Raw genomic sequence first — 143,821 nt, forward strand, 5'->3', positions numbered from 1 at the left:
TCATATGTTCCGAATTTTAGAACTATGTTAATGTTTCACATGCTTAAAGAAAATATTAACAAGGGTGGGAAATAACAAAAAAATAGAACACAGAAACAAAGGAACTTAAATCTATTCTAATTGGATAACATGACCACACTGAAAGGGTATGAAGGATGATTTTGAACACAGTATTTTGAATATATGCCCACAGGCTAAAGACCACAAGAACTGTAAACAAATACTGTGCTCTAGTTAGAAAGTATGGGTGAGCAATTATGAAACTACTTTATGTGTATTCCATAACGGGATAAGTAAATATAGTGTGTAATGAGAGCCAGGTTCCTCACTGTTGGAGAAAGCAGTTAATATATGAAAAATGCTAGACTGTCGTCTACATACATTGTGTAGACTGTATGCATTTTAGAATCAGCTTGTTAGTATCTGCTAAAAACTCGGCTTGTTTGCTGAGTTGTTGGGTTGAAGTTTTTGGATGCATAACCGTAAACTGATGAAGATACTCTTTCCTTCTTTTTCTTTCTTTCATTTATTTTTATACCTCTATATATCTACACACACACACACACACACACACACTTTTTCTCATATATAAACCAGAAAGAAAACTTAAGGCCAACATCTCTCATGAACACAGACACAGAAATCCCTAACAAAATATTAGCAAATCAAATTCAGCAATATATTAAAAAGGATACTACCTTGCAATCAAGTATGGTTCATCCTAGGAATGCAAGGCTGGTTTAAACATTTAAAATCTATCCCTGTAGCTCACTATATTAGTATACTAAACAGTAAAAAAAAAAAAAAAAAATCATCATATCAGTAAATGCAATACTGGCATTCAACACAGCATCTATTCATATGTATTTTTTAATTATACAACCTAGGAATAGACAGAACTTCCTTAACCTAATAAAAAGTATTTGTGAAAACCTTAAAAATAACATTGTATTTAATGGTGAGAGACTCAGTGCAAAGAGGTTCTCAGTTACTACTTCTATTTAATATCATACTGGAAGTCCTGGTTTGTACAAGAAAAAGAAAAGACATAGAGACTGGAAAGGAAGAAATAAAACTGTCTCTATTCATAGATGATTATCTATGTAGAAGGTCCCCCCAAATCTACACACACAAAATCCCTGAAACTAATAAGTGAGTTTAGCAAGGTCACAGGACACAAAGGTAATGTTAAAAAAGTTCCTTGTATTCTTATATGCCACCAATGACCAACAGGAATTTGAAATTTTAAAAAATACCACTTACAATAATAACAAAGACAGTACTGACAAAACACATGCAAGATTTATATGCAGGAAACTGCCAAGCACAAAAACAAAAACAAAAACAAAGATGATCTAGATGATTGGGCTTATACCCTGGTTCATACGTTACAAGGCTCAATATTTGCAAGATGTCAGTTCTTCCTAATTTGATTTATACATTCAGTATCATCTTAAACAGAATCCAAGCGAAATACTCACAAGCTGATCCGAAAATATAATCTACACACTGTATGCAAAGACAAAAGGAATAGCCAAGCCAATTCTGAAAAGGAATATATACTGGGAAGACTCACATTCCCTGGGTTTGAGACTTTTACAGTAATTATAACAGTGCGACACTGGTGAAAAAGATAGATACACAGGTCAACAGAACAGAATTGGGAGGCCAGATATAAACCAGAGGGGCTGGAATAATTGGATATCCACATGCCAAATAAGACAAAATAAAAAAGGATCCTGATACATACCTCACATCTTCTACAAAAATTAAATAAAAATGGACTATAGATCTACATGTAAAACATAACACTATACAACTTTTAAAAGAAATCTGGGAGAAAGTTTGCATGACCTTAGGTTTGGTGGTGAGTTTTTAGATACTACCCCAAAAGTACAATCCATGAAGGAAAATATATATATATAAATTGAACTTTACAAAGGTTAAAAACTTTCTCTTTCAAGGAGACATTTAAAACAATTAAAACACAAGTTACAGACTGGGAGAAAGTCTATGCAAAATACCTATCTGGATTTACATCCAAAATATATAAAGAACTCTCAGCATTTAACAATAAGAAAATAACCTAATAAAAACCAAAAAGTCCATTTAAAAAATGGGCAAAGGATCTGAACAGGCATTTTACTAAAAATGATACACAGTTGCCAATAAACATATGAAAAGGTTCTCAACATATGAACCATATGCCAATAGGCATATAAAAAGGTTCCCAATTATCATTGGGAAATGCAAATCAAAACAATGAGACACCAGCTAAAACTCAAAAATCGTATAAGATCAAAACACTAGGAGGATGTGGGGCAACGGGACCTCTCATTCATTATTCACAGAAATGAAAAATTTGGTACAACATTTTGGAAGATGGCATAAAAGTTCGTTATCATGTTAATCATAGACTTATCATATGATGTAGTAACCACACAGAATATCTGCTATCCAGATTACACACAAGAAAAGAACAACCCTTTGTATTGTAGGCAAAGGCCATACACAGTGAACCAAAGAAACACACCCATAAAATCGAGGAAACTTTTCTAGGTTTAACAGATTTCATAGCTTTTTCAGATACAAGTGTTATAAACCGAGGCAAATAAAAGTCACTTTCCAAGTGTATTACATTCCCAAGGGCAACTAAAACTCAGATAAAACTCTGCAGTCTTACTGACTTGAAAAACCAAAGTTTAAAGGGAAAACAGCAGCTGAAAAAGTGAAGGGGGGAGAATCCCAGAAAAGAGAGAGCCGTCGAGTAAGAGCCAAATTATGTGTATAAATTTGCACAAATTTCTAACTTTCTGATAGCCATCTAGTGGGCAGACTCCAAATAGCCCCAGGGAAGCAAAAAGAACCTCTTATCCATTGCAGCTAACCGTGGAGGAGATGGGCTACAAACAAACAAACAAACAAACCCAATAAATACTCTTTAGAGAAACATACCCCAAGTTACTAGAATACACATGCACAAAATTACTAGAAATACAAAGAAGAGAAACATGTGAGCCACACACAAGAGAAAGGATAATTGACGGAGGCTTGACAGCAAGAGGGAGCAGAGCCTAGAATTAGCAGAAAAGGATTTGCAACCTATGCTCCAAGGGATCAGAGTAAATATACTCCCTAAACAAACAAATGGGAAACATCAGCAGAGAAAGAGAAATTATAGAAAACAACCGAATGAAAATTATAGAACTTAAATATCCACTTTTGGAATGACACATTTCACCAGATGGTCAATAGAGTTATAGAAAATAACAAATGCTAAATGATGTTGCAAAATACCAGAGTCCCCCAGGTAGTGTGGTGAGGGTTGTATAGGTGGGGAGGTAAAGGGATCTTTTCTTGAGGAGAAGGGTAGAGGAGGTGAGCAGGGAAGAATTAGCATGTTGTGGGGGGGTGTCTCAGTAAAGGAAAATAGTTCGTATTTTTGTCTACAGATAAAAGGTGAGTTGTGTGGGACTGATTAATAAAGCAGGGAAAACAGGACAATAATGATTAATGGAATGAAAACATACAAAGGAAGACCAAAATTAACCAGAGGAAGAAGTGAAATTAGTAACAGCTCTATCAAACTCACAAAAATAGGGTAAAAGACCTTAAATAAAAAGTCCTTAATATAAATAATAACATATAATATTGCAATATTGTGATATAACAATATGGTATACAGTGTATGTAATATTATTTAACATTATATATTAAATATAATAAGTATAGAATAAGATAGAAGGAATATAATAAAATATAACAATGTGAAATATGAATGAACTGAATCAACCCATTAAAACACAAAGGCCGGGGGGGGGGGGGCAGGCACCTGGGTAGCTCAGTCGGTTAAGCATCCGATTTCTGACTCAAGTCATGATCTCTCAGTCTGTGAGGTCGGGTTCTGTGCTGACAGTTCAGAGCCTGGAGCCTGCCTCGGATTCTGGGTCTCCCTCTCTCTGTCCCTCCCCTGCTCACGCTCTGGCTCTCTCTCAAAAATAAATGAACATTAAAAAAAAATGTTGTAAAGTAAAAATTGGAACCTCTCTTTACTCCCGTCAGACAGGCAAAACTAAAAGGAAACATAAGGCCTATTACTTTCTGGTTGGGCAAGTGGGAGGTACTGTTTTCACATATCGCCATAGGATGGTTAAGTGTTATAGCACCCGAACAATGCAATGTTTTTGGAAAGCAGTCTGGCAACATCCCTTACAATTAAAATTTCAAATACTCTTCAACCCAGGAGTTCCCCTTCTGGGAGTTTGTCCCATGGATCAATTGATAAGGACCCATGATCACGGATGCTTACTAAGGCATAGGGGCGCCTCGGTGGCTCAGTGGGTTAGGCATCCTGCTTCAGCTTAGGTCATGATCTCATGGCTTGGGAGTTACAGCTCCGCATCGGGCCCGCTTTGGATCCTCTGTCCCCCTCTCTCTCTGCCCCTCCCCTGCTCATGCTCTCTCTCTCTCTCAACAATGAATGAACAATTAAAAAAAAAAAAAAAAAGCATGGTCCATAGTGACCAAGATCAGGAAACAAAAGGAATGCCCATCATTGGCATTATTATAAATGCTTAAGCAAATTTATTGAAATATATTTGCAAGCAATGCTTAAAGTCAATGTATTAGATACAGTTAATAATTTTGATGAGTTACATTAGTACCTGTGTGTCTGGAAAATGTTGCTAATTATACTTACACATTTTATAGTCAGCTGAGAACTTGCAGCACTTGAAATTCCTCTTGTGCCCCCCCAAATCCTTTGGATACTTCAAGATCCTAAGAATGAAGAAAGTGACATAATGGTAGTAACATCCATCTGGAGAAGTTAGCACATATAAATAGCAACTGAGAAGAATAAATACAGAGAAAAATGCTCACCTTTGTCTGGCAATATTTATCAGGGTTTAAGAAGTTTGGGAGAATTCAAAATTCTGCCATGCCTGTGGAAATATTTCACTATTTGGTGTGGCGGGGGGAATTTATTTTTTGTTCTTGGTGACTCAATACAGGTCTCAATTCAGGTCATGATCTCACGAGTTCGAGCCCCATGTCGGGCTCTGTGCTGACAGCTCTGAGCCTGGGGCCTGCTTCGGATTCTGTGTCTCTGTCTCTCTCTGCTCCTCCCCCCCTTCCCCTGCTCTCTCTCAAAAATAAACCTTAAAAAAATGTTTTTTTGAGTTGAACTTTTCCAGTATTATTTTTGCTCTAAATTGCTTCCCAACCAAACTGGATTTTTCCAAATCTCACTCCCTAGTACCTTGCTATATAGCTTCATGCAGAGGTCTCCAAATTATTTTACTTCTGTTTTCATGTGTGTTCAAACCTTGATATGTAAGCCCTAGCTACTTTTATGATTACCACATACCCCCTTGAGGACATCTACATTACAGCAGGATTTATCTTTATACTTTTTTTAAAGTTTGTTTATCTTGAGAGAGACAAAGACAGCCTGATCAGGGGAGGGGCAGAGAGAGGGACAGAGAGGGCATCCCTAGCAGGCTCCGCACTGCTAACGTAGAGCCAGACGTGGGGCTCGAACTCATGAAACTGTGAGATCACGACCTGAGCTGAAACCAAGAGCTGGTCACTCAACAAACTGAGCCACCCAGGTGCCCCAGTAGGATTTATCTTTCAAAAATACTTTCCACTAACAAATGATCATACTTTAGATTTAATCAAATTATTAGCATTATTGTTCACCACTTACCTTCTGCTTTCTTGAGATGTCCATATTGATTCCATTGTTTCTTCTCTGGATTATTTGTAGCTTTTTTATCTTTTTTAATAAAAAGACAATAATTTACTTTCTAAAAATCTACATGTCAGAACTCATATTTTGCTCGAACATCTGTTTGACGACTTAGTTGACCCTACTGGCTTCTATCATTCAGTGTTTCAGGTAAGTCTGATGTCAGTTCTGATTTTCTTCCAGATTGTAAGCATCTGAGACCTAATTTTTTTTATTTTTGCTTTTCATTTATTCTCATAATTCCCCACATTTTGGGGGGGGGGGCGCCTGGGTAGCTCAGTTGGTTGAGCGTCCAACTCTTGATTTTGGCTCAGGTCATGGTTGAGTGACCAACTCTTGGTTTCAGCTCAGGTCGTGATCTCACAGTTTCATGAGTTTGAGCCCCACGTCTGGCTCTACGTTAGCAGTGCGGAGCCTGCTAGGGATGCCCTCTCTGTCCCTCTCTCTGCCCCTCCCCTGATCAGGCTGTCTTTGTCTCTCTCAAGATAAACTAACTTAAAAAAAAGTATAAAGAAAGATAAATCCTGCTGTAATGTAGATGTCCTCTCCCTGAGTTGTGGGATTGAGCCCCGCACTGGGCTCTGTGCTGAGTGTGGAGCCTGCTTAAGATTCTCTGTTTCCCTCTGCTCCCCTAGCCCCCACACATGCTCTCTCTCTCTCTTTCTCAAATTAAAAAAAAAAAAAAATTCCCGTATTTTCTTAACTGGGATTGTGGCTTCACCAAATCCTCCTAGAATTTCTCCTAAGATATTGTTCTATGTATTTTGCTGCTAGGTTGTATTGTGTGAACATGTTCATTATACTTTGTCTTGGTGGAACAGACCTTTTTTGGTAATCCTCTTCCGCTGGTTGTTGATCTCAGGTCTTGGATCTTCCTTCAGCTCAGGGAAAAATTCTCGTCGTATTTTGGGGGCACTGTCTCCCCAATGCTCAACCCCCACTTTCTTCTCTCCTTTTGGATGCCTGGATACTGCCTTCCCTGAAACCATAGCGGTCAGTTGGCGTGGACCCCAGAGTCAAATGACCTGGTTTAAAACCTGCCACTTCCCACTCGCAATCTCTCCGAGTCTTAGTTCCTTCCTGTAAGATGAAGATAGTAGTAAGTGCTGACAAGGGAGGCAGAGACACACGGTTTTTGTTATCCTCCCAGAATTTGAAAATTGAAGGTAAAGCATGAGACTTTTTAAGAGATTTCTGCTTGTAGCCTTGCATGTGATAAGCGATGCCTCTCCCCGTAAGAGGCGTGTGGGCGGGTTCCGGTGGGGAAATTCGGCAGCCTGAGACAGAAGGAGCTGGAGCAGTGTCCGGAGACCGGTGCCCAGCCTCGGGTAGCTGGTGGCCCTGGGGAGGGAGCCTTCATGCCCTGGGCTAGTCTGCCAAGGTGAGGGGAGAACTTCCAACGTCTGCTTGTTTTAAAGTTTGGTTTTGATTTTTTTTTTTTTTTGAGAACGAATGCATTTGCACTGTCCATGTAGGATAAGCAAGCAAAAAGGTTCCCCTTCAGTGGCTTTTTATTCAGTGGTCTAACTGTAAAGATGGGGCAAGTTAAAATTTAAGTAAGATCTAAGGGGATTTCGAAGAGATAGTTTCTGTTACGATAATTTTACTTGATGAAATAAAAATCTCAAGAAACTTGCCTATTGGGGCACATGGGTGGGTCAGTCGGTTAAGCATCCAACTCTTGATCTCGGCTCAAGTCATGATCTCGAAGTTTGTGGGTTCGAGCCCTGCGTCGGGCTACACGTGCTGATGGTGCGGAGCCTGCTTGGGATTGTCTCTCCTTCTCTCTGCCCCTCCCCCACTTGTGCGCGCGCGCGCGCGCTCTCTCTCTCTCTCTCTCCCAATAAATAAACTCAAAAAAAAAAAAAAAGAGAGAGAACCTTACCTACTGATGCCTATTATCTAGCCACCCACCTTCCAGAAATTTTAAACAGCGCTAACGACTCCTTGCTACGAGCTTATGCAGTACAAATTTACAAGAATTAGATTTCTCAGAGGCTCTCCAGTTGTGGGCCATTGTAGTGAAGTCATGTCAGGTGGTTCACTTCTGGGAAACAGTACATTGTTGTGGACTTTGCTCGTTTTGATGCAAAAGGGCAGAACAAAATGGACGTTTTAAATATGATCACACCATCTTTTTTATTTTTAAAATATTTATTTCTCTAAGAGAGAGAGAACACACACACCAGCATGTGGGGGAGAGGGAGAGGGAGAGAGAGAATCCCAAGCAGGCTTCGTATTCAGCGCAGAGTCTGAGACCTTGGGATCACGACCTGAGCCGAAATCAAGAGTCAGGCGCTCAACTGACTGAGCCACCCAGGAGCCCCGAAAGAGTATTTCTTTAAAAAAACATGTCCTAATTATTAAGATAGTTGATGGCCCCGCAGCCAACACCAACAAATGTGTGTTAATTATTTGCTACGTGCAGGGAAATGTGTGAACAGAGTTTCGCCCTCAAGTGCTCAGGAGAGTTAAAACATGTACACATCCCTGAGAAGACCTCATTGCTGTGGTAAGTGTTCATAGGGAAAATAAGTTACCTTTCAGTGGGTGAGACCAGGGAAGGTGTGGAATGGGGGTGCAGCATGGCTGAGATTTTGGCATGTGGGATTCCTGAGCAGCAGCAGAAGGAGGCATTCTGGGGACGGAGAAGAGGACAGGTGAAGGCAAAGGGTTGGAGGAGCACAGGGAACAGTGAGTCACTTCACATGACAAGGAGAGAAGGCGGAGGGGAGGCAATGGGCAGACACTGCTAAGAATGGATGAGAATTGGGGCGCCTGGGTGGCTCAGTTGGTTGAGTGTCTGACTTCGGCTCAAGTCATGATCTCATGGTTTGTGAGTTCAAGCCCCACATCGGGCTTTGTGCTGATAGCTCAGAGCCTGGAGCCTGCATCCAATTCTGTGTCTCTGGCTCTCTCTGCCCCTCCCCTGCTCACACTCTGTCTCTCTCTCTCCCTCTTAAAAATAGATAAATATTAAAAAAAAAAAAAAAAGAATGGATGAGAATTTCCAGGGTCCACTGGTACTAGCCTGATGCTCTGTTAGTAAAGGTACAATTTAAAAGCAAATACGGAAATATCATATGAAAGAATTTACAACAGAAAATACAATATGTAGCCCTTTACTCCTGCAGTAGGTAATTTAATTTAGAAAACCGGGGATGAGTTGAACTAATCTGCCTGGAGGCTTGAAACAATAAGGTCTTTGAGATGTTTAAAAGGGTGTGTATCTGTTACAGCCACTGAGGCCACTAATTCTGGGGTGGGAAAAGTTGACATACCTTGAAATCTTAAATAGGGCAAGGCTTAGGCCATTAACCCACTTACACAATGAACATTCCTAGGGCATGAAAGTCTGGTTCTAGGAGCCTTCCTAGAAATGTCATCAGGGGTGTGTCAATGTTAATATTAGATCAATTATGTATTTTTAGAAACATCATTCCAGTAAGACTACTGAATGCACTGGCAATACTTTGAAAGCCCCCCACCACCCCCAAGATTAAAGTTCCCCAGTTACAAATAGAGTAAACCAAAAGTTAAACCTTTGCAAAAATTCTAACAGGAAATAGAAAACTCCATAGCTTATGGGAGTTGTGACTCTCGTCCCCTCTGAACCCCTTGACTGAGGTGGTATTATAAATGGACTCTTGCCTGCTTTCAGAAAAGATTCAACTCACAAGTATTTCCACTCGTGCATGTATAATAAATATTGGTCTACATTTCAAGCATGCTTCTACGGAGGAAAGCAGAGTTAGCCCGTTGATGTTTTGTAAAACCTTGCTCATTAGGAGAAAACCCTTTTCATTGGCAATAACGGGAGCCAAAACAACAGCACAGAAAAGGAGATTCTGACAACTCCTTTATGTGTACGATCTCCACTATGCACCGTGTTCTTCTGTGTGTGTGATTCTTCTCTAAAGCATTCAGAACCTGGGAATTTACGTTCTCTGGCAGAGCACTGTCATCAGAGATCGAAAGACTTCTACTTCTTTCCAGGTAAAACTAGCACCTCTAAAGAATGACAGCTGACTCTAGTTGTATTAGCCAGGGTTCTCCAGAGAAACCAATTGGACGTGTATATAAATATAAATATAAATATAAATATAAATATAAATATAAATATAAATATTATAAACATAAACATAAATGTAAATATAAATAATATAAATATAAACATAAACATATAAATATAAAAGAAATTGGCTCACGTGATCACGGAATTGACAAGCCCGAAATGTGCAGGGCAGGGCAGCAGGCTGGAGACCCAGAGAAGTGTTGCTGTTGCAGCCCGAGTCTGAAGGCAGTCGGGGGGCAGAATTCCCTCTTGCTGGGGAACCTCGAGTCTCTTCTCCTGAAGGCCTTCAACTGATTGGATGAGGCCCACCCACCTTATGGAGGGTAGTCTGTTTTAAAGTGAGCTGATTATAGATGCTAATGACATCTAAAAAATACCCCCACAACAACATCTTGTCTGAGTACCACGGCCCGGCCATGTTGGTGCATAGAATTAACCATCACACTGGCCAAGAGTCAAACACCTTCTGAGTAGAAAAATGCATTATTGACCTCTGTGTTCAAAGAACGCAGTGAAGTCAAGACATCCTGGATTTTTTGTTTGTTTGGTTTTAGTTTTAGGCTGAAATTGCCAATTTTTGACAACTTTTGATCTGCAAAAAAGGGTAACTGGGTATGGCTCAATACAGTTTTTAGGCTTTCCCCAACTGCAGTGATGCTGCCATCATCAGTCGGAGGCTTGATCAGGAAATCACCTTCTTTTTATAAAGCTGATTTCTTTGGAATACCCCTAGGACTTAGCACAAAGTGGTGACTTTTGCTGAAGAGATGTCTGATTAAAGAAAAGTGACAGCAGACCTCAAGCTGTCTACAGCCAGACTGAACCTCTGCCTCTCCTGGATGGGAAACCCTTGGTATGAACTTTTGCATTTAACGATAACACAAATGAAAAAGTCTTTTAACCCCATTGGGTCTAGGAAGCAATGAACAAACTGCGTTTCTAATGACTTTTCCATTAGGGAGATTATACCTTGAGTGAATTAATCCCAAACATACTTTTTCTAAGCCTTTGTAACTAAGGAAAGCATTGTTTTGATCGACAGTCCTTGAAATATTTCATATGCACGAATTTAAATAAGAATGTCTTGAGCATTAACGTTAAGAGTTAACAAAGAAACGCTTTTAGATCTTCTGGAATGAAGTATGGGAAAGGAGGAGGTGAGCCTTAAATCGGGAGAGCCAAAGGTATAAAGAGGGAGTTTTCCTCTCACACTGAAAGAGGTGCTGGGGGATCCGTGACAAATTATTTCTACAACTGGTTCTGCTCAGATTACTCACTGAATCTTCCGACCATTTCTCTCTTTCTGAAGCTGCATTACTGTTTAACCGATGACTTTTAGATGAAGCGGTGTGTGCGTTTTGGTCCAGTTAACCGTCACGGGAGGGTTTTCAGCAAAATTTTAGACGAAGAGCCCCCAGGGAACCTCCAAAAGGATAACTTACCGGAACCGGCCGACACTTCGTGTGAAAGGAATGCTTAAGGCCAATCTTATGTCACGGGAACAAGAACCATTATGGGTTTATACATTCTAATGGCCTTTTGGGAATTCTTTTTTCTGGACTCTCACCTGGATTAAAGTTTTGATGCATGATATTTCGACTGTTTTTTATTTACAGTTTCTATCCTTCCTTGAAAGGTACAAAAGTTTTCCAACAAAACAAAAGAACCCCTGGAACTTTACATTTCCTTTCAACAACCAAGCATTGTCCTCCAGCCAGCTACTAGCACCTTATGTTAACCCCAGGAGAAAATCTTTAAAATTCAAAGTGAAGAAAAGGAGTTTTACCCAATAGAAGTTGATCCTCTATTAAAACTTCAGGAAGGGCTACATTATCTAAAGCCATTCTAGAATTTTATTCATATATTCTGTGGAGTTCACATATCTTTTTCTTACAGCAAACATCACACTGTAGGCCACAAAAAGCTGCAGTACTATTGTTTAATTAGCAGCAAAGTAATATTTTATATCTGGGTAACTGGACAATAAATAGCCTGCTTCTTTGGATGTGGATGTTTAAAATGTATCAGTGCAGCTTCATAATGTGATTGCTATTTTACAGAGCTTATACACACACAAAAAATACGATCGTTGTCTATATTTTATACAAATACAACAGTAGTTTGTGAATACATTTTAAGTACACGATATACATGATAAGCCACTTGATTTCCCCATATCACAGAAGAGCGATTTTTAAATGCAAGAAAAATATACAAAAATTCAGCCTGGAATGCAGATTTTTCTGGTCTATTCTGACTCACACCTTTATCATTAGAACATCTTGAGAGTACTAGTCCAAACACTTTCTCGTCAGCTAAAAGTACAATTTCAGCAGTCCAGCTTATGCTCAGGCATGATGCAATCCATTTCCTAGTGGATTCCCAGTTTTTGTTAAATTCAAAGGGCTGTTAGTAACCTACAGCATGTTCTTCACTCCACACCGTATTACGAAGCCCACTTTTCACTTTGAGTAATAGTCACCTCGCAGACAAAAGCTGGGTTTGTTCCGGTAACATTTGCACGTCCCAGATTTCCTTTTGCAAGTGCACGCGAATACATTGTGGTGGGTGCTGTAAAAGTCTGTTCATGACAAATTGAGTCACAGTATAAAAATATATTGTACACCTTTACGCCTAATGGAGTCCTCTTGTTTTCCTATGGATACAAAAATATGACTGAACGAGACAGAGAAGTTTGTAGCACCATGAAGAGTTGTATCCCAAGTTCCATTAGCAGCATGACCCAACATAATACCGAAGGAGTGTTTCTGAGAAGATAAACATTCATTCTGGTTCGTCTGTACCACTGAAGCTTATACAAGGAAGTGTTTCATACATTAGCAATGGTTCTTGTCATTTCTAGAGCTAGAGCACTTATCAAAAGACACTGCCTTTCCATCCTCAGAGGGCTGATAATGCAGAAGGGCCTAAGGGGGATGAGGGCCTACGTGTGCCTTTACCAATGCTGGTGGCATCGGTCTGCTCTACGTGATCGAAAGGGCGCCCTGGAGGGTTCTTAGCACAAAACTACACAACACGACTCGCGTGGATCTAGGTGATCACAGCAAGACTATCTGTGGTGTAGGCATGGCTGCTGACACCCTGCGAGAAAAAGAAGACAGAGTCAACTGAGGCACTACTCGTCAGAGACAACAGTCTGCCATTGCTAATGACGAATGCTCGCCATTTAGAAGATCTCCTCCAATGTCACGTGGATCTCAGTAGGCTAGAAGCAACTTGGGTGAACTGGTATTCTTTAATTTACATACTGGGAAGACAGTGTGTTTTGAGACACGTAAACCTTGTAAAAAAATAAACCATTGTAAAACCTTATGAAAAGACACACACTGATTCTGTGCAATATAGCAAATTGATAAGAAAACACTGTAAAAATGTACCTGTTTAAAATACCATCTACCATTTTTGAACACAAAGCATTATATATCAAAGGCCTACATATATATCATCTAATGGCACTTGAAACAAATTATAATAAGTCTTAAAATAAAAGGCATAACCTATAAGAAAGTTTCTGTAAAGGTTTAGATTCGTTTTGAAAGTGCTATATCTTGTAATATGTGTAGTATAGAGGTTGACCAAGCTCTATTTTTTTTTAAAAAAAAATATTGGCCTATATACGTGTATTGCTTACTAGATGAACGATCCTGAATTATGTACTCTTTTAACATTCATTATTAGCTTAATAAAGCAGTCAGCTCTGGCTCATGTTTCAGTCAGTATATGGTTTTTAAAAACCGCTACTGTCCCAATTAACACAATATATCACTATATTCCACAAATGACTAATAAAGCACAAGCAACAAACAGGCAGAAATACACAGCTTGGAAGAAACACGAAATGAAATGAAAAAGTTGCACAAAGAGTGATGTGTGATCAGTCAGGACGACCGGAGTTTTGCAAACTGCACTCGGTAACAGGAGTTTAAAATGTGAATTGTAACAGTGACCACTTTACTATGAAGATGATATTTGCATACATCAGTGGATAATATTGCTTACGGTGCCAAGACCCTTCCGCACTCGTGCTTTTGTGTCTGCGGATCGAATCTGTACACACGTGTGGAAGTTCAAACTGAATGAGGTTCAATATCTTGTCTGAGGTCCAAATTCTAAGAAACTGAATTATTTTTACGTTTTTACTTAATCCCTTTTTTTGTTTTTTCTTTTTTTAAACCAAGCAAAGGCACTACTAGAAATTTCAAGGGTGAGGCTTCTGGCCACGGGGAGAGTGAAAAACAGCATTGGCAATCATTATTTTTAACACATCCAGGTGATGGAAAAACACATGTCCACTTTTCTTTTTCTAGGAAAAAAGAGCCAGTTCTGTGTTGCATCCTTGTTAGACCATTGTGCAATTAAAGTAAATGAGGCTGCCTCGTGTTTAACAGAAATTCTCTCCAAAAGGGTCTGGTGACCAGTAGAGTCAATGTGAGAAACAAAAGAGCTGAAAGTCCCTCTTCCTCGGAAGCGTTATTTCAAGTCTGTGAGGCAGCGACAGGCAGAGAGGGGTGTTCACGTGAATATTAAGACTCTACAATTCTAACCCAGGTGCCCTGAAAGAAATGCCTCCGTGTATCTGAATTCCGTGCAGGGCGAGAATTAGGCTAAAAAGATATACACGCATATGGTGCCATTCCCCATTTCCAAAATGCTTTGCTGCATAAATCCTGGTACTCCCTTTTTAATCGTTTATGAGCAGTGAAATACAGCCTACCAAGGCCAGCGTCTCAGGTCATTAATTTGACTTCTCCTGAAGCAAATTTTAGACAAAGTAGTGCTTCCACACTTGTATTTGTGACGTTTACTTAAAAATAGGTTTTCTATTTATTTGTGCTCTGTCACCAATTTCTTTTTCCTTTTTTTTTTTTTAATGGTGATTAAAGCAATATTGAACACTAATCATTCAACTAATGATTTAAGTAAGCAATCTGTTTCATAGAAACTAAAGGAAGCAGTAATAAAGCAGAGCTAAAAGCCTACTTTCAGAGCAAATAGTCTCCTAATCAAAAGCTTAGGAGCAGTTTGAAAAAAATTTTAAATGTATTTCCTTATTAACATATATAATTTTAATGCCTTTGGAACACACTTTTTATAAAATGTAATTTTTTAATAATAAAATTTAAATACATAAGTATAAAAACTACTGCTCCTAGAATTTAAAAAAAAAATAGGAGCATGATAAAGTATCAGGAGCCAAAGCTCCCTTAAGAGAGCAACTCTGGTTCTATGAAGTGCGATATATGTGTGTGTGTATAATATATATAGTGAAACCCCCCCCTTTACATTATTACAATTTACATTTTTCCACAAATTATACTACTCCCAAATATTTTAAATAACGTATTATATTCCGTAATCTGCACTCATGTTTAGAAATTCTGGGTAAACATCGCAATCTGCAGTGATAATCGGCCCTGTGAATGAAAAAAAGAAGCTTCCGTACAGGGCTAATGAGTACTCAGAAATATTTTTCTTCTCTTTTTCTTTCTTTCTTTTTTTTTTTTTTTTCAAGAGATATACACTCTTCTATAAACCTTCCCCCTCCTACCCACCCCAACAGACAGGGTCCCCAAATAAGGTGTTAGCAAGTGCTTAATAGATATGTTTCTTAGGCGGATGTCCCAGCTAACACTTAGAAGAATATAATGTGACCTTCGGAAGGATGCTGGTGGTTGTCTACTAGGAGGAAAGCCCATAAGAACTGCTGCGTCCAGGGAACACACTCTTCTGGATCGTCGCTTTCACGTTAAGTAAGAGTGACGTAAGCGATATGCTTTGACTTTATGCCTCAAGAGGCTAGTTTCCAACCCTGGCAACGAGGGACATGATCCCTAGACAGGTTCCCGAGCCGAACCAAGTGCTTTACATCACACATCTGCCTTCTTAGCAGTCTATCTATCACGCCATCCAAGAAGAGACGGTCCGCTCTGGGATAAACACACCTAACACCTGTGTTCCACAATGGCTCTCGATTCTGGGCTAACTGTGGACCGACATTTTAAAATAGAACTGCTGACTGCACTTGACCCCACCCTTTGGCCACGAAAGGCGGAAAGGATTAAGGAGCCCAGAGATCGATCCATACACTGACTCTGAAGAGTCCCATGCCGTAACGTGACTAGCACTATTCAATCGGAAAGAGAGCAACTTTGAAACGTGGCAAAAAATATCCTGTGCACTGATTTAAGGCCAACTACTGAGTAACATGGAATGCTGTGTCACCTTCCCAGGAGTCTTTTTTTGCTATAAATACTGGTGCTTTGTGTTTAGGTTTCGTTTTCCTTACGTGTGCATAATAAAGACAGCAAAATATCTGAGCCAGACAATAGCAAAGTCTTCAAAATATACTGACCTGAAATTATGGTATAGCTAAAGAAACATCTATCATCTCCCCAAACTGGATTCTTAATTCATTTGAAACATTTGCTTATGAATCCATTTAGAGACTAGTAAGAATTTAAAAATTCTCAGGTTATTCACATACATTTTAGAAAATTTACATCCTATTGCAAAACTCTTTAACGAGCCAAATGTCAAAAGGCAGAGCCATGGTTATTGGACAGAACTGGACATTCTGAGATCTAAAAGTAATTTGAACGTGGGACTCGTAAGACTTTACCGCTACTGATAATAATGGCTTCCCTAGAGGAAAAACCGTCTTAAAACAGGACAATTGGCAGTGAGCGTGGACAAAATACCCAGGTAAACAGAACTGAACGCAAACAGTTCTGAAGCTCGCTTACAAAAGCTTGTTTCTATGTCATACTGGCTTAATGAAAATCGGTACTGTACAAAAGCAGAAATGTTTATGCTGTTTTAACGTAGGCACTAAAATACAAACGGTCACCTAAGGCAGGGCTACACACAGATTTCTGCGTTCGGTCCACGTCGTGGACTCCTACTGGAAAGCCTGATGGAAACGCGGGAGCGTGGTGCTCGTGCTAAAGCTGCTCGTGAACGCTGCGGACAGTGAGTGCAGGGAGCCGAGACCTATAGTGTTTGCGGGATCCTGAAGATCCTGGGTCTGGGGGGGCAGCTGAGACACAGAAGAATGCGCTTCCTCTTGGGAATAGCTCATTCCGAGGCTCCCCACCGACAGAGGATTATAGGGAGGGCCGTTTAAGGGTATGAAATTAAACAGCTGGGAAAAATCCAAGGCTGGTGTGTTTAGGGGGTCGCTGATGGAAATCGAGCTTTTTGACAGGGACAGGTCCCCTGCGCCATCATCTAGGGAGCCGATCTGAGGATCCAGCCCCAGTTTAGATGATGATGCCTGGGACTCCTGGGATGAGGCGGGCACGCCGCCTTGCAGCTCCATCACGTAACTCTCAATTTCCCCCTTTAGTGGCTGTTCTTTTTCAGGAATCGAAATCGCGTATGAGGTAGAACCGAAGGGGTATTTGAAAGAAAGGTGGTGAGAAGGGTGGACAGCGTCCATATCTATCGGGCACGTCATTCCCAAAGGTAAAGTTGTGATCATCTGGTGGGCGGGTCCCGAGCTCTGCATGGACTGAAACGGAGTGTTGTAGAGGTTTAACTGCAAAGTGTTTGTGAATGGCTTTGACAACAGTTCACTGGAAGGTAAGGACATCACCGGAAGGAGCTCGTCTTTGATAGGCACGGACACGTTGCAGGTGAATGGATCGAGAAAGTCCACCGGTTCCGTCTTGACCTTCAGAAGTTCTTGGTTGTGACTCTTCTTCATGTGGCGAGTCAGGTGATCCTTCCGCCCAAATCTCTGTGCACAGTACTGACAGAGGAAGTCCTTTCTTCCAGTGTGCACCACCATGTGTCTCCGGACGTCCTTCCGGGTGTAGAAGCGGCGGTCGCAGTGCTCACACTGGTGCTTCTTCTCCTTGACCCCGCCGGACGACTTGCCCGCGTGAGACTTGAGGTGCTCAAGCAGCACTCCGGTGCTTTCGAACGTCTGCAGGCAGACCTTGCAGGTGAGGTCACCGCTGGTGGCGGCGTGCAGGGCCAGGTGACGTTTGAAGCCGAGCTTGGTGTTGTAGTTCTTGCCACACTCTTCACACTTAAACGTCTCTTTGTTAGGGTCGTGCGTGTGCAGGTGGTTCTTCAGGTGGTCTTTCCGGTGGAACATTTTCTCACAATAATTACACTTGTGGGTTTTCTCAGGAGAATGAGTGGCCATGTGCCTTTGAACACAGACATATTCTGTAAGTACCACGACACAAGTGCTACGGATTCACTTTTCAAACGGAAGCTACGCTACTACGCTACGCCAGAAACTCCCTGATTACGGACGCGTCTTAACTTAGCATGCGCCACAAGGACAGTCGCTACCCCTCGGCTCTGCAGGACTCGAGCCGTTTAAGTTGCCACGTTAGTTTCTGCCGGCCTCTAGCTACGACTACGAAAGCCAATGAGCGAGCCTGAACATACTCACGTAAAACGTCCGTACCCTTTTCTGGCAATTTCTTTGTACGCACGGAAATTCTACTCTCATTAAGCATTGCATTTACAAAAAAATCCAACGACACTAACACGTAAAAGTATGTGGCTCAGAACGCTAAAACTAGCCCACGTCTAATCTACGTAACATTTCCTCTCTGCAAAGCGGCTAGAGAATGTGTATACAGATATATACGTTTACAACGGCTTCAAATGGCCAACATAATAGAAAATATAATCTGAAAGACAAATAGAGTTTAATACCTTTGTAATTTGTACTTAGAAACAAAGGCCTTGGTGCAGTCTTGTTGTATGCACTTGTAGGGCCTCTCTCCTGTGTGAGAGTAGGAGTGAACCTTTAATTTCTCAACACTGTTAAAGGCCTTGTCACACAGTTGGCAAGGGAAGTTTTTTCTTGGTTTGGTTTCACCACGCTTACGTTTCCCTGAAGGGACTTTCTGGGTATCTCTTACTTCTGACAAATCACCAGGAATGACAGTGGCCATCGCAGCCTAAAGCAGGCCTTCTTGTTGGACACTTGGGAACTGCCCAACTCCACTAAATGATTTAGCTTTAGGTGGCTTCTCAAGTTTCATGTGGTCGTAAAAGAAAGCAAAAAGGGACTGGAAAAAAAAAATAAGAAACAACTAGTTTGTAACTAAATTTAATTTTTAAAAATTTTACTTGCTATGTGATGCTTTTGAATTCAAAAAGGAACCATAAAATGGATTCAGCTGGTCTAATGTAATATCTGTAGGTTTCTTTATATTCGCAAAACACATCTTAACGCATTGCTCAGAATGAACAGTTCACGCACCCCCCTGAAATTCTACCTGACAAATGATCATACGTAGGGAAAGCAGTAGTGATTCCAGGAACTCTCAGGAAGCGTCAAAACATGACACTAAAAGTGGCATTATTAAGCCTCAATTTTGACAAGGGATTAGACAACAGAAATCTAAGAGCATAAAAAGGTTTCTGCAAATGTTTTTACCGTGGAAAAAACCCCTTTAGCCTGGGCAAGCCAACTCTGGGCAGACTCCGTGTTACAGAAAAACACAGATAAGCAACGGGAAACTCTTATAGGCACCCTGTGAGCCATTTAGTTCACGGAGGAAGTGCTTAATGCAGACACAGGAGGCCTGAGAGAGTTGAAGGCACCACCCAGGGTGGAGATTTGCTCTCCATTATCACACACAGAAGGATTTCCGAGTCAAGAGGAGAAATGGCTTCTCTTCTTGAAACCAGAGTATCTGATGAAGTTATACTGAGGCGAGTGAGGATCACGGCTCCTGATCATTCGGGGGGAAGAAAGATTGGGTTGAGGTACTTCTTCCTCGCCTTCTTGCACATCACAGAAAAGGATTCTGTTCATCGGGCACCCTGAGGTTAGTGGATGAGCCCGAGTCATCAGGCCTCTCCAAGAGTTGAGGGCATCAGTCTTTGGCACACCTGTGACCCGTGGGTGGCACACCAGTGAGACTTTTGGCTTGGAGCACAATACCTGTGCGAGGACGCATCATTGTGGCGGTGTTTCGGGTAAAAGGTGTGTCAGAGCTTCGGTTCGTTATGGGTGCTGTGAGGAAGGATGAAGTGTACGTATTGCATGGCAAAGAGTAGGTCTACTTAAAAAACTTTTTTAAACTGATTGAAAGCTTTGAAAATTCATGGGCAAGACACAGTGAGTATTACCAACTGTATTTCTCAGAGTAAGGAACCAAGTCCCCAAAGATCCACCTGATATAAAAAGAGTTAAAGGATCCCTCCAGGTTCCTGAGTGCCAGTCTAACAACTCACTTCTAAGGGACACAGAAGTGATGAGACCTACAACCTCTTTTAAAAGATACCTGCTTTTTAAAGTGAAAACTGAACGTCGCTAAATGAGTGTTATCAAGTACTGCTCACTTGGACTTCTCATGCTATGATGTATTTCAAAAAACAATGAAAGCCCATTTCTTTATACCCCTTGGGTTTTGCCATCAGACTCGTTTGCCCTTACGGGCTGGATGTAGAATACGGACTCCTGCAGAGTCCAGTTATATTTGGGCAGGGGCTCTAGACTGAATCTAATTTCTGTGAAGCGAAGTGCATACTGGACTAGATCCCACTGTATTTGAAGGGGGAGGCTGTCCCTAAACAGGCAAAACAGGGCAATTATTCACTCATTGGCTAAAAAGTAAAGCCTGTGGGTAAGTTAACCAGTGTGTGCTTCACGTATACTTTCTTCGTCAGCAGGAAGACACAAGCAAGGCCTTCCTTCAAGCTGTGCAAACTGTCTGCATGCCTTCTGCTGTTTAAAAGTGACATTAACACAGTCAACACAGGTGACATTACTGATGCTACCACAATACGCTCTCCCCGTTTTAGAGTTTCCTCATCTCAGGGACTTGTTCTTTTCTGGTTATATCCTCATTCAAGAGACAGCTTCTCTCTCTCTCTCCCTCTCCCCCTCTCGCCCTCTCTTTCTCTTTCTGTCTCTCAGAAAGATCTACACAGCTGTTTTGCTGTGACCAGCAATGACACTGTAAATTGGTAGAAAGCACTGTGCCAATGCAGGACAAGACAGCAATTCTGACCACTTCATTTCCTAACATCATGCTTCCATGCACTTATTTAGAGCACTGTGGGAAACAAGCTGATAAATGTTTCGACTGTAAAATCAACACGGAATGCTAAGTATCTGAGGCCCTGTTTATAACTAATATCTGAAAATATTTCAAAGACTGGTCATATTTGTCACTGTTGTGTTTAGAGATCCAAGCATAAGGGGCAGAGAATTTCAGTTGAGAAAAAAATGGCAGCTTCTAATAAAAAAAAAAAAAAAAAAAAGGTATTAGAAGTAAACCATGAAACACTATACAGACATGGATTATATTCAAGTTGGTGATACTCAATATGGAATAACAAGTGAACTTCATCATCTTTGGATGTACATACTGAGCAATGAAGAACTGGAGATTTCAAATATTACACGTTTCTAAGACCAGCTGAAGTTTTTTCATGGCTAATAATATCTTTTCATCTCAACATATTACAAAAGTCAAATTACTTACAGGTGCATTTAAAACGATAGGATAATACAAGGTTGTGGGTTCGACATGGAATAAAAGCCCACCTTCATAATATGCATATCAATCTAATGCTTTAAAGAGACATGCACAGAATGGCAGTGATTCTTGTTCAGTGCCTACCTGGTGACAGGTGGAAAGAGCCTCAGACCTTGATCTCAGCCAGTTCCATTGACTCTTCGTGGAAGAGAGCGGAATCCAGTCCTTCCCATTTTGGCCAATCTATGAAACAAAACATAAGAGTGGACTACACTCTAAATGGGACCGGCACGTAAGTGATAGAAAATAAAGAATGAGAGAATTGCAATTTCATGGCACATGCTTACATTCCATACTCTGCTGATAAGTCATGCATTAATTTTCACCAGTTGCAAATTTGTATTAGTTCTAAGCACGTTTACATGACCAAATAAATGCAGAAACAAAAAGTAAGGTGGTATTACCTACATAAATGGCATTGTGTGATGCTGAATGACTCCCCACTTCTTTCCCAAATTCAATTTAATTTTTTAAGTCTAACTTGCCTACTGAGAGAAATGGATGTTAGAGTCGCTCTTTGTAAACCGAACCGATCAGCATTTCATTGAGCTTAATAATAGTACGGAAGAGACGAACTCAGTGCGTCTGGAACCTCACCACAGGACAGCAGACTCCTGAAGCCAGCACCTTGTGTGCCCACAGTGCACACACTCATGGGCTTCTCGGAGCTACACTTCGGTCACCTGCAACACCTGCCAGTTTATTTCTCGGAATGCTGCGCAGGATGGCTGAAATGTAGCGATAACTCTGTGCTCTTTGGATTTCAAAAGCATGCAAGGGAAGTTATACACAGGTGTGCTGCGGAGGCATCAGGAACGGAGCGTCGCTGGGTTTTAAAAGGTCACTGTCGAAAGATCTTCAAAGTATCTTTACAAAATGCCTATTAGCATGATCTTCAGTAAACTGAGGACATGCGCAGGAAACAAATCTGTTAATAATTCTCGATGGTACAAGTCAATGCGAAAAGAATGGTCAAGAGGCGGAGAAAAAACTAGGATTCTCTACTGGAGCGACTACAGGGCACAGAGAGGTTAATAAACTCTGAATATTTTAAAGGCGAATGTTCAGAAATCGTGACTGTAAGAACACGAGAGGGGCGACAGAAATCAAGTAGTTAAAATATAGTCGTGAAAGGATTCCCTAATGACAAGTTAAGTGAAAATAATTTTACTTAACGTTCCAAACACAAATCTAATTAATTTCCCCTGAAATCAAATTGTCGTACTTTTAAAAATTTGTTGTGTAAATAAAATATTGACTAGAGGACATTCCAGCATCATTACAAGACTACTAAAAGTACATTTGAAAGCAGCATTATTCTCATAGTTTAAAAAATAAGAAAAATAAAAACTGTGACTAATAAAAGATATTTAAAAAGTTAAAGCGAAAGCTCCATTCTTTTGGAAAGCACAGGACATGCATAAATGGAAGAACTGAATTCTGCACATCAAAATTGCAAAATAATAAAATTAACTTTGTAAATACTTACTTGCCCAGGGCACATACTGAGGTTTTGGTAGGGTAGTTAAGCACATGAAAGCCTGTTTTGTATATTATGTTATTTCAATAATATAAATACCTTACAAGTGCAGAGTGTTTTCATCTCTATGATCTCCCTGGGACTCAGTGGACCTGAGAGGTGGATTTATCATCACTGCCATTTTAGGGGGAGAGGCCCAAAGAAGCTGAATAGCCTGACAGCACCTATGTGGTCAAGAGGTGGCAGAAGCCCTAAAATTCCTTTTTCGCTCTTATAGGCCTGCGTTCTAGGAGGAGGACGGGTTGGCAAACGAGTTTGCAAGTGGATAAATCCTGTGGTGCCACTTAAAAGACAAGACCAGGGAACAGTGCCGTTCCCCCGATCGGAGCTGCCGGTACGATCCCCCCCCAAGGAAACAAATACAAGACTTTGCTTCTTTTAATAAAGGCAGTTTGCGAAGTAAATTTTAAGTAATTGCAGCAACGGTTAGAATAACAACAGCATACCTATCTGGGTGGATGGTGGTTTGGGTAGGAAAAAAGTGTAAAAACCAAAGTGGGCCAGTAAACAATACATTCGTGTAGTTTTCCTGACCAGGAGAAATTTCGCTGCATTTCAAGTAGATGCATAAAAATTTCACGGATGCTTCCTCTTCAATGTCATTTATAATAAAAATCCTTTAGAGTTGAAGTATTTCAACAGTTTAAAATCTGAATCTTGATGTGAAATGTTACTATTTCAAAATATTACGTATTTTACAGTCTGAAATAAAATCATAAAGCCATCATTTTCATTCATTTTATCACAAAACATAATTCTAAAGTCACAGTTAATTTCCTTAAATTCAGTCTATTTTGGGCTCTTATGAATGACCAAATAATTTCAAAGGGCTGCTAATTATTTCCTCAAACAAAGGAAACCAGCAGCTGGTTAGACTTCATTATTATTGAGCTTGATAAACTAAGCATTAAAAAATATACAGTTCGCATTTATGTAACCCTAACGAAAACGTCAACTCAAGTTACTTCTGGGTTCTTTTTTACGGGAACAGGAACAACTTTTAAAAAGTATTGTAACTACCGTTCTGAAAAGTCTGCAACAAAATGTGTACTCCTATCTTTCTTTTTTGTGCGTCAAAGAGCGGTTACCATGTTCTTCAGAGGATTACAATTCTCCTTTGCCTTGATCTAAGAATTGGGAAGCCAGGTAGAAAATGTACATCTACCCGTTTCAAATAGAAACTAACACCTCAGAATGCCCTTCCAGTTTTTGCTGGTGTTAAGAACGCACGTTTTTTTTCTAGGGCAACTTGCACACATAAAAACAATGTATGTTTTTATGAATGTATTTAGATGTTTGTATTTTATGAATGTATTTAGATGAATGTATTTTAGAATGTATGTTTTACATTCTAAAACAGTGACTCACACGGAAACATAACAAGCAAAAATGAATCATACATCAGAGGGTCTACTAAAACAAATTCCTCTGGGGACGCCGGCCTAAGAACAGCCCTGTACTGAAACTTTCTGTGCTTTTAAATTCCACAGTTCTGATTGTCATTTGTCTAACAGCTGTGAATTTTTACAACACTTACCTGCATCAATACTTCTTTCGTATTTAAGTTAAAGGTCAAACATGTACTTTGATAGTTAAGGGCAAATGCCATCGATAATCAAAGCTGTGTTTATTCTCCCATGTGTTAATCATAAAACACCATTAGTAAACAATGCAGAAAACGTCAACATTTGCTTCAAACATGTCTTTCATATAGATAGGTAGCTTGCAAAAGGAAACTTACCAATAGTTAATACTTTAACTGACAAGTACAAAACACAACAGAACTTTGAAGAATGTGGAAGAAATTAACAAGATCACATAACCGAGGACCAATTTTGAAGTAAGGGCGATGGCATACTCAGAACGCTTTTTTGATTGTGAATGTAATGTGGAAATTTTTACGGCATTCAATTTCTGTAAGTCTGTAAAATCTCTTATTAATGAATAATAAAAGGAAAAATATTATCTTGCAACTACAAAGACCTAAGCCTATTAAAAATTGATGGTGGGGCAGGAGCTGTGTCAGTGTTATTCATTGCTGTTTCTCATAAAAGTAAACATTTTTTTGAATGAATGAAAATAATTAAAGCAGGGCACGTGCCTTCCAGCGTCAAAACGGACTTACAGGCTTGCTCGATCACCGGAACAGACATAGGACAGAATATACGTTATCTATGTTCAAGTAAAAAATTATATAGTACAGTTACAATTTGGTCCAATAAACTAAATAAGCCACTAGAAAGGGAGACACGGCCAAGAGCTGGGATGGCACCTGACCCGCCCGAGTTGTGAGCACTCAAATAACAAGCCTCATACTCAAAATACTTAAAATTACTGTACTTATTTTCCCGGAGAAATCATAGTTAACTAAAATAGTAAAAATAAGGCTGCCTGTTTTGAATAATGGTACTTGATGTTTTCAACTTTGAAGCAATCCATTAAAATGTAGTTCTAACATAACCCTTTTGAAACTTACCATAAAATTTAGCTTTACTGATAGGTAGAGGGCCTTATATTTAAAAATCAAATAATAGAAGCCAAAAGAGAAGTGAAGGGAAAAAGCAGACCTATTTGTTTTTAAGGCCCAACGGGAAAAACTCAACCAATTCCAAAGTGGAACCAACACACTCCAACATCGGTTCTCTCTCTGTACAATGAGGATGTTCCTTTTTGGGGCACCTTGAACCTGGGTATGGCTGTTTATTACATTTTCTAGAGTATCCAGCAAGGAGGAACAGACAATCTGATGAAGATGGAATATCCAAGTAAATTTTATCTTCCAATTCTGAAATGTTTTCATTGGTTATTGATTTTATAGAACATAAATGTCATGTTAAAATTTTTTTTTTCTCTTTTAAAAGCTCTCTTTTAATGATCCATAACTTAGAAGTTAGCATTTCATTTCAACTAGTACGTGGAGGATTCTTCCCCCGAGACTGTATATTCTCATCCAAATAAAAAACTAATGGGGCGCCTGGGTGGCTCAGTCAGTTGAGCGTCCGACTTCGGCTCAGGTCATGATCTCACGGCTCGTGGGTTCGAGCCCCGCATCGGGCTCTGTGCTGACAGCTCGGAGCCTGGAGCCTGCTTTGGATTCTGTGTCTCCCTGTCTCTGCCTCTCCCCTCTTTCTCTCATTGTCCCTTTCTCTCTCAAATGTAAATACACATTAAAAAAAATGGGGCGCCTGGGTGGCGCAGTCGGTTAAGCGTCCGACTTCAGCCAGGTCACGATCTCGCGGTCCGGGAGTTCGAGCCCCGCGTCGGGCTCTGGGCTGATGGCTCAGAGCCTGGAGCCTGTTTCCGATTCTGTGTCTCCCTCTCTCTCTGCCCCTCCCCGGTTCATGCTGTGTCTCTCTCTGTCCCAAAAATAAATAAATGTTGAAAAAAAAAAATTAAAAAAAAAAAAAAGAACCTGCTTAAAAAAAAGCAAATAAAAAAATACACATGGGTGGGATACCAGGTATTTCCATTTTCTTCACAAAGGGCAATTTTAGTCAGTATTTGCAAACAGGAAATGAGAGGGCAATTGTGCACAAGGGAATCAATGGTGCCTGAGAAAGAGCGAAGAATCGCAATTGCATCTGAATGCAAAGATTGCTTAATCAAAACTTTAACTGTTCTTAGAGGTTTTCCTGGCTTTGTTTTTTTTGGCATGAAACATTTCCAGAATATCGGTGCTCTGGCTAGGTATAAAGTAGGTAGGTAACTCACAGGTCCGCTCCTTTGGAAAACTGCCTATCTCCCAACCTGTGAGGGGTTGTTGTTGTCATTCTTACGTTCCCGGGGCTACAACAAAAATGCTTGATATCAACTCTAAAAATGTTGACACTGATGGGCCCCCGACCTTTGGAGAACATGCCTCCATTCATTTATGGCTGCCTGCCTGACACTACTCAATGACAAACAGCATCCTCCGGGTTTTGGGTCTGAACTCTCCAAGCACTCGTACTGCATATGCCTAAAAGGCCAACGGGAAGGCAGAGACAGTACACATGAAAACTCATGTGACGAGAAAGCAAAAGTTTTTTGTAGTTACAAAAGCTCATGCAGAGAATTAGTTTGAGGCCATCTCAAAGTAAAGTGCACTTTAAAGACAGGCTTGTGCTATGGGATACAAAGAGGTATAAGTGTTAAGTGTGTGTGCAACATCTTGAGCCGCACTAAACTGTCTCAGGAAGATAGCCCACATCCAGGTAAGGCTCTATGTGTGTCATGACTCCCTAAGTTATGCCCATGTGGCCGTCCAGACAGGACACCACCAGTCTGGAAACAGCCGCTTCTATATATTCCTATATAGTTGAGTAAATAGTATCAGGTCTAGGCAGAATGGTCAGGTCAGGGTGGCCACTCCCTCCTCCACCTCCAGAGGGCAGGTGCACCGCCCCGGCCATGGCAATGAGAAGAGACTTGATAATTACATTCCTTGGCCGATTTTACTTGAGCGAGAACGAACTTCACAACTTTACCTCTCGGAGTTTAAGCCTGTGCCCGGTAACGCTCTTCTTGGAATTACTGGCCTCTCCCCCCCGGGGATCCTAAATTCATCTGCAGGGAGACTGTTACTTATCCTTATACCCCCAGCACCTGGTCAGTGTTCTGGCATGTAGCAGATGTTCGATAAATATCTGTTGACCATAACCATAGTCCTGATAAGGAATTTCAGGAATCAAAACGAGCAGGTAAACACACGTGTTTTGATGTTTCTGAAATTTCAGATCAGCGCAAAGCAAGCTCAGAAGGCGGCTTGTAGAATGACGCTGTTAGTCTGTTCTGGCAGAGGAGTGGAAGGGAACCCAGGGGATCATCACAACCACCCGGGGGTCCCTCCTGTTTCGGTCCGGGGGCGCTGAAAGTCAGGGACACGTGGGCATGTGCTACTCAGAGGCCTGCGGGTGACCCGTCAGGCACTGCAGAGACACGCCTGGGTGGTGCTCAGTCGGCCTGCATTTTCAGAACATCTCTGCTTTCAAATGTTCTATTCCATACCTCCTTGAGCGCATGCAACCGCGTCGATTACGATTTACCGTTTGCAAACAGCCCATGAAGTTTTATAGGAAAGAAAAAGGAACAGGGTGGAACTCAAATTCTTTAAAGAGGATGTTCTTCACGTGAAATTAAAATGTGACGTCGAAATGACGTTGAAAATGTCAGAGAAAACGTCTGCGGGATTACCGACACAAGAGAAATCAAAACGGGAAAATCTACATAAATGTCGTTGGCTAAGGAAAAGTAATGGGAAACAGTTTTCTTTTTTTCTAGCCGCTAAAACAGTTGCAACAAAACCTAGTGGACAAAAAAATCCACAACCTGTAACACTAAAAAACTAGGAACATCTTCTCATATACCTTAAAAATGGACTGTACAAATATACAAATGTCTCAAAACAGTATGCTAACTAGATTTTTAATGCTTACTCTTCACAGATACTGTGATTAGGAATTTCAGCCAGATTAATTTATGTACCTTTTACTTGACGACAAAGCTCTGTTCACATATACTGTGGGACCTCGCCGGCTCCCAGCCTGCATCCTTCTTCCCCCCAGAGCTGGGTCCCTGCCTGCCCTCGGTGGAGCTCATGACCCCATTGGGCCCATCGTCTGGCACTTGGCACGGCCCTCTTTGTTCTTATCATTCTACCTCTCCTAGGGCCGAGGGTCCTGGCCTCTAAACCTCAATCCTGCATCAGAAGTCCTGCTGACAGACTTACCTGGTACCACATCCACGGGTGCCTGGATGTCCAAGTATCTCTACACCTCGACGCTGTGCCACTGAGCTGCACCTAGGGGCCGGGAGATCTAGATGCCTGGGTGTGTCCCCTTTCCAGCAAGGCTAGCAAACTGCTCTTGTCCCCCTGGGTCCCTTATCCTAGCATCTGCCCCATCCCAGCAAGCAGAGACAGCAGCCCTCCCCACCTGCCCGTAGTTAATCAGATCCCTCCCCGTAGACAGAAGGGAGATAGACTGGTAGCGTGGGACAGTCTATCACTCCGAGCAAGATTCAGAGAAAGAGGAGCTTAAGAGTTCATCTGCAGGCTATTTGGGGAAGATGAACAAGTAAGCTTTTACAGCAGCAATGCAATTTGTGCACAAAGGGAGACTGCTCACTGCCAGTATTCCAATCCTTCCATCAGACTATAACTATTAATAAAGTCCTGCTGAACACAATACGTATTGATAGACCTTAAAATAGTAAGTGGCATGCTTATTATGTGGCATGCTTTTCAAAGCTTTTAATGTGACGTCTTAAATTATTTAAAAACTGAAATAATGGATCACTTTGAAAGCCATGCCATATAATGATAAAAGCCACCTACCTGAGGCCCTGCTCCAAACTCTACAAGGTAACCTTATTAATAGATCATCACAGAATGGAGCATTCTGGGTGCCAAATACGGCCAAGGCAGCACCAAGAGGCAACCTAAAAAGAAAAGAAGAGTTAGTTTGAAATTCCAAAAGTCAGAACCAATCTGGTTAATGGCATATGAACCAAACTGGTTTTTATGCATTATCATATTTTTATACTTTATCGGAAAAGCTAGCTCAATTCCTGTTAGAAACAAATACGAAACAATTTATAGTACATTGAAAAGCAAAAAGTAAGTAACTCAAAATGCCTGGATTTATAGATTTCCCCCCAAATCCCAAGTTCTCTAGATTGTTCATATTTTTACTCAAATATTCCCAGTTACTGCCATTTCTCAAAATTGCCACTTATTTCCCTCATTTGTATTTCAAACACATCCACTATTTTCTCTATAAAATTTTCAGAAAAACTGTTTGGGGTTTTTCTAAACACCAGCTAATGGAGAAACGCTGCCCAGGAGTGTTTCCCTGAGGCCATGTGGTCACAGGCCAGGGTGCAAACCGGAAATGCCCTCAAGTAGAGACAGAGTAAGGAGACAGAGAACTGCTCAGCTCCTGCCTGTGTCTTTATGATGAGACTATTATTTGTCTGAAAGCGAATTCGCAGCTGGCAAGTCTGTCTTCAAGAACACACGAAGAGGCAGCAAGACGCATTCCGAAGTACTCGGGGATCTGGATGAGCCACCGCTTCGTTCTGTGGGTACAGGTGACGAAGGCCTACCACCAAAGGCGCTAACCGAGGCAGGAAAGGGATGCCAGGAGTCTCTGCAGAAATCCTCGGCTTCGTTTCTCCAGACCAGAGAGTCGACGCTCAGTCATACGTGGCTGCCGCTGATTAAGACAAACAGCTGACACTGATGCAATAAATATTGCCAACAACTATTACATGCGGCATCGATCTGAAATTCCTGGGATGCAAACAGGCGCGGCCCCTGTTCGCAAGAGAGCTGCGGCCAGGGGAGAGATGCCTGATGTCAAGTGAGGCGATAGGACTGTTAATTAAAACAAAAGCTGCCATAAGGCAGTATTACAGGGAGGAATCAGCAGTGTATAGGGTATAAACAAGTACCAGAGGGTCAGAAAAGGGAAAGAATACAACTGAATTTTGGTGACTGTGACCTTCCAGAAGGCACAATCAGGAGAGGGAGGGGGGAGGGAAGGGTGTGCGGGGGGGGGGGGGGCATGCCAGTTAGCCAGAAGAATTCCGAGATTGGAAGCCTGGCTTATTACATATTCTGAGGCGGTGCTCCGGCCGGAGTGTAGTATGGTTTACAGACACTGGTTTACAGATTCTAATGACAGAAGAGCACTAAACCCAAATGGCTGGGACATTGTACGCTCACGTACCAAGGACGGCAAGTGGGGCGGTTATGAGACGCTGAGAACAAGTACTTGGGGAGGTGGGGTGGGGGAGAGGAGAGGAAAAAGAAGGGAGAGAAGAAAGTATAGGGCGTGCTGGTGCAAATGAGACACAGCAGCTGGGTGCTGGAATAGTCTGAAGCAGAGAGCTGAGAACCAGCAAAAACAGGCATCTCCTAGAAAAACGCAGACAAGCCCTTGAGTGCCTGACCACAGTAACAAAGGAGATAAGAAGAAGGCAGACCTAGTTGTGTGGCTGACTCTTGTAGAGACGGATTCAAACCGAGTTACTGATTAACTCGTGTCGGTGGCCTCCCAGAGGCCACCGCTTTTAAGACAAAACTAGGTAATTTAAAGACGTGATGGGCAGAGACAGAGCTTCAGATAGAAGGAAGGACAAGGTGGCAACCGCCACGAAAAGACAAAGCTACTCAGAATGTAGATTGCCGCTCCCGCATTAAGACACCACCCCACAGCAAGAAAGACCGTGGGGGTGGAGTGGGAGGGAGGGGACAAGTGGGGCAGGAGGAGGAGGCAGAAGCACCCCCAGGTGGATTGCCAGTTGGGCAAGGAAATGACTTCCAGCAAAGGGAGGCTCTCTTCCAGAGAGCTTTGCACTGGAGAAGAAAAGGGCTGGTAGGTACCTAAGGGGGGACTCAGGATGCCAGGTGGGACAGACCTGGGACAGCTTCTGTGCTGAGTGAGCATGAAGAGGCAGGGAAGAACATGGAGCAGATGGGAGCCTGAGAAAAGGGAGAGGTTTTCATCTTAGATGACAAGAGGAGCTTCTTCTTCTTCTTCTTTTTTTTAATGTTTATTTTTGAGAGAGAGACAGAGTGTGAGCAAGGGAGGGGCAGAGAGGGAGGGAGACACAGAATCCGAAGCAGGCTCCAGGCTCCGAGCTGTCAGCACAGAGCCTGATGCGGGGCTCGAACTCATGAACCACGAGATCATGACCTGAGCCCAAGTCGGACGCCTAACTGACTGAGCCACCCAGGCGCCCCGCATCCCTGATGCTTTAAAAAAAACATAAAAAAAAAGTTTTTTTTTTTTAAAAAAAAAGTTTGACGTAAGAACTAAGTTTCTTAGTAGCTGCTGGTGGGAGTGTAGACTGTTAAAATTTTCTGGACTACGTTGTGGAAATATGTCATCAAAGCCTTTTAAATGTTCATATATGCTGACCTCATGAATCATTTCTAAAAATGTAAGCAAAAAACAACAACAACAAACAACAACGAGAAAGGTGACGAAGATTTAAGTGTAAGCATGTTCGAAGTATATTTTAAGAATAAAAATTGATAATGTGTAATAAAAGGGGTAAGGTGTATGTCTGTGTGACAGAATAACAATGTAGCCATTAAAAACCGTGCATCTAAAGAGTATTAAATCACATGGGGAAAACACTGATATGATGCATTTAAAAAGTAAGACAGAGAATATACTATGATTCCAATCTTGTGAAGTCTACACTTAAACACTTAGAACTATTCCCCCGTAATACCCTTAAATGTATCTAGGTTATTTTTAAAAATTATCAAGATATACACTTTATATTCTTCTGTATTTTACAAATGTCCTACTTTTATATTGAAAAAATATTTTACCAAAAAGAATGGCTTTCCAAATAACGGTGCTGGAAAAGTTTGTTGTCCATTAACAACAACAACAACAACTTGAATCCATACCTCACACTATATGTAATCTTAACTCCAAGTGGATCATAGACACCAATGTAAAACCTAAAACTATAAAAATTTTGGAGCAAAACAGACAAAAATCTTGTGACATTCAGTTACTCAGAAATTCCCTGGCTGCAACATTGAAACCTCAACCTATAAAATAACATTGATAAACTGGATTTCATCAAAATTTAAAACTGCTATTCAAAAGAGAACGTTCAAAAAATGAGAGGACGAGCCACTAGAAGAAAATCCTCGGAAAGCCTGGATCTGATAAAGACCTTGTACCTGGAATATACTAAGAACTTCCAAAACTCAACAATAAGAAGACAAACTGAAAGATGGGAAAATATCTCAATGGACATTTCACCAATGAAGATGGCCAGTAAGCACATGAAGAGATGCTCCACATCATTGGTCCTTACAGAAACACAAGTTAATATCACAGTGAGACAGCGCCATCTACCCCACTAGGATGACTGCGATGAAAAACACTGACCGTCTGACTGCATCGGGTACTGGTGAGGATGTAAAGCAAACGGAACTCGTGCCACTAGCAAGAAGGAAAAAATAATGAAATCTTTTTCAAAGTCTGGCAGTTTCTTAAAATGTTACGCACGTGTCTACCATATGACACAGCCATGTCACCACCTATGTATTTACCCAGGAGATACGAAAACCTGTATCTATACAAAGACTCGTACATGGATATTCATACCAGCTTTATTTGTAATAGTAAAAAAAAAAAAAAAAAACAAAAAAAAAAAACCAGATACGACCCAAATGGCCATCAATATGGTGAGTGGATAAGCAAGCTGTAGCAGATTCCTGCAATGGACTACTAATCAGCAATAGACGGGAAGGAACTATTAATACGCACAGTAACGTGGAGGAACCTGGAAATAATTATGCCGAATGAAAGAAGTCAGACAGAAAAAAGCGTATATATGAAATGATTCCATTTATATAAAAGTCTAGGAAATGCAAGCTAATCTGTAGTGACAGGAAGCAGTTCGGTGGTTATCCGGGGACAGGAGGGGGGCTTGGGAGGGACAGCTCACCAAAGGACACGAGTAAACTTCTCGGAATGATGGTTATGTTCACTATGTTGGTTGTGGTGAGGGTATCAGGGATGTGGACGTAGGTCACAACTTGGCAAATTATACACTTTAAATGTGTGCAGTTTATGAAGATATCAGTCATACCTCAACGAGCCAGAAAAAAAGCCCAAGTTTTCATGTTGAGAAAAAACAAATTACTGAGGATGACCAACAAATCTTCATGTGAATTCACTCAAGTTTGCAAAAAACAACAACAACAACAACAACAACAACAACCAAAAACCAAAAACCAAAAAACCCAAAGCACACCACTTTCTGTGAACTGATAAACTAAAATCCTTTGTAAGGGCAATGACTCAAAATGACTAGAATCTTCCCTTCCCATTCAGAGGGGGAAAAAAGAAAAAGAGGAATATTGGCTTAAATGGAAGAGCCACATTCAGTCCTTACTAGAAAGGGTATGTCTAGGCGGCTTGAGAGCCACATTCTCAGCTGTTGCCCGTGGAGGAAGCCAGTGCATTTCACCTGTTGCTTTAGAGACTGGCACATCGTGCTATGTGATTTAGAGGCTCCAGGAATACACTCTGGTTGGAACTGAGACCTACAAATAATAAATAGTTCTGGAATAAGTTCCCTTTATCAAATACCAAAGGAACTACCCGCCGAAGCGATTCCCTGCAGCCTCTGTACGTACCTTTTAAATATGTTAATTCGTGGAAGCCTTGAAAGAAAGAAGTGCCAGGCTAATTGGCGGGCTTGCCTTTGATTAATTAAAAGTAAGTAACCCTGGGGCCAAGATACAAAAGAACAGGTATCAGCCATGCTTGGGCAGGTACTGCAGGTAGAGGGAGTCAGAAACCTCGCGGTGCGTCTGGGTAACTTGAGGCAATTTGTTATTTTTGGAGCCACAGCCAGAGGCAGGCGCTGGAGCTAAGAGACCGGCAGCGGGTAGAGGGGCCTTGCGAGTCATGTTACCGAAGGCTGAGCATTTTTAAATTATTCTGATGATTTACAAATTACCCTAAATGTGGGCACCTGTACGATTTGCTGCCCCCCACTCCCATCCCCGGCCACGTTTCTAGGTAATTCAGAAGACGACCAGCCTTCGTGTGCTTTTGTTGCTCTCCGAAATGGAAGGGAGTGTGGGCTCTCCTTTCGGGTTTTATTTAGCTTAACCTTTTTCCAGAGAAATCTGACCTTCCCGAGTTATAAACTCATTTCTTAGGCCTCTGCAGCGTTTGTCAACATGTAATTAACAAAAAGGGGTGGAAAGCCTTCAAAGGGAGGCCCCCACCCGGGACCCGGCCGCCCCTTCTCCCCTGCAGGACACGCCCGCCTTGCTCCCTGTGCCCCACTCCGAAGGGCCCCTGGGTTACAGAAAGCCGCCCTCCCGTGACCCGTGACCCGAACGGCACGCTTCTGGCAATCTCCGTCTCACTGCTCCTCGGTTCCTCTGCTGCGGAGAGGGCCTCGCAACCTGAGCGCCTCCACCCGGTCACAGAGCCCAGGGCAGCACAGGGGACGGTGCCTGGACGCAAGGGACTTGCCCTCCGGGAACACAGCGGTGTCCGAATCCCGCCTCGGCCCTACTGTAACTTCAGACGACTGGATGGCTCTTCAGCATTGTCCTCTGCAAGGTGGGAATAAATACTTACCTTGCGGCGCAAGGTCAGCGGGGTCACGGATGGAAAGTTCTGGCTTAGTTCTGAGGGTTCAAAACGCAAAGCCATTATACTCAGTGTGTTGTTCAGAAGTAAGTGCCGCCCCCAGATGGCCTGAAGTGCACTTAAAAATAGGGGGTTTTGTTCTGGTTTGTTCTTGTTCTGGCCCCGGCTCCCACAGAATCACAGCTCGCACGATCCCTGACGGACAAACAGTGGCGGCACTCCGTGAAAAGACGACCATGCACACAGATGTGACCGATATGAGTACTGAAGTGACGTTTGGTAAGCGGTATACTCTTGATCGTCTCATCTCTGCGACACAGGTGGTGTGTACCTTAACTCTGATGGTGGTCACAGTCACAGATAACCCCAAATCACAGCTACGACAAAACCAATCCACGGGGAGCCAAGGGCCATTCTGCACGTTGAACTGAACGTCGATTTGGTGATAACGTGATCGTGACCATTCAGGAATGGACTGACCCTTGCCTGCGGCTTAACTGTGGTGAAAGATTGCGTCGGGCCTCCGAAAATATAAAGATCACCCCAAATCAGAGAAAATAGCTACATGTTAGGGGGGAAAAAGGTACTGCATCGAAGTACGCCCGCAGTAAACCGAAATTCCACACCGTGACTTCTCGAACGTGGGAATGTCTCTCTCGCATAGCATCAGACTAATCCCCTGCCCTCATCCTCCCGAATCTGACGCAAGGGCTGGCAAGAGGAGTGTGAAGAGGAATCCCATCTTGCAGAGCCAGGCCGGTGGAGGGATCAGGTATGCAGGGGAGGCACAGGGAGGAGACGGGGATCCAATCCTGGGGCAAAAGACGAGTGCTCAACTGTGACACACCACCAAGGAGGTTGCTCCAGCGGGAGGTAACTTCTCCCAGTTTTAACACAAGCCGTGTGTGTTTTTTGAGATTTCCGAACGGTCGTACCCGTATTACTTTTACACTCTTGCTCATCCCTTGGCAGAAGAAATGTTTCTAAACACTAGATGCAATTTGAACGAAATAAATTTATATGAGGTCCACCTTGGCACACAGTGCCTTTGGCAACAACGCAGTTTATGTCAAATAGATCTGTAGGTACCTGCCACAATACTGGACTTGCTTGTTTTTTTAGCATTTTAAAAAAATGTTTATTTATTTTGAGAGAGAGTGCACATGAGCAGGGGAGGGGCAGAGAGGGGGGGAGAGACAGAGAATCCCAAGCAGGCTCCACACTCCGAGCAGAGCCTGACGAAGGGCTCCATCTCACGACCGTGAGATCATGACCTGAGCCGAAATCAAGAGTCAAACACTTAACCCACTGAGCCACCCAGGTGCCCCCGTTTTTAAGAGTTTTACTGGCACTGATCTTGACCATAAGGTAATGAATGATATAGAGACCTGTGTATGTATTTTTCCATGTATTTGCCTATGCAATATGCACGTTTTGGCCTTTCTGAACCTCAATCCCTTTAACTGCAAAGTGAACATGGTCGATTCTTGATTAAGCGGAATAGCCGGAAAGTAAGGTAGAAGATCACAGAAAATCATGGCTAAGACAAAATTGATCACAACGGTACGCTGACTTGTTGTCCTTTTGCTTTTTAAACTAAGTTTCATTTGGGTAATTTAAAGCTGCAGATCAATCCGTGCTGGGCCAGAGGGGGGAAGAAGCGACTTCAGGAGTAACAAAAAAATAGCAAAGAAACTCTTGGGTCTGTCTCCAACAGCTTCCGCTGGGTACCGGCGAGGGCCACGGAATAAGTTCCACCACAGCAGAGATCTTGCTTTTTACCGACCCTTTCCGGGTCCCTAGTATCTAGAACAGTGGATGCCCGAGGAGGTGCTGCAACATTTACTGAATGAGTAGCAGGAGGAAGAGAAAAGAGGGAGGGAGGGAAGGCTTCCCTTCTACTGGCCAGGGTGGAAGAAGACAGCTGCCCAACCTACTTGATGACCTTTGTGAAGGATTAAGAATTGACCGGATACTTTAAACTTGGAAATTCTCTCGGATTTCCCTGGAGTATCCAGCAATCGAGAAAACCTTGTTCTCTCTCCTCTCTTGGCCCACCCTCAACAGATACCAGGACACTGCAGTCACTGTGCCATCTTGTGGTCATGTCTCGCAAGTTCGTCTTCCTCAACATACCATTAGAGTCTCCCTACCTGCACAGAGTCTCTGGGAATGAGCTGTAAGAGTAAAGTTTTGGGTAAATAAATCGCCATCCTTTAATTCAACTGTCACGGAAAACAAAAAATGTGATTAGTCACCAGTTCTATTATCAAGAAGCGTGTAATCTAGAAGGGGAGATGTCTCAAAAAGGGCATTTATAGCTACCGATAACACAAAACAGAAGGTAGAAAATGCCCCGAAATAAGTATAGATTAAGAATAATGGGAATTCACAGAGATAAAAGACTCATTCGAGCTTTGGAGGGGAAAATGTGGGGAGGAAGAGCCAAGTGAGCGGAGAGAGAGAAGACGTCGACTTGTCAAGGGGGGCTTGGAGGTGGGGTGCGGCTCCCACGGGAGGCGCAGGGACAGGGCAGGGACAACGGCGGGGCCTGCAGAGCGCGTGGACTATGGCAGGGGCAGTTACTTCTTCCTTGACTGGAGCTGATGGTGGCCTAAGCGAGGGAGTGGGGAATGAGGCTGTAGAAAGGCGGGCTGAGAGGGACCAGGAGGCTGTGAAAGGGCTGGAGGAAGCCGAGCACGGAGGGCAAAGGGCACTTCTGTGGGTGAGGTCAGCCTCCGTGGCGTCTGCGGAAGCAATCCTGACTGGTGGCGACAGGCGTCAAGTGCACTGGCTGTGATGCCGTGGGTAAAAAGGGACCTACCTTTTGCAGCTGGAAGGTGAGATACTTAAACCCGGTAGGTTGCTACGAGGGATAGATGGGAGCGGGCATCACACGCAAAGCACCCTGGCGGTGTGTTTAACAGACAAGGGAGAACCAACACAGGCTTCGAAGAGCAGGGGAAGGATGAGGGCTGAAGGCGGCTTGTGACAGAGACACAGGGGCGAGTCTGCTCACGACACGCAGGTGTTCAGGGGAAGGAGCGTGGAGAGGGGCCGAAGGAGGAACCTTCTGCTTACGCAAAGGACAGAAGAGGCTGGCCAGCGCAGGGGTGGGGGAATGCCACCGAACGGGAGGACAAACCAGGGAGCCGGATGGTCCGAACAGCAAAAGGAAGGAAGTAGTCAAGATAAGAGAGACAGTAGTCGAGATAAGAACTAAATCCTACTCCCTTTTGCTGTGGAGATGGGTAGGTTTTTAGTAATCTTGGAAAGATTCAGGGGGACGGAGGAGGCCGCATGGGACGCTGAGGCTGAGGAAGGGGTGCAATGCGAGAAATCTGAGGCTCGGAGCTCTTCAGAGGAATGGTGTCGGCTGAAGGGGAAGGTACAGAAAGAAGTGAGCTTTGTGTCGCCGCGTTTGCTCCGAAGCTGGCAGAGGCTCCGAGGCACGTTTACGTGTTGATAGGACCAGGGAGAGAAAGGATGAAGGGTTAGCGGGATGGGACCCAGAGCAGAGGAGCAGGTCCAGGAGGAGAGGCTGTGTGCAGACGCTGACCTGAGACCTCACAACACACGGGCGGAGGGCAGAGAAGACAAGCGAGCACTGCCTCACAGAGGAGGGGACGGCTGGGCACGATTTTCGGCAATGAACAGGCGCTGGCCAAGTGGACGCAGGGAGGTGAGAACATTCCAGCAGTGCAAATGGCATGAGGGCGGGCATATGAAACCACACTGACGAGCCCGAGGACCTGCGGTTTGGTGTTGTGGGGGGAGGAGAGGGAACGAGAGCCAGAGAGGAACCTGGGACCCAATCCTGACGGGCCTTGGACTCGAGCCGTCATTTCAGGACCACTTTACACATGCTAGTTCTAAATCATCTGGTGATACGACCGTCCATCTGGAAGCCCAGGAAAAGCAGCAGCCGGGGGGGGGGGGGGGATCCTTCCAGGGCTGGGAGTACCAAGGTGGGAAAGCGGGCAGGCGATGCAGTGCAATGTTCTGGAGCACTAGCGAGAGCAAGCCGGGGCGGCAGAGAGCAAGTGAACACGGACCAAGAGGAAAGGAGAGGCAGAGAGCGTCCACAGAGCGAGAAGCCCAGGTCCCGCAGGGAAGGCAGTAAGTGGAGTGGAGGGGACGCAAGCTGTCCCCACAAGGCTCACGCTAGGGCTCATTCACAGAGGTGAGCAGCATGAAGTGACGACAACACTCTGGAAGGAGGAATGCAAATGTGACGTAGTTTTAGTACGTATGATAGCATCAGAGAATCTTGATGACGAGGTTTGCACCTTCTTAGTATCTAGATTTCTTAGCTGATATCCCCCCAGTTAACACTTAAAGGTACCAAAAGAAGTGCCAATTTGAATCCTTTTTTTTTAAGAAAGGAATTAGGTAATGTGAATAATCACTTCCTTAATTTGCGTTGAGAATTCGGATTAATTCAGAATTTGGCAGGTGAGTTTTTCCCCCTCACTGTAACTGCAGTTGTAGTAGGAATCTCCTTCTCACTTATAATGCAATGTCAGTGATCTAGAACAGGGAGAAAAAAACAGAGAGGAGGAACAGGCTGTGAACGGCCAAAGTAGACGTTACGAAGCCACACGCTCCATGCACTTGACGATGGAGGTAGTGCCGTGCGCCCTCCCTCACCGGGTGCCAATCTCTCAGGCAAAATGATAACAAGTCGGGTTCCTGGGATTTCTGGCACGGGGAATACGAGCGGCCTCAGCCGTCAAAGGCAACTGTAATGATGGCAGCAAGCGGTGGCAGCTCGGAGGGGAAAACATACGAAAGACAAATATGCACAAGAAAAATCAAAAAGCATAGATGGCAGCAAGATTTCCTTAAGTCGTCAAGGCCCACGTGGGGGCGAGTTAAGGAAGCGGACACTCCCATGTGCTAACGATGACTGAAGATGTCCTCCCGGAGGTCCAAATGGCCGTGCAGTTGCCAAGCCAAGGAAAGCATTATCATTTCCCCCACCCATTTCCCACCTAAGAACTTAGCTGAAGAAAATAACCTGAGGTGCACACTAAGGTTGATGTGCAAGGCCATTCATCAATGCTTCTTTAAAGGCTGGAAATAAGGTGCACGGCCAACACCAGGAGAAGGTGAGATAAATCGTGGCGCTGACTCACACGTAGCTAGCTTGTGAGGAACACGCAGAAGTAACATCCAAGCGCACAGGAGATAACCTTTACGTGATGTCACGCTTTCACAAAGTAGGATATAAAGCAAAGAAGATCTGACTTTGGTTTACAAAGGTATGTGGTTTAATGAAAAAAAATTACCTGTTTGTATTTAACGTTTCAATGACGTGAACTGTGATATTACGTTGGAAACACAGTATCACGTGCCTGTATTTATTTGATGTATATCGATGTTATTCTTGTTTCTGGCACTTAGCTTAATATTTACTTCTTCCACAAATTCAATCCTTCCTATTTTTCTTTCTAGGTGACTCTAACATGTTTGGAGGTAAGAGGAGAACCTGAATCTTACATAAAATGAGGGGCCACAGAAGCATGTCGGACAGTCCTACAGGGATGCAGTTACCAAGAAACAGACGTGCAGGAAACTCTACAGGACTAAACCAAAGCAAACCAAAAAGACCCCACTTCTTCAACAAGCAAATTTTAAGGGTGAACATAGGGAAGGGGTAACCAGTAGGTCAGAAAAGACTTAGAGATGTTATCAACTACCTGTAGATACAGACCCTATGGGTTACGCAAACTTAAAAAATATTGAGACGATGGTAAAGATTTGAACATTTCTAAATAATTGACGATGTTAAGACATTGTTCTTTTGAGTTGTGATCATCATATTGTGATATATCTAGAAAGAGTTTGTACGTTTTGGAAATACACCAGAAAAATGCAATGATATGAAATAATTTTGCATCAGAAGACTCCCCAGAAGAGATACGCACGGGTAGGGGACAGACAACACATGACTGCCTACTGAGGTTGAAACAGAACTGCTGAATCAGGTTTTGGGAATATGAGGATCATTCTACTATCCTCTATGCTTTTGTGTATCTGAAATATTCTATAATCAAAAGTTTAAGAAATTCTCTAAAGGCAGCACCACACATAACCTACGTGGTAAAAACCATATGTGATGTATCACAAACCGTATGAGTGCTTAATACGAACCGGTGGATGGTGACAAAGAAATTGCGTGTAGTTTATGACACTCACAACTTCTGTGAGCTAAGGAATGCGCATGATCATTTCTGAAAGCCTGGCCCTGCCACAAAGGTCACAGGCCAATCAACCGATGTATACTACCCAACTGAAGCCCAGTAGTCCTTTGTACTTGTGCGTAAAAGTGACACCATGACAAACAGCTTTAGGACTCGTGGCCTTTCGATTCTATAGATTGTTTTTTAGAAACAAATCGTGTGGGAGAGGGTTTTCAACATTTAGGCTTTCAAATAATCACTTAGTGGACTGTGACGGGGTAATTTTTTTAACTCTACTAAGGGTGGAGAATAAATTGGTCCAGCGGGATCAGAGAACTGTGTCAGGCTGGGATGAATTCGGTGGCTTGTGGAGGCAACGGCGGTAGAAGGGCCCTGTGTCACGGAGCAGACAGACCAGACAGTGGGGGAAAGCATCTGCTGGACTTGGCAACGGGGGTAGGGGTATGTGCGCGTGCAAGGTCTGCGGAAAAAAGAGGAAGGCCGGCCGGACGTGGCAGAGTCCAGTGAGGGCTTCAAGCTGTTCTGGTCTGGTCTGTCCACCGGCTGAAGAAACACAGCCAGTGTGGGGTACGCATTTCCATATTCGATGGGACAGGAAAAGAGATGGTGAGCCCCAGGCAGGAGAGCAGAGCTTCCCAGCAGGCAAGAGAAGAAGGGGTCAGGGTGCAAGTAAGGTTTGTGGTCAGAGGACGGACTGCAGATAGGGCATATCTGATAGACTCAATTTCCTCAGTGAACTTGGGGCACTTATGTAATGTCTATTACAAATTCTAATTAGAATCCCTATTAACTATTAATAGACTAGTATTAATCACCAGATCATAAAATATTAGGTATTTCTATTTTATTAAATACTAGAATGCAAACAAAAGGGAAATATTAGTTATGTAATAGATTAATACTAGTCTACTATATTATATATAATTATCTTATATATTGTAATTATAATATATATCTACTATTCGATTATTAGAGATCCTAGTTCTATGACAACTATTATCGGTGTCATTATATTAGCTAGAATTTCATAGAACAGAGTGGACAGGGCTGCTTAGAAAACAAAAGCCATGTAAGCACTTACATGAAGCAGGTATTTTGCTGAGGACTGTATTCACACATCGTCTCATTTAACACTTACTTAACTTCTCTGAGCCTCAGTGTCTTCCTCTGTGAGTGGGGGATAAGCACAGTACCTCTCTTTACGGAGTCGTCGCGAGCATTAAAAGGGTCCCTGTGTGTAAGTGTGCTGGACAGTGAGCACACGGTAAGCACTTCGTAGCGTCGGGGGCGCCGTTGCTCAAGAAGTGAGCCAACTTCCCCATCCACCACTTCTGTAGCTACCACGTCACTCCCCGCTGCAGCTAACCAGCCCCCCCCAGGCCGCCTGCCACGAGGCCAGGGCAGCACAGGAGTGAGCATGGGCAGGGAGAGAGGTGCGGGGGGTGGCGGGGGGAGGGATGGGGCTGGCAGTGGGGTGGTGGCAGAGCCACGAGGAAGTCCGGCTTCGGCCTCTAGGGATGGCTGAAGGGGGTGACAGCCACGAGGAAGCCGGGCAGAGCCTGTACAGGCCCCCTGCCTGCAGCTCCAAGGAGGCAAGGAGTCCTGAAGCCTGGAGGGCCTGGCTTCCTGTGGGGGGGACAGGGGCGGCGCAAGCTGGGACTGGAGAGGGGGGAGAGAACCCCCAAGGAACTCTGGGTAAGTGAGGCCACGGGACCCACCCGAGACTCCACTTCCAACTCTTAGAGCTCAAGCCTCGCGAAGCGTGCCGCGTGCTTGCTGTGCGAAGCTATGAGGATAGGGAAGACTTAGCTCCCTGAGCAGGGCAGGGGGACATCCCCGAGTGCAAGTCAGAGCAAGCTGTAGGCCAGGGCACAGGACTCTGGGGGCACAGAAGAACCACTGATTCAGGCCAGAAGCAGGAAAAGAGAATCCCAAGCTGAAGGACTCGAGGGCACCAAGGGCAGGGCAGGTCGGGGTGAGTGCTTCAGGTAACGGCCGACGGTGCAGGCCCAGCGAAAGGCTTCCAAAGTCTACTGAAGATGGCCGAACTTGACCGAAACGCTCTCAGGATGGCTGCAATGAACATGCACGTTACACTCAGAACTGTGCAAATGTCCAGCAATTCTAGTATTTTATTTGGGGGTAAAAGGCACAAGGTGTGACCTTTCTGGTGATGTGTAACCTCAAGGGGGTACACTGGAGCTCAGGGTACCCTCGGCGGTCAAGTGATAATGTCCATGTGCAGACTGTCCCTCTGGGAAAAGCCAGCGCGGGCGTCTGAACGCATCACTCCCCTGGACCGAGAGGGAGCGAGCGCTTCCCGGCCTTGGGTCTCGGCTGTGGTAGTGCAAACACCAACGGTGGGGGGAAGCGCGTGTCTCTGGATTCCTCAGGCGCGGGGAGCGCTCCCCCGTCACGTCTCCTCTCACTGCCCTGGGTGCCATCTCCTGTGTTGGACCCCCCTCCCTCCCACACCGTCTGCCTCCTGGCCCTCCTGGGGTGTGTGATATGTGTGTGGCTTCCTCTGTGTGTGAGCACACCCGCGTGTGGGTGCACAAGCGTGCCAAAGCTCTCTGCGTTTCTCTGTGGTCCTGCTTTCCCAGGTGGAGGTATACTTCTGTCTCCCCTCTCCTGGTTTGTGTGTTTGTGCACCCCTAGGGGTGTGTGTGTCCTTCCCTTCCCTCTGGGAGTCTGTCTCTCCTACCGAAGCCGTGTGTACCTGGTGTCTTACCTCTAGCTCTGGCGGGGGGGGGGGGGGTGTCTCTCCCACCCTCTGGAACCTGTGTTTGTGTCTAGCTCCTTCTGGGCACGAGGGTGACTCTCTCTCCCATCTAGTATGCTGAGTGCGATCGTGCCTCTCACGACCTTCTGGGTTTGTGTGTGTGTGTGTGTGTGCGGGGTCTCCTCTCACGTCCTGGCATGAGTGGGACTCTCTCTCTCCTCCCTTCTTGGGGTGCCCCCAAGGTGAGTGTCTCTCCACCAGCCTGCTGTAAGTATGTCTACTGCCCCCCACCTTTCTGCAATACGTATGTCTCCTCCTCCCCATCCTGGAATGGATCTCCCCGTCCTTCCACCTCCTTCCACCTCCCGGATGTGTGCCACTCTCTCCCCCCTCATCCAGACGTCGGTGTCCCCCAGGCAGGGGTGAGATGGAGTTTCTGTATCTCTCCCCTCTCTGGGTATGAGCTGGGCATGCTGCTTTCTCTCTCCCTCCCCTGAAGCACAGACATTAATTCACGCATACATCTATGGAAAGACCTAGTATCCCCAGGTGCACAGGTCTCCCGTCCCCACTGTGTGTTTAGTCTGTGTGTCTGTGTGTGTGTGAGTTTCTCTCTCCGGGACTCTGGGCATGTGTACATCCTCTCCCCCGTATGCGTGGCTGGCTGTCTTTTTTGGGGTGTACTTGTCTCCACAGCCTCACCGCAAGGCGAGGGCGAGGAGGGGGCTTCTGTGTGTCTCAGGGATGGCTCAGGCTGCGAAGGGAGGAGCCCATTGGGTAGGGTGGGGGACAGAAGAGATGGAACAAGCCACCTCCCTGTCTCCCATCCTTGCCACCCTGCACTTCATGGTCAACAAGCGACCGGCTGCCACGCCTGCGGGCAAACCCAGGCGTCTTCTCGCCGGCCTTTCTACGGGCCCAGTGTCGCTGCCATTCCTCTCAGGGACGCTGTCCCGGGACACCCTCTTGCAGGACTCTGATAACACACCCTAGCCGCCGCTCCAAGCCTCCTCCAGCTCCCCTCCACAGCAGCTGACCCTCTGGTATGGCCCCGAGGGCAGAGCGCCCCTCCCCAGATATTGCCGCTGTGGGTGAGCCGGGTTCCAGAGACAGAAAGAAGGAGGAGGTAGGGGCTCTGTGTAGTGAGGAGGCTGGGCATGCACAGGATGAGAGCAGGGAAGGGAGCTGGCTGGGCAAGCACAGGTGTCACCCGGACCGAGACACGGGCAGGCGACCAAGCTCAGAGCAGCAGGGGAGGGAGCTGTGAGGAAGGTGCAAGCTGCGAGGTCACGAGTCCCAGGCAGCTGCACTCTCAAGGACACCAGGGAGGGGATGACTCCACTGTACCTCGGGCCCTCTGGCCACACGGGAGGGGCAGTCGTGAATGAGGACGAGGCCCGAGGTGTGGGCCAGCTGGCAGAGGGCAACCGATGTGGCGCTAAGGAGTTCGAATCACAGTCTGGACCGGGTGTCCCCAAAGGGGCACGAGACAGTCCCGCGGGGTGGCTCTCTGGCCTCACCCCCTACCCGGCTCCCTGTGCCTGGCTGGGCTCCTCCTCCGTCAGGGTCTTCTCGAGAAGCGCCCCTCCCAGGGTGTTCCTGGTTTGCTCCTTCTCCTTTAGGCCACTACACACGGTCTGTAAGGGTCCCTCTCTCCCAGCCCCCCAACTCTTCATCCTTGTGCTCCTTACTGCCTTCCAGACCACCTGCCACAAGCTGAGCGAACTCTCTACCGTCTGTCTCCGTGCAGTCTGGCTTCGTGTCTGGCAGGGTACCTAGCCCGTGGCAGGCCCTCTGTAGAGTCCGCTGAGATGTGAAGACAGCGTCCTGTACACAGACGTGGAGATGTTTGCGTGCACAGATTAACAGCCATGGAGGCCCGCGAGGGGGTAGCGACTGAAGCTTTCTCAGCATGAAGCTGCCAGGCACAGGTACGGCAGGAGTGGGAGCCTGTGCTCAGGAAGGGTGCGAGCAGAGAGACGGGGTCCCAGGAGCCCGAGGAGACGCCCAGATGTTGGGAGAATGGGCACCGCCAGAGGGGAGCGCACAGGAGGTGTCTGAGCAGGAAGAGCGGGGCCAGAAGAGCAGGAGAGGAGGGGGTTTTCAGGAGCACGTCAAGTCCTGCAGAAAAGCCAAGTGGCGATAAAATGGAAAGATGCTACTATTGGTTGGGCTATTGATGGATGTTCTCCTGGAACACAGACTCAAAATAGGGGGGCGGGGTCAGGTGGAGAAGATGAAGGAAACAGAGACGGGGCTGAGACCATGCTGTCAGGGAGTGTGGCACTAATGGGAAGGGAGAAGAGATACACAGTTGGGGGCGGGGCGGGGGGGCAGAGGCAAAGGTCTTCCACGACACTTTGTTTCTGAAGGTGGAAGCAGACTTCGCAGGTGAACGGGGGCAGATGGGAAATACCAGGGCGGGAGGGGTGTGTGGTAACCCAGTTGGCTCCAGCCAACTGATACGTGCCTCCCCAGGTCATGAGGCCCAGCCCCCCCTAGACAGACTCCCTGAGGCTCTGCTAAAGCGTGTCCCACCCACAGGAGTATTCTGGAAGAGCGAGAGGTAAGGAGGAGGTAGGCGGGGAGCCGCGTGGCTGGCCCAGTCTTCCCTGTGGACTGGGCAGGGTCTCAGGCACGAGGGTGGGGGAACGAGGGTGTGAGGGCTGAGAATCCGTGAGGAGAAGATGCAGCCAAGGGGCCGAGAACAGAGACACAGCTAGAAGACTGGATCTGGATCACTAAAGACGCCACCGTGAATCTCAGGGGGTCTGCTTCTCAAAGCATAAAGATCCCTCAGTGTGGCATTCAAGGTCTGGTACATCCTGGCCCCGTCTCCCTTTCCAGCCTCATCAACCGTCATTCTGTTCACCTCTGCCATCTGTACTCCAGTTGCGGGGGAGCGCCCGGCGTGTGCCACGGGCCCAGAATGGTCACCCCTCCCTTGTTCTTAGTTTTCCCCTCCCATTGGCTGCTCTAGGACCACCTCCTCTGTGGATCGAATCATCTCCTGCCATTGAACCACTTCTTCCTCTGTATGCCCGTGTATGTTTTATGTTTCTACAAAGGAAGTACTAGACCCACATCACAAGTTCCAACTGAAGGGTAGAAAAGATGGCTTTGTGACCAGGGGTCGGAAGGAATGGTCGGGCCACAAATAATACTACTCAAGTCTGAACTGCTGGCTTTAGGATGTTGAGAGTTGAGAAGCCAGCCTTCCATCCAGGCAACTATGTCAAAAAGGCCTTTGAAAATGTGGATCTAGAACTTGCCAGTGAGGAAGGGACTAGTGATAAGGATCTGAGTCATGTGCACAGCAGCGGACGACTGCTTCCAATCTGGATTATAGTAACATTTCTGTAACTCCCTTCTCACACCCATGGGCTCAACTGCTTTTGGATTCTGAGCCGACTTTACTTTCCTAACTCATATCCTCCCCTCCTCAAAAAGCTACAGTGCCTTCCACAGCACAGAGTGCAAACTCGTTGGGCTGGGTGGGAATCAAGGTTGTTCACATTCAGGCATCAGCACACCTTTCCAGTCTCACCTGGTGCTGCCCCCCAACAAACCATCCTTTCCAGTCAGACTGGTATTCCTGGAGGCCATGGACAATAAGCACATTTCTGCCTCCTCACTTCTGCTGAAATCATTCCTTTCAACCTGAAGGCCCTCCCTTCTTTCTGCCCATTCTTAACTCACGCCTGTTGAAAGCCCACCTCAAGTACACCTCTCCCTCCTCGGAATACCTATAATTTTTACCGCTTATACCATTCATTTTGCATTTTTTTAAAAAGTTTATTTATTTATTTTTGAGAGAGAGAGAGAGAGAGAGAGAGGCAGAGAGGGAGAAAGAACCCCAAGTAGGCTCTGTGCTGCCAGTGAAGAGCCTGCTGTGGGGCTCGAACTCACAAACCATGAAATCATGACCTGAGCTGAAATCAAGAGTTGGATGCTTAACTGACTGAGTCACCCAGGCACCCCTCGTTTTGCACTTTCAGATATACTGCCTGTTTCCCTTTCATTCATCAACCTATCATCCACAGGCATAAAAGAAAAACAAAGGAAAGGCAGAAGGCAAATACAAGTTCCCTAAGAGGGGCAGGAAGTACTCTTCCTACTTCTGGCTCCCATTTGGAGAATAAAGAAACTTCAAAAAGAAGATGGTTTGAGATGGGACTTATGGGACAGGGAAGATGTGGACAGGTGTGTGAGGAAAACATTGCAGGGACTGGCCAAAGTAAAACAAAACAAAACAAAACAAAACTTGGGCACACTGAAATGTGGGGTGTGTCTCTGAATTCCCTAAATCTGCAGAGGTAAGTACATGAATAACAAAATAGGGATCTGGAACTTAACTTGGAATCTTGGAGGACTTGGGATGCTGCTGCACACGGCATTAAATTCTTTCAATTCTCCTGAGTGGTAAGATCATCAGTGACACCTTCTATCTCGGAAGCCTAATACCTGAAATTAACTAAACACTATTTTCAATGGTCATGATAAAGAATTACATTGTTTATGGAGCTCAATTCAAAAATTCAAAAACAGACCCTCATTATCCTGAAGCTGGATGGCATTGTTATAAATGTGTTTTAAAGCAAAAACTGATCAAGACTACACCTTGTGAGATCATGAAATCCTATAAAACAAAGTTTAGGTTTGTATTTTTAAAAATCTCCTTTAACTCAGCAAACTTAGAATTTCCTCCCAATTCCCAGTAGATGGCTTAAAAATAAGTAGACATGTAGCACTTTCTAAGTTGCGTCAGCATCAACCTTATGACTGAAAATTTCATTTTTACAGCTTTCAAAAAATAAATATATAAATTCCAATCTGGATATAATTTAGGTTTACATGAGCAAATTAATGTACCATAACTAGCTTACATGGCCAGTGCATTCTAAGGACTTACTTACACAAAGTAACAGAATGCCAGTTTCGGAAATCACGACTGCCCCTTGCATTTACATAATGCCTGCACTTCCTATCCCACAAGACCGAGGTGGAAATACAATGAGCGAATATAGGTAAAGGAAAATATTGCTCTCCAGCCAAAGTCCTTTATAACGGACGCATGGCATTAATACTCAAAATATTTTGGGCGATATAATTTAAAAGTCATGTTGGCTAATGATTCGGGGAATAATTTAACCAATCAAGTTAAGTTTCCTTTTCTTTTAAACAGAAACAGTCTCTTTTTTGTGCTCATTTTGGTTTTGCTTTTTACTAGGAAGAACTTTTAACTAAAACTTGGCTAAAATAAAACATCTGATAATAGCTCTCATCTTTAAAGGATCAAACCCTCTGCTTTCTTATTTGATCAATTTCAAGCTATCTTAAAAACACCTGTACAACTCCACCTTATGTTAGTGAAGTGATCGATGAAACAGATAAAGGCGTTTACCTTTAAAAATTCCCAAAGTTCCTTTTTTGGCAGCTGAATACCATACTTCTGAACTGTGTAACTTCAAAACTCTAGATTTAGTACAGCCTTAGATACAGAAGCACAGTGTCCTAAAATGCCTTTAAAATTTACTATAATACGTCTGCTTCTTTTTCAGAAGTGGTTTTGGACGTTATCGCTTGATAAAAAGCACAGAAAATTAGTGCATGCGGTACACAGGCACTGCCATACACAGGGTGGCAGCACTGAGAACAAAACACAGGCAAACGGCAGAACACCCGAATGGCCCAGGCGGCCACACACAAGTGTGCCCGCAACCTGATTATGAAAACACTTCTGAGACTCACGGCGATTTCGGTTTTAATTAAGAAATTCCTTTTAATGCTGGCAGAGGTTCCATGCATTTTAGAAAAGCTCTTATGAGTCAGGCTCTGAACGGGATCAGTTGCACTTTCCTCACAACAAACCTTCTCTTCCTCTTCCTGCACTGATAAAAGGTAAACTGAGTACCATTACATTTAAGACATTGTACCCATTATACCCAGTGCTTAAGTAGAGCAGCTGTATCTCAAGTGTGTGTGTACACACACACACACACACTCTTCTGTTGTTGTTGTGTGTGTTTCTTTCCAATTTATTTAAATTAAAAACAAAAAGTTAGTTCATCTATGTCTCCCACCCCTGCCCCACCCTCTGCCTCTGGCAACTACGAATCTGTTCCCCGTATGTATGAGGTTGGTTTTATTTATTTTAATTTCTCACATATAAGAAAGATTATGAAGAACGTGTCTTCTTCTGTCTTCACTTAGCTTAATACCCTCAAGGTTCATCCATACTGTCACAAGTGGTGAGGTTTCATTTTTTTAATGGTTGAATAATATTCCAGTGTGTGTGTGTGTGTGTGTGTGTGTGTGTGTGTGTGTGTGTGTTGTTCCTGTACCCTGACCATTGTAAATGGGGATGTACATATCCTTTCAAGTTAGTGCTTTCATTTTCTTTGGATAAATACCCAGAAGTGGAATTGCAGGATCATGTGGTAGTTCTATTTTTACTTTTTTGAGGAGCCTCCACACTATTTTCCATAGAGGCTGTACCAATTTACATTCGCACCAACAGCGAACAGGGTTCCCTTTTCTCCACATCCTTGCCAACACTTGTAATTTCTAGTCTTTCTGAAACAGCCACCCTAACAGGTGTGAAGTGATATTTCATCGTAGTTTCGATCTGCATTTCTGTGATAATTAGTGATGCTGAGTATCTTTTCATGTACCTGTTGGTGATGTGCACGTCTTCACTTGAAAAATGTCCATTCCGATCCTCTGTCCATTTTTTTAACTAAATTGTTTGGTTTATTTTGCAACTGGGCTGTGTAAGTTCATATATATTTTGGGCATTAGCAGATAAATGATTTTATCAGATAAATGATTTGCAAATATTTTCTCCCATTTAGTAGGTTGTTTTTTCATTTTGTTGGTTTTCTTGGTGCCTACAAGCTTTTCAGTTTGATGTAGTTCCACTTATTTTTTTCTCTTGTTGCTCTTGCTTTTGGTGTCAGATTTTTAAAAATTTTTTTTTCAACGTTTATTTATTTTTAAGACAGAGAGAGACAGCATGAACGGGGGAGGGGCAGAGAGAGAGGGAGACACAGAATCGGAAGCAGGCTCCAGGCTCTGAGCCATCAGCCCAGAGCCTGACGCGGGGCTCGAACTCACGGACCGCGAGATCGTGACCTGGCTGAAGTCGGACGCTTAACCGACTGCGCCACCCAGGCGCCCCTGGTGTCAGATTTTTAAAAATCATCACCAAAGACCTATGCCAAGGAGCTTATTGCCTTTTTTTTTTCTAGAAGTTTTAAGGTCTCAGGTCTTCTTTAAAAAAAAAAAATATTAAAGTTTATTTATTTATTTTGAGAGAAAGAGAGCACCAGTGGGGGGAAGAACAATAAGAGAGGGAGAGAGAGAGAATCCCAAGCAGGCTCCCCCCGCTGCTAGTGCAGAGCCCAACGCGGGGCTCGAACTCAGGAACCATGAGATCGTGACCTGAGCTAAAATCAAGAGCTGGACACTTAACCAACTGAGCCACCCAGATGTCCCGGTTTCAGGTCTCACATTCAAGCCTTTAATCTATTTTTAGTTAATCTTCGTGTATGGTATAAGGTAGTGGTCCAGTTTCATTCTATTGTATGTGGCTGCCCAGTTTTCCCAGTACCGTTTATTGAAGAGAGTGATCTTTCCTCGTTGTATTTTTGGCTCCTCTGTCATAAATTAATTGGCTATATGTGTGTGGGTTTATTTCTGGGCCCTCGATTCTGTTCCATTGATACATGCGTGTGTTTTATGCCAATACCATACTGGTTTTTTTTTTTGCATACCGCTTTACTACAGATTTGTAATATAGTTTGAAATCAGGAAATTTGATGCCTCCAGCTTTGTTGTTCTCAAGACTATTTCACAGCTATCTGGTATCTTGTGGTTCCATACAAATTTTGGGATTATCTGTTCTGTTTCTGTGAGAAATGCCCTTGGAATTTTAACAGGGATTGCACTGAATGTGTAGATTGCTTTGGGCAGTATGGACGTCTGACCAATATTAATTTTTCTCATCCATGAGCATGGAATATCTTTCCATTTATTTGTATCTTCCTCAATTTCTCTCGTGTTTTCTAGTTTTCAATATATAGGTCTTTCAGTTCCTTGGTTAAATTTATGCCTAGGTTTTCTTTTTGATGCAATTGCAAAAGGTGATGTTTTCTCAATTTCTTTTTGATAGTTCATTATTAGCGTACAGATACATTATAGATTTTTATATATTGAGTTTGTATCCTGAAACCTCACTGAATTTGATTATTAAATTTAATAGCTTTTTGATGGAGTTTCCATATATATAATATCACACCATCTGCAAATAGTGGACAGTTTTTTTTCTTTCTTTCCAATTTAAATGCCTGTCTTTTATTTCTTTTTCTTGCCTAATTTCTCTGGCTAAAACTTCTAATACCATGTTGCATACAAGAGGCAAGACTAGGCATCCTTGCCTTGTTCCTGATCTTAGAGGAAAAGTTTTCAGCTTTTCACCACTGAATATGATGCTAGCTGTGGGCTCGTCCTATATGGCTTTTATTATGTTGAGACACATTACACCCACTTTGTTGACAGTTTTTATCATAAATAGATGCTGCATTTTTTCAAATGTTTTTTTTGCATCTACTGAGATGGTCACATGACTTTTATCCTTCATTCTTATTAATGTGGTTATCATTCTGACTGATCTGTGACTGTTGAGCCATCCTTGTATCCCTGGAATAAATCCCACTTGATCATGGTAATAGGATTCTTTTAACGTATTGTTAAATTCAGTTTGCTACCATTTTGTTGGGGATTTTTATATTATGTTCAACAAGGATATTAATATGTAATTTTTTTCTTGTGGCATCCTGTTTACTTTGGGTATCAAGGTAATGCTGGCTTCATAAAATGAGTTTGGAAGAGTACCCTCCTCTTCTATTTTTGGGCACAGTTTGAGAAAGATTAGTATTAATTCTTCTTTGAATGTTTGGTAGAATTCACTAGTGAAAGCATCTGGTTCTGGACTTTTGTTTCTTGAAAAATTTTTGTTTAGTGACTCAATCCCCTTACTACTGATTGGTCTGTTCAGATTTTCTATTTCATCATGAATCAGTTTGGGTAGGTTGTATGCTTCTAGGAATTTATCTGTTTTTCTCAGTCATCCAATTTGTTGCCATATAATTGTTCATGGTACTCATAATCTTTTGTATTTCTGTGTATTTCTGTATCTCCTTTTTCCACTTCTGATTTGAGTCTTCTCTTTTTTTCTTGGTGAGTCTAGCTAATGGTTTGTCAATTTTATCTTTTCAAAGAATCAGCTTAGTTTCACTGATCTTTCCTATTGTCCTTTTAGTCTCTTTCATTTACTTCTCCTCTAATAGATGTTATTTCCTTTCTTCTACTGGGTTTCATTTGTTCCTTTTCTAGTTCCCTGAGGTGTAAAGTTAGATTGTTCATTTGAACAAGAAGATGTAACATTTGTACACATTTATGTACCCCAAATAGAAGTACCTAAAAAAATAAAGCAAATGGTAACAGGCATAAAGGAAGAAATAAACTACAATACAATAGTAAGGGGCTTTACTACCTAACTTACATCAATGGATAGATCATCCAGACAGAAAATCAATAAGGAAACACTGGCCTTAAATGACACATTAGGCTAGATAGACTTAACAGATATTCACAGAACATTCCATCAAAAGCAACATTCTTAAGTCCACACGGAACATTTTCCAAGAGAGATCATATATTAGACCCCCAAAAAGTCTTAAGAAGATTAAAATCGTATCAGGCATCATCTTTCCTAACCACAATGGTATGAAATTAGAAATTAATTACATGAGGAAAACTGGAAAATTCACACAAGATTAATAAGCAACATGCTACTGAACGACCAGCAACTTGCTGGTCAAAGGTGGAATCAAAAGAGAAATAAAAGAGACAAATGAAAATGGAAACGTAACCTACCAAATGTATGGGATGCAGCAAAAGCAGTTCTAAGAGGGAAGTTCATAGTGATAAAAGCCTACCTGAAGAAACAAGAGAAGCCTAGTGCATATTTAAAAAAGATGACCCGAGCTATGATTAAAAGTGCTTCAAGATAGAAACTTCTTTTAAGAATGATAGGATCTTGGGAGCAAAAATGCTGTGATTAGGTAAAGGCAGTTAAAGTTTTAAAACACTTGCCTTAATTATGTTATAATGTCCAAAAAGGGAGACTTTTCAGGAAAACATCTGTAACACTACTTAAAAAGAACTGAAATATCCCCAAGAGTCTTAAATGCTTAATGATTAAAAATTTCAAATGCAGTGGATATTCAACTGGCATAAAGTTACTTCTAACCCATTTGTCACCATTTTTCCTTCAAAAATAACTGCAATAATCAAATATTATAATTTTCTAAGTAATTGCGTGCCTGTATTTGAAAAATATATACACATTGTGTAAAAAAACAGACGTTTATGAACTTCTACAAAGCGTCAGATTTATAGGTCTTCACTTTGTTTACAAAATCCTACGCATATAAAAATAAATTCAGGTACAGAAACAACTTCCAATGAAAATTCCTAAATTTCAGCAGTGCATCAAGTTATCCCAATATTTAAAACCCTCGTTTTGTGTTGAATTACATCGATTCCTTGATAATCAGATTCATTTGGATTTAGGATAATATACTGTGCATGTATAACCTCTTAAAAGGTAATGTGTGAAAAATTATTGCTAAGGAATATTCATTTGCCTTACACATTTCTCTTAAAAGTAAAGTAAAGCAAATTACCTTAAAAGCTGAGACTGGTACATGTGCTTTGCCCAGGGCATAGTTAACTCAGTTATTTGTTTGGATGACAGTAGCTCCAAGGATGCTCAAGGTTTATGAAGCAGAACAAGAAAGGCATAAAATATCACCCACTGTTGTTGGAAGAGCACCCTCTCTTTGAGGCATTTTCCTCCTCAGAAACGTTTTAAACTCTTCCAAATAAGACCTAGCAGGGATCTTCTACGCCGCTTGGTATAATAAACCTACCTATTTTCTTAGATGGCTAATTCTGTTTAGAGCTGAAACCCTAAGCATCTGAATAGTGATCTGCAAATAAAATACCACTATTAGAAGTGTAACATAACCAAGGTTGAAATTTTACCCAATGAAATGACCTCAGACAATAACAAATTAGAAAAACACATAAAAAATATTTTCTCAGATTTACTCAGAAAATAAGGTTAGAAATACAAAGAAAGTGAATTCATATTTGAGGTGTAGTTTATAATAACATATACTGGTCACATGAATATTTCTTTTTAAGGTTATAATAGATCTTATTCAGCTATATAAAGAACCAACTCTCATAAGCTGCAAATTTAGAACAAATTCAATTTCAAAGTAAAGGAGCTAATTTCTCTTCTTTGGAATGGAACGGTTACAGAAATTATACTTTAGGAAATACAAAAAGCTTAAGAAAGATAACATTACCCTTAAATAAAACTGTATTTTCATTTCATTGGCTAAAGTTGATTTAAAAAAAAAAACCCTATTATTCTCATCCTTTTAGGGTATGGTGGATAGGGATATGGGCACTATGTAATTCCAGCTTTGAGACAATTCAAGAAAATAAAATCAAATTACTGAGAAAATGTAGCAGACTAAAATTCAACTGGTGTTATTTTTAACCTGAGTGTCTGAACTACCTTAAGTTTCCAGGTTCCGTTTCTTAAAATTCTTCTGATCAAGAACGATTCAATCAACTTTTTACTAATATATTTTAGTGAACAAAACTGATGAAAACATTTTCTCAGCTTGCCTTTTAGCCAAAGGAGCTAAGTCCCTCATTCTCCGACTGATTTCTAGTTTAACAGTCTCCAAAAATATATCTCAAAATGAAAGGCTCTACTGCCTAACTGTTGATCAAAAAGACAGAAATTAAAAAAAACAACAAAAAAACTGATGGCAGTCCTTTAACTGTAGCATTTCATCTGAGAATTCATAGTCCCATATTCAGAAACTTTTTAGAAGCTAGGATATCATAAGGAATCAACAGGCACATGTACAGTTTCGATATTGGCTTGAGACAATAATTCAAGTATTTGTTAACTGAAAGTCTAACACGAGTCTCTCATTCTCAAAAAAGGTAGAGTTCAAGACTGTGCAAGGACAGATCATCGTTCACAATCTGCAGAGGATTCGGTCGCCCTTTAGGAGAAGATGCCTCCTCTACCCTCAAAATACCTTCTCATGCTAAAGGAAACTTGGACCCGGGAACATAACACTATACTAAGTCTAGATTCTCCTTCAGAAAATCAATTGCTACTTCATAAATAGGAAAGAAAATTTTCCTTTAACTGTCAGCAGACACTCAAAAACATTCCAGAAATTAAGAACTTTGTTGAATGTTCTTATCTTTACCTTGTGAAAAGCTTTTTAAATGTTATTAAGTCTGTAGGAAATGATTTAAATTGCCCTAAAAAAAAGTCTACAAAGTACCTGGTTCTTAGCCTACGTTTTAAAAATCTATTTCATTAACCTAACAGAAAGCTTTAAAATTTCTGATGAAGAGTGGAGAAAATAATTTTCAATATTTTCTAAGGTTTTTCAGAACACTTCACTTAGGTACACATTTAAAACAATCTTTTAACATTTTTTAAAAATAGCAAGAAAATCATTTTTCCTTACTTGAATTTAAAGAATTGAAAAAAACCACTACAAACTATTCTTAGAATTTAATTTAGTTTGATTTGGAAAGGAAAGGCTTTGGAGGAACCTGTTTTTAAAAGGTTATCATAAAGTCATCAATTTGTTTTAAAAACACTCTCTTATAGATTCCCCCAATTACCTCTCTCTTTTGGGGGGGTAAATTTATTATTTTTGCTCTGGAATTAGTTATTCTTTATTCACATAAGTCAATTTTTAAATTTACCATGATTTTTATTTTATTCTGAAATTCTCATCTACTTACTTCTTTCCCAACAATTTTGGGCATTTTAGTCCATTCTTATGTTCCTGTTATACACTTTCACTACTTAAACTCTTATTTTTAAAAGGCACCTAAAAGACTTTCTAGCACCTTTACAGTTCTAGGTTTTCTGGGTTTTTAGATTAGGAAAAAAATTTCACTTAAAAAAAAAAAAACTGCAAGGAAACATTTCAAGCAAATTGCTTATCCCATTAACCTAGGACATAATTGCCTAAATTCACCCATTTTACATAGGCACACACATTTTCTTAGGTAGTCATCTCCAATTCCCAACGCACACTGTGGTTAGTTTTAACGCCATGATCCTGCAGTAACTCTGTTTACAAGACATCCAGGGACTTTTAAACACTAACAATTTTAATGCACACCACCTCCCTTTTTGAAGATGAGAAATTATTTGTTTTACAAAAATGGATTTCTGGTTTCTGATAAGCATTACAAATTAAAAAAAAAAAAAGCAAAAGCCTTGACACCCTAATGACCACAAACAACAATACACACACAAAACAAAAATACCAAACATACAGAAAACAAAAATGCCAAAGCACCCTCGGTGGTGCCCCACAGCCCTGTACTTGCCCATACCACTGTGGAGAGGGGAGGCAGGGGCAGGTGTACCTACTGAGGAGAATGCACACCCCTGGACAGCAGGCCAAGCGAGTTAAAAGCAAAAATCAAATTATGTCTGTGTCATAACTTCTAGGAGGCTTTTGTACTTCATATAGTTCTTGTAACATCAAACGTGAACAACTACACACCAATACTTTCATAAAATATTATGATCTAAACATTTTCATTTAATTTCTCAAATTATGCCTGGAAATGAAAGCTGCTAATGAAATAGAAAAGCTGTCCTGTTACAAACGAAAAGTGGTAATACAGTAGATGTCAGGTTCAGGCATTTCAAAAAATTTGGGCACTGAAATAAACGCAAGAAGTAAAAATTAGTTACCTCCAAAGTGGTCTTATCGTAAAATGGAAAAGAATTCCCACACACGAATTCTAAAATCATGGTTCACTTTGCAGTTTATCAATCCAATGTACCCTGCCCTCACATTTAACTTATTTGTAAATACTTTTCCAAGGCTACCTAAACACTAACTAATTGGTTAAATATGCTGCCTGCATTAATTCCTGTTAAAATTAAAGAAATTAAAGGTCCACTTTTGTTTTTTTGCAGTGGCTGATACATATTCCAAGTATTTGATGTCTCAGAAAAGGTGCTTATCAGGGTCTTAAAACATTTAAAACATGGCTCAAGGGACAATTTATAACCCTTTTACCTTTAACATATTCACTATCTTGGATTTTGTTGTACACATTCAGTTGTTTTTCCTTCTTCTGAAACTCTTCCCTTACTCAAATAACTAAAGAATCTACGATATTATCAATACAAAGAGAAAAAATTTATATTTATTTCCTACACATTTGGAAACACACAAAAAAAGAAAAAGTAATCCAGGCAGTGTAAGTAAACTCATTCAGTGAAACTTGTTTCTTGGGTTTGTGTGTGTGTGTGTGTGGATGAATGTGTGTGTAACAGGTAATTTTTTATATATTTTAATTTTCCAAAAAACAGGATTCTAAATAAAGAATATTAAAACATTCCTCGAAGGAACCAATATTTTGATTACACAGTTCAAGAGGCAAATGATTATTGAAACAAAACTTAAAAGACAGCTAGCTATAGATATAGGTTTCAGATATTTGGCTTTTCAAATGTCAAAGACAGGAGCATTACATTTCATTTAGCAAACAACAATTTAATCCTCAGAAAGGAAAATTTCCAGAATACCAACCAAAATGTATACAATTGTGTTAAAAATGAGGAAAAAATTCCCACTTTCGTAGGATACTAAAACACAAAGAGTATCCTTAAAACTTTCTAAACTATTTTGATAAAAGCAAATTCACTATTTAGCTGTAAGACATCTGTTTACTAAAATATGTTGGTTATAATAAATATACAGATACAGAATTTTGTCAGTATTAGCCCACATTTATAAATTATCTTCCACAGTGCTAAATTCCTTACAGAATTTCAAATAGCAGAATTAGGCATATAAATTTCAAATAAGAATCTCAAACTAGGAGGTTTCTCTAATGCTAACTGAAATAAAGAGTTTGAGTGTACACTATCCTTAGATTATTTCTGTAAATTTGTATAATTTAGCAGTAGCTTCAGAAAAAGTATGTTCAACAGGTAGTGTATCTAAGACATTTAAAAAGCTCAATACAACCAATTCAAATTAGATATTATGCTGTGTCCTATCCAAATAAGACTCTCTAAGGAATTACAGATTTTTATACTTTGTACACTCTCAGTGCATTTTCTAATTCAGTTAAGTAGCTAGCCCTGTAAAACCCAAACACGAAGAAAGTTTTATACCACCCTTTGTGGGAAAGGGGGAAAAAAAATCACAATACCAGCACTTTTATTTAGGTTGACAACTCACTAATCATAACTTGAAGTGTCCAAACAAACTGAATAACTCAATAGTCTAATGCAAGTGGCAGAAATACTTTTCCTTCACTTTTACAGAAACTGAATTTAATGATATTACTATCTAGTTTATCAAAGTGGCAAGCATTCAAGATGTAAAGGTCTCATTTATTTTAAACACATAGCCTAGCCCTGACTACTTATAGTTAATGGAACTGTCTCCAGCCAAAATACAATGAAAATGTAAAATGTATTTCAAAGGTTCTATAAATATTAATGGCGTTCTGAAACCCCTGGACAGATGATTATTTTGGGGAAGGGGAAATTACTCTTTCCCATTGATAGTTTAATCACTTTCCTATCAGTTTTGATTTTACAGTGGTTCTTGGGAATAATTTTTAATGAGTTCTTAGAAAGTTATAATTGCTTCCAAAATCAGAAACCACAAGATGATGTACTCAAACACTACACCGATGTAATGCTGTCAGGGAGGTATTTACAGAAAGGTGCAGATAGGGGCTCAACTGTGAACACACGTTAACATACAATGGGCTTCAAAACAATAATCTGTTTGTACAGTATGGAAGGAAAAAATATTCTGTGTAAGAAGTCTAAAAATCCAGCTCTAATTTTAATCCATTGCTATAACTCATAAAAAAAACAAAAGAAAATAGGCATTTATTTCAGAACTCCATATACCTGTGGAAAACAGAGCCCAAGTAAATTCTCTCCGAGAGTAACCTTAATCTCAAATAGAGCACAGCTGACAATGGGCACATTTTAATTTTTGAAAATACTGTGAACATGTAAACCATTAGAGTCAATAGTAGTTTATGATCAGTAAACATTTCCTGGCAAATAACACAAATAAATTCAACTGAAAAGATGCAGACTGACAGGTCTCAGGATTTTAAAACCTTTTAATTTCAAAGTAGCAGAGTTCCAGCACATGTATAGGATGGGCTTTAAAAATGGGTCTACGTAAACTTTTCCATGGTGTTGGTGGATGTGCTTTTTTTTTCCCCTTAAAGAAATGCCTACTGCTTACAGTGTAAAAGAATCTCCACCACTCTGTCTGCAGTTTTCAACCAGAAGTCCTCAATGTACCTTAAGCCAAATTGAATATTAGGTATTTTACAGCTTTTACAAAATGGCTGTAAAATCACATTATGGGCATACACAGCTCTTTGATCTTGCTGCACAGAATTCATAACTGTTCAATAATGCTATACCATTACACCACACACCTTAAACTATTTCCATTTTTCCACAAATCCTTCCAAAACCAGCTTCCAAAGCAAAGAAATGTAACATGAAAAGTTCCTGGGAGGCTTGTTACACAAAAGAACAGCTTGGATACAAACTAATCTACACAATGTCCATCTTCTGGGGAGCCTGTTTATCCCTCCTTTCCCTCCATCACTCCTAAAGGTGGCTGCACTCGAGTAGTGGAAAGAGAAGGCTCTTCCCTCACCACACCCTCCCAGCACCTCTGCTTTTGGTCCTCAGACAGGGATTCTGTGTAGGTGATGAAAATCACAAGAAAAGAGAGCTGTCCCTTTAAAATGCCCTGCTCTGTCCCATATCCCACGTGGAACCAACATCAGCAGCACTTTCCCATTAACTTCAATGTGATGCAAGAGGCACCATCCTTTTATATACGTAAAACCAGAAAACTTCAGCTTAATATTCTTTACTAAGGATGAACAGGTGAAGCAAACGGGTCAGGAAGGGAGAAACCAAGCAACTCCCCACCCCTCCCCAAAAGGTGCTCCAGTCTTGCACTCCAGTCTCTCTGTGCAACATCACCTCTCTACCCCTCCTCTGTACAGCCCAGATTAAAGAAAGGAGGGAGCCACTAACAAAACCTGAAACATAAATGCGACGAAAATGCAATCTAAAGCCGGAAAGGTTTATTCTTCCAATCACACGTATTAACTCTATTAAGAAAATGGCATCACTTTTTTTTTCCACCAAAAAAAACCACCCACCCCGCAAAGATCATTAAAAGAGAGTTATAAAATAGCAAATATAGTGTTTATCTTATCTCAGATCAGTCCACATTACCAATAAGTTTAGCAGTTTCTGCACTACCACCTCCCCCCTCCCTCCCCCTCCTTCTCTTGCATCGGATTTTCACGTTTTCTCATTGTCGGTTGAGTTATAAAAGGCTTTTGCCCTTCGAAAGTTTTAAAAAATAAATAAATATTAACTCCTTGGTCCCTGCAAAGTCAAAATGGACTTCAGGGGAAAGGCGGTTCATACTTTTACCTTTAGCGAGAAAAGGGGGAGCATCCCGGATTTTTAGGGATTTTTTGCGATTTTTAAAAAATTTTTATTTGGTTATATGCCTGAGTTCTCCCTCCATTTTGGTTGTTTATGATACTGACAACAAGCTGTCCCTGCTCTGTGCAGATCTCCTGCTTTCATTTAGCACCCCCTCCCCCTACCCCCCCCTCGCAGCCACACATCCAGGGCTCACACCTCCCCGCAGACCCCGCACCCCGACCCCGACTCGCCCACCTGAGGAAAGGGCAAAAACAAATTCATTTCTCCAAAAAAGAAAAACCTCTTTTGAAAAAGGGGCAAAGTTACCCCAAGTCACTCAAAGTGCCCCCCAAATATTGCCGACTGCGGGTTTCCGCCAGGCCCTTTGGGAAGCGACCTTCCCCCGGGATGTTTTGGTGGAAAATGCGGAGAGTTTACTCTCAAAACTGAATTTATATTAATTTTTCCCTTATTTTTCGGGTCTCTAATGTCTTCCGCTCTCGCTGCTGCCGCTGCCGCTGTCACAATATTCACAGCACCAGAGAGGAGGAGGAGGAGGAGGAGGAAAACTTTTCAAACTTTCCAGACCCTGAATAAAGGGGTTTTTTTTTTTCCCACCGACCTCACCTTTGGGTCTCCAGCCGCATCGCCCCCTGCCCTGTCAGAAGCGACTTCGGGAGTCCTCACACCCCCGCTTAATTATTTTATTTTATTTTTTATTATTATTTTTCTCTCTGGGGTCCTGAGCAGGGGCTGAGAGTAGCACAAACTTTTCCTCCTCCTGCCGCCGCCGCTGCTCCTCTGCCCCCTCGGCTAGTCCCATAATTTAAATAACCCTGATATTTCTCCCGCTAAACGCCTCTCCGCCGCCCCGGACCCCGGGAGAACTCACCGCGGGGCTTTAACATCCTCCCTCCGGCCCGTCCGCCGCCTTTACACCGCCCGCGGAATTTCTAATAATTTTTTTCTCATATTTCGGGCTGGACGCGGCGGGCCTGGAAATTGTTTCCTTACGCCTCTTTCCAGCAGCCATTGTAGTGTATGCGCTGCCCCTGCAGCCCAACTTGCAGCTGCCGCTGCCGCCGCCGCCGCCGCCGCCGCCGACGTCGCGCCCACCGCCGCCTCCCCCGGCTAGCTCGGCCGCCACCCCCGCCTCCCGCCGGCCCGCCCCCGGTCCCCGCCCGCCGCTGTGCCCGCCCCCCGCGCGCGCTCCGCCCCGGGGCCGGCCACTAGGCGCCGCCGCCGCCAGGGACGGGCCCGCCGATTGGGCGGCGGTGCCGCCTGTCAAGCCGAAGTGTTAAGAGGCGGGCCTCGGCCCGGGGGGCGCGGCGGGGCGGGGGAAAGGGGCGGCACCGCGGGCTCCGCCCCGCCCACTCCTCCCGCCTGGGCCCTCCTCCCGCCGGCTGGGGGCGGGGCGAGGCCCGCCCGCCCCCGCCCGGCAGGGCCCGGCTCGGCTGTCAGTCTGGCGGCGGCGCGCGTCGATTGGGCCGGCGGCCGCCGGGGAGCGGGGGCAGCACGTTGGGATGCGCGCTACTTAAGGTCCAGCTGCGTGAGCCATTGACGTGTTTGGAGCTGGAGACGGCCTGGGCGCTGGCGAAGCGGCGGCCCGAGGTGAGTGGTCCCCCGCCCCTCCTTCCGCGGCGGCTGCAGGGATGCAAGAAGAGAGGGGTGCACCTGGGCCACCGCGGGGCCCGAATCCACTCCTTCGGTGTGAAGCCCCTACCACCAGGCCTTGCCTCAGCGCGGGCCCCTTCCTGTCCCTCTTTCTCCCCACGATTCGGGTTTATCCGGGCTGGGGACGAGGAAGGTGACCCTCGGCCTGCCTGGGCACCCCTAGCTCTTTCTTCACTCTGTCTCTCGGCCTTTGGGGCGTCATTGCCTACCCCCACCTCCAATTTCCTGCCTTTTCCTTTCCCCCTGCCCCACTCGGCTCCATCCAAGGTCAAAGCAAGGTGTGTTCACCTGTGCCCACCGTCCACCGTTAAACCGACAGGCAGCATCGCGGAAGGCAGCGAGGCCGCGGACTCGCAGCCAGTTTCTCCATTCGACTTCCCCGCTCCGCCCCGCTATGCCATGCTGACTTCCTGACCCTGCCTTTCTGCACCCAGCAGTGGGTTAAGGGCTTTGGGCTCTGGCATAACGTGTTTCAGCTTCCTGCTAGTTGCATCTGCGTTGTATCAGACCCACAGACCTTGCCTGGGCTCTGACCAGCATGTGGGCATGGACGTGTTCCCTATCGTTCCCTTTCCCTTGCCTTTCAAAGCTAGTTGGGGAGTGGGGATGTGAACTGGATGGGAAATCAAGACATATATATATATATTTTTTTTTACAGTTTGCCTTTTGGAGAGATTTTTAGAGTTATTCCTCAAATGTGCTGTGCTTTTGTGACCCCTCCCTCACATCTTTGGTTTTCTTTCTGTCTGTCCTCTGCAAGAAGAACTTGCTTTGTAATATTTGCTTCGTGCCTTCAGAAAGTAAGCAGATAAGCCCTGTCTAGCGGAACACTCGATCTTCTCTTTAGCCCTTTTCCTCACTGTAAATTGACATTTCCTCTTCATTTCCAGTGATACTTGAGGATTCATGCAAAGAAAGTGACATTTAGAAATCCAAACTTACTTTGACTTGTATTTAGAACCCGGAAGAGAAAGGAAATGAAATGTGAATAACTTCATGCTGCAAACCTGATTTTGTGTATATGTGATGTTACCCAGGTGTTATTTTTATCAAAGAATTCTTGAATTCTTGATTGGTGATGATTTTAAAATGCAGTGCAAGTGCAGTTTCATGTAAGGCATGCAACCTGAATTTTGCCCCAAGCTGATCGTTGTTGAGATGATATATAAGGAGTATGAACAGCTAAGCAGAGTTCTGTATTCTCACGTCATAGGATGGATGTTAAAAAAAAAAAAAAGAAGGATGTGAGTTTATTTAGTATCGTTATCTCTTCATAAGAAGTCAAGCCTGCAAAAGAATCATATTCAGGAAAGGAAGAAGCTTCTAGATACAATTGAACAGCATCTTGAAATTCCTTTTTACCTCGATGTTTCTGTTAGTTAAGGTATATTCATGTATTGTTTTTAAGTTTATTTTGAGAGAGAGAGAGAACGCGTGTGAACAGGGGAGGGACAGAGAGAGAGGGAGAGAGAACGTCCCAAGCCGGCTTTGCACCATCAGCATGGAGGCCAGTGCGGGGCTCAGTCTCACGAACCTGTGAGATCAAGACCTGAGCCGAAATCAAGAGTCAGATGCTTAACCGGCTGAGCCACCCAGGCACCCCTAAGTATATTCATGTATTGATCAACGAAAATCATAAAATGAAATAATTTCTTAGAGGATTCCTAAAATCTAAAGGATCCTGGAATAACTAAACTCTTTTCCATCCTTGTTTGTAAAGATCAATCTCCTTTAGCCTGGACATCCTGGTCTCTGAACTAGGTAACCCTTGACTGCAAATGCCTCCATTTTTTAGGAACTTACGGGGTTTGATTGATTTTCCTGAGTGTCCCTTATTTCTTTTAACATGACAGATATTTTTTTGATGGTGTCGTCCAGAGCCAGAAAAGTAGAAACCCTTTCATACAAAATTTCTGACCTTTGGTCAAACTGACTGATGGCGGTTCTTTGCTGGGCGGTGTTTTGTGTGTCATATTGCATCGTTGCTTGTTTCTCCTTAAATCTTTAGGGGGAAGATGATTAAGCTAGAGCAGGATTCAAGAGCAGGTTAACTCAGCTTCTTAAACTTAGTGCAGAACATTTAAAAATATTTGTGGGTGGCTCATCAATAGAATATCGATGTATTAAAACAAAAAAAAGCCACTTTAAAATAATTAACAGTGTGTTGACCGTTGTTGGTTTTTGTTCAACATTTTCTCTTTTGGTTCCTTTCTATGACATGTCTTCGAAGATGGTAGACATACCAATTTGGGTTGAACTCCATTAGAGAGAGCAGTTGTCCCAGAGGATAGTTGACATGCCTATTATGGAAGTACTCTGTGACTTGATAGAATCATCATCGGTTGGCTGTTAGGGAACTGTGATCAATCTTTAATCGATAAAGACTTGTGCAGAGCTGTATGTGTAAGGCTTGAGTCGGAAGATTAATGAACCACGGTAACATTCTGTGACTTCCTTTAAGCCAAGGGAAGTATCCGTTAAATAGAAGACGCCCCTGGAAGTAAAGCTTTAGTTTTTCTTTTTTCACTTTTCGAAATGTCAGCTGAGCCGTCACTTTGTTCTTTTGGTATGTTGGCCAACCTTGGTGCTGGTTACAGAGTACATACTCTGAGTTTAGTTAACAAATGTTTTTGCTAAAGTTGGGTTGTCTTAATGACTCCACGCTCATTTTATATGCTGATCGATGTACAATAAGGAAGTAATTGTTAGAATGCACGCTGTATTCTCAGGTTTTGTTAGGACATTTCACAGCTTCACCTTTGGAAATAAAGATAAACTAATTATATTATATTATAGCTGAGCTGTCCTCTTGGGCATTATGATCAACATGCAGCGGGCGAATTTAGATATGGCCCTTGTGCTGAGGCACCATGGCAGTGCAAAGGAAAAACACGTCCAAATGTTTATTCTCAGAATACAGAGGCCATATGAAGTTCCTTACTCAATAATCATTATGCCAAAATTAATTTTTCAAGTACTTGTGGGTCTAATGAGATGTATGATTTATTTTTCTCTCATTTGCCATGTAACTCTTTTCTCCAATGTCTGCCTGCAGTCAGAAACCTGTTAGGATGCCTATGGTAGGACGGCGGCTGAGAGATCCAGACATAAACCCTTGCTTGTCGGTAAGGTGGTTTGCTTTTAATTTTCATGAGGTTAAGTTGGAAAAACAGGCTTGTTCTGCTTTTGTGGGTATCTGTTTTCTGCGGTTCTTGAATAAAGTTATTTCAATACAAAAAAGATTCCTGGCCAGCGTATCCTTATTTCACTAGAACATTTTTAGGTGTTCATAATTTAGCTGACAAAGATTCACCTCTTCTGGGTTTACCGTTGCTTGTATAACGTGCAAGCATTTAGCTGTCGCTGAAACTCCAGGCAGGCATAGGTTAACAGCAAGGAAAATCTTTGGTCCAGAAATGGAAAGTTGCAAACTATGTTTTTAAACTGCCACTGAAATTTATGTTTTAATAGCAATAATTTCATCATGTCCTTGAGACAGCCTGGCTGAGAATAAGGGCCTATAATAGAATGTGCCCATTTAAAGCCTAAAGATTTCCACAAAGGTTATCATATAAGCAAAACGTTTTGTTGTAATAATAAGGTTTTATTGGCAGGTATGTGGTGTGACCAGCAATACTGACTTGTGGCTTTGTTACCCTGGGATAACGCAGTCTCCCATGACTGGTGCTATTCCCTGATCCCATATACGTTTTTCAAATATACACACTCGTTAAATATTTGGTGTAGAAATTTAGCTTTGCTTCGTGTATCAGATCTGTTTTCAACAGCTTTATGCAGTCTTTCTAGATAGACTGTGTTTCTTAGAGCTGTGCAGCAAATTACCTACCCCTTTAGTTAACGCTTTCCCTTCGATGACCTCTCAGATTCCTACTTTTTACTTTGAAGTTTGTTATCCAATCTACTTCCGGTTTAGACAGCTTAATTTTAATTCCCAAATGGCTGCTACTCTCCTTTGAACTCACAGCCCTGTGTTGCTCACGTAGGTTTTGAAGTGATATTAATGATATCTATTAAAACGGCATACGTTATAGTATATGTACTTGCGTAATGCAGTGTGAGTGATAGCCAAAAATACATCGAGATGAGTGGTGGTAATTTAAGTTGCCTTGATGTAGACCAGTTATTAGCGACTTACTTGGGATCTCGAAACCAGCTTAACATCAAACAGCCAAGTCAAAGCTGGAAAACAGGACAGCTGCACTTGGAACTGGGAGACTGGGTTTTGACTCTATGCTGCGCGGTAGTGATTTCGAGCACATTGCACCTTGCCTTAGCTTCTTTGTTAAACACTCACTGGGGTAAATGATCTCAGTCAGTGCTCCGGCTCAAGTTCCTGTGATCAGATATTCAGAAAACTGACCCAGACTATGAAAAGGAAGATGTCTGCTCTGAGCAGAATGAGTCCTGGGATAGTCGGAAAGATAATTCAGTGTTTGTTCATGACGCGTTCGTTAAAATGAACAGAAAGGAACGAGTTCGTGTTACCTGCTTTGGGGGGAAGGAGCCTCAGAAGTTTGGGATTTTTTTTTTTGTTTAGATCCCATTCCACCCCCTAAATGATGCCTATCTTACATATTTAAGGAATCTGATGCTTCTACCAGATGTATGGATGAAAATAACTATGACAGGGAAAAGTGTTCCACTTACTTCCTGAGGTACAAAAACTGCCGGAAGTTCTGGGTAAGCCGAGCTCGGTTAGCTTTGCGTTAAAACTCGTCTCTGAGGCGTGAAATCGAAGCCCAAACTTAGTCAGTACCCACAGTCTTTTCTTAGTGATGACTGGGGAAACTTAACTTTGGCTCTATCCTGTGCGCACCCTAAAGGATCCTTGAGAGCTCTTAACTGGCCACCTCCTCCTCCTACTCCATCCGGGCAATAACAACGCAGTTCTGACTTAGGTGGGTCTTCCTATGCATGTAAGATCTGCAGCCCTAAAACAATAAGCTTGTTACAATTTCACTTTTCCTGGAGAGGAGCAGACTGGATAACTTGTTCTGTCGTAACACAGACTTCAGCTGCCACACTGTCCCCCGGGGTGAGCAGCCGTGGCTGGGACGATGGTGACACCCGCAGCGAGCACGGCCATAGTGAGTCGGGCACCACTGGCTCATCCTTTGAGGAGCTGGAGCTGGAAGGCGAGGGACCCCTGGGATTGCCAAGGCTGAGCCCCGAGGCTGAACCCCTAGGGACTGTCAAGTGGCCCCGGGAACCTAGTACCCCCCGAGAAGGGTGAGGAGGTAACCCTAGGCTCACACCCTCCTGGGGTGCAATCGCTAAGGAACTGAACAGACTCTCCAGCCCTCTTCTTCCTTGACCTCTCTGGCCCAGGCTGGGGCCTGGGCCTCAGGGGGAACTGACTTCCACTAACCCTGGGCTCTAGCTGAGCCTTCTTACCACACCTGTGGCTTCCAGGGCCAAAGGAGCCAGGGACTGTATTCTGCACCCAGACCCCGGGGCTACCGCCCCTCTGACATCTTTTTTCAGAATCACATTGGAGCTTCCAGGACCAGAATAAAGCAAATGATTTTCTTGTTTCACCGGGGGGTGGGGGGGGGGGTTGGGGGGGGGGGTAAGGCTTCGATTTCTGCCTTCTCCTATCCCACCACCACCCATGGTAGTTAAAATGCCCCCCTTTTTCTTGAGACATCGGTATATGATTTCTTTTTCTCTGAGCCCTGGATCCAGCTACTTCCTTTCCCTCTTTTGAATTCACTGTTGGTTTCATTTAGCAATCACTTAGTAGGTCCTCTTGATGGACTGGATTCCTGTGCTCTCGTACTTAAACAGTATGTTCCCAGCCCAGTTACTGTCAATGGATTCCTATGAGAATAATCACTTCTATTTAATTGTTAATAGCTTGAAAATATTGTCCGAAGAATGAGAATTAGTTTTTTGGTTTTTCTTTATACTTGGTTTTTAGAATTTCCCTTATGAGGACGTAATAACCAATTACTGGCAAATGATGAGCATTTAATATGTGTCTGATTTTGGTTTCTTCTTCTTCCTTTTTTTTTTTTTTTTTTTTTAACCTACGTGCAGAATTCTGTCATGATCCAGAGAAGACAGAACGGAGTGCAGCCGTCTATGCCTACAGCAGCAGAAAGGGACGAGATCTTGGGGGCGATGGGAAAGATGCCCTACTGACTGTTTGCATTAAAATTGTTTATTTAAGTTAGAAGCAGATGAATATTTTTAATAAACGGTGACTGTGACCTTTGAACACCTTTCGGGCCTTACGCAGACAGATCTCCAACTCTACAAGGGGAGACAAAGTTAAGTTAGCCCCGTGTCCTCTGTGTTTGCGCTCAGTGCCATGATGGTGGTCCGCCGCGGCTGGCTGTGCCGTGCCGCGGAGTTCGCGTTACTTCCTGAAGGTAAGGGAGCATTAGGAAAGGTGACATGAGGAGTCCCGCTTTTCTGCGGGTAACGGGCACAGAGGACAAGGAAAGACTGCGCGGCAGCACAAGGAAGGTGGTGTTTCCAAGGATGGGAAATGACGTGCACGGCAACGCGATGGGAGGAAAGCTCGAGCTGGGTCTGGAGAGTGGTCTGTAGACTGTACCACCAAGAGTACGAGGTGGCGGTGGAGAGGCGGACAGAAGCCCGGGAAGGTGAGTTCAGGGTGGCTGGGTGGCGGGCCTCAAATCTCGGGCTCAGTGCAAAGCAAGACCCCGACCCTCGCTTCACTCCCTTACCTCTGTTTAAATAAGGTTAGTATGTTGACTAGGCGGGGAAGCAGGGGTGTGGGGGGGTTGTCTTAGACAAATGGCAGGCCCAAGAACTGGTTTTCTTTTCTTTCCGTAAGGGGAGGCTTCAAGGATTCCGTGACTGAAATCCACACGTACTGGATAGCCTTCTGAAGGGATAGTATTCTTGAAGCGCAGTCATGGGAAAAAGATGATTCTCTTCGAAGTGGGATTTCTCTTTGCAGGAAGAGATGGGTAGGAAGGATACAGGGGTTCATAGGTGAACGCACTGGGATGAGACTAGAGCCCCACTGCGTTTTCTGCCGTAAACACAACAGCATTCAGTATGGTGATGGGGGCAAGTCGTGTGGCAACTCTCATACCCACCAGCTATTTAAATCCAGTTTGTCTCATTTACAGAACAGTTTTATAACGTATATTATTTAATAATATTTAATGTACACAAAAAAATCAATGAAAACAGCTTGTGTCCCTTCTCTTTATCTGGCACTGGGTCAAGAGTATTATTTTAAAGGCTGCTGACCATAAACTATCCGTCTCGTTGGTCTTTGTCCAAAACCCAGGTCAGATGTTTTTAAGCCATCTGACCCTGATTGTTAAATGTGATTCTGTTTGAATAAAAGATGGACTGTTTGAGAAATCCCTTGATTTGTATTGATTGCTCTAAAAATGATGGGTTGAAAAAGGACCTGACAAGACATTCATACATACTTGTGTGATCAGCATTTCAGTATTTTAAGCATGCTGTTTTAAGGGCTTGGAATGTTAATGTCCCCTCTTTAAATGTACATACCAACATCAACATTCATCCGGGAGCTGTTTGTCCCGGCCTCACTCTTTTTCTTTTCGTTTCTTCTTTAAATAGCAACTTTGTTGAGATACAGTTCATATACCGCAGAAGTCATCTGTTTAAAGTGGGACTCTGATGGTTTTCAGTCATCACCACAATTGGTAGTAAATCACTTCACCCCAGAAAGAACACATTCTTCATTTCCTCCTCACACCTCCCTTTCTCCCCACCTTTCCGACACTTCGGCAACTGCCTTCTGCCTCTAGAATTGCCTATTCTGATCATTTATATAAATGGAGTCCTGCCATGTGTGGTCTTTTGCGACTGACCTCTTTCCCTTAGCCCAATGTCTTCAAGGCTCCTTCACGCAGCACGTATCAGCACCTCGTTCCTTTTTACTGCTGGGTAACATTCCATGGTATGGATGTACCACTTTTTTTGTGATCCATTCATCAGTTGATGGGTATTTGGGTTGTCTCCGTTTTGGGGCTATGATGAGTCCTGCTGTTTGTTGAACAGTGGGGTACAAGTCTTAGTGTGGGCATTCATTTCTTTTTGAATGTACACCTGCCTTGGAGGTGAATGGCTAGGTCGTATGCTAACTGTTTAACCATCTGAAGAACTGACCAACTATCTTCCAAAGTGGTAGCACCATTTTACAATGTACAAGAGTTCCAGTTTCTCCACATCCTTGTTAACACTTATTATCCGCCTTTGGTTACAGTCATCCTAGCGCGTGCGAGCTGGTATCAGAGTGTGGTTTGGGTTTGCATTTCCCCGAAGGCTAGTGATGTGGAGCATCTTTTTATGTGCTTATTGGCCGGTCACGTATCTTCTTCGGAGAAATGTTCATTTAGATCCTTTGCCTATTTTTAAGTTGGGTGGTGTATCTTTATTACTGAATTGTGAGAGTTCTTTATAGGTGCTAAATCCAAGTCCCTTATCAGATACGTGGTTTACACATGTTTTCTCTGATTCTGTGGGTTGTATTTTTGCTTCATGATGTCCTTTGAAACAAAATTAAAAAAGATTTTTTTCCTAGTGTTTGTTTATTTTTGAGAGAGAGAGCAAGGAGGGGAGGGACAGAGAGAGAGGGAGACACAGAATGCGAAGCAGGCTCCAGGCTCCGAGCTGTCAGCACAGAGCCCGACGCGGGGCTCAGACTCACAAACCGCCGGATCACGACCTGAGCTGAAGTCGGCTGCTTCACGAACTGAGCCACGCAGGCGCTCCTGAAACCCAAAAGTCTTAATTTTGATAAAGTCCAATTTAGTTTTTCTTTTGTTGCTTTTGGTGACATATCTAAGAAGGCGTTGCCTAACTCAAGGTCAAAGGAATTTGCATCTGTGTTTCCTCTAGGAGTGTTACAATTTTGCCTCTTATGTTTAGGTCTCTGATCCCTTTTGAGTTCATTTTTGTATGTGGTGTGAGGTAGGAGTCCACAACTTCATTGTTTTGCACGTCGCTGTCCCGGTCCCGGGACCTTTCATTATAAAGGCTGTGCTTTCTCCTGTTGAATTGTCTTGGCACTCTTACTGCAAATCGATTGTGTATGTCAGTCTATTTCTGGACTTGGAATCCTGTGCCATTGACCTGTATGTCTGTCTTTAGCCACACTGTCTTGATGACTATAGCTGTGCAGGAATGGCATATAGTTCTTTGAACGTGTATCTGAGTGTGTTCTATGAGGTACCATTGGTGACAAACTAATTGGGGACTTTTGACCAACAAATCCTTAATGTACGTAATCATAATATGGCTCCACTTAGGCAAGGTTGTTTGGTTCTAAGTTTGCCTTTAGTAATTCCCTAATCCCTTGTTTGCGTCTTTACACATACCCTGATAACTTCAGTATACTCTTCTTGGAACCAGATTGTGCAAGAACCTGTTGCACCACTTTGGAGGGGCAGAGTCCCAGGGGTTCATCACCCAAGTGTTACATTTGCCACTATTGTATTTCTCTTTCTCGAAGACACTACTCCAGGAGAAGCGAAGCTGATTAACCTGAGAAATCAATTGTATGGGGCTGTTTGTTGGTGTCTGGAGAAAGTTTTCAAGTCAGACAAAGCTTTGATGTCAACTATCAACTAACAAAATATGTAGAAGGCGTTTTACTGTGTTCACGTGCCTCTCACCCTTGGGGGGGGGTGCATCTCATTGTAGATTATCCGTGTAATGGGTGAGCGTGGCACGCTGTGTGTGTAATATGTAAAAGAAATCCTCTTAAGAAGCACTTCCTACTTGAAAGCTCCTGGAGGATACAAGCAAGGTCATTCATGGTTATATATCCATAGTACCTGGTAAACTTCTAGTGTGTGTGAATGATCAACAGTTGTGCACCTGTTGGGGGGAGGGGTGGCTTTTGAAGTCGAACACATTGAAAAAACGTGCTCGGACGATGCAAATGGGTACGCGATATTCAAAGGTCCACACAATGCAAAAGGCATTACAGTGTAAATCTGCCCAGAAGCAGCCGGCGTCAAAAAGTTTTCAAGTTATCGGGGCGCCTGGGTGGCGCAGTCGGTTAGGCGTCCGACTTCAGCCAGGTCACGATCTCGCGGTCCGTGAGTTCGAGCCCCGCGTCGGGCTCTGGGCGGATGGCTCAGAGCCTGGAGCCTGTTTCTGATTCTGTGTCTCCCTCTCTCTCTGCCCCTCCCCCGTTCATGCTCTGTCTCTCTCTGTCCCCAAAATAAATAAACGTTGAAAAAAAAAATTTAAAAAAAAAAAGTTTTTAAGTTTTTTATTGCAGATACAGGCATATCTGCGTATGTGTTTGTTTTGCACAAAAGAAACATCATAGGGCGTAAGCTGGAGGTACCTTGCTTTTTCCACTTAGTTGCATAGTTTGGAATAATTCTCCCCCAGTGATTATAGATTTGCTCCAGTTCTTTTTTTCCATGTTTATTTATTTTTGAGAGAGAGACAGAGTACGGGCAGGGGAGGGGCAGAGAGAGAGGGAGACACAGCATCTGAAGCAGGTTCCAGGCTCCCAATGAGGGGCTCGAACTCACAAACTGAGATCGTGACCTGAGCCGAAGTCGGATGCTTAACCGACTGAGCCACCCAGGCCCCTACTCCATTTCTTCCAATGGCTGCAGTTTTCCCTTGTGCAGTTAGAGTGTCATTGAACCAGTCTCCCATTGATGGTTTTCTCTTAGAGACAGGGTTGCAACAAACATCTTTACGTACGGCTCTTGGCTTGTTCTGTTCGAACTCTAGGATGCATTTCTGAGAAGAAGTATTTCTAGGTTAAAGGCTTCTGCATTTTAAATATTGTAGGTATTGACAAATCACCCTCCCTGGGGGAGCAGCCCAATTTCTACTCCCATGAACAAAGCCTGTGAGTGTTTCCTTCCTCACACCCTCAGTCCCACTGAGTGCTTTACGGCCCTTTCATCCTTACAATTGATGAGTGAAAAATGGAATGGAATGAGTGTATTTGTTTCCTTTGCCCACTTTTGTTTTTTTTTTTTTTTTTTAAGATATTTGGTGTGAATGATTTGGGGGCCTCTTGGGATAGTAAGGAATCTGCCTCTCTGCCATTTGTAACTCGTATATTTTGTCTTTTAACTTAGAATTGCTATACCGTGTTTTACATTGTAATGTAATTAAATGGATCCATCTTTTTGTTTATGGTTTCTGGTGCTCAATAAATATTAAATGAATCCAAGTACAAGTACTGTTATTACAGCTCAATTCTGCTCAACAAATATTTGCCTGTAATGTACAAAGTGCTAGGGCTAAAGGGGGTGGAGGAACATGCACGAATAAGTCAACCATCTGGCCCTCAAAGAACTTCACTGGGCTGTGCGGGAGAAGCAAAGGAGAACCACAGTAGGAATAAGAGAGTAAGTTCCTTAATAAACACACAGGGGCACGTGCATGTGGGGTATTCGGGGACTAGTCCTTACTGACTGAGGCCAGAGCATGTGAAGGGAAAAACGTAGACGGGTAGAGTAGGTACCCATGAGGGGCCTCGAAGGCCCTACTTGAGACTTTAAACCTTATTCTGCACATAAAGGGAAGCTACGAGCTGTGTTGAGTTGGAGAGGGTCAAATCCAGTTTGCGTTTAGAAGAATAATTCTGGAGGTGCGGAGACGGGGTCTTACAGTGATCCTGGATCACTGCAACCCCCCTCTCAACTGTTTTCCTCCGTAAATTCCTGCCTGACTCCCAGTTCCTTTTCCACACTGCAGCCAGGAGAGCCTCTCCAGAATGCAAAGACAGTAAGTCCCACTTCAATTTCCAAGTCCTGTCCATTGCCTCATGATAAATGTCCAGATTCCTTCCTTTGGTTTACAAGGTCCTCTGAGATCTGGGGACGTTTGTGAAGGGTGCTTGCAGGCTTGAGGAAGGTGGGAGCAAGTCTGCTTTTGGACATACAAGGCCAAGACTGTGTCCTCAAAGACCTTAGACTTCAGTGAGGGAGACAGGCAGGAAAAGGTCTGGCCGTATCCTTTCCGCTGTCACGTTCTACATTGGCCGACCACGCCCCATTTTCTCAACCTGAACAGCCGTCCCTCAAGGGCTGCAGTTGAATACTGCCTTCAGGTTCAGCTCGCATGTGTCGTCTCCCGTACCGCCAGTCAGAATTAATGTCATCTCTTCATCCTCCTCCCATCTCTGCAGTGACACTCACCGCGTATTCCCCGTGGAGCTGCGTACACAATCCGATGTAAAATTAGGCAATTAAAGTTGCCCCCACCTTCTATTAATGTCTCACCTTCTGTTTTTATTTTGCAGAATAAGAAAATGAGAACCGGCACTCGGCGTCAGATGCCTTGTTCTGCAAAGGAGCTAAAAAGAGGTGGGCTTGGGGCACCTCTGGCTGGCTCAGGTCATGATCTCGTGGTTTGTGGGTCCGAGCCCCGCGTCGGGCTCTGTGCTGACAGCTCAAGAGCCCAGAGCTGGCTTCCGATTCTGCGTCTCCCTCTCTCTCTGCCCCTCCCCCACTCACACTCTGTCTCTCTCTCTCTCTCTCTCTCTCTCTCTCTCTCTCTCTCAAAAATAACCATTAAAAAAGATTGAAAAAGAGGTGGGCTTGATCTGCCTTTCAGCTACAAGCACTGGACCGTTTTCATTAGCAGGTCTAATATCACAAGTGGCCTCTCACCTTCAGACCCCGCAAGGCTGCTGCCCATCTTTCAGGGTGCTGGGCCTTTCGTCTGTCACCTGGGTGGAAGCTCTTGCACCCCGAAATGCAAAGTCTCGTATGCTTCTGGAAGGATGTAAAAGTGCATGAGAAAGTTGAATTGAATAAGCACCTGTTTTCCTCCAGGAAGACTTGTAAATTACATCTAAAAATCTGCCCGTCTACCAAAACTCCAGGGGCTCGATTTTTGTTTCTTTTATCATGACGTTTAGAGCCCTTAAGTAAATGGGCTTGGGATCAACTCAGATTCCTCCACCAATACTGGTAGCTCTCCAGAGAAAGAAGAAGAAAGTAAGGGTCATTTCACAGCATCTCATTGGCAGGATTCGGGAAAGTGGGCCGATTGCAGGGAAGTGTAGGCAGGGGTGGGGGTAGGGCCTGACGAGGTTGATGAGGGGCTGAGAGAAAAGACGGGGTGATTCAAATGGGTGCAGGGTGCTGGCTATGGATGGCCAGTGAGCCCTGGAGAATAAAAAGATCAGTAATGATGAAAATAAAGTTTCCGGTGCCGGAGCTTAACCCCAAAAATCCTGCTTAATACACAGAGGTAAAACATGACATGATTGGAAATCGTATGCGTCTGGGATCAAAATATCTGGATTTGAAATCTGGCTCTGCCGTTTACTGCCTGTGCAGTAAATAGCATCAGCCTTTAGAGCCTTTTCTACTGTGAATATTAGATTTTTAAAAATGCCTTATCTTTAAAAAAAATTAAAAAAAAATTCTTTTTTAATGTTTTATTTATTTTTGAGACAGAGAGAGACAGAGCATGAGCAGGGGAGGGGCAGAGAGAGAGGGAGACACAGAATCCGAAACAGGCTCCAGGCTCTGAGCTGTCGGCACAGAGCCCGATGCGGGGCTCGAACTCACGGACTGCGAGATCATGACCTGAGCCGAAGTTGGACCCTTAACCAACTGAGCCACCCAGGTGCCTCTAAAAAAATTTTTTTTAATGTTTATTTTTGAGAGAGAGACAGAGACAGCAGGGGAGGGGCAGAGAGAGACGGAGACAGAATCCGAAGCAGGCTCCAGGCTCTGAGCTGTCAGCACAGAGCCTGATGCAGGGCTCGAACTCCTGAAGCATGAGACCATGACCTGAGCTGAAGTCGGACGCCCAACTCAGTTGACTGAGCCACCCAGATGCCCCAAAGTGCCCTATCTCATAGGTTGTTGTGAAACCCACGGAAAGTTCCACATGTGTTGTAAATGTAGATATTAATATTTGAAACACATTTATAAAAAATAGATCCACTTATTTGTAATAAGTGAAAGCCTAGATTATTCTTGGTCTACTCTGGGAAAGCTATAATTTCAATTACTATAACCTTTTCACTCAATCCCCCCCACCCCCGGCAGGTCCCCCCTAAGATGCTCCCCAAACTCCATCTGTGCTAAGAAGTGATTACAAAAAGCCAAATTGTTGTTTTATTTCTCTCCTTCACGTTTACAGTTCCACAATAAAATCTGGCCCAGAATGTTCTCTCCCCATATTTTTTCTCTCATTCATGCCCTAACACCACCCTAGATGCTTCATATACTCCTGAAGGCTGCAATAAGCAAGAACAAGAAAATTCATTTCGGATGGACTGGAAATATTTACTCAGTCACCCAGAAGAAAATATCATCCATCAGTGTTCAGGGCGTGACATGCACAAATAAAGCTGACTCTTGGCTAGATTGTCCCTCTACCCACGAACAGGAGCCCTCTCCTTTCCCTCCCTTCAAAAACTGTCCCCCCTTCCCTTTAGGGATCGCCTCTAGCTCTTGTGACAGCCCGAAGACTTTGCGTGTCAGCTCTATCCCGCACTCTGAGTCCCGGGATCCCTCCAGCCTCACACACAGCTTCCCCCTCTTCTACCTTCCCTGTGCCTTCTTGCTGCGAGCAGCTCCAGTTGACTGCCCACGATTATGTGTTGGTGCCTGTCGTTTCGTCCCTGCATCGTACACGTGGGTTGTGTCAATCACGTCCTGCACCAAACTGCAGAAACAGAGACAGCTATGCTCCTCGCGAGCGCAGCATCCTGCAATCTACGAGGTGTTGTCAGAAACACGGGCGGATCTAAACTGCCCCCCAACCCCGTGAAATCGGTGCTCTCCTTGGCTTGCAGACACGAGACAGGCCCTTGCCGCTTAAGAAAACTTGCCTCCATCCACCGCCCCCACCACCCACTCCCGTTTTCCCTGCGGTGGACTTTGCCTCCTCAGCGTCTTTCGTTTTCTTTGCGGCTCCTGACTGTGGCCATTATTCAGATTACTGTTCATTTCGCCATTTAGCACTTGCTGAATGTGCACACAAATAAAAGGCTTCTGTAGGGGATGGGAAAGTGAATGAGAAAATTTATACTCGAGGAGGAAATTTACAAATTAATCAGCATCACGGGCTGTATAGCGGATTCTCCGCGGAACCATTCATTGACTCTAAGGAGTCATTCAAAACGCTTGATTCCGTGCGCCCTGTCAGCCCTGTCTCCATTTTCTGCTCTTGAAGTAAGATGTGACATTAGTGAGAGATGACAGTGTTCTTTGTCGTGAAGTAGCAAGGGAGAGGGGCACGAAGGTCTGGGTGATCCGCAGAGTGGACTTTTCTCCGGGATGAAAAGGCTGGGTTTGTCATTTTGTTGTACCAAAGACCTTCCTGACCCCTACATAGGCTCCTTAAAGACTTGGAGAACCGTGGATTGGGGCGGGGGGTATTTTGAATTTATAGTTCATAGACTTGGCAACTAGGGTGTCATCTTGTCTCTCTGTGTCTTTCATTTCAGATGTGTATGTCGTCTTGTAGAACAGCATTCCAAACCCTTGACAGCTTCTGTATGTAATTCCCACTTTTGAAGAATGTCTTACACAACCTCAATGAACTACATTTCTTTACCTCTCAGGAAAACAAAACCAAACACTGACAACACAACAAAGCCCGGGCTGGTTAATTCTTCCGCAGTCCTGTTAACCATGGGGTCTACACCTCTGGGCCTTCACGGATCTTAGGACCCCTGGTATCTAGCACAAGGGTGTTTAGAGATAGTTATTAGGGTCACTTACCTCTACCTCTTTTTAAAAATCCTTTATTTATCATTTTGGTATGGGGGAGGGAAGACGTAAAAGGCTGCAGACAGAAGGTACGGCATGGGATGTGTGCAGCTGGTGGGTGAAGGTGTGGGCTTTGCTTTGTCCTGCCTAGATTTATGACCCTACTTCTTTCTAAATATCCTAAGCTCTCCGAAGCCGTAGGCTTTGGACAAATTGCTCAATGTAAAAGTATCTAGTTCTGCAACTCTAAAATACCAACTTCAGAGGGTGGTTGAATTGAAAGAGACGATACCTGTAAAAAGCTTAGGATAGCCACCAAGTCAGGAGGCACCAATAAATATTACTTATTTGTATTCTCTATTCCTACCTTTCGAAGAGAAGGAAAAGTAAGAAGGGAATTATGAAATCTTCATTCAAATAGCGGGCTTTAAAATTTGAGAATCAAGGACCTTATACTTTGTTTTTATTTGCTGGAACAGTAGATCAATACTATCTACTTTCGGGGCGCCTGAGTGGCTCAGTCGGTTGAGCATCCAACTCCGGCTCAGGTCATGATCTCATGGTTCGTGGGTTTGATCCCCTCATTGGGCTCTGTGCTGACAGCTCAGAGCCCGGAGCCTGCTTCAGATTCTCTGTCTTCCTCTCTCTCTGCCCCTCCCCTGCTTGAGCTCTGTCTCTCTCTTTATCTATCTCTCTCTCTCAAAAACTAAAATAAAACATTAAAAAAAAAAAAAACCCAACTATCCACTTCCATGTTGTTGAACTCCTCGTACTCTCAAAATAGAACTCTTGAGTAAGAGGGTTTTTTTTTAGTGCTGAGTGATTACCAAACTAATTACAGTAATTTTATTATCTAAGTATCTGCAAGGGAGAGGGCCAGATGCATGAGATTGTATGGTTTGGCAACTCAATAATTTCAAGAAGACAACATATTTACAAAGATAGAGCATTATGTTAATTTGAATAGAAACCTTTGTCCTGAAATGTTTATGGCTCTGAAGTTCTGAATTCTTCCCTAAACCATAAGACAAGTGATGGGGTGGATTTACTTAAAAGGGGTGAGTAATCAAGAGTGAATATGCATTATATATTGAAACATGGGGCACTTTGAAGAATATGGGTCAGAATGGATCCGAGAAATGGGGGTGTTTAGGTAAAAGTCCTGAGCCACAGGGGATTGTACAAGAAAGACATGAACAGAGTTTAAAATGTTGCCAATGTTCAACACCTGGAGATGAAGAAAGTAACCAAGGAAACGATTTAGCAGTCAGTAAGGAAGGCTTTATGACCTAAGCGTTAGAGAAGTACCTGTCTTGTGGCATTTATTCATTTGTACAGCAAATACTTATTGAATTCCTACCATATGTGCCACACCGTCCTTAAAGAGACTTAAAGCAAATGAGATGTATTACTACACAAAATAGGCCAAGACTCCTGCTCTCCTGGGAGTTATTTGATTGTAGTGTGAGGGAGAGACAATCAGCAATAAACACAACAAATGAACTAGATAGCATATTAGAAAGTTATAAGTGCTGTAAAAAAAAGGACCCTGAAGGCAAGAGAACGGTGAGGAGTAATGTGATGCAGGGGGCAAGGGGTAGGGGATGCATTGGCAACGGCCAATAGCCACGGGCAACAGAGCTCAATCTTCCCTGGCGGTTGTTGGGGCCACCACCCAAATGGGTGACTTTGCTTTTCTAATGAACATCTCCTAGGTTTTAGGATGTGGAAGTAAAAAGAGGTCATAGGAATGTCCCTATGACAGCAGAAAGAAGCATTTAAAAACTTGGAAATCGGGGTGCCTGGGTAGCTCCGTTGGGTAAGTGACCAACTCTTGAATTTGGCTCAGGTCATTAGCTCACAGTTCTTTGCAAGCCCTGTGTTGGGTTCCATGCTGAGAGGATGGAGCCTGCTTGGGATTCTTTCTCTCCCTCTCTCTCAGCTCCTCCCCTGCTCATGCTCTCCATGCTCCCCATCTCTTTCAAAAAAAAAAAAAAAAAAAAAAGAGAGAGAGAGAGAGAGCTTGGAAATGGTGTTTATTGAGGCAATGAAAATGCACCAACGAAAAGCAGTGTCAAAGCGTTGTAGGATCCAGGCAGCAAAGGACAACAGTGAGGGCAGGACCATGAGTAAGTGCAATGAACTTTAAAACCATAAACCACAAGGAGTAAGTAGGTATCGTTTTCATACATAAAATGAGCAAAGAGTCCGTATCAAATCAATGTCGTATTACAAGCTCTGTGGATACTGCTATTGATTAGCTTATACTTTTGTTCTTGTGTAGATTCAAATTCTGGAAAGAGGGTGTTTGTTTCACAACATCGAAAAACGTGAAGTTAAAAACATAAAATGAGCAAAGGCTGCGCATGAAGTTTTTGAATTCAAAGACACTTTCGCTTTTGAATCTATAGAATGCCAAACGCCTCTGAAGAAAATCTCTTCCCACACGGGATCCCAAGGTCCTAGGTGAAAAATCCAGTTAGTTGTCCACGAGCATCCGGTTTCGTGTTTAGAACGTGATTGCCTCAGTTTCTCACTTTTCTCCGGGACATTGCACTGTGTACTCATAGTCAAGCTCAGAGCCATGATCAGAAGGCTAGTATAAAATAATGAAGACACTGTTTGAGATTGGAATAATGGAACCTCAGGTAGGAGGAGGAAGTGCTTCTCCTCCTTCGGGAAGTACTTCTTCCTCCTTTGGGAAGCATGCTGGTCGTTGTCCTGGCTGCCGGAGGCCCTGCTGTGCCAAACTCATTGTGTATCAGACCTTCGTCTTGGACAGAGGCCAGCCAGCCTAATGAATCCACATCTCAGTACGTGGAGGGTCCCTGTAGGCCATAGGAAGAATTCGACAACTTCTGATCTGCTCCACAACCGGGCCATAGTGGGGTACTTCTCTTTAGGTCCCACCCTCAGACCAGAGAACCAGTTTTGGAGCCGTGGGAGAGCAAGGGCCCTTGTGGCAAATTCTGAGACCTTCTTGGGGTCACCTGCGGTGTGATCGCACTGAACATCTTCGAACTAGGGGACATGATGGGAGCAAGAGTTCTCTGAACTACCTGTCTCCTGACACAAATTTTCTCCCCTCTGCTGCTTCAAGCTGGTGCTTGAAATCTTACAAAACAATCGATAATATACCCCTTCTTAGACTATGCTGGAGGCAGGGAGCCTGGGCGGCTCAGTCAGTGAAGGGCCCAAATCTTGATTTTGGCCCACGTCATGATCGCACAGTTCGTGGGTTCGAACCCCGGATCAGCCTCCGTGCTCACAGGGTGGAGCCTGCTTGGGATTCTCTCTCCCCCTGAATGAGTGAGACAGCATCACCTCTACACTTCAGAACACCCTAGAAATCCCACCCACACAAGAAGTTGCTCAAGTCAAAATATTTCACAGTATTCCACCCAAATGGAAACGATGGAGACAACTGAAACGTGTGATAGGAACTGTACATCCCAAAGGAAGAGAAAAGAGAGTCTAGAAGCCTCCATTCTTAACACGGACAGGAAAACACAGAACCCATTGGTGAAAAACGGGTACTTGACATTTTCAGCACATTTTTTTTTCAAGTTGGGGGGATTCTCTTGTAGTAGATTTTTTGGACGTCAGGAAGGGGACAAAGGAGGTATCGGAGACAAGTGTAAGACAGAAAGAAGCTCACAGAGCCAGGGCGTGGGAAGCGTATTTAATTCGAATTCGAACCTAAACATTTTCGCAGAGATGTCAGAGTTTGTTGGCTTGGCTATGTCAGTCTGCTACACGTTGCGATGGTTCCGTAACGTAGAAACGAGGAAATGTTTCACGGAATTGTGTTTTTTGCCTTTGGTTTTCCTGGCTTCCGTGGAAAATGTTGAGAAAAAGTGTACCCTGTGGTTTATTCTAAACAAATTCAATTCAGCAGGCAGGTATATTGCTCAATCAGCCAACTTAAGTACTTATTTTTAAAAGTGTATTTTTGACTTGAAACACTTAAATCCATTGTGGTTTATCATGTCAATATATGTTTTGGCGCGTGCACAGCTCGGAGAAGGCCTGGTAAAATTCCTTAAAGGAGTCTTTGAAAAGCTGTTGCAGCAGAAGCAGGCCTCCCGGCTCCCAGAGAAGATAGATCCGCATCTGAATACCTTAAAGTCTATTCTGAAACCGCCTGTCCCTCCTTTTCCAGAGCCAAATCCAGGCCCCGATGATGGGGTAAATGTCCCAACCAAGTAAGTTGTTTTTCAGTTCGGTGCAAACAAAATCCGAGAATTAGTGTTTGTGTGGGTGAGTGAGCTCACATTTTGAAATAAGAACAAATTAAATTTGTACAAGGACTTCAATTACAATTCAATCCAAGTTTTTCCTCCTCTGATCTCCAATAACAACCCTGGGAGACGGGCAGGGCAGCTACTAAAGTTCCTATGTTCATAGATGAGGACATAGATTAAAAAAAAAATATATCGAGCAACAGTCCAGGGCCACAAAATTCTGTCCAAGACGGTAGATGGAGTGGTGAGTACACAATATATTTGGTTTTGTTTCAACTTCAAATCCACTGCAGATCTCTTATATAATCGTGCTCCCTGAGAATAAATTGCCTTCAGGTAAATACTTAACACACTCACATATTACCCCAGTGAAAAATTTTTATATTAGAACTATTGGCAGGAATTGTTACTGTTTTTATCAGTGTCCCATCTATTTAAGTAGCACAAGAAAGATTTTTAATAGAGTCAGAACAAACAGAACAGCTCAGGAGGGGAAAAAAAAATGTTTCCTTCTCTAGAATATTACTGGATGATGTGTACTTCTAGTTCATCTAGAACATTCTTTCGAAAGGTCCTTGCACCATTCAGAGAGGATGGGTATTTGTGACAAGCACTAGTCGAAGATGGAAACATTAATCCTGCCAAGAACATTTTTGGGGGAGATAGTCCTCTGTTAATAATTATTATAAGTTTTCTCCATAATAAAGCAATATTATTACCAATGATGCTGTTGCTGATTCTACATTGCCGTGAATAATAACGATAACTAATATTCGTAAACGCTTATTATTCGGCAAGCACTGTGTCACGCCCTTTCTGTGGCTACTTGGCTTTTCTTTCTCTTTTTCTTCGGGACAACCCTCAACCTTACATTGCAGAAGAAATACTTATGACTCGGGAGTTGGAGTTAAATGATTTGCCCATAGTCATCTAATTGGTACGGGAGGGAGCCACGATTTCAACTTAGGCAATGTAATTGCAGAACCCACAAGCTAAATGTCTCGTGACATTGCCTCCTCAGTAGCTGCTGCTAATACCTACTAATAATAACTGAAATGTGTTTACTATCAAACGTGTTTTTTCCAATGATCTAGTGAGAGTTGAAGAGGTGAAGTGATTTGCCCAAGTTCCCCTGGCTTGTATGTTGAAGAATAGATTTTCAGATCCAATCTGATTTCCGAAAAAGAGAAATTGAATCCCGAGTCTACGACTCCCCCTTCCTGTGAAGGGTCTCACAAATTAAACTGTATGTCTAGATTATTCTCTAGAATGAGGGCCTCAGACTTTATGTCTTTTTATTTGTATTTTATTTATTTGTTAAATGTTTATTTTATTTTTTTGAGAAAGAGAGAGAGAGAGGGCACAAGGAGGGGAGGGGCAGAGAGAGAGGGAGACACAGAATCCGAAGCAGGCTCCAGGCTCTGGGCCATCAGCGCAGAGCCCGATGGCGGGCTTGAAACCACGAACCGTGAGATCATGACCTGAGGTGAGATCAGGAGTCAGATGCTTCACCTTAACCAACTGAGCCACCCAGGGGCCCCGGGGAGGTTTTTATTAAGTGCCCAGACCTAAGACCTGGAGATTCAAGGAATTACATGCTTGTTTGTCTTGAAGATGTTTTCATGAGAAAATCCCGCAAGGGGATGTGTGATAGCAGGTTCTGCTGGACCCAAGGCTTCGGGAGGAAGTGGTCCCTGCACAGAGCAGGGGGATCTCCAGAAGCACAGCTCTCATCTAGCCTTGGCAGGGACTGGGGATTAAACCAAGAGGAGCTGGAGAAGGCTCGCTGCAGAGCTAGTGGGAGGCACGATGCCTGTGTGTTTTGTTCTCTCACATAATAAGATGGGAGGGATCGTCACCATGTCGGGTGAAAGGGGCTATCCTCAATATTGCCAAGAGCAGTAATGAAGGGAATCGCCTTCCCTCACGGAGTTCCCCTTAACTTTATCTTCTGTTCGCAGACAAATCCCGACAAGAAGAGGATGTTGAGCATCTCCCTAAGTGAATTGGCTTTTTTCCTTTGACACGTTAGTGTGAATTCAGATCAGGCGTCAGGTGCTGTAGTTCAATGGCTTGCCAACCTTCCAAATTTCCGGAGGCACGCCGATGGGGACAGAAGTAGCCCTCTCCTCTTCTGCCATTGCCAGAAAGAAAACACCGCAGCGGCTGCATCTGAAGAGTTGCTTGCGATTGTATTCACCGGGTCCACTTTAGAGAGGGACCCCCCCCCCCTCAAGGAGGCGGGGCGTGTGCATATTGGACCCCGGCCCCGGGGGCTGGAATGACTCCAATGCTTCAAAAGATGTCCTCGGACGTGACTTACCTAGGCTGCCACGCAGTCCCAGAGGCACGGGCAGGGCTGAAACGTGTGAATCAATGCCACAAGTCAAGTATGGCCTTGGCTTCAGCAAAAGCTCCAGAGGCCAGCCTGGTCCGGACTGACTAGAAGCGTTTCACGGACGAGGGTGTATGGCAGTGACACACCATTCCGTGTCGCCTTCGGCAAATCATTCAGCCAGTCTGGTCTTGACTGTCCTCACATACTCAATAAAAAGTTGGACTGGCTGTTCATCACCCCTTCCCTTGACACTGACGTGCTCTGATGTCCAGTCTAGATTTGTAGACCATGCGTTCAGAGCCATTGATCGAGTACCCTGAAAAAGTGACCGTACTTCCCAAGCTGCTGAAAATATTAAAGGAAGAGAAGTTGCTGCTAGAATTCCGTTCCAGAGGTATTTCATTACAGCATCTGTCACTCAGGCGTGGCTGGTCAGAGCCACGGTCAACGGTTTTGCTGAGTCGTTTACCATCTCCTTCTACAATTCCCAGTCTCATCACCGAATTCTCCTGGACCAGCTTGTGTGAGAGGGAGTCTTACTCTGCTATCCTCTGCCTCCGAGCCCTGAAATAAACCTCCGACGTCCGCGATCATCTTTCATTCTGTTGCCCTTCACAATGTTTCTGCTGCAGATTTTCTGATTATTTCTGTTTTTCCTGGCTATAGAATCATAGAACTACAGTCTTTCAGAACTAAAAGTGATTTCAGAAATTACTTAATCCTCTGTTTTACTTCATTGAAATTTGAGAACGGGAAAAATTACGCGATTTGCCAAAGGCCTGCAGCTGCTTAGTGGCAGAGTTATGCGAGACCCTCCAGGCTCTGGCTCACGCGGAGGGCAGATCCCAATCTGATCCGATTGGGGAAATTAAGGCACAGCTGCGTGGCTTCAGCGATGCCCAGGTGGAGAGCCACAGGGTAAGGCAGAATTTGGGCAACCCACTAGAGACGGGGTGGGGGGGGGTAAACTTAGAGTTGAGGGCATTTAGCAGAAGGGGAGCTCTAGGGATGAGCAAGAGTAGAAGGGAGTTTACTGGTGGTAAACCAAGTTTGATGTCTTCGAGTGCTAAATATTTGGCCGGGCGCTTCATTATGGATGTTGCCCAAATCTCTACTTTGGTGACTTTTGTTTGTTGGCTTGGTTTTGGTGAACGCGCACAACCTCGCCGAAGGTGCGGCACACAAAAGGCACACGTTGGCTGCCCTGGTGGGAGAATGGATGGGGAGGGGCAGGCGGAGGCGGGGAGCCCAATCTCCAGTCAAGAGGTGACGGAGGCTTGGGTGGGGGCTTGGCGCAACCACAGAGAGGGTACAAAAAGCACATGACAGCAAGAACGTGGGAGGAACCTTGTAGACATGGGAACACCCGCAGGATAGGGACGTGGGTGGTGGGCGATCTTCTTTTCTTTTTAAATCTTCCTTTTATTTTCTTGGTACATGTTGTTTTATTAAGAAAAGAATGAAGCCAAATTGCCTTTGCTGGCACTGAGTCTGGAATGACTTTCTGGCTACTTTTTTTGTTTTTGTTTTTTGTTTTAATATTTTTTTAATGTTTATTTCTGAGAGAGAGAGAGAGAGAGAGAGAGAGAGAGCAGGGGAGGGGCAGAGAGAGAGGGAGACACAGAATCCAAAGCAGGCTCCAGGCTCTGAGCCCGATGTGGGGTTTGAACCCACGAACTGTGAGATTATGACCTGAGCCGAAGTCAGATGCCTAACCGACTGAGCCACCCAGGTGTCCCTACTTTTTTTGTTTTTTAATGGATTACCTTTCCTTTGAAACAATTTCAAATTTATAGAAAAGTTGCAGATACAGTGCAAGGGACTTTGACATCCTCTTCACTCAGATCTGCCAATTGTTCACATTTGCTATGTTTGCACTTTGGCTTTCTTATGTTTATTTTACACACAAAACAATTATATATTCTTTCTGAGTCACTTGAGAGTTCATTGCCCTTTACTAAATGTTTTAAGTGTATATTTCCTAAGACCAGGACATCCACTTATACAACCATGTACAGTTCCCCAAATCAGGTAACTTTACATCAGCACATCATTAATATCCAATCCATAGGCCTCGTGTGAATTTTACATTTTTGTCCCAGGACTGTCCTGTACAGCAATTTTTTTTTCCTTCGTGGTTTGAGATCCAATCCAGGATCTCATGTTGCATTTAGTTTTCATGTCTCTCTGATTTTTCCTCCTCTGATTTTTTTTTTTTTTTTTTTTTTTTTTTTTGCCTTCCATGAGTGACATTTTTGAAGAGTCCAGCCCAATTATTTGTAGCATGTTCCTCAGTTGGGGCTTATCCATAGTTTCCTCATGACTGGATTCAGGTTACACTTTTTGCAAGGAGTCCCATCTAAGAATAATACAGCCTTCTCAGTGCATTGTATTAGGGGACACATTGAGTGGTTTGTTACTATTGCTGAAAAAGTTAATTACTGGTGATATTAACTTTGGGGTAAGAACACATATTTCAAATCGTGGATTTTTTTTTTTTTGTCTTCAGCTCAGTGTAGTGTCATTATTAAAAATGATTTGGGAAATATTTCTTACATTGACATAAACTCACATTAAATCATACGAAAGTTAGACATGCCTACAGAAACAGGGGATATGAACATGCTGTAGCACCAGACTGAGCTCTATCACAATAAAAATTCATATTAGGGGTAAATTTCAGGTGTAAGGGAATGTTGGCCTGAGCGGGAGCAATGGTTTTAGCTTCTGCATGTGTATAGTTTCTAGGGAACCGTTTGGGATGCTTGTATTTTTCACATCTGTGGGCTAAAACCAAGCACCAAATGTAAATTATACCATTTGGGGGACGTTATCTATGCCTGCGAACTTGTCCTTGAATAACTTCCTTAGTCCCAATTAAACATGAACAGATTTAGAATAATGGTCCTACAGTATTTTGATCTGTGAAGGAGACGGATCGCTGCAATGTTATTCCTAATTGTGGCTATGAAGGAAAAGGACCCATTTCTCTAGATCAACAATGAAAATTCATAAGGATTTTGGGCTTGGGGATGAAATGTGCTTTATTCGTAGGAATCCACTTAGAAGCTCCCCAGTATCTGAAAATTGGTTTGAAAAGATGTTGATGGAATAATGTTTGACTTTTCTTTCGAACCGCTCTTGGCAGAATGTGATTTACCTTCACCGGTGGTGCTGTTAAGCACGGCAAACGTTGGTTTGTTTTAATAAAAGTTTTAGCCATAGCTGAAGTACTATGGGTTTGGAAAGAACAGCTAACAGGCCTGCTGCAGAGCAAACTCTGCATTTTTTTGCTTTGGGTGTAGACTGATTCTCTTTTGAGTAAATCCGATTTACTAGTCATTCTATATTCCCAAGAAGAGCACGAAGAAAAGGGAGGGAAAGTGGGTGGAAATAGGACTTTAGGAACACTGGCCCTCAGGACTTAGATGGTGCATTACGGACAGTCTGGCTGGGACACCTCGGATTTCCACCGCTGTGAACCCAACTCTTCGGAACGTCATGTACAGCTCAGCAGGATGAAAACTGCAATGCTGCAGGGTGAAAATGGCAACGGCTCTATGCTGCCATCTGGTGGTCTATTGCTGCACTGCCTCCCTCAGTGAGTCCTAGCCTCCACTGCTCGTGGGCCCTTGGCTGGCCCACCCACCAACGCGTAAAAGTCGGGAAATTTGGCCGGTTTGTCCATTATGTGCCTCAGGAACTTCTCTATTCTTCTGGCGTTCTTTTCTCTTCTCCCTTTAGATACCTTGGTGCCCTTTATACTGTCTCTCCTTTTCCCATCAGTCCAAGAACAACAACAACAACAACAACAACTTTTATGAGTCCTTCCTAGCTAACGGCCTCACTAAGTGCTTTGTAAATACTATTTTATTTAATTGTGGAAAAAACCACATGAGGTAGAGAGAATTATTATTCCATTTTACAGATGAGGAAACGCAATAATGGCTGAGCTCCTGTTGGATCATTGGCCTGTGTGTCTAGAGCTTGAACCTTAATCACTGCGTTGCCTTCACACTTGTGCGTGAAATCGAATAAAACGTTACCTATCCCGTGGACATTTTGTTTGGTCTTATTTCTAATTGCAGAATGAACGATTTATCTCTTACGGAAATGTGTCAAGCATTAGTGAGCAGGTTGCAAAAATGTTTGGGGGAGGTAAGGGGGACTTAAGTTGTGTCCCTTAAATTTGTCAACCATGTTTCTGAGGTGACTGATCCACCTGGAGAAAATGGAGTGACTTAATAATTGTGGACGTCAAATGAGATAATGCATATGAATTGAATTTGAATATTCTACACCAACACTTATTATTCTTATGTTATAATGTTGGATAGATTCCTAATTACTATCACACATGACCAAAACAATGTATTTAGTGAAGGGGCAAATATTTATTTTGTGGTGCATTTGAGTTGAGTACAACTTCTTTAATTTAGAGGATAAAAACTCTGATTTAAAGGCAAGATTATTTTTTAGGATATGCAATAAATATCACATATTTTGTAGTTTTGTTTTGTTTTATTTTGTTTTTTAGTGTAGACTTTAACCAAAAATAATGGTCAATCAACCAACCTTCATCCAACCCTTTAAGTTCAGATTCTTTGTACATTTAAGAATATGACATTGTACTAGTCACCATTTTTCCAAGAATTTCCGTCTGGGCTGGTTTTTAAACAGACAAAATATCGATAATTAAAATATAGACTTTAATATTTCACATTATATTAAGTACATGAAATATTTTACATTTTATAATGAAAATGTAGACCCTAAGCTTGTGCAAATATGGTAGGTATCTCATAAATATTTCCTTCCCACCTAAGCTCTGAGCACTGGTGTTCCCGAACTCCTATTCCATCCACTTTGGATTTGTGAGGATCACAGAGTGGGAACCTGAGCTGTATACAACCTGTAGACTCAGCCTTGTTTGGAGATGTCTGGAAGACCATCCAGAGATTAAGGATTAAGTAACATGAGATGCTAGGGAGGACGTCAGAAAGAGTTTTCTGGAAGAGGCCTGGTACACATACAAGATACTTTCAAGCTTTAGAATAAGAAATTCTACATATAGAATATATATATATATATACACACACACACACACATATATATACATATATATGTGTGTGTGTGTGTGTGTATATATATATATAAAGTGAGAAATTGCTCAGTAAGGTATTGCTTGGGATGTTCCCTAGTGTGCTTTCCCCATGCCTAGGGTTATGACGAACGGAGACGGACAAACACATACAAGCCACAGCCTCTACTTCTGTCTGTGAGTGTGGCCAACAGGACTGTGTGGGACCCACGTCAGTGCCGGGCACTGACGAGAGTGGAGGACACGGTCTTCACTTGGACAAACTGGTGAGAGCATGTTGGAAAATGGAAGGAACCAAGCAAAGGCGCTGAACCAGGTACCATAGTTTGGGTCCTCTAAAAGCCATGCCCAGCGTTCTACTACATGGGTTGGAAAGCTAAGCGCTCATCCCTTGCAGAAAGAGCTTCCCATGTGAGCTAGTTCTGAGTAATGAGATGTTAGCGGAAGCTAACCATTATACCATTGGGGGGCATTATCTATACCTGTGAACTTGTCCTTGAAGGTTGAGCTACCAGGAAAGCTTTTGAAAAAGACAATTTGGGCTGGAATGCTTCCTCAGGCCTCTGCCATTCTTCCTTCTTTATCCTTCCTGGATGGAACCAGCCTGGGCCGCTTACAGCTAGATGTTTTTGTTTTCGCTTTTGTTTTTGAAACCTCTGTATGAAAGGAATCTCCTATTTGCCACTGAATGCACTCCTAACTTGATAAAGCCTCCAGGAAGCACCAACGTGGTGTTTGTTAGTAGCTAATTGGGCCAGCCTGCTAGGGAGAGAGGGAGCCAGGGTTGGGGGGGGGGCGGTGGGCAGTGGCAGAAAAGGTGGGGTGGGGGAGGAGCTGGCAGATGCCGAGGGTACATAAACCCTGGTGGGTAAGTGCTGGAGCGAAGTTCCAGAATTTATGCAAGCAGGGTGGGGGGCTGGGCCAGAGACCCACACTTTGGGTTTCTTCGTTGTGATCTTTTTGTGTTCGTCAGCTGGTGTCGTCGGAGGAAACTTGGGTCGCGAATGTATCCGTGTTCATAGTTTTGGATTTCAGTGTATCACTTTGCTGATCTTTTACAAGCATCCCCAAGGTGCTTAACAGCTCACTGGCTCAAGGTTTCACAAATTTTTCTGTTAAGGGGCAGAGAGTAAATGTTTTACACTCTGCAGGCTGTTCGGTCTCTGTCACAACTACTCAATGTTCCATCGCTGCTTGACAGTGGTCATCGACCATATATAAACGGAGGCGAACAGCTCTGTTCCAATAAAACTTTATTTACAAAAACAGGCGGTAGGCTGGATTTGACCTGAGAGCTATAGTTGGCCAAACCTTTGCTCCAGATCCTAGAGTGGCAGAAAAGATAAGGGTTTTCTCTTAAGTTAGGTTTATATGTCACTTTAAAACATTGTCACACTGTTAATTTGTACGACAAATTTCATTTGTTTTGATAAGATGTTTCTCAGGATTTCCCCCATAAAAGTTGGGTGACGTTGAGTAGGTGTTCCGGACCAGTTGTCTTTCTGGTGCATAAGACTTTCATAGCAAGCATTGTGTCTGAAAGTGTGCTTTCCAGGACATTAGTTCTATTGGATACCCAAAATACTACTACTACTAAATAAGGTTAGATTTAAATACATTTGGAAACTCCGAATTTAAAAAGTTAAACCAATTTCTCGCTCTCATATGCTACATCTACCCAGTCACCCAAGCTGGAAATCTGCAGATTATTTCGTTATTTATTACTTTCCTGTATCAATTCTACCCCCAAGCCCTACTGATGTTACTTCCTAAATATTTTTCCATTTTGTCTCTCTCTCTACCCTTTTCCCCCCAATATTTTATTTCAGGTTCTGGCAGCTCTTTCATATTCATCCGTCCCAGTCCCAAAGCCCACCTGCCAGAATCCTGTGTCAGAATGCAAATCCAACAGTGTCACTGTCCTGCTTAGAAACCCATTAACGACCCCTCAAAGACTGGCCAGGGCAATGCTTCCCAGCTTGTGTTCACTGTGGTGTTAGATGTGCTACAAGAAAAATTTTGCACGAAGCCTTACATGAATCAATTTAAACAGAGTTCGTTACCCCTCAGAGCTCTTAACATAAAATGACTTTTGACTTTCAGAAGGGATTCGGGGCACAGAGATTCCCAAATCCAACTGAACGGTCAGCATTCTTTATTCACAGGGACCCTGGGAATGATTAGTTTTCCTATTGAGCCTTTTGAGAAACACTTCCCCATAGATATTGCAAAGAATTCAAATCAGTGGGGATTTGCTCGACTCTACATCCCCAGTGTAAGAATGAGTTTCTCTCTGATGCTGCCCACAACGATTTTTTCTTGGGTAGATTGTCTCTCATCCCCTTGCGATGGAGGCTCAGCATGTGGGGAAAAGTTGGGTCTGAGAGTCAAAGAGATCGCCCTTGGAATTTCAGCTCCTCGCTGGATGTCGGGGTTTGGGTACATGTCCTCAGTTTCTCTGAGTCCCTTTTTCCTTCTCCTTCCGCTTGAAATAAAACCCACCTCATATGAACATTCTCATTAAATGATACACCATTTGTAAGGTACAAAGGTCAGGGGCGAGAATTTGGAAACTGATCGATAAATGCTCTGGCTACTTGTGTTTGAACTGCTGGGCGGGGGGGGGGGGGGGGGGGGGAATCACAGCAGGAATGCCACCGAATCAGCTGTGTTTGGTTCAGCCTCCAATCTGAATAACAACTGAGTCCCCCGCTTACAAGGAAGGGTCTTGAGAAAATGTGTTGTGCAACTAACGGAGCATTGTCCGCACCGTGCCCTGAGGAACCGAAAAGCAGGTTTCTGGTGGCCCTTTCTTCAACGGCCGTCAGATGATTTCCTCTGCTGTACCGTGTGCCCAGCAATGCCAGAGACACCCTCTTGCAAAGGCTCCAACGACGCATTTGGCGGAGCGTGTTTTGCCTTTTGTATTAAATCATGTGAACACACCTGGTCCTTGCCTGCTGACAAAAATCCTTCCTGTCCCCTCAATTCATCAACAACACAAGTGGTAGTGTTTTCGCTTGTTAATGAATAACTGCCTGGACTTTGGGGCTGTGCTATCCACTAATTTGTGTGTGTGTGTGTGTGTGTGTGTGTGTGTGTTTAAATCTTGATTAAGGATAATTAGGAAGAAACAGGACAGATTTTAAGGAAAACCTGAACAAAGGGTGATGTATTTAAAAACGGGCATGGAGGGCATCTGGGTGGCTCAGTCGGTTAAGCATCTGACTTGGGCTCAGGTCATGATCTCACAGTTAGTGAGTTCGAGCCCCACGTCGGGCTCTGTGCTGACAGCTCAGAGCCTGGAGCCTGTTTCGGATTCTGTGTCTCCTTCTTTCTCTGCCTTTCCCCTGCTCACACTCTGTCTCTTTCTCTCTCTCCAAAATAAAAAACAATAAAAAAAATGGGCATGGAATATTTATTGAGGAGATCTAAAGTTTCCCTAAATATGAATCTGTTTAAAATGATCTAGAAAAGGGCGCCTGGGTGGCACAGTCGGTTAAGCCTCCGACTTCGGCTCAGGTCATGATCTCGCGGTTTATGACTTCGAGCCCCGCGTCGGGCTCTGTGCTGACAGCTCAGAGCCTGCTTCAGATTCTGTGTTTCCCTCTCCCTCTGCCCCTCCCCTGCTCACGCTCTGACTCTCTCTGTCTTTCAATAATAAATAAACGTTAAAAAACATTTAAAATGATCTAGAAAAAAACTTGATAAAACATGTGATGGATAGAACAAGAAATTAGGTGGGACAATTTCTAGGAAGAATTTAGAAACGAGAACTCTCTGAAGCTTTCACTTCTCTGTTATGCTCCATTTTCTCAGTAGATGGCACCCTTCTACCTTCAAAGCTTTTATTTACACTAAGGTGTAAAAGGCTGACAGTCCACTACAACAGTAACTAAATCCTCTTTGGGTCTTTCCTAATTACATACACACAGTCCCGAGGCACCCCCAGTACCTTGCACATAGGATTGCCTGGTTAAGCCAATATTTTAAATACAGTAAAGACATTTATTCCCATACTTTAATACATTTGCAAAATTCCATTCTTTTGCTCATCACTTGGCAATTCACAGCTACAGTCTCAAATATTGTCTTCTTTCCAATATTTTAACATCGCCTTAGGACTCTTTTTCCAGGAAGGTGGCCCATCCACTACTTTATCAAGAATAGCAAGCCGTTCCTTTTGTCGTTCACTCATTTACTCACTGAACAATTCTTTGTCCACAACCGACTACGTGCCACACGCTGCTAAGCTCACGGGATGCCAACAACGATGCATGAATTATGCTCTTCGCCTTTAAAGAACTCAAACTTGGGGCACCTGGGTGGCTCAGTCAGTTGAGCGTCCGACTTTGGCTTAGGTCATGATCTCGCGGTCTGTGCGTTCAAGCCCCATGTCGGGCTCTGTGCTGACAGCTCAGGGCCTGGAGCCTGCTTCGGCTTCTGTGTCTCCCTCTCTCTCTGCCCCTCTCCCACTCATGCTTTGTCTCTCTTTCTCTCTCAAAAATAAGTAAGCATTAAAAAAATTAAAAAAAAAAGAACTCAAACTTATTTGGAGGAGACAGAAATAATCATATTGTATGTACAATTATACTTTTTTAAACATATTGTTTTATCGTTTATTTTTATATTTGAGAGACAGAGACAGAGTTCAGGCGGGGAAGGAGCAGGGAAGGAGCAGAGAGAGACAGACACAGAATGTGAAGCAGGCTCCAGGCTCTGAGCTGTCAGCACAGAGCCCGAGGCGGGGCTTGAACTTACGAACCGTGAGATCAGCCACCCAGGCGCCCCCGCAATCATGCTTATTACAGTGTGACAGAAATGCCCTTGGTGTTATAGGACTCCAGAGAAAGTGGCCCAAACCCAGTCTGTGGGAGGGAGTGTGGGAGAGCTCCCCGGGATTAGTGCCATTATGTTAGCCAAGTCTTAAGGGGCACTGGCTCAGCAAACATCCAGGCAGAGCTACATTCCAGGTCGAGGGAGTTATGAGCAAAGGAATGGAGGTGAGGTCCACCACAGATGTGTCTTTGCTTTTCAGAGCTGCTCAGCCTTAAATCCTGCCTGCAGCTCACCATCCTGGCTGCCCATGGGATTCACCTGGGGCATTCCACATACCGGTTTCTGGACTTCATTCCCAGATAGCTTGCTTCCATTCGTCTGGAGATGCCTGGGTACGCTGTTGAAAAAAAGAAATGTCCTAGATGATTCTAATAAGCATCTGAGATTGGGAAACACTGTTTTTGCTGGTGAGTCCGTGAGTGATGAGAAACGAGCTTGGGTGGGAGACAGAAGTGTTCATCGTTTGCACTTGGGAAGCCTGACAAGTAGGTGGATCCTGGGCCCCCTTCCAGAAAATTCAAGTGTCCAAAACGCAGGTGATAACCGTGGTCAGGAAGTCACGTTTGAGAAACACCAGGACAACTTTGAGAGTCGTGCGATGGTGTTTGTCCTTTGTCCATGTGGTGCCGCTAATCAAGGGTTATTTTGTTTTGCTTTGTTCTGCTTCGCTTACTTGTTTGTTAGTTTGTTGGTTGGTTGCTAGGGACTGAGATGGGTTTGAAATTGCTTTGGAGAGGAGCCAGCTGAGTGGTCCTGTGGGAAGAAGAGATCATTGAGAACATTCTCATACAACTCCAGGTGAACGGAGGGGAGCCTGACTTAGGGTGGTGGCAGCTAAGGACAAGTGTATGGGCATTGTGGGGAACGGTGGGGTTTCCAGAGGCACTTAGAACGCCCAACTGTCAGGGAGTGGAGATTAGCTGGGGGTAAATAGAAGGACAGGCCTGGATTAAGATCTTCAGGACTGTTAAGTGTTAAAAACAATTATGCTGTCTCACTGTACAGAATTTTCAAAAATCCTTAATAAACATATAACGAGCACGAGAAAATTCAGCAAAGTTCAGCTTTTCAGATTTTTCCTATAGTGAGGCTTTTCGTTTTGTGCACTTTCAGATATTGAATTCTTGGGCCGCCTGCGTGGCTCAGTCTGTTAAGCTTCTGACTTTTGATTTCAGGTCAGATCACAACCTCATCGTCCGTGAGTTCGAGCCCTGCATTGGGCTCTGCGCTGTGAGCGCAGAGCCTGCTTGGGATTCTCTCTCTCTCTCTCTGTGCCCCTTCCCTGCTTGCGCACTCTCTCTCCCTCAAAATAAATAGATGAACTTAAAAAAAACCCAAATATTGACTTCTTTCCAAAAAAATTTTTTTTCTGGTTTCCTTCAGTTGTTGATTCCTTGAATGCTTAACAGATCTGGTTACTGGGAAACTCAGTATTACTGAGGGAGAATCGAGGTTAATTCCAGGGTGGTTCCACCTACAGACCCACAGTATTCTGCCATTGCAGGGGAGGAAGGTCCCGTGTATTTGCAGGGAGAGATTGGTGTAGACATCGTCAGGCTTTTGTATTTGCAAGTTTAGGGGCAAGAGTTGGACCTCAGATGCCCGTTTGGAAGCCGTGGGCCTGTTTGCGGTTGCTAGACAAGTAAGAGGCGATGGTGGTTTTTGTTTCATGAATTAGACTTGTCTAACCAAGGAAGGTACCAAGAGTGAAGACTGCAGTCGTACAAGAAAAAAATCCCCGGGGGGGCCGCCACGTTTCAGAGGTGGTGAAGAAGGGCGTGAAGAAGAACAAAAAGAAATGTGAGTGACGCGGAAGGAAGTTCTTCCCGAGGAGGCCAGTTGTCAGTAAGAGACTGAAAAGAAAAAAACAAGTTCTCTGATGGCAGTATTATGAAGGAATATAGGATGACAGAATGGGAGGAACTTGCTGAAGCAGGGGTAGCGGATTGCAGTCAGAAAGCGATTTGGAAATTTACCACATCAGGGATGAGGCAACCTGGCGGGTAAACGTGTCAGTCAGCTTGGCATGCTATGGAACATGCACTGTAGAGGGGTGGCGTAAACAGCTGAAATTTATTTCTCACAGTTCTGGAGGCTGGGGAGTCAAGGTCAAAGGGCCGGCAGATCCTGTGTCTTGTCTCATGAGGAAGCCCTTCCTGGTTCTTGTTTTATCCTCCTGGGGCAGGAAGAGAGAGAGAGAGGGAGGGAAGGAGTGAGGGAGAGAGGGGAGGGGAACAGGAAGGGGAGGGGTAGAGAGAGGGAGGGGGGAGCTTGAGGGAGGGAAATGGGGAAGAGGGGCAAGAGCTCGCGTCCTCTTATTACAAGCCTCTGTCATGGGGGCTCCACCCTCAAGACCGACTTACCTCCTAGAGGCCCCACCTCTGAATACTATTACATTGGGGTTTAAGATTTCAGTGTGTGAACCTGGGAAGAACTCACGCGTATGTCCAAATGGCCTGCCAACACCACCGCTCATTAAGCTCTGTGGCCCGAGCCCCTTCCTTTACTCTGGGTCACGTAAAACTCCCGGCCTTCCACAGCATTCGGTGAATGGGTTGGTTGCTAAAACCGTGCGAGGCAGTGAGGGAAGCTATGGGAAAGAGCTAAGTGAGGGCGTGGGCAAGTAAAGCTACCTGGCCTGGTTCCACATTGGTTGGAGGGGGCACCCTGGAGCTTGTCTTGGAACACTGCCTTGTCTTGCTCGAATTCGGAATCAAACACAGGCCCTGAGGTGGGTGATTGGCTCCAACCAGTCAGGTGAGGAGGAGTCTGGGGAGAAGGTGACAGGAGCCAGCTGTTAGCCGTCACTTGTAGCAGCTGGGATGGTGTAGGGGGGTAAGGGAGATCTGAGCGGGCACCGAGAGCATCTGTGACATTCTCATTACAATTTGAAAGACACAGGAAAGAGAAGGCAAGCACACAAAAAATCACCCTCAGTCACATTACCCGTCGAGGCAACACCCGAGGGGATTTCAGGACATGTCTATAAGGTCCTCTCCAAATGGTTTTAAACTGTTTAAAATTTTATTTTGGGTAGTTTGGATTGTACACAATTTGTTATACTATTTTTGAAAGCCTTGTGTCAGTTATTAGGTACTTCTTACTTGTCATCGTAAGAGTCTTAGAAACATTTTTTTTTATTTTGAGAGAGAGAGAGAGAGAGAGAGAGAGAGAGAGAGAGAACGCAAGTACAAGCAGGGGAGGGGCAGTGGAAGAAACTTAGGCAGTCTCCACACCCAGCACGGAGCCCGACTTGGGGCTCGATCTCATGACTGTGAGATCATGACCTGAGCCAAAACCAGGAGTCAGACACTTAACGGACTGAGCCACCCAGGCCCCACTACAAATGTAATTTTTAATGCCATACATTTAAACAATTCTCACTACAATGAAAAATTAAATTTAAGGGCAAGTATCAAGCTCTGATTTCATATGATATTTTCAAAACTGAGGGTCTGGATAGTGCTCGTTATAAGTGTCCAGGTTTGTTTTTTCTTTTGGTTTTTGCTTTTTGTTTTTCTTTTATACTTATTACATTTGAAATATCCTTTTTTCTTTTTCTTTTTTATTATTTTTTTAATATGAAATTTATTGTCAAATCGGTTTCCAGACAACACCCAGTTCTCATCCCCACAGGTGCCCTCCTCGATGCCCATCACCCACTCTCCCCTCCCTCCCACCCCCCATCAACCCTCAGTTTATTCTCAGTTTTTAAGAGCCGCTTATGGTTTGCCACCTTCCCTCTCTGCCTCCAGGTTGTAAGCCTCCAGGTTGATAACTGTCACTGATCAGGTGTGGGCAGACAACATGGATGGTGCCTTGGTGACTGTGTAAATGCATGGTGGGTGTGTGTAAATGAAGGACGTGGTGGGTGATGAGTCCATAATGACTGCAAAGGGACCACATTCGCAGACACTGTTCTAGCAGGAGCCAAAAATGTGAATGTTTACATACGATGGCAGATGACACAGATAGTTATCTTGGCGGTGGGGCCAAGAGGAGAGGTACATGCCCAAGGCGGGCTGTTGCCAAAGCACGTTGCCATGCAATACCTTCTGATTACTTTAGCTTACAATCCAGAATTTTCACATGCATGTAAAATCTGAGTGTTGAAGACTGGCCCATTTTCTTCAGACCCAATTTAGGCATCAGCAATGGGTTCTTCCAATCCATGAGCATGGGATGTTTTTCCATTTCTTTGTGTCTTCTTCAATTTCTTTCATGAGCTCTCTAGAGTTTTCAGTGTACAGATCTTTTACCTCTTTGGCTACGTTTATTGCCAGGTGTCTTAGGGTTTTTGGTGCAATTGTAAATGGGATCAATTCCTTCGTATCTCTTTCTGCTGCTTCATTATTGGTATATAGAAACGTGACTGATTTCTGTACGCTGATTTTTATATCCTGCGACTTTGCTGCGTTCGTGTATCATACGTAAGAGAAGAGTCACTGGGTTCAACTCTTGAAACCAAGATTACACTGTGTGTTAACTAACTTGAATTTAAACTTAAAAAAAATCAGCAATGAGTGATGGCTTTCTATTTGTAACGTTTGCACTAAATTTGTGCAATTTGGGAGTAGTCAGAGACACAATGCTGTTCCCAAACTCAGAGGCCTCAGCTGACACGTTACCTTTGACACATTAAGTGATAAAATTGCACCACCACAATCTCTGCCACCCTGATCTCTAAGTCTCACACCTCCTTTCTGAATTTCAGATCTTTCTCAGTGTACTTTCCACCCTCACCCCAGCTTCCAATAAGCCTCGTGGCCTGGCCACGCTACTTGCTTTGGGAGCCTCGACAAGGAACACCTCTGTTAGAAAGGCAGCCTCTTTGGCAAATCCCAAGCCCGATTTGTTTTTTCTAGGAAAAAGAAGTAGATATTAAAATAAATACAAAAGCCTCAACTTCTAAGTAAAGGTAATATGGGTGTAGGAGAAAGAACGGGACTCAGTGTCATTTATAACACAGACTAAGGAAAAACAATGACAGAAACAAAGAGATTTAGAATTAATAAGTGAGTATTAGATGTGCTATATGCTTCAGGATAATGGAAAACTTAAATGAAGTGGCTACATTCCTAGAAAGAGATACAATTGCAGAATTGATGCAAGCGGAAACAGAGAATCTGGATCAACCTATAAGAACTAAATATATGAAAATGCTGGTCAAAGACCCTCCCTCTCAAAACCTGCAAGCCTGTGCAGTTGTATAAGTACAGCTTGTAGAAGTTTCAAGGAGGAGATAATTCTGGTTTCATACAAGTTATATTAGAAAATTGAAAAAAATTCATTTATGATCTTAGTTAAACTTTTGGAAAATGAGGAATGCAAGGGAACTTTCTTCACTTGATAAGTTGTCTATACCAAAAGACTTATTGAACCTTATTGAACTGATGGAACACGTATTGAACCTTAAGTGTTTAAGTATATAAACTTTATACTTATTGAAGAAACTTTGTACACATTCTTTTAAAAAGGAACATAAAGTGGTTTTGTTTGTTATTATAAGGAAGGTTTTTATATTTATCTATTTAGACTCATTAGCCTTTTCTTTGAGGCATTAGATTTTTAGTCTTTTTTTTTATTTTATTTTTTTTTAATGTTTATTTATTTTTGAGACAGAGAGAGACAAGGCACGAACGGGGGAGGAGCAGAGAGAGAGGAAGACACAGAATCGGAAGCAGGCTCCAGGATCTGGGCCATCAGCCCAGAGCCCGACGCGGGGCTCAAACTCACGGACCGTGAGATCATGACCTGAGCCGAAGTCGGACGCTTAACCGACTGAGCCACCCAGGCGCCCCATGAGATTTTTAGTCTTAATTAGAATGGCCTTCCTTACTCCAAGGCTCTATTTGCATTTTCTCATGTTTTCCTTTTAGTACTTTTATGTATTTTTAATTAAATTTTCTCATGTTTTTCTTAGCGAATTGAGTTTGTGAATTGAATTGAATTTTCTCATATTTTTCTTCTAGTGCATTTACATCTTTTATTTATTTGGAATTTAGTCTACTGTAGTGTACGGTATCCTGTTTTCCTGTTGTTCTAATTCCATTAATTAAGAAGCCCATCTTTCCACCACTCTGCTGGAGAGTGCTTTCTTATCCTGGGCCACTTAAAACTCCCAGGCTTCACATCACTCAATAACCGGGTTCATTGCTCAATACCAAAATAAAATCCGGTTAGATTTTTAAATGAGGTTTTATACACTGGCTCTAAAAATTTCATGGAGGAATTAAGGTCTAAGTTCCATGAGAATCTAAGTCAACCTTAAGAAGAATGCATAAAGGACTTTTCTACCAGATACTAGGACAACTAGAGACATCAATTTTGCTGGTTTTTCTTCCTTTTCTGGTTGCAAGTATTCTGTATGATTCCATTTTGTCTCCTTTAAGGTTGAGGTTTAAATTGCTCTTCTCTTTTCTGATTTCCTAAGGTGGAAGCTCAGGTTATTGACTTGTGTTGTTAACTTCCCTTTAAGTGCTACTTTTGCCACATGCCATGTATTTTGGCACATAAGCCAAACTTACGTTTTGGTAAGTTGTATTTTCATTTTCACTTAGAATAAAAATATTTTTAAGTCTCCCTTGAGACTTCTTTGACTCATGGATTATTTAGAAGTGTGTTGTTTAATTTTCAAATATTTGCGGACTTTGCAGATATTCTTTTACTGATTTCTAGTTTAATTCCACTTTGGTCAGCGTACATACTTTATATGTTTTCCATTCTTGTAAATTTGTTACAATGTATCTGATGGCCCAGTATGTCATCTCTCTTGGTGGATGTTGCAGATGAGCTTGAGGAGAATATATATATTCTGCTGTTGTTGGATGGTGTATTTTATAAATGCCAATTAGATCAGTTGATGGTGCTATCCAGATGATCTGTAGCCTTACTGATTTCCTACTTGCTTTATCTATGCACTTACTGTTGAAGGGGTATTGAAGCCCTAAGTATAATAGTGGATTTGTCTATTTCTCCTTTCAGCTCTATCAGTATCTGACTTATGTAGTTTGATTCTCTGTTGTTAGGTGCATATGTATTTAAGATTGTTATGTCTTCAAAGAGAATTGACCCCTTTGTCATTAGGAAATGCTTCTCTTTATCCCTGATAAACCTCCTTGTTCTGAAGTGTGCTTTTTATGAAATTTACATAGCTAGTCCAGCTTTCTTTTGATTAGTGTTGGTATGGTGTATCTTTCTCTAGTTCTTTACTTTTATCCTGTGTCTTTGTATTTAAAGTGGATTTCTTGTAATATATAGTTGAATCTTTTTTTTAGTCCACCTTGAAAATTTTTGTCTTTTAATTGGTGCATTTACCAATCACATTTAAAGTGATTCTTTATCTATGGGGCACCTGGATGGCTCAGTTGGTTAAGCGTCCGACTTCAGTTCAGGTCATGATCTCACGGTTCATGGGTCCAAGTCCCGTCGTCGGGCTCTGTACTGACAGTTCAAAGCCTGGAGCCTGCTTCAGATTCTGTGTTACCCTCTCTCTCTGCCCCTCCCCTGCTTGTGCTCTCTCTAAAAAATAAATAAAAATCAAAAAGTAAATAAAAGAAATAAAGTGATTATTTATGTAGATTAATCAAGCATTTTCTACTTGTTGCACTTGTCCTTTGTTTCTTTCTTCCATCTTTTTCTGCCTTCTCTTTTTCATTGAACATTTTATATAATTCTATTTTATCTCCTCATGGGGTCAATTATACTTCTTAGAAAATTTTAATGGTTGCTCTAGAGTTTAGCTTATATAGTTTTGATTAATGTGAGCCCACTCTTTAAAAAAAATTTTTTTTAATGCTTATTTGTTTTTGAAGGAGAGAGAGTGAGTCGGGGGGCGGCGGGCAGAGAGAGAGGGAGATGCAGAATCCGAAGCAGGCCCCAGGCTCTGAGCGGTCAGCACAGAGCCCGACGCGGGGCTCAAACCCACAAACTGCGAGATCAGGACCTGAGCCAAAGTCGGACACTCAACCGACTGAGGCACCCAGGCGCCCCAATGTGAGTCCACTCTTAAATAACACTACAGTTTTATGTGGCATGTGGCCCGTCCCCACTCTCTTGCTTTCTCTCCTCTTCTTTGATCTCCAGACTTGCCACTGGTTTGCCATAGCTTGCATGTCCTGGATTGCAGTTCCTTTGCTGTTGCCAAATAAACCCATTTGGCTGGTCAAATAACTGGCTGTTCTACTTTTAAGGTTGGCATTGCTTGGTGTCATAGAAGTGGGATCCAGAAAAGACCTCAACAGCTCCAAGGCTGGTGAGCAGACCCTTGTCAATACCCACTGAGGCCATTGAGCTCACTCTTTTGTCACTGACCCTGGAGTTTGAGGTATGTTTTTTCCTGTATCCAAGCTCTACTCTCCTCGTGTTTTAAGCTCTCCAGGCTTTATTTAGGGATCTGTTCAAAGGCTTTGTCCTTTTTGTTTTCATGAAGGCTTTGTCCTTTCTGGTGAGTACTTTTTTGTTTTTGTGAGCTTCTGGTTGTGAGTAATGGGATCCCAGTCCTCTAAATACTTTGAGGAGACCCCACCCTGCAGGGGTCCCAGTTGGTTTTAATGTTTAAAAACTACAGTGCCTCCTCATATGCATTCTCAACGAAATGGCCCAGCTTAACTAAAGATAATTCAGATTTTCAATGGCCATTATGAGGAACTTTCTACCTTGCTAAACTTGTTTTTCTCAAAACTAAATTAGACAGCTGCATCTCCAAAATTGAAAAACAAGGAGAATAGGATACCTATTTTAATTGGCATGCAGGAGCCTCCAAAAGATTGCAAAATTTCGTAATACTTTCATTAAAAGATTCATTGCAAAAGACCAACGAAAAATTAAAGACCTAAAGGATAACACACAGAAGATTATAGAACTGACTAAAGGGGCTGTAATTGCCCTTTACCTTCTTTATTTGAGTACTCAGTCCAAAATTGTCTAAAATTGCCTTCCCATTCTATTAAACAGCTACCTTTTGAAAATAAGACCGCCCAATGTGAGGGATAGTCCTCCTTGGGTATTTTTTACTCCTTGGTCAAAGGCCAAACTAGGAGCCATAGTTAAAGAATTTCTTGGGGCGCCTGGGTGGCTCAGTCGGTTAAGCAACCGACTTCGGCTCAGGTCATGATCTCACAGGTTTTGAGTTCGAGCCCGGCGTCAGGCTCTGTGCTGACAGCTCAGAGCCTGGAGCCTGCTTCCAATTCTGTGACTCCCTCTCTCTCTTGCTGCTCCTCCCCTGCTCACATGCTGTCTCTCTCTCAAAAATAAATAAAGATTAAAAATGAAAAAAAAAAAAAAAAGAATTTCTTAAACCAGGGAGGATTCTTGCAAGCTTTTGTAAATAGATTAACTTCTAAGCCCAGTCAAGAGAGGAAAATAAAATTTCACATTGTTCCTTCCTTTCCAAATCCAGATTGATTCGTTATTGATACTTTCTCTCCCAGACTGGCTATTGCCTTCTTGTTGGCCTCTTTTTACCAACTTGGCTTGACTTTCTGCCTGCCTGGGACATACAGTTTGTCAGTCCTTTTGGCTATCTTTGGGAGTGACTTCAGATCTTGTGAAGAGAATGCATTTTATACCCTCTTGGAAGATGTCTCTTGGGCCCATGGAATTATTTAATGCTGCCAGAAATAGGTACTGTCTGTCCCAGGTAAATCTGACAAGACATTTGAAAGGATTTAGTAACTTTGCTATCATAAATTTGACCAAATTGGAAGCTGGTATTCAGAGGCCAATAGAATTTTGTTGTTAGGCCTTCTCGTCTAAGCTAAATGTACTCAGAGGGAAAGAAAAACATTCTAACAGGTGAATGGTGGATGGGGGCACCAGGCCTTTGATATCATTTAGGTGGCAACTGAATTCTTCCATGAATTAAAAATGGGTGTCTTTGTACAAATTTAGTCTTTGCGGGACCACAGGTGTGGCTCCGCAAACAATTCCAAGCCCACCAATCCTATTTACCAAACCCCAAGCCTCTCCTATTCATCCCAAAGGATTGTACGTATTGGGCCGAGGGAACCAAAATCTTGCATTTTTTCCCCATGTGCCTTGTGCTGTCAAGATTCTACCCAGGGTCTTCTCCAAAATTCCGGAGTTCTCCAGAACTCTTACCTGGACCATCTCTTTGATATGCAAACTTTGCAATGTTTAAAAGACAGCATTTTTTATCAGAAGGAGAAGGAAAGAAGGAAAGTTATTTGAGTCGATTCAATTCCTTTTATAATTCGTGAGTGTTGTATTATCGTACCTAATTCATGGCAGACATTTTAAAATGGGAGGTATAACATCTGTGTTTGCATCAGTCTGTACGTTCATGTGCGTCTCTGTGGAGGTGTAGATGTGTGGTATTTTTTACCTCCAGATGGTATTTTCAAAATTAATTTCTAAAAGAGATCTATTTAATTGGCTTAAAGAACACGAAACACTTAAATAAATTAAATTCTCAGAAATATAATAGAAACTTAATCCGAATGAATTTTAGGTTCATGTGATTTAGGGAAAAAATTCAGTATTAAAGCCGCTTTAGTCTTGTTGGTTTAATTAAGACAGTCATGCTTTTAGAGTTTTCAGCACTAAATATAATACTTTTATTCTACTCAGGCTTACTAAAGGTTAAATGAATTCGTGTTGTCTCTTAGAACTTTGTCAGCAAAAATGATAATTTAAGATGATGGTTGACTGTTTAATATCTCATGTAATTTTCATGACGAATCTAAACATAATTATTAAAAATCCTTTATTAATAGATATAAGATAATAGTTTATAAATGAACTTTTCAGCAATATTCATGTCTACTTAAATAGTTTACCCCAATCTTTTTGGTAACTTAAAACCTTGGAGTTTTGCTAAGTTAAATTAGATGATAGATAGTCATTAAAGATCTAGATCGTTGCCAAATAACATAAAACTGAATCATTGATTATGAACACAGTTTTACGTACTTTTGGCTTCTTGTGACAGAGAAACTAAAACATATTTGGATGGGTTAGTGCTATACTGAAAAGGCCTATGCATATCCTATTACCCTATTTTAATAAACGTGCCAATCTAAAGAAAGCTGATGTCACAGGAAGTTCACCATTGCTTACTTCTGAGTTTTCACTGGAAATTAAGGTTGGGTTCAAATGGTTAAGAATGCCAATAAACGACGTGTCCTCAGTCACCTTTCCCACTCGTTGGCCTTGCTGGTTGGGGTGGCCTGAGCTGGGTGTCCTGCACCATGATGCTTCAAAGCCTTGTTGAAAATGTTTGGGTCCCCACGAAACCCTACCACAGCCAAGTTTACTGGTAGATTTGGGTAAGAATGGGGTTGATGGGCTTCATCGTTTATGAAATCAGGAATACTGATAAAGGAAGTAAAGCTCTGAAAGCTTTGAGTTCTCCACCTGCTCGTGGTCATCATTAACCAGCTTTACATCCGATGGGACATAAGGCTGGCTGCGAATCTCAGCGAGCCCTGTTGGATGGGACCATGGAGCGTCGCTATACATCTGTAGATGTGTTGTTTCCTTTCTGGTGTGAATAAATGTACCTGTGAGGTGCAAAAAACATATATATTTTAATAAATGTAATTAAGACTACTGGAAATAATAAGGGAAACATGCAAGGAAAGCAGGATGTGTGTTTTCTATAGGAGGAGGTATGGAGAATAGTGAGGCATTTTTGTTGAGGCAAAAGAAAGTAATTTTGTTTGAAAGCAAGACCGTTTAGAGAGGAAGAACATAGGACAAAATCTGAATGTAAAGAACAAACAAACAAACAAACAAGCAAACAACTTGTAGAAGGCTTGTGGAAAGGAATCTTGAGAAAGAAATTTTATGCATGGTCAAGCTAAATGAATTGAAAGGCTAAAAGGCTAAAAGGAAACTTTGATATCAATAGTGTACTTATGCAAAACCAAACCTGAATTTTCTTTTATCTGCTGAAAGTTTTCTTGAATTCTTGATCTCCTTTTCATAAGAAATTATAAACAAAGGGTTTCCCTTACTTTTTTTTAAGAAAAAAAAATTAAAAAAAAAATTTTTTTTTTTCAACGTTTATTTATTTTTGGGACAGAGAGAGACATAGCATGAACGGGGGAGGGGCAGAGAGAGAGGGAGACACAGAATCGGAAACAGGCTCCAGGCTCTGAGCCATCAGCCCAGAGCCCGACGCAGGGCTCGAACTCACGGACCGCGAGATTGTGACCTGGCTGAAGTCGGACGCTTAACCGACTGCGCCACCCAGGCGCCCCAAGAAAAAAAAATTTTTAATGTTTATTTTTGAGAAAGAGAGAGAGAGAAAGAGCGCAAGTGGGGGAGGGGCAGAGAGAGAGGGAAACACAGAATCCAAAGCAGGCTCCAGGCTCTGAGCTGTCAGCACAGTACCCGATGTGGGGCTCAAACTCACTAACGGTGAGATAATGACTTGAGCCGAAGTCATATGCTTAACCGACTGAGCCACCCAGGCGCCCCTCCCTTTCTTTCAAGTGATCTTTTTGTCAAAATAGTTTCCTGTATTTATTGTCCATATCAGGTCTTTGATTACTTAAATCTAGTAGAACACACAATATTAAAAGAGCTAAATTTCGCTCAGAACCCTGTGATCTTCTATATTTGCCTATGAAGTCTTTTGCTGTCACTATGGTTAAATGGATAACTGAGTATTATTTCATGGTGACCTAGATCTGATTAGACCAAGTGTTTTAAAACCTTTTGATATTTTTGGCAAACTTCCCCCCAAATCAAATTTGAAATACAGTCTTTTCTAGTCAACCTAATGTTTAGATTTTCCAGAGAGTCTCTGGAACATCTCAGAAGATTTGTTCTCTCTTCTTATAAAAAGGGAGATGTTAAACTAATCAGGCTGATTTGCTATGTTAAATTATATAGGAAGCATTGTAAAATAAGAAGTAATACTAAGGGGGAGCCTAGGTGGCTCAATCAGTTGAACATCTGACTCTTGATTTCAGCTTAGGTCATGATCCCAGGGTCGTGAGATCAAGCCCCGTGCTGGGCTCTGCACTGAGTGTGGAGTCTGCTTGGGATTCTCTCTCTCCCCACCTGCCCCTCCCCACCCCCCACCTAAAAGGAAAAAAAGAAGTAATACTAAGCCTTCTTTATGTTTTATTTGCGTAGGTATGTAAGTGTTCCAGAAATTGTGTGAAATTCTTGGAAACCTGATGTGTCTTAGTATAATGTTATCAGTCATAATTCCAATTATTATCTTCAAGTGTGGCATGTGACAGAAATTACCAAATTTCCTTGTCAATTCCATTATAATGAACTCTCCTCAGGGGTTTGAAAATAAGCATCTTTCAGTCTTTTCATGGGTAGCTATTGTTTTACTCTGAAGCTTTTACAAAAATGTTCCCACAAAAGTACCTGAGCTCCAAGGAGATTCATGGAGAGGACTTTTGACAAATATAGGTTTGTGATACCTTGAAGAGCATAAGACCAAACTAGGTAAGAATTTCTATTGTACATACTAGATTCAAGTGGAACGAATAGTAATTATCTGGGTCTAAATGAACTAAGGAGGGTGATTATTACTCTTACGACTCTTTGAAATACTGCTTGTTCCTTGATGCTTTGGTTCGTTCAGATTTTAAAAAGCTTTTGTCTCGAGCTATCTGTGACTTAGAGCAATTTGATAAAGTATACCTTTGTAAACAAAGATGAACACGTTTATTCTTTTCTGCCTACCTGATCCTTTTAGAGTTTGGAAACTCTTGAGTGTTCTTTTCATGACATGATAGTTGTTTGCATACGTTTATTAAAAATCTCTTCTTGTAACAGGACACAACCGAAGGCACTGGCTATATTACCAAGACTTTGACTGAAATGGTATTTCAGATAAATCTGACGGCCAGTCCTTGACTTGGCTTCCTGGCCTCAGAGGCAATGACAGTTCAATCTGAGACGCCTTATGAAAAGTTCCAGCAAATCAGTCTTAAAAAGAACTTACAAGGTCAATCAATATTTCCGCTACGTGTGTGTGAGTAACCAGGCCAAGTTTAATGCAAACGAATTAGTTTTATCTTTAGTAAAAAAAAAAAAAATGGGGATACTTGTAGAGAGATGGGGCATGTGGAGAGAAAAAATATGTTTGCACCTTTGTCTACGTTAGATTCTAGCCCTGTTAATTGTCTTTGAGGTTTGGCTATATACCCGTAAACTAGGCTGGATCCTGAATTCACCTGGTTTCCTCAAATATCTGGCTACAACTCTTCAACCTATCACTTCCAATTTTGTCCCACTCATCTGATTTGAAATCACTAAAGAACGAAGACTGCTCCTAAATCTCCTTGGAAGGGACTATAAGAAGTCTTTCCCATTACCGGGATGGCAGCCAAACTTCAGGGACTTGAGCCTTGACTGCACTTCGGACATCTGAAGGAGGTTTTTCCTGACATCCAGTCCTGTGCAAGTCCTGGAGGCTTCCAAATCAAATTGACGAGGAGGACAGTGATCTGACATCAAGGTAGACTGCTTTCTCCAAATTTGATGGATTAGGACTTTCTACTTTAACTAAACATAAAGCCCTTTATTCTTTTCTTTATGTCCTTTACTCTGGCATTGGCCTGGGAAGAGAGCACCGTTATCTGTATCTCCCAGGCCATTGCTAAGTATGTGTGTGGGGGAACCTTTCTGACTGTTGGATTTGTCAGCAGAAACTCTGATCTGTTCATGTTGCCAAAGATCCCTTGGCCTTACCTGTAACCAATTTCTCCCATGATCTGTTTCCCTGCACTCACAGGAAATGCAAAAGGACTAACTTCTCACTGCAAGGCTTTTCAGAAAGATCCCTTTAGGATGGGAATATCATCCAAATTCCTCACGGAATATCATCCAAATTCCTCTGATCCCTGGCTTGAAAACGTCAATTAGGAAACTCCAACTGAAGGGTCTATCAAGAAACTAGGCCTTAGCTGGAGTTCTTTGCACTCCAACTGGCTTCAGTTTTTGTCTGTGGTAGACAGTATTACCCATGGGCATGTGAATGTTTAGATAGCTGGTGAATTGAAGGTCAATACTTATTGGGATGTTTAACTGTCCCTGTCAACATCCATAATAAATAAGAAACCTCCAATTGGTTTCCCTCATTAAAATTTCAGAGCTGCTTTAAACAGGAGCTTCCGGGAAGCATACATGACAGTGAGTTTTTTTTTTCCCCTAGATGGTAGTAAGTGCCAAAGAAAGAGAATCAGAAACCTCTCCCTCACATTAAGAGAGCTAGTTGATTCCACAGCTAAAGGAATAACAGCCCAATTATGATCACTTGACACATTGGTTAGGCTAGTCTTAGATAACTGTATAGCCCTTGATTACCTACTTGCTAAATAATAAGGCGTCTGTGTAATAGCAAATCCTGCCTTAAAGCTATTTGCCAAATAGCAAATACATGGGTAAAGGCCCCTGGAGAGATAGAAATTCGGTTACACAAGATCAGGGAATAAGCCCATTGGTTACGAAAAATTTCATCTGGTGACTCCTGGTCTTTTAACCTATGTACCTAGTTACCTATGGGTTTGGGCTCCTGGCTAGGACCATTATACAAGCTGCATTTGTCATAGTATTTTTTATTTTGCTTTACGTAATTAAGGTCTTGTACCTATTACTTGTCAAACCTTTGTAGAACTGACACACCCAATAGGGTGAGGCTAGCTCCGTGCTTTGAGATGATCTCTAACATTTACAGTCTTGGTGAGATACAGACTTTAGGTAAGTACCTGAAAGTTCTCCTTCCTAACATTCTCTGTTACTCAAATGTGGCCTTACATGTTTTCCAACTGCCATGTACTTTCTCTCCAAAAAAGGACATGACAACAAGGAAATGTCTTTCCTGTTACAGAGGGGCAAGACCACTAAATATGGAAAACCTGACTCCCAATCGATGCTTTTAAAGAAAGATCTTGATCAAAAGAAGGAAGTGTGAAACTGAATAGAGGAAACCTCATTTAAAAGGGAGTCAGGAGACCAGAAGGGGAGCTCTCATGTCGAAGCATTTGTCCCTCGCAGACCCCAGCAGGAAGAAATGTACCTTGCAATACCAGCAGGAAGAAGCCTACTTTACCACCTCAGGAGGAAGGGAGAATTTCTCCTGACCTAGCAACAAGCTCAGCCAATAAGAAAATACCACAGCTCAGCCAATGAGAAACCATCACTACCCTGAACTCTCATTTTCCTCCAATGGATTTCATTCATGCAGCCCCTCCCAACTTCCTTCTCTTCTCTACAAAGTAACCTTCTTTTCCTTTGATTTTTCAGCTGTGTTATGGTTTGCCATAGCTTTTGTGTCCTGAACTGCAATTTCTCTGCTATTCCTCAATAAACTTATTCTGCTGGTAAAATAACTCGCTGTTTTGCTTTTAAGGTTGACAGGCCTTCGTCCCATAAGACTTCCCCCACTTTAGGAGGCAATTTCAAGTCCAGGTTGTTACCTATACTTCTGAGCCACTGGCTATAAGTTGGAGGTTCCCGGGAACCTTTCTTCCACTTCAATTAATATGCTAGGATGCCTCAAAGAACTCAGAAAAACATGTACTCATGTTTACCAGTTTATGATAAAGGATATTATAAAGGATATAGATGAATAGCCAGATGAAGAGGTACATAAAGCCTAGGAGGGTCCCAAGTGCAGAAGCTTCTGTCCCCATGGGCCTGGAGTGGACTATCCTCCAGGCACATGGAGACATTCACCAACATGGAAAATCTCTGAGGCCTGTCCTCTCGTGTGTGTGTGTGTGTGTGTGTGTGTCTGTGTGTGTGTGTGTTTTATGTTTATTTTTTATTTTTGAAGGAGAGAGAGAGAGTGTGAGTGGGAGAGGGGCAGAGAGAGAGGGAGACACAGAATCAGAAGCAGGCTCCAGGCTCTGAGCCGTCAGCACAGAGGCCGACACGGAGCTCAAACTCACGAACCGTGAGATCATGACCTGAGCTGAAGTCGGACACTTAACTGACTGAGCCACCCAGGAGTCCCTGTCCTCTTGCATTTTAATGGAGGCTTTATTACACAGGCACGACTGATAACATCATTGGCCATCGGCAATTCATTCCCTGAAGGTTGGGGAGTGGGTCTGAAAGTTCCCAGCCTCTAGTCAAAGTTGATTCACCTGGCAACCAGCCCCCCTCCTTAGGGGCTTTCCACAAGTCCCTTTATTTACATAAACCAGATGTGGTAGAAAGGGGAAGAGGCTTGTTAGGTGGATAACAAGCATGTTATCTACTTTTTCCAGTAGAGCCCTTCATACAGGTAGGAATCAGTTATTTTCAATTCCCTGCCTGATAATTTCAACATGTCCGTCATATCTGAGTCTGGGTCTGATGGTACTTTGTCTCTGCAGACTGTGTTTTTTTTCTTGCTTTTTGGCATCTGTGTAAATTTTTGTTGAAAGCTGAGCATGTTTTATTCGGTCATAGAAACGGGAGTCAACGGGCTGTGTTTAATGTTTGCTGTGGCCATAAGTGCCAAGGGCTTCAAATCCCTCTAGGTCCATTGTTTCTCCGTCCTCTGGAATCTTTGGGTTTCCCTAAGTATTTCTTTTCAGAGAGAGAGGGAGAGCCTGTGCCTTGCCGTGTTTTCAGCTGTAGTCTGCTGATATGCTGGGGCTCTGTTGGTGTGTACTACGGAGTGGGGAGAAGGGTAGAATTCCATAAGCTTCTGATTAGATCTCAGCCTTCCAGTGGACCTGTTTCTCCAAGTTGTACCTCTCGCAAATGTTTGTCCAGGGGTATACCTTTACCCTGCCCCCCCCAACCCCTTCCTTCCCAGGCCGCAGCATTCCCATCTGCGTCCTTGAAGCCCTGGCCCATGTTGACTGCTTTTTTCCCTTTAGGTGGGATGGTAGGGCTGGAGTGAGGAGGAATGTCCTTCTCCACGCTGGGATGAGACTGGCAAAGTCCTTTTCCAGGAGAGTAGGTCTTATTTATTTATTTAACGTTTATTTATTTTTGAGACAGAGAGAGAAGACAGAGCATGAACGGGGGAGGGGCAGAGAGAGAGGGAGACACAGAATCGGAAGCAGGCTCCAGGCTCTGAGCCGTCAGCCCAGAGACCAACGCGGGGCTCGAACTCATGGACCGAGAGATCATGACCTGAGCTGAAGTCGGACGCTTAACCGACTGAGCCACCCTGGCGCTCCGAGAGTAGGTCTTATTATAGAGAAGGTTCTGGGCTTCTTTCACAAGGATCCCTCTTCCCCAGAGCCCGGCGGGGATCTTTCTCAGAGCTTCACTGTGAGAACTGATTGGGATTCCTGGAGGTTAAGCCCACTTACGTGTGGGAGCCCTCCAGAGACTTCGAGCCCCGAGAGTTTTGCACTGCCGGGCTAACTCATGTTCGGCCCCCAGCATTTTGTCCGAATTACCATTTAAGTGTTCCTGCAAGTGTACAGAGCCAGTGGCTTTGCTTCAGGGAGCGGGTTCTGGCTGCATCTCTCTGAAAGATCTCGTTTCTCCAGGTTTCCAGGTCACAGATGTCTCTCAGGTCTCTGATGGGTCAAAGAAAAGTAATAGATTCGCACTTTATCTAGATTCTTGTGGTCAGACATGGGGATGATGAGTTCCAGGTCAGAGATGAAGTCTGAAGTTTAGAAGATGCAACCCCAAACCTAAAGCTGCGATCCATTAACTAGTCCTGCATGGGTATAGCTAACACCCGCCTTTTTTTGGACATAAAAGTACTTATCACCTATGTTCTCAGCTTTATGGCTTCAGCCAAAAATTCAAAACATCAAGACATCAGGAAAATGGCCCACTTAACGGCTTGTAACATATATTTGCATACCTAGTACATAATACTTTGCAAACATAAAGGATATATATTTTTAAAGTAGGCTCCACGACCAATGTGGGACTCGAACTCACGACCCTGAGATCAAGAGTCGCATCCTCTACCGACTGACCCAGCCAGGCACACCAAATATAAAGGACGTATTTTTGAAAGGAAGAAAGGAATAGAGAGAAAGAGAGAGAGACAGAGACAGAGAAGCTAGAAAGGAGAAAATGAGGAGGAAAGGGAGAACAAAGAACCATAAGGAGAAAGAGAGTCAAAATCCAAAGTTTATCCAAAATTATATTGACATAGACATAGATGGTCTACATAGAGTACACTGACTAATAACATAAGTAGAAACTCAAAGTAGAACATTGTATTTTCTCTTTTTTCCTATACTCTCAAAGGCAGGCAAAGGCTTTTAGATTACAAAGAATTAAAAGAACATATATCTTATACTAATCCATAGTCCTGAATAATTCCACTTCTCACAATGAAATACTAAAATACCTTTCACACACAGGTTAAAAAATGCATTTTAAAAACATTTTAAAAATTATAGTAAATAATATGTACATTAAATGTATATCATGAATATATATTATTACATATATGTATGTATAATGTACATTATACATATACATATAATGTACATTACACATTATCCATACATGTGTATAAACAGATACACATGTAATCTCTTACATGTAAGAGATGTAATATATGTACCTCTGTAATAAATGTAATTTAAAGAGATTTCAAGTAGTACCAGACACATTGCCACAAACTCGAAGTTCAAGGTCAGAGTTTAGTTAGGGGACCTAGTTTTGATGGGTGTTTATCGAGGATTTGCCAAACCCTACGTTAGGCATTTTATAACTGCCAACTCACTTAGTCCCTACAACAGTCAAATGAGCGAGTACAGTCTTTTGCAGAATTGGAAAAGGGCTTCAGAAAGTTCAAGTCACCTGACCTAAGGTGCATCGCTAAACTGATGGGAATCCTCAGCTGTGTCTTGGGAGAGACCTGTAGCCAAGACACCCAATGCCCATTTTTGCTCACTCTTACAAACTTGTGCAGTTATTATTGGGAGTCACAGCTACTGTAGGAAAAGCTACAGATTCCAGTCTCACTTGCACGTGACTCATAATGTTGGAAGAGAGTGTTGGGTGGCTGCTTCTATAAATATTCTGAGAAGGCAAAGTGGTGCCTTTGTTTCTTTTGTCTTTATCCGTTCCTACGTCTGCTGCCTGGAAAGTGGCTATGGTGGCGGCCATCTTGCTGATAATAATGGCGGCCACACTCCCGGGATGGCAGGGTGAGGGCTGTCAGTGGCGCAGGCCCCTGGCACTTCCTAGAGCAGAACCAACAAAGAAGACGTGGTTCGCCTACCTCCGGACTTCCACACAACAGAGAGCACACATTTATAGTTCTTAAATCACTGTTATTGAGGATCATTGTCATAGCTGACTCTCGTTTAAAAAAAATTATTCATTAGTTAAGGGAGCGGCGGGGGGGGGGGCAGCAAAGGAGAGACTGTCCCCCTGAGTCTCATTTTTAAACTAATACAGAACTCAGTACCTCGCAGAGGAGTGCTGCACACGGCAGACACAGAAATAATATACAGTATAACCAAGTCGAAGTTCTCAGGTCGGAAGGGGCAGGTGCTCAGAATCTTACACACTAGAAATCTGGCAATATCTGTTTGGCCGTGGAAACATTTGGTTTAAATGGCCTTATTTTTACCTTAAAAACGATATCGCCGACTGCATAAGATTGTAGCACGAGGGGAAAAGGTAAGACTAATTCAGAGTGCTGCTGTGCTGTTTTAAGCAGAGTCTCATGGATTTGAACTCAAGCTGGAGAGCGCCATGTGCAGGCAGAGGTGTAAGGGGGTCCCCTCCACCTGCAAGCTTGATGAACTGAGAGGGCGGCAATCAGAGCCTTGGGTGTTTGGAACAGCCAACACCCTCTGTGGTAGGAAGCCCTTGGAAGTGTGGGTTCAAGGCAATGGCTTTAGCAGAAGTAAGACTGTGGTCCCCAATCCTTTTCCAGCCCTTTCCATTAAGGGATGTCTGCCAGACATGGGATCCAGCACATCAGCAAATATCAAAGGATGGCTGCAGCCTATCTCCTAAAATTTTATTTCAGACGGCCCAGGAAAGTCTCCCCTAAATGGAGAAAGAGGAAAAGGCAGGCATGGGAAGAGCACGGATACCAGTAACAGAGCGTCCGACTTCAGCTCAGGTCATGATCTCGTGGTTCACGAGTTTGAGTCCCAGCCCTGCGTCGGGCTCTGTGCTGACCGCTCAGAGCCTGGAGCCTGCTTCGGATTCTGTCCCTCTCTCTCTGCCCCTCTCCCTCTTATGCTCTCTCTCTCTCTCTGTCAAAAATAAATAAACATTAAAGAAAAAAAAAAAAAGCTTTACCCAAGCAAGATTTTTGGCAATGATTCAAATGCCCAACGAGTTGGATGAGATAAAGCCATCAGAAGCCCGCTGAGTCATTGATTGAGTGAACAGTATCGTCAAAGCAAACAGGGGCTGGGCTTGAAACACTTTGTAATTCTTCACACCTCTAGTCTGAGGCTGTCTAATCTATGCAGTCGCGAGGAAGAGTAGAGTCTTCAAAGCTTCCCTCCGATGTGGTCTTGGAAAAATAAACAACAAAGAGCCCTCCGGGGCCCCGCAGGGCAAAGGCAAGAGCAAGGAAACACTTCAGCGAGCAGAACCAGGCAACCCCACCTGAGAAAGAGAGTCCTGGGGATCCTGCTCAGCCGGAACCCACGGCTGTGGACCAGCACTGTGTTTCCTCTGGCCCCCACTGTTCTTGAAGGGGAGATTCTTTCCACCACCCCCCCCCTCTTTTTTTGTCTTTCATTTTGTTTCTTTTCTCTTCCTCTCTTCCTAGTCGTGGTCATCCTGCTTCTCATGCATCACTGTGTATTGGGTGCGATGAGGGTAAATGGCTTGTCCTTTACTCTCTTGGTCATCAGGCCAAGCAGGGGCATCTGTGGATTTGAGAGTGCTGCCCGGCACCAGAAATTCTAGACTTGGCATGGCATGCAGTGACTGGGCAGGGCCTTGAGGTGGGCCTGGCCTGTGGGTTCTGTCTGATAAGAAGGGTACGCGTAGATATTTGAGGAAGTAGACTATGGCAGAAACTGTAAGTCGACACCCAACTTCTGCTCTTGTCTTTTTCAAAAATAACGGAATGCCTGACCTTTGGCTGGCTCACAGCCGTGCAAAATAGCACAGCCAGCATCCTTTGCAGGTCGGTCTAGTCATGTGACTAATTCTGGGTAATACGATGTGGTGTTTGTGAGGTGCGCTGCGTCCATGGATTATTTTTTAAAAGAGGTACGGGTGCTCTCTGCTTTCTCTGGATTCCTGCAGCTTGGAACTTGGGCATAACGGCCGAGGTTTTAGCGGTCACTGTAGACTGTGCCCATGAACGACGTTCGGGCTGCAAGCCGTGCGGAGCAGATGCGCCCAGGAGTTTGGGTCCCTGATACACGGAGCACCATACTAACCCGAACAGCTACCTTAAATATCGGAGAGAAACACACTGCCACCTTCTTTCAGTCCTCCTGACATTGGGTTTTCGGTTACCCCAGCTGAATGCGAGCCTAACGGAGTGAGCAAACCTTGATGCAGGTGGAAGTGGAAAGAGCCTGAACTAAGGTGGTAGCACCGGGGACCCAGAGGGAAAAATCACCTGCTGGTGATGGTGGAGAGGCAGAGTAGATTTGATTCCTAAAGGATGGGGGAAGTGAGAGATGCAGTCCAACAGAAGTAGAGCATTGCACCGGGATTTCTAGTCTGGATGGTGTGGAGGGAGCCCTGCAGGGGGGTGGGGGGGTGGGGGAGGGAGGAGGAGTAATGGGCGTGGTTAGAAGTCCCCAGGGCATCTACACCATGAGGAATCCAAGGGCAGAAACTTGAAGAAACTGATAATTTAAGGAGTGGGCAGTGGAAGAGGCCAGTAGGCCGATGATACCAAGGCCAAGGGCAGAGAGATTAATAATATCGTCATGAGAAGTAAAATAAGATGAGGAATGAAATCCCCAGGGATCCCTGTTGGATGTAGAAGCTGGATGGCTTAGGAACCAACGTGAGGAGAGGAGATGGACAAATCCCTCTGGGCTCCATTTTAAATGATGCTGCTAAAGGAGAGCAGGGCGAGTTGCTGCCCCAGTGGGATGGAGATTTTTGTAAAGTTTATTTTTATTGTTTACAACTTTTTAAAAATGTTTATTTTTAAGAGAGACAAACATTTTAAAATGTTTATTTGTTTTTGAGAGAGCGCAAGCAGGGGAGGGGCAGAGAGAGATGGAAACACAGAATCCGAAGGAGGCTCCAGGTTGTGAGCACAGAGCCCGACGCGGGGCTCGAACTCACGAACCATGAGCTCATGTCCTGAGCCGAAGTCAGACGCTTAACCGACTGAGCCACCCAGGCACCCCTATTTTTATTATTTTGAAGTTTTGCATGGTGTTTAGTGTGCCTACCGGATGCGGGGAGCAACTCTTGGTGGAGAGGTTGAGGGTGTGCAAGAAGGTGCCTCCAAGAAAGCCCTGGAAGGTTTTGGGTGGAGGGCACAGGCCACAGGGTCAGCCCAAGCGGGTTCACTGCCTCCTCGGAGGCTGAGGACAAGAGGGGAAGTGGAGGCAGAAAGAAATGCCCCTGAAGATATTGGTTTGGGTCGCTGAGGGAGTTTGTACTTGTCGGATTCAACTTTCTTGGTGAGGTAGGAGCGGTTACCCTTGGGGAAGAGTGAGTGATGGTGGGGGGGTGGAGAGTGAGCTGGGGGTGCCTGGATCAACCCCAAACAGGTCACTATCCTGGAAATGAAGGTGCCTAGGCCGCCCCAAGATCTCTTCACAGAACCATTCTGCCTGGGGCGTCTTGCGTCGCCTCGGCTGTGGTCGGCTGGCCCCAATTCTTGGTCACGTTTCTCTCGAGGGCTGACTCTCAGAGCTTGGGATTGGTTTAGTTTTGCTTTGTGTTTCAGGTACCTCCAATTCACTCTACCTCCAAGATTCGAACTGCTTTCCTTTGACAAACCGCGACCCCCTCAGCGGTAGGACGCGGTGGGAGCGTAGAGATCTCTCATGGCCTGGAGTTCCTTTTCTATCTTGGCATCGGCATGGACTGTTTACATCTCTCCGAATTCATACAGGGAGGCCCCAAACCCGCAGTGTGGGGGTGCTTGGAGATGGAGATTTGGGGAGGCAATCAAGGACAGATCCGATCAGGCAGGGGGGCCCTTGTGAGGGGAGTAGTGGCCTTCTAGGAAGAGGAACAGCTACAGGTCTCGCTCGGTGCCCGCACATGGAAGAAGGGCCGTGTGAAGACACAGTGAGAAGAGGCCGTCTGCAAGCCAGGAAGAGAGCCCTCACCAGAAACAGTGTTCTCTGGCATCTCGATTTTGGACTTCCCAGCCTCTAACACTACGAGAGAATAGATTTCTGTGGTCGAAGCCACCCAGTCTGTGGTATTTTGCACGGCAGCCTGAGCTGACTCCTACTGCATCACCAAATGAACAAGGAAAAGGACACGGTCACCTATTTTTATCCAGCCACGCTCAGAATACCAAGAGTTCTTCTTGGTTCTCGAGCAGCGTGGGGACTACGGGATGCTAGATGACGTCATCCTGGAGGGCAGAGTGCCCGGTCCTGAGGTACAGCTCTCGTCCTTGAACCTTTCTCAAGGGTTGCTCCCGTGTTGGGCTCTTGATCATGGCTTCGTTAGGACTCCATTTCAAACGACGACCGGTACGAAACCCGGTTCAAGTGAGAACACTTGCTCCCCGTTGTATTAGGTCACCTTGGTGCACATTACCCTCTGGAACCCTCTCATTTACATGCGCTCTCTTCTCATATGAGCTCTTCAAGTAAATCTGAATTTGTTTAGACAATTTTATGGGTACTGTAAAACCACAATTGAATTTCAGGCCTTTGTAGAGGTCCCGCCAAGATGCACTCCAATTAGAAATAATTGCTGTTAATGCTGTTACGATGTGGTGGCTGCCCGCTATACCCCAGACCTTTGTTCTCCTAAATCCCTCGAGTCTCTTCTTTATTCTTCAGCTAAATAGACAGGCCCCTAGAATATACGCTTTTGGAATCGTAATATAGGAGCGATATTGTGCCTCTCTCTTAATTAACCTTGTTAAGCAAGGATTTGGAACATTAGCCGGTTAGGCTAAGAGGGCCTTTTGAGTCGCTCAGTACACATCTGCAGTTGAGTAGGATGTCCCTCTTGTGAAATAAAATGCCTTTTATTCTTTGGCATACCCCAAATACCTTTATTATTCTTTGAGAAATGGTGTGACAGGCTTGTTTAGCGAAACAATGTGTGCAAAGCACATAGCTTCGTGCCAGGCACAATGAAACCTTAGCTACTGCTTTTATTATTATAAAACAAGGCTCCCCCCCTCCCCCCTTTTTTTAAGGCTTTCTGAATGAAACGGAAATACAGGGGCAGAGTCAAAATCATGCAGGCGGCTCAAGATAAATCAGTCCGCAGTGGATTCCACTGATTCCACACTGCCTGAGACCACTGCCTTTCTAAGAGCATCTTACCCCACGACGTTCATGACTTGTTTATTTTGACTCTCACAGGGTCTTCTAAAGCACTTCTCATCCTTTCCTGCTCCCCGTACAAAGGAAGGTAAGAGACAAAGGCTGCTGTTTTTCTCCCGAGGCAGGCGCCCCCTCCCAGGCTGCGAAGGAGTTCCAGGGATATGGTAATGAACACAGTTTTCTTAACCTTGCTTTTATAGTTAATATCCAAATCATGAGAGCAGTTGGCCAGGCCATTAAGCTGCAAGAATACAACAGATTTGAGATAAAGGCAGCATCGACGAACACCAACGCGTAGAATTGCCCATTCTGTGGAAGAATACAACACGAACCCCAACCTGAAGTGCTGAATTAAACATTTGAAATTAACCACATGGATATGTTTTCTGGACTAACAGGCAGCAGTTAAACTAGCTCAGTAGAAATGTCATTTTCAGAGTCAGAAGCAACCATTTTTTGATCTCTTCTAGGGAAAAAAATGTGCTCCTGTGTAGACTTTGGGCTAGAGTCACTGTCTCCCAAGTTCATTCAGGGAATGTGCAGGAAGGCTTCCTGACACAGTGGCTCCTGATGTACCCTCAGCAGCACTGGCACTTAGTCTGTGAGCACACAGGGCATTAAGCAGTCAGCGTTGGTGTGACTGTGTTGGGAAGAAGGACACGGGAGGCTGGCCTGTCCTATACCTGGTGGCATAGGCTCAAAAAGGCCAAGGCTGAGAGCAGGGTGATAGAGAACCCAGAGCCCTGTGTCCTCTGTAAAGAGGGCATTCTAGCAATCTACAGTAAAACCTTGGTTTGCGAGCATAATTTGTTCCGGAAGGGTGCTTGTAATCGAAAGCACTTGTACCTCAAAGCGAATTTCAAGAACCATTGGCTAAGTCGTGATCACGTGACATTCGCTGTCACGTACTACGCGTATGGCAAGACATCGTTCCTTTATCACGTCAAAACTTATTAGGAATGTTTGCTCATCTTGTGGAACACTTGTGGAACAAGTTACTTGCAGTGCAAGGTTTTACTGTACTCATTCATGCTCCTCACCTCTCACTCCAGTTCCCTGCTTCACTTGAGCCACCTCCCCCCGCCGTGACCAAAGTAAAGGGCAGTTCATGAGAGAGAGGATTATTTTTCTCTCCCATCTGTTGCAAGCAGACTTGACAAAAACGGGCTATTTTTTTTTCATTAAAAAAAGAATAACCTAGCCAAAAAGCAGATAGCAACATTATTTGCAAAGGCATCAGTTGAAAATACGAGTCTAGATAACAGAAAAAGAAGGGTACTTGTAGTTTCCAGATACATCCTGTTGGACAAAAATGCTGTTCTCCATCGAAATAAGCATTATGCACCACTGGGTATCGGATGGTGTCGGCCGTGGAGCTGGTCTTTAGTGTTTCTTGTTCTTGCAAACGAAGCCATCCATTATGTTAAAGATGCCCATAAAGTCACACAGAAGCAACGCTATCTTGACAGGCAAGATACTAAAGAGAACACAAGAGAAGGTTCCTCGGTTATTACCATGAAAGCACCTTTGCCAGTTCAGTTGAAGTGCAGTGTCACTGACTTGTAGCTGAAGTCATTGGCATAGGCACACATTAGTGTGCATGCTTCAGGGTTACCCAGGGTTTGTCTACTACGTGGGAGGACACTTGCCCGGAGTCTCTCTACCTCTCCTTGCTTTATTTGCATTCACTTGTCTCCCTCCTCATGTCAGTGTCCAAAGCTCCACTGCACTATGTAATGATTGCTGGGAAGCAGGGAAGTCTGGTGGATTTGGACGAGCCTGCCTTGAGTCCTAGCTCGGTCACTTATATGCCAGCTCAGGCACATGACTTAGCCCTGGAGCCTGTTTCCACAGGTGTGAAACCAGTCATCGATCTTTCTTTTTTGGGACTCCTGTGAGGATTAGATGTAATAGGTCTCCAGACCTTTGGCAATATCCAGCTGAGGACTGCTCACCTTCTCCACCCCTGCTCACCTTTCCTAGCAGAGCACAGACCCCGTCAACCCTGACATTCACACCACAGAGCTAGGGGAGGTACACTAAATAGCACAGGCACAGTACCACTCTTGTGCTAAGTGAAGCCTGGCCAGCAAAAGGATGTAGGAATGACATCGGTGTGTTGCACAAAGTAGATACAACTAGCTGCAAAGAAAAAGGCACTTCCTTAGGCAAGAGGGACAATGGCTACCAGCCATGATATCTACGTTCATATAATGAACAACTGTTGCCCAGAGGACTGGAATTGCTCATCGTGCCAGATGGCCAAGCTAGACCCAGGGAACGTTAAAACAACACAGATTTCAACGCCACAGCAGGGGAGTGGTTCAGTAATGGAATGTGCTTCCTTGCAAAGCAGGAAGCACATTCCTTGGGGGCGGGGCTGGGGGGGGAAGGGGGGAGTGTAATTGGATGACCTGTTACAGTCCAGAAAATGAATTGAGATAGTGGGGATCGGCAGTAGCTGCAGCAATATGGCATCACGATTCCTGTAACTGGGGTCCCGTGCCCACAAAGTGCCGCTGAAGGTCTCAGCACTGAAACCCAATGGGGGGCAGAGAGAACAAGCAAGGATGCTCTCTTGTGCTTCCGAGAGGTCGTTATGTTCTCAGGTTTCCCCCCCCCCCATTTTTTTTGAAACCATCTTATACTCCAAATTTATCCTCCAACTGCCAGCTTTACCCATACCACAGATTCCTGAAATGTTTGGCTTATTGTCTGGCCTTAACTTTGGGGCTCTGTCCTCGAGGAAGCATGGACACACTCTCTGTTCCAACATGATTATTCTATGATGCCCACAAGAAAAATCATCTCTCCTTAAAAAAAAAAAAAAATCACTTCAGTCTGTCCACAGATCATTCAGGAAATACACTTCTTTTTGACCATAATGCAATACTAAGAGGGCGGGAAGAATCCAATTCCATTCTCTAGACTCTCACGGGAAACACTGCAACTATGGGAATTTGAGATCATGTCAGCAAATAGACACAATGAAGGGATCAAAGTTCAGTCATTTAACAGACAGTTTTTCAGTGGCCCCTCCTGGTAGGGGATAAGTTATTGACTGGCTTATTAGAGAAGTCATAGGAAGGTGATATTCTTACCTTTTAAGAACCATTACGAAGTATAAAAACCTTGGCACATATAAGTACACTTTCTCTTTCAGGATAGCATCGACTATCTTTTCAGCCACGTATTCTGGTTCCAGAATCGGTAACAGAAAAGGACGGCTAGGGAGTGAAAAAAAGCAAAAACAAAAAAGCCCAAGTTAATAAATTAATAACAATAAATCTCACAAATCAGGGATAAGAAAGATTACAAGCCATTATTGCTTGCTTCTTTCCCTGCCAATTTGACCTATTTCTAGATTGACTGCTTTATTATCAACACGATAATAACAACTTTAATTTGAAATGGCACAAGAGGATTCTAACTCATACACTCAGGTCACAATATGCAGCTATAGGTTAAACCATATTAAATAGCTGCCCGTCATCTCCATGAGATGCAGATTTGGGCATCTGTGTCCCTTCGGTGATTCTCAGTCTTTCCATGGAGACAGGGAAGGGGGCAGGACAGAGTTTGGTGGCAGACAGAGAGTGAGGCCAGGAATGCTGAGGGGGGGGGTGGGGGGGTGGGGGGGATACGGGGGGCAGGTCCGGTTCCAGGGGTGGTAGGAGCTGGACCCAGCCTTGAGAAAGCATCCACAGTAAACTCAATATCTTCAACACAAAGACATCTGAAGAAAGAAAAAAATTCTGAAACCAATTATAGATCAGGCTGAATCTGAAGACCTTTCTAAAGAACATTAACAAATAGAATACAATAAAATAGGTGGTCCATCATTTTTAAAAATGTAGTTTTATTTATTTACAAAAAATTTCAGTGTTTATTTTTGAGAGAGAGCACGCGCGCATGAGTGGGGGAGGGGCAGAGAGAGAGGGAGACACAGAATCCGAAGCAGGCTCCGGGCTCTGAGCTGTGAGCACAGAGCCCAATGTGGGGCTTGAACCCACAAACCGTGAGATCATGACCTGAGCCCAAGTCAGAAACTCAACTGACTGAGCCACCCAGGCGCCCCCCCTAAAATGTAGTTTTTCTTAAAATCAAAGGACGTACTTACACAGTAGAACAACCTTCAAACATTCCAGTGTTTATAAAAAATGGGCACACGATAGTGGTCTTGATCCCCTTTAGTTTCTGGACTACTGTTTCTGTAAATACAGATTCAGCAAGTCCATAGGCTGCAAATTTACTTGCACAGTAATCTGAAAAAGGCAAACGACACTAATGTTTATACTGGAATTTTCAAACGGCATTACATCGAGGTTTCCTCGTAACACTAATACCGACAAAGGATGGGACAAGTTCAGAGTTAGTTTGTATGGCCTTGGTCTGCGCCCACTGGAGGAAGCGAGGGGCGAGTGGGAAGGAACACTGTCACTTCAAGGTTGGTTGACAAGGACCAAGGGCCCTCTCGGAGAAGCAGGGCCCCGGGGGTGCCTCCCGCGGGTCACAGTGCTAGACTTCACTTCCACTTTCACCTTGACGGGTCGTCAGACCCTCTGCTAGCTGTTACGCAGGGCACAGCATGTGCAACTGGTCCCCGTCCCAAAGAATTTCAACACAATCAGGGTGGGGAGACACACAGAAGAATAAATAAAATAATACAGGAGGTAGAGTCCAGGCTGAAGAGATCAACGTGGGTCACAACCCTCAGGTCAAGTTTTTTCCTAACTAGGACTCTTTCTTCTGACTCTTCTGGAGAACGTCAACCTCTACCTCTTATGCATCCTGCAAATGCAGGGTGAATGGAAAGTGGCCTTCACGTCCTTGGTGGGCTTTTGGTCTACAATTGCACTCACTCCAGAGGAATGGAATTACTCATCGTGCTAGATGGCCAAGCTAGACCCAGGGAACGTTAAAACAATATAGATTTTGAACTCAAGGCATGGAAACGTTTGGAGAAGAAAAGGCATTTCGGTAGACTTTGACTTTCCTTTTCCTCACACAATCAGAAGGGGCAAACCTGTTGTTCATCCTTGTTCTGGAGGGAAAGCAGCTACCGCAACCAGCAAGACTCCGGTCCCCAGATTGGCCACGGGTTAGCCGATGGGGGGAGGGGAGGGGAGAGGGGGAGTCCCAAGCAGCTTCCAGGGTCCTCTGAGTCATTTGGTGTAAATGCGGTTCACTGAGCCCCTTGATCTCTGAGATTCAGATGAGCCGATATGGCCCGGGACTCGGGCAGCCTGCATCCTAAATGGCACGCCTGGGGATTCTGCTGCCGGGGAGCCAAGAGAACACCGTGGGGATTACAAAAAGCTCACACGTTCCTAAGGTGAACAGGGCGCCGGACGGTCTTGCATCTTTAGACAGATGTGCCAGGAAAAGGATTCAGAGAAGCTGCAAATAGCCCCGTGTGAGTCCAAAGACCCGTGAGGTAATAACAAAATGCGGTGGATTCCAAGGAGGCTGGAGGAAAGGAGGTCCTGCGTTCAGGGAGGTGTGTGTAGACGGGTGGCATCTGGGGTGGCCAGTGGTTCTGAAAACCCGGTTCGCGGAACCGATTCGAACTGTGTTAAGACCACTGTGCGCCGTCTCGAGCCGCGAGTCTTCAACCAGCGGAAAAGCAGAGAGGTCGATTTTCGGTTTCTTGGGCTGGAGAAACTTTCTCCAGGCCCACAGCTGAAGGGGACCGCTCGATGGAAACTTCCGAAGGCCCAGTGCTTCTCTTCACCACCCTGATAACAGTACCAGGGGGATTTGTGGGGGGGGGGGAACTATGCTAACCACTTGTATAAAAAAATTAGCAGTCAGGTGTCTCTCTCTCTTTCTTTCTCTCTTTTAAATGTTTATTTATTTTGAGAGGGGGGGGCACAAGCAGGGGAGGGGCAGAGAGAGAGAGAGAGAGAGAGAGAGAGAGAGAGAGAGAGAGAGAATCTCAAGCAGGCTCCACAGAGCACACAGCCTGAGGCAGGGCTCGATCTCGTGAACTGTGAGATCATGACCTGAGTTGAAATCAAGAGTCGGACGCTTAAGTGACGGAGCCACCCAGGTGCTCCTCTTTCTCTTTTTTTTCATTCCAGGGGATTGCATGGACCCAACGATCCCAAAGTGCAGAGTTCAAGTTTGTGTAAGCATATCTGATGGGCAGTTTTGAGGCACAATGTTCTCCACCACTTACCTTGTGGAATATATCTCTTGATTTATTCCCCTTTATCATTAGTACCTGAGGTCAATGTTGATTATTCAGAGCTGAGTAAGACAAGTTATAAAAGAGTTTGTGAGTGCAAAATATTACATTTCTCTTACCTGCCAGTTTATTTACTCCAACTAATCCAGCTGAACTTGAAATGCAAACCAAATGGCCATGATCATTAGCTATCATAGCAGGTAGAAAGCATTTATACGTCTAAGAAAGGCAAAGAAGACTGTTAACCTTTTATACTTTTTTTCAGACGTTTCTGTATGATGAAGAAAGTCTTTTAAGTTCATAAAAATACCTGAAGGCACGGGGATATAAAAATTTAAACATCTGGAAAGTAAGCTTCTTAACTTGTTTAACCTTTAAATCAATATTTTTCTGATGGCAGTTCTAATATTATTAAAAATAATTTATTCAGACTTACATTTTGCTCACATTTGACTTTCAAAAACACACTATTCAGACAGTAATTGAAGCTGTACAGGACAGCCTGAACTATGGTGGGAACAATCCATAAACCAGTAAGAGAACTCGGAGACATGATTATTCAGATTAATATTGCCTTTCTCCCCCAACTTCGGTCAGTTTGAATTTCAAATTTTTCTGAATATTGTTCATCGGACACACCGCTGTTGGCTTTGGTTTAAAAATTCCACTTTCGGGGTGCCTGGGTGGTTTAGTTGGTTAAGTGATATTGGCTCAGGTCGTGATCTCATGGTTCACGGGATCGAGCCTCGAGTCGGGCTCTGCACTGACAGCATACAGCCTGCTTGGGATTTTCTCTCTCCCTCTGTCTGCCCCTCCCCTGCTCACACACGTGTGTGTGTGTGTGTGTGTGTGTGTGTGTGTGTGTGTGAGAGCAAGTGTGTGCTCTCTCTCTCAAAATAAATAAACTTAAAAAACTAAATAAAAACATCACTTCGTCTTGAAATTCATCTCTACTTCTTTGAATAATGGTTTCTTATTTGTATGTCATGTCATTAAAGAGAATATGCTAGAAAAAGAGGACCTATGCTGTGTCTCAGTACTGCAGAACACCTTCACTTTTGATTTGGGACCTGGAAAGAAAGAAGGTAAAGGAGAGAGAAATGAGCTTTGATAGAAGATATATTCTACAACAAAAAAGTAATTCATTAAACAGGAATAACTGCATACTTACATGAATTTATGTTTCATATTTACTTTCAACTGTGAGTAATACGAATAAATATGAGAAAAGGGATTTCTTATAAAAGTCAAAGAACGTTTGCATGCATCGAATGAGTTTCAGAAAGAAACTAACATGTAGGGAGAGGTGGAAAAACAAAATGAGCCAACAGTGCAGCATAATAAAAAGCCCCCTGAGTTCCGACAGTCTGAGGTGAGTCACTTCTTCCCGGGGACGCATCCCTTGGGAGCATGGTCACCATGAGCTCTCTGACCCTCTAGCAAGTAAGTGCCTGCTCCGTGCAGAGGCTCAAAGAATGTATGCAGACTTGCCCAGACAGAGTGTTAAGAGTGAGGCTAATGTGGGGCAGGGACACGCCAGCATTGTGGGGACAACTAAAGGAAGAGGGAGAGAGAAGGAAAAGACCAAGGACAGCAAAGAGGAGGAAAAAGAACCCAACATGAGATTATGGCTTTATCTTCATTCTGGCTGAATAATCTAATTTCATTCTAAAGAAGGAGAGGCACATTTGGGACAGGGTAACATAAATCACTTGCAGCAGCTCCTGAAGGAATGTGGCGGCCGCTTAGTTCTGAATGTTTCCATCTTTCTCCTGGAAACGATACAGAATGCCAAAAATACCACCACGCAAGGATGCTTTTGGTGAAACTAGGGGACAGAAACCTACGAAGTCCAAATAACATTTGAAGGCCACCACATGGGAGTGGGGTGGGGAGGTCAGGTGGGAAAGCGTGAGGAGAGGGAAGCTCAGGAGTCTCCAGCAAATACTCCCTCCCAGCAGAGAGGCTGCCCAGGGCAACAGGAACAGCGAGAGGCAAGCCGGGGCATATGAGTGGGTGTGGAGGCATGGCAAGACAGGCTTCAGCAAAGACCAGGAAAACACAACTTCTGCAAGGAAGACCATCACCTCTGGAGATCAGGAGCTGTGCCCCTTAACGTCCATGGTACCTGTGCTGTGCCCTTTAATGTCACCGAGGCTACAGGAAGAAACTTTCCTTTCCTTGATTGGATACTGAGCCAGGTGACGATACATCTTGGTTTGCCCAGAACAGACCTGATTAATGCCTGCTTATTAATAATGCCCTCTTCCACTTTATTTTATTTCATTTTTTGTTATTTCTAGATTTTTTACCTCCTCCACTTTCAAAAGAGTTCCAACTTAGGCAAATGATAAGGTCAGCCTGGTCATGTATGTGGTGTCATTTCTGTGTAGCCTCGAGCAAATCTTTTAACTCCTCTGATCCCTTATTTCATCGAGCTGTATCAAGGATTATGCAGGAGGTGCCTAGGATAGCACCCGAGATAGGCTGGCGATCGATAAATGATAGTAAAGACATGGGCAAAGTTGTGTCTTTGCAAGATTCCTGAGCAGGGGCTCAGGCAAGTGCAGGCTAAGTTGGATCAGGAGTCTAAAACTGAGAAGCCTGTGCTTTATTGACACGTGAATACAATTGTAAGAGAATAAGAGGAAGTACGTCTAAATTCCGAGTAACTGTATATTTGTTATGAGACGAAAAAATAATTACCCATAAATGTGCTTTGAAATTCACATCTAAAGACTTTTCCATCAGGTCATCTGGGCAGTTGAGGAAATCGCTGCCTGTCACAACTCCGGCATTGTTGATCAGGATGGAGACATCGCCAACTTCTTTTTTAACCTGAATTGAGTAACAAGAGCCACACCACCCACAGAGTAATTCCTTACGTGATCGAAGTTTAATTTTCCCATAGTTTTTAGACGCTTCTTATCCTCGTTAACACAGACGGGGTTTACGTCCTTTGCAAACAAAGCACGTTTCATTTCCCTTGCTGAGTTTGCAGAGCATCAGCGATCCAAGTCTGATGGTTTTCTTCTCATTTCTTCCCCCCTCCGTGCCCCCCTTCTTAGGACGGTTCCAACACTGCAGGGCCGTCGGCCTTAACAGAGCGGTTAGAGCTATCCTCATACTTAGCGATCAGTCGCTTTGTGGCAGGCTCTGTGTATGTAGCAGGTGATTTCAATCACTGCGACAGGACCTAAGGCATTATAGGCGTGACATATAAATTAAGACCCAGCCCACACTGAGAGGGGGGTGGAGCAGGAGGGTGTGGAGAAAGTGCAAAATTCCTAAACACGTTTTACACTCGAGGCACAGTGCAGAACCCGTCTGTCCTGCTTGGGCTAGTGGGCTGGTTTTCTTCTCCCTGACACAGGCTTCTGGGTACTAAGATGTGTCAAGAGAGGATCTGAGTGGGCTCCCTTTGCCGGCCGGAGTAGGCACTCAGTAACTTTTATTTCAGAAATAAAATGTCTGGGTGTGACCCTGGGGCCTTCCGCTTACGGTGAATCTTTAGCTTGTCATCTTGGCTCTACTGGCAGAAGGGAGCACGGGATTTTCCAGGATTGGCCACGGGAGAGGGTGGTGCCCCTCTGCTCCCTTCTGTGTTCTGAATTTCATCACTGTGATCTGTATCACACAGCAGGGCCTCTGTCCCCAGGTCAGCGACAGCCACCGGCTGCAGGTGCCCCATGCTCAACAGGAAGCTCACGCAGTACTCTCACATCTCTAGCTCTGTGTGTGTGTGTGTGTGTGTGTGTGTGTGTGTGCATGTGTACACCTGCGTATACGGTAGCAGTCGGCACAGAGGGGGACATATTACTGACACCACCTGAGGCTGTCTATCATCTGAGGTTGCGGGTCCTAGCAATGAGGCTGATGTGTTGGGTATTTATTTGTTACCCAACTAGATGGGTGGCCTAGGGAAAAACCTTAGGACGAAATACAGACTAAGAAAAGCTCACACTTCATGGTAGTGTTTTCAGATAAAAGCATCCAAAACAATCTAAATTAGAGTTTTATTTGGAGAGTAGCTAAAATACGTCGCCAAATTCAAGCTGAACGGCTGTCAAGGCTAGCCACAACCAGCCCTACCTGAGGCAGAATCAGGTACGGCCTTCCGGTCACGGAATAATGTGTAAACCACAGGAACGGAGGGCACAGCGCGAGGAATGTCACCAATGGTACTGTGGTAGTGTTGCACGGTGACACCACACCTGTGGTGAGTGGGCCGTGACACATAACAGTGTTACCACGTCACCATGTTGGACACCTGAAGCCAGTGTGCCATTGTGTGTCAACTACACTCAACTGAAAAAAGAAAGAAAGAAAGAAAGAAAGAAAGAAAGAAAGAAAGAAAGAAAAGCTGGTCCGGGCTGTGGACCGGAAGACAGTACTAGCATTAGAGGCTGACACGTTAGCTCAGAGTCAGGGGTGGCAAGGCTAGAAGTGACATCCAAGGGAAATAAACAGGGACATGTATGTCCACTGTGGCCTCTCACATAGATCAAGAGTGTTCTCAAACACTTGACCAAATAAACATCAGACTAATTTCAAAATGGCCTCCAGGGGCGCCTGGGTGGCTGCGTCTGTTGAGCCTCCGACTTCGGCTCAGGTCACGATCTCACAGTTCGTGGGTTCGAGCCCCATGTCGGGCTCTGTGCTGACAGCTCAGAGCCTGGACCCTGCCTCGGATTCTGTGTCTCCCTCTCTCTCTGCACCCCCCTTCCCCACCGGTGACTTATGCTCTGTCTCTGTCTCTCAAAAATAAATAAATTAAATAAAAATTAAATAAATTAGTTCATTACATTAAAAATTTTTTTTAAATGGCATTTAGGCTTGTATCTTTGCAGTACATGAAAATTATATCTCTATGAATCATGCTTTAAATGTACGGGGCTAAGCATCCGTGATAAGATTTTTCATGTGAATAACCTTCCTTCCTATTGATTTATCTATTTAGCATATAGGTTGATCTTCATCTATTTTTTTTTTTCTGTTAAAGGACTCTCTTGTTCCAAAGTCTCCTTTTTCCCTTTAAATTAAACTTGGAAAGACATCATGAGTATTCAGCCCCTGCCACACTAGAGCCAAAGGGACCAGGTTTAACTGTATGAGACTTACATATTTATTACTGACCAATGACAGCCTAATAAAATGCTCACCCATGGGATGAGAGTAAGCTTGTCAGTATCGTGTACAAGAGACAGAGGGTAGCATTTAAGGTAAAGGCTCTAGTTTTTAACTAGTTTCCTTCTTCTGCAATCACTACGCTCCTCACTGTAAGAATATGGCCACAGACCCCGCCTGATAGGTCTAGTGACATTCCCACACAAGCTGTGCCCGCCTGTCAGTTAAGCACTGAACTTTGGCTCAGGTCACGATTTCACAGTTTGTGGGATCATGGCTTCATACCCCGTGTAGGGCTCTGTGCCGACAGCGCGGGGCCTGGCGCCCGCTTCGGATCCTGTCTCTGTCGCTCTCTCAAAAATAAGTAAACATGAGGACTGCTGAGAGGAGTTGTTTGCAGTCGGCACGAGTGAGCATGCCAGGCCATCGGTGCTTTCAGTGCACAGGGATGAAGCTGTGAGCTCAGCAATAGCAGAGACATACTTGTGCTTTGAGGGAGGCGCGCGCTTGTCAGGTTTGGGTCCCCGGACTGTACGGGGCTGCCTGTGACGGAGGCTGTAGTTACCGATGCGGAAAACTGAAACAAAACTTCAAAGCACACCCACCAGCCGGTGACCTGCCAACCTTACCAGGAGACAGTGAGGTGGGAAGCAGCAAAGGGGATTCGACTCAGGGCCTAGAAATTGTGCCAGAACATTCCAACGTGGCGGGTTCCTTCCTTCTCACTAAACTGGGGAATTCTGGGTGTTGCCACAAGGGCGGCCCAGGACAGTGACGTGTGGAGTACTCATGAGGACGCGAGGGGAGAGAAATCCTCATGAGGGAGAAGAGGCAGCCATCGTGCGACTATGTGCCTCCATGCACTAAGGAAACCCTTACCGTTGCATGCTGGAGTGGTGACGTCCTGCCAGCCTTCTTTACACGGGCAGCGGTATCATCGCCAAAGGAGCAACTGTGGTTAAGGGTCTTTGGGATGAATACGATATTCTGTTTTTCTCATGACTATTTAGGCGAAATATACATTCATGTGAAAGGCACTGTGGTGTGGTGGAAATAGCTGGGTTTAAACTCAGACAGGAAATGGGGTCGAGTCCTGGCTTAGTCACGGGCTAGCTCCGGGACCCTGAGCAGATTGTTCAAGATCTCTGTGCCCCCTTTTCCCTCCAAGAAACGGGCTGCCCCCTGCCTCTTCTACTGTAACAGGAGAAAGCACAGTCCGTATTGCCTGGTATGCAGTGGGAGTATTCTGGAGTCAACAGACTCAAGGCCAAGCTCGGTCTTTGCCACTTGTTAGCTGTTTCTTGGGTGAGCTACTTACCTCCCTCAGCCTTGGTTTCCTTATTTGTGAAATGAAGATAATATTGGACCTCCCTTTATAAGATTATGATACAATATAGATGGACTTAGTACGGTATATTGTACACAGTGACCTCTCAAAAATCCTCATTCCCATTCCCCGATACTTTTTAAATTAAAGGGATGCTGGAGACAGGCAAATCTGCACCGAGCAAGGGGTTGAGACAAAGAGGAGGATGCACGTGGGCGAATCTGTAGAGAGAGCTCACCGCCCACAGGAGATGGCGAGACGCAACACCTACCTGCTCGGCCACTCTGTATATTTCTTCCTTTTGGCTGCAGTCGCAAGTGTAGGCATAGACTCTTGTGGCTCCGGCTTCCCGAGCCATCCTGCATGTTTCCTCATTCCCCTCCTTGTTAATATCCCAGAGAACCAGCACCGATCCGAGGTGGGCAAATCTGAGGGCCAAGAGCCTTCCCAGTCCTCTCCCAGCACCGGTGATGAGCACGATTTCACCAGCAACGTTCTTCCGTGGTCTGGGGATGAAGGTGAAAATCAGGGTCTCCAGAAGAGCAATCACTGATTTTCCTAAGAAGGTGATCAATTCCTTGGTGAACTTCAGGTTGGAAGCCATGCTGTGGCTGAGACCTACAGAGAAAGAGAGACCCACATAAAGACCTCGGGGACCATTCCCTCTGAGTGCGCCATCTACGTGGAGCGCAAGCTTTCTGAGATAGTGGAAGAAACTGGCTGTGTAATTGAAGCTTCTCTCTTGGTAGCAGATTCTGAACTTAGAAAGGGCAGGGGGCCCACAGGGACTGCGTCTTGGCCAACTTTCATTCACAGCACCAAGCGGGGCACACATCTGAGTGCCATACAGGACAGAAATGTTCACTCCCCAGGCACTGTAACCATGTCAACATTTGACCCGAAGAAGAAGAAAATTATTTCTCGTAGTTAACCTTTCTTAATAGTAATCACAAAAGCCCTGTTGGTTGCATCATGTGCTTGACTGCAATGCTGGCCCACAGTATGTGCTTTGGGGACGTCATCATGTTACTCAGGTTCAGAGTGCTGCTCCCCAAGAAGTCACCCGATAGGTTTGTTGAATGAATAAAAGGCCTGCCCTGTCACTCGTACAGGGCCATAGCTTACATCCTGTTATCAGTTACTCGCACGTTAGTGAGAGTGAGTTTACAAGATGCTTTACGAAAGACCCGCTGGGAAAGAAGGGTAGGTCTTACTTCCTGCAGTATGAGAAGACATGTTTAGCAGGGGGGCTACTGTGCTGGGGGTGGGAAGCTTCCCTGAATGGGGTGCCCGATTGAGAGGTACAGAAGAGGTGAGGAGGTGTCCTTCATTAAAGAACAGCAGGTGGTCACTTGTTTTGCAGTTTGGCGGAGGACAGACTAGTCACGGCTCATGACGATGGGTGGAGAGGTTCATCGACAGCAGGGCTTGGGGCATGGTGGGACCCTTAGGAAATTGTTGGGAGCTCAATTGCTGTTTCTTGTCTCATTCTACGGATGGAGCTGGAGATCACAACGAATGGGGATGTGGTTCACCCAAGGCCTTGGCTGCCGTTTAGCGCAGGGCCTGCTGAGTTCATTTATTACGTCCGCCGAGCACCGATGCCGGGCAGGTCTGATGCTGGGCACTGGGGCTGAGGGGATGGGTAGCCTCCCATGATCTCTGCCCTCACGAGCAAAGGGTCTGGTTGAAGAAATAGACATTGAGCAAAATAAATAAAGAATGACAGGGTGCTATGGAAAGTAGACGGGAGATCTGATTTAGACCGGGTGCTGGGGAAGAAGCAATAGGAGGGATTTGCTGGAAGGTGGCATTGGAGCAAGTAGTCAACTGATGAACGGCCAGTGGTAGAGAGAGCTGGGAGCAGCTTGAGCGACAGAGGGGAGAAAGAGCCTGAGGCTCGAGGAAGGTTTGGCCTGTGTGTCCAACACGGCCCAAAGAATTAGAGCGCTGGCGGTAGGGGGCATGGATATTGCGGGGTGCTGGTTTCACCAGGCTTTGGATGAAATGGCCCTCAAAGTCTCCGCCGTCTTTGTTCACATTTATTTTTCACACAGTCGCCTTTGGATGACTGACTGGGCTTCTCAGGCCCTGCGCGGTTTGGAAGGAAGGCGCTTTGAAGGGCAGACAGTGGTTTGCACGCTCTTATTTTAAGCTCACTCGCGGGACGTGTGGCTTGAGAGCTACAACAATGAGGGTAGACTTCCCCCGGTAATAGGGCACCCCGGGCACCCTGCCCCGGCTGCAGCCTGGTCACTGCTAACACTTCTTCCGGGGAAAACCCACACCAGCTTATCAATGCCCCCTCTGGGAGTACCACTGTGTAAATCCACGCCCAAAGGCCAGAGGTCTACGTCTCTCCTCGCTGGACTCCAGCACCATCTGGGTGCTTAGAAGTCTCACCACTGACCTGGGGGGAGGCTCTTAATGCCACAGGCTCTAGACTCCAGCACTCTACCATCTCCACATGGGCACGACCTAAGACCCGGGGCAAGGTCTTACCACTTATTGCTGTCTCGGCAGATGCTTACTAGGTTCTTAAGAGCCTGGCATCCTGAGGTCGGCTCATCTGGGGTTTAGGGTGTCTGCTGGGGATCTGCACAGGTAGTGAGGTGTAGAGATTAAAGTGTGCACTGGGGGGCGCCCGGGGGGGCTCAGTCGGTTGTGAGCGCCCGACTTCGGCTCAGGTCACGATCTCACCAGGTCGTGAGGTCGAGCCCCACGTCGGGCTCTGTACTGACAGCTCAGCATCTGGAGCCTGTTTCAAATTCTATGTCTTCCTCTCTCTCTCTGCCCCTCTGCTGCTCGCACTCTGTCTGTCTCTCGCAAAAGTAAATAAACATTAAAAAAACATGACAGCGTGCGTTGGAATTTCTGGATCGGCCACTGACTTCTCGGCAACCTTGGTAAAAATGATTTTATCTCTTGTGCCTCAGTTTCTTCTTCTAAATAAGGGGATTCCACAGCAGGCACCAATGGGGGCAGCTGTAGAAGTGAAAAGACTTAATACAGGTAAAGTAATAGGGTGTGTAATATGGCCACGATGATCTCTTATGAAATTTCTGAGCCAACTGGAAAGAAAAAAAGGTCCTCCTTGCTCTGCACACGGCTCCCTCCAGGGTGCATGGGGTGGGGGTGGGGCAAGAGGGATTGGGCTGGATTTCAGCACCTGCCGGCAGGTTACTCATCATCTCCGGCTCTACTCCTAATGCTCATCATGTGGGGGCCTTGTTAGAACACAGCCAGGCACATAACAGCAGCAAAATGCCTGTGCGTGAGCTCGAGCTCCGACTGACGTTCCTGCTGGCATGTGAATTATAATCCCTGGTCATAACAACAAAGGATGGTTATAGGAAGTATCCTTACCAACAAAAGTAAATGCGGGGTTCGGTTTCAGTGTCAAGACTGTGCCTTATGTAGTTACAGAGCATATTAAATGTAATCAGGTTATAGACACCTCTTTGGTGTCTCCATCCCATGGCCTCTCACTACTTGGTTCAAAAGCGGAACTAACTGGGGGAGCCTTCAGAGCCGGCGACCCTTGATCTCAGAGTCGTAGGTTCAAGCCCCACGTCGGGTATATACAGCTTATTTTATTTTATATACTGTTTTAAATTTCTTAAAAAGCTTATTTATTTTTGAGAGAGAGAGAGAGAGAGCAAGGGAGGGACAGAGAGAGACAGGGAGACACAGAATCCGAAGCAGGCTCCGGGCTCTGAGCTGTCAGCACAGCGCCTGACACGGGGCTCAAACTCACGAACCCGTGAGATCGTGACCTGAGCTGAAGTCGGACGGACGCCCAACCGACGGAGCCACCCAGGCGCCCCAGAGCTTATTTTCAAAAAGAAAACAAACAAACAAACACAGTAAGCTTAACTATTTAGGGGCAATGTGAGCAGGTGCCTTTCTCTTCCCAGCCCAGGAGGCGGCAAAGTGCTCCGGTAAGAGGTATGGGATGAATGGGGGGGGGGGGGGGCGGCGGGGAGGGAGAGGCAGACGCACTGAGCAGCAGAGAGCTGGGGACCAAGGCAGCGTGGACGGAGGAGGATACCAGGGACGGATCCCGCCCTCTGCTCCGGGACCGGGCGGGGACGCTAGCAGCCCTTCCTTCTGGGTCTCGCGAGTCTGAATCTCGGGGACAAAGCGGCGCTCCCTCCGGCTCACCTGCCCGCGCCCTTCCCCCACCCGACCACCCTCGCCGCCCCCCCCCCCCCCACCAGCCACGGTGTCACAGGGTTCCCGCCCGCGGGTGCGGGTGCGGGCGCTGGCGCGGCGCGGAGCCCCGTCCCCGTGGAGGTCTTGCCCGGCCCTGGCCCCGGATCAGGACTCGGGTAACTCACCCGGGACACGCTGCCCTCGCTGTCCGCGGAGAAGCAGTCCCTGCTACGCGCACCGCCTCACTGGCTCGTGGCGGGCGAGGCTCAGGGGTTTATTCCCGCAGCTGGCCCGAGGCCAAGGGTAGGTCAGCCGCGCCCGCGCAGTGGGTGGAGCCGCCCGGGGCTCCCGCAGGCCACGTAGGCCCGCGCTCCTTCTTTCCGGCCTTTCTTTTCCCCCTGGCGGCCAGATGTACAGGCCGGACATTTATTTGGTCACCGTGGCCGGACGCGCGCGCCGGGATTTTTGAAGACAAGAATCATCCCAGGGTGTCGAAAAATTCCGATATCCAGGCTGCCTCCTGGATTATGAAGTCAGAATTTCTGGGTTGGAAAGGGCCCAGGTATCAGCACGGAAAAAGTTCCCCAAGTGTTTGCAAAGAGCAGTCCCGAGGGTGGGAACCGTTGTGTTAGAGAACAAAAAGGAGGCAAGGTGCAGAGTCCTTGGATGGGGGCGGGGTGGGGGTGGGGGGCGACGCGGTTTGCCCGAAGGGAGCCAGGTCAGGTCTCTGCGCCTCGCAGGACGGGGCACAGATGCGGAGTTCTCCAGCAGAATCTGACTCCTGCAGTCGAGGTCAACAGCTTCTCTGGACCTGTGGCTGTAAGGAAGGTGGGTGTGGGAGAGACGCTTGGAAGGAGCGGGGTGCTGGGCAGGAGTGGGTGCGGCGCTGGCAGGAGGCCAAGAAGCAGGCGGGGGCGAAGTTTGTTCTAAGGAGATGAGGTTGGTGGCTTCTGGGCCTTTTGGCTAAGATCAAGTGTAAGGAGATGAGGTTGAGAAAAAGTCAACAATGGACTCTGGCCCAACCATTGTTTATTGAACACCTGTGTGTACAAAGATCTAGAAGATAGAGCAATACTGCAACCGTGGAGAAAAAAAGATGTTCAGTTAACATTAGATAATCCTCTAATACCGCACACATCACTGCTGAAAGGCTTTATTATATAGGGTGGAGTTTGTTGGGTGACCTAAGAAGCTGAAATATCAGTGAGTTATGGGGTGTTGAAGGAAAACCGGGGAGTGAGGGTAAGACCACATTTGGAATTCACCCAGGGTGGGGTGGGACACACGTCAGTGGTGAAGGCTCAAAGGAGAGCAGGTTGGCCAGTTGGGTGTGGAAAGAACCACACAGTTTTCCCTACGAAGGAACCCTAGGTTGTATGAGCCTGGAAAAGCAGGTGCAGGGAAGAGCCTTGAATGTCATATCAGCACGCAGGAGGTTACTTACTTGTGTTCTGTAGGCTGCGGTGAGCTGGGGAAAGCATTTGCCTAGCTGTGCTGTCTGAAGGTGAATGGGGCAGGCCGGGGGTGCCCTGGTTTTAGCTCTGTAATCATCGCATGAGGGTATGGCCGTGCAAGACTCTGTACGGCTCCGGAGAACGGCAGAACTTTTCGGAGCGATGGGGAGACTCATTCCTGAACCGCACATGTATGGATGATAGTGTCGAAAGTTCAGAAATAACAGGCATAAAACCAGCGAATCACCGAACCAGCAATTAGCCAAAGTTTATTGCGCACACACCAGAAAGTTTGCACGCTGGAAACACACACAGACCAAAACGTGGATGAGTCTCATACGAAAGCAGCTTGTACAGTGAGAACGCAGTGACTTTATTCTTCGCTGCGATTGGTTGTAATGTCAGAAACTTCTTAAATGATAGGAAACTGGGTCAGTGGTTACCACATACCAACCTTGGGAAACAGTTCCAGTTTTGTCAGAGGTATAGGCAAGAAAGAAGCCAGGTCAAGGGAGTCTTACAAAATAAGCTGAAATTCGGTTTTGCTTTCGTAACGACACTGGTTTTGTCTGGGAATTTTGAAGGCTGGTCTCTGATGGTTTTTTTATTCTAATGATAGACATATACGCCTTGTGCCTGGCGTGTGGACAGTAGGGGCCAGCCTGGATGAGGAGAGGTTCCAGGGTTCGGAGACGGAATGGGCCAACATGTGGAGGTGAGTGACACCAGGGAGTGGCAGTGGACTCTGGCCCAGACGAATTGGTCATGGCCTTCAGATCACACCTCCTGCCTGTAAGAAATCAGATGGGCAGCCAGTGGAAAACACCAGCCTACGTACTCTCCGTGTTTTCTCTGGACAAAATTCTGGGCTGTTACTTTACTTTCTGGTGAGAAGTTCAGAGTAGACCTCGGGAAAGAAATCGCGAGCATTATTAGAAATCTCATTAAAACAAATATGAATGGAAAGCACTGGGCAGTCTCACTGATGGTATCTTCATTAAAGGAAGTGGAGACCTTCGTGTTAGGAGAAGACCCCAATCCAATTTTACTTGATGTGGGGGAAACTCAGTGCGTTGACTATAAGCCTGAGAGGTGAGAAAGTATTTTTAAAAGGTTCTTTGCGGCAAAGGCTAGGAAAAGCCCATTTAACGCTGAAAGATGCTAATGAATATATGAAAACATGCTCTAACTTCATCCTTAGCAAAATGAATATTAGAATGTTTCTTGCCTCCCAAAATAAAAAATATTAGGGGCACCTGGGGGCTCAGTTGGTCAAACGTCTGATGCTCGATTTCAGCTCAGGTCATGCTCTCACAGTTCGTGGGTTCGAGCCCTGCATTGGGCTCCTTGCTGACGGCATGGAGCCTGCTTGGGATTCTGTCTCTCCCTCTCTCTGCCCCTTCCCTTCTTTGCCTCTCTTTCTCTCTCTCAAAATAAATAAATAAATAAACTTAAAAAAAACCCCAACCCCCCAAAATAACAAATATTAGAAAAAAGAGCAAGCCTTCATAAAGGGGTGATGTGATTTATACATTGCTGGAGAACCAGTATGTCTCAAGAGCTGGAAAGGTAAATACCTTCTCACCCAATTCTACCAATGGGACTTTATGTTTACAAAATAATCAGGTATCATTTGTTAACTCCAGGAAGGGAGTCACGGGTTGGAAAGGAGACTTTTGACTGTACTGCATTATTCTTCTGGAAATAAGTGTGTCATTAAAAAAGCAAATTGACCATTAGTTTCTGGCAAATATGCGCAAATGGAGTACTCACAGCCATTTTTGAAAAAATAAAATCATGTTTTTTTAAGGGCATAGGAAAGTACACAATGTTAGCTTTCAAAGCATAGTATCATTTTTAAATAGCGGATTTTTTTCCTTTGTGTCTTTTTTGTATTTACCGAATTTTCCATTATGTACATATTTGTATTTCCCAATACAAATGTTGTTTAGAGCCTACATACACAGACATTTCCATTCAAGATGGCAGACTGAGAGATGCACTTATATCCTATTTTCTTCCAAGATTCCATTGAAATGAAAAGGAAGATATAAAAATGTGAATAAAAACATAATAGTGCTTAAAGAAAGAAAGGGACTACCAGTGAGGACTCACTAGAACTTAGTAAGCAGATGGATTCCATTTCCAGAAACCACAGCAAAAGACCCCTTAACCTAAAACACACCTGGGGAAGGCATTGCAGAAAGGGGCCCTTCTTCTCAATGGAATTCCTGAGTAACTCCCATTCATTAAATGAACACAGACAATGGAAATAGAACATGGGGCATCCAGATGGAATTAGAGTCTTGATGTAAAAACAAAACGACAACAGTCTTGGAATCAACTATAGGACAGTCAATTTGTAATTTGGGGCTAGGCAAGGAAATCCCATCAGTTGTTCCTTTGACTCCATAAAAATTGTAAACTTCTGCAAAGAAATATCACGAAGTAAAATGACACACAATAGAGTAGGAGAAAATATTTTCACATAAAGAATTGATAATTAGCCATACTTTCTAGCATTTCTTGAAGCCAATTGGAGTAAGGCAGTCGGAAAAATGGGTAGAGGAATGCAGAGGCAGTATATACGATGGAATATTATTCAGCCAGAAAAAAGGATGAAATCTTGCCATTTGCAGTGACACGGTTGGATCTACAGAGTATGGTGTTAAGTGAAATAAGGCTGTCAGAGAAAGACACATACCGTATGATTTCACTCAAAAGTGGAATTTAAGAAACAAAACAAATGAGCAAAGGGGTTACAGAGAGAGGGAGAGACGAACCAAGAAACAGACTCTTAACTATAGAACAAACTGAGGGCTACCAGAGGGGAGGCGGGTGGGGGCATGGGTTAAGTACGGATTGGAATGAAGGAGGGCATTGGTCGTGATGAGCAGTGGGTGATGTATGGAATTGTTGAATCACTATATCGTACACCTGAAACTAATAGAACACCGTGTGTCAACTAACTAGAATTAAGTTACAAACTTAAAAAGAAATGCGCAGGCAATTCATAGGCAAATAAATACAAATGACTGAAAACCTCTGAAAACGTGCTAAATTTTCCTGATATTCAGGAAAATGCAAATTGAATAGGAATAGTGTTTTTTATTCATTCATCGATCCTGTGATATTAAAAAGTTAGCTAAAACTCCAGGAATGGTGAGCATGTGAGAACACGGACATTCTCATGGGCCGGCACACCCTTTATGGAAGGCAACTGAGTGTTGTGCCTTGTAATGCTTCTCTTTCAAGTCTAAGAATCACCGAAGCTGATTTGCAATAGCAAAAAATTAGAAACTACTTCAATGCCCATCTATTCACTGATTCATGGTATAGTCGCCTAACAGAATTCTACGAAGTGGACAAAAGCAATGAAGTTAGGACTATCTTTACCATGAGGAAAAGATCTCCAGGGTGTGTTAAGTGAACAAAAAGTACAGAATTACTCCATTGAAGTTACATGTTGTACATTGTATACAACCGAAGTACATTGTGAGCGTGTGACTCTGTGTGTGTGTGTGTGTGTGTGTGTGTGTGTGTGTGTATAAGTACAGACAGAACCATTCCCAGTGGTTACCACAGAGGGGAACAGAATTGAGTGAGAGGCATGTAGGGAGGCTTCTCATGTTATGATGGATGTTTCCGTATTATTAGACTTTTTATAAATGCCATGCATTATTTTATAATATCAAAAACCAAAATAATGATTAACATGTACATACTTTCAGGAAGCCTGGGTAGCTCAGTCGGCTGAGCCTCTGAGTCTTGATTTCAGCTCAAGTCATGATCCCAGGGTCATGGGATTGAGCCCCACATTGGGGTCTGCAGTGAGTGTGGAGCCTGTTTAAGATCTTTCTCTTTCTCCCTCTGCCCCTCTCCCCCACCTGCATGCTCTCTCTCTCTCAAAAACAAAAGTACATATTTTCTGCTTAAAAAGGACTCATTTTAAGAACACATGGTCCTTGGGGATTTCTTTGCAAAATAGTGGAAGAAATCTAGTCACCTGATGACACATTCAGAATATAGTAGTTTTACCAGAATGTATTATTTGGGGAATGCTGTCTTGATTTTGGTGGAAGGAGATTATAGCATTTTCAGAACAGCACAGACCTAGCTTAAAGGTAGATTTGGTTTGTCCCATGACAAGACGGGAGCAGTGCAAGCTGGACCAGAAGCAGGAAACAGGTACATGCGACTCACGTGAAAGAGTAAAGGAACACCACCCAGGAATAAGGCACACCCCCCCCCAAAAAAAAACCACAAAAAACAGGAAGAATAATTACTCCAAGCGTTGAAAGAGGCGGGAAGGGGTGTGTGGCATTTGTACTGCCACTTTCTTGGGGAAGTAACCATATTTCAAGGAAACTGAGAAGTTTCAGAAAGGTCCGGCTCTGGAGAGACACGATTGGATATCGCTGTGAATGACATTTCTCTGGAGGGTCCAGCTCAGAGCCAAAGGCTCCCCAATCTGCCCCTCCTGGAAAAAGACAAAGAGAAGCAGTGCTATATGTTTATTTTTGTTCCCCTATTTATTCCAAGGTCGTTATCACCTCTGAAGAGCTTTCAAAAGAACCCATCACTGAGCGATCATGAATTTATGGTAATGAGTTTATGCAGATTTCACCTGGTTTGTTGTGCCTCGGTTGCTTAAACATGTTGGAAGGCGACTCAAACACAGCCGATGTCTCATGGCACACATAAATTTTCTCCTCTTTTTATCTTGCCTT

The 143,821-nt window shown here is 44.0% G+C and overlaps 3 protein-coding genes and 1 pseudogene across 10 annotated transcripts; 2 read left to right on the top strand and 2 right to left on the bottom strand.

Moving 5' to 3' along the window:
* Positions 1 to 11,550: 11,550 nt before the first annotated feature.
* PLAG1 (PLAG1 zinc finger) lies at positions 11,551 to 62,689 on the bottom strand. Of its 7 annotated transcripts, XM_047842468.1 has the most exons (6): positions 62,506 to 62,689; positions 29,221 to 29,324; positions 28,615 to 28,686; positions 21,452 to 21,550; positions 18,525 to 18,883; positions 11,551 to 18,004 (listed from the first exon to the last, which is right to left on the bottom strand). In XM_047842468.1, exons 5-6 carry the CDS (start codon positions 18,764 to 18,766, stop codon positions 16,747 to 16,749), a joined length of 1,500 nt encoding a protein of 499 aa, XP_047698424.1. In that variant the 5' UTR covers positions 18,767 to 18,883; positions 21,452 to 21,550; positions 28,615 to 28,686; positions 29,221 to 29,324; positions 62,506 to 62,689; the 3' UTR covers positions 11,551 to 16,746. The 7 variants fall into 7 exon arrangements, with proteins under 7 accessions (XP_047698424.1, XP_047698423.1, XP_047698425.1 ...); XM_047842467.1 differs by lacking the exon at positions 28,615 to 28,686; XM_047842469.1 differs by lacking the exons at positions 28,615 to 28,686; positions 29,221 to 29,324.
* Positions 62,690 to 63,119: 430 nt separating this feature from the next.
* On the top strand, positions 63,120 to 70,655 carry CHCHD7 (coiled-coil-helix-coiled-coil-helix domain containing 7). Of its 2 annotated transcripts, XR_007148610.1 has the most exons (5): positions 63,120 to 63,224; positions 66,343 to 66,412; positions 67,890 to 67,988; positions 69,348 to 69,919; positions 70,114 to 70,655. XR_007148610.1 is itself a non-coding variant. In XM_047842475.1 (4 exons), exons 2-4 carry the CDS (start codon positions 66,359 to 66,361, stop codon positions 69,450 to 69,452), a joined length of 258 nt encoding a protein of 85 aa, XP_047698431.1. In that variant the 5' UTR covers positions 63,120 to 63,224; positions 66,343 to 66,358; the 3' UTR covers positions 69,453 to 70,655. The 2 variants fall into 2 exon arrangements, 1 of the variants encoding a protein (XP_047698431.1); XM_047842475.1 differs by having other exon boundaries at positions 69,348 to 70,655.
* Positions 70,656 to 106,676: 36,021 nt separating this feature from the next.
* LOC125156538 (ATP synthase subunit ATP5MJ, mitochondrial-like) lies at positions 106,677 to 106,903 on the top strand (annotated as a pseudogene).
* Positions 106,904 to 121,015: 14,112 nt separating this feature from the next.
* Positions 121,016 to 137,958, bottom strand: SDR16C5 (short chain dehydrogenase/reductase family 16C member 5). Its single transcript, XM_047842824.1, has 7 exons — positions 137,823 to 137,958; positions 133,754 to 134,100; positions 129,735 to 129,866; positions 127,148 to 127,247; positions 124,959 to 125,103; positions 123,940 to 124,065; positions 121,016 to 122,315 (listed from the first exon to the last, which is right to left on the bottom strand). Exons 2-7 carry the CDS (start codon positions 134,084 to 134,086, stop codon positions 122,222 to 122,224), a joined length of 930 nt encoding a protein of 309 aa, XP_047698780.1. The 5' UTR covers positions 134,087 to 134,100; positions 137,823 to 137,958; the 3' UTR covers positions 121,016 to 122,221.
* Positions 137,959 to 143,821: the final 5,863 nt, after the last annotated feature.

The sequence above is a fragment of the Prionailurus viverrinus genome, chromosome F2 (assembly GCF_022837055.1).
Source record: "Prionailurus viverrinus isolate Anna chromosome F2, UM_Priviv_1.0, whole genome shotgun sequence".
In the NCBI taxonomy this organism is placed as follows: Eukaryota; Metazoa; Chordata; class Mammalia; order Carnivora; family Felidae; genus Prionailurus; species Prionailurus viverrinus.

Excerpts from the sequence above, each read along its gene's own strand:
- PLAG1 (XM_047842469.1), bottom strand. The coding sequence starts at position 18,766 with ATGGCCACTGTCATTCCTGGTGATTTGTCAGAAGTAAGAGATACCCAG. Across the intron at positions 18,005-18,524 it reads TCTAAGTACAAATTACAAAG|GCACATGGCCACTCATTCTC; the intron begins GTATTAAACTCT and ends CTGTGTTCAAAG.
- CHCHD7 (XM_047842475.1), top strand. The coding sequence starts at position 66,359 with ATGCCTATGGTAGGACGGCGGCTGAGAGATCCAGACATAAACCCTTGC. Across the intron at positions 66,413-67,889 it reads ACATAAACCCTTGCTTGTCG|GAATCTGATGCTTCTACCAG; the intron begins GTAAGGTGGTTT and ends TACATATTTAAG. Across the intron at positions 67,989-69,347 it reads AAAACTGCCGGAAGTTCTGG|AATTCTGTCATGATCCAGAG; the intron begins GTAAGCCGAGCT and ends ACCTACGTGCAG.
- SDR16C5 (XM_047842824.1), bottom strand. The coding sequence starts at position 134,086 with ATGGCTTCCAACCTGAAGTTCACCAAGGAATTGATCACCTTCTTAGGA. Across the intron at positions 127,248-129,734 it reads ATTTCAAAGCACATTTATGG|ACGTATAAATGCTTTCTACC; the intron begins GTAATTATTTTT and ends TGCCTTTCTTAG. Across the intron at positions 122,316-123,939 it reads TTCGTAATGGTTCTTAAAAG|TATCTTGCCTGTCAAGATAG; the intron begins GTAAGAATATCA and ends TGTTCTCTTTAG.